Source organism: Erithacus rubecula (genome assembly GCF_903797595.1).
Source record: "Erithacus rubecula genome assembly, chromosome: 3".
Classification (NCBI taxonomy): Eukaryota; Metazoa; Chordata; class Aves; order Passeriformes; family Muscicapidae; genus Erithacus; species Erithacus rubecula.
Window position 1 is genome coordinate 2,534,975 of NC_136689.1, and position 144,179 is coordinate 2,679,153.

Consider the following 144,179-nt stretch of genomic DNA (forward strand, 5'->3'; position numbering starts at 1 on the left):
GCCAAGACTTGTCATTTCAAGTTGTAGGTTTGGCCTTTATCAGCAGTGTGGACACTGGGGGTAAATCAGTTTAAGAAGGGGGTGAGTGGCCAAACTGGCCCTATGGACATGGAAAAGCTCACTGACCTCTTGTTGAGATCTATTTTCATTTCCTGCATCAAATAATGTGTGTTTGAGATGAGCAATAGTTGTTCACTTGTGGTTGCCTGCCTGGCTTTTCTCCAGCACAGAGGAAAGCTTGTGCTTTGCTGTGAGCAATAAAGAAATTTTTTATAATGTCAGGAAGATATTTGTTGGATAATAAAGACATTTGTTGGAGGATATTACAGCAACAATCAACACATCTGCATTTGTGTGTCAGGTTGTACGTTCCTGAGAATGCAGGAGTCATTCCACCCTTCTGGATGGTGACAAAATGACAACAGCCTGTTTGTGATTTCATGGTTGTCACCTCCATTCATCAGTCCTGCCTCCAAAGTGCCATCCATGCACCCAGCTTGTGCATTAGTGGAGGTTTTGGGGTCATTTATGTTGGATTTGGTACTGGTTTTTCTGCTGGCACAGATGTTCTCCAAGAAGGTCTCCTCAGAGCTCCCACTGAAGATGTGCCTGCTCACTGCAAGGAATAAATGGCCTTGAAAGGTTGCCCTAGGTTACAGTGTAAAGATGTGCCCAAAAGTTTGTATTCTATCACCAGCTGCTGAAACCAGGTGGGGCAGTGATTCTTATCTCTGTGGGAGATATCCTCTGCTAATGGGCCAGCTGTTAAAAACCAGCTGGGCAATGTTCTTTATCTTTCCCATGACCCTTCCTCCCTCCAGGAGTTATCTCTTGTTAATGGGCCATGACTGATAAAATTCCATCATCCCATTGGGAGATGCTCCACCTAGGGGGAGGAGCCAAGCCTTTCCTACCCAGATAAAAACTGAGATTTTGGACACCAAAGCAGCCTTTACCCACTGATTTCTAGAAGACAAGAGCTACCAGACCTTTCTACAGGATCACTGCTTCAAGAAGATCACTTCATCTGGATTGCTACCACCACCCTAACTAGCGAGGTGTCAGGTTTTATTCTAACTCTGCCAGTACTATTGCATGTATTGTATTATTCTCTTTTTTCCTACTAAATTGTATTTCTGACTTGGAGTCTCTCACCGGTTTTGCTTTCAAAACCATTACAAAGGTCCCTTCCAACCCAAATCTTTCTATAATTCTCTGATTTTAAGAGTGATTTGGTCTATCTGATTAACCTTTAAAAGTATGAGGTCATTATACTTAACTCTAACCAAGAACCTCCCCAGATCACAACTTCCTTCTTATTTTTCCTTCTCTGTGTCTTCTCTAGGACTGTAAGGAATAAATTAAAATATCAGGTGCAACACCTCAGACACAATGTCTTCACAATGGTTTTATTGCTCATTTTCAGCAGTGTCAACCACAGAGAAGAACCCCCTCTGAAGCAAGGAGGTGAACCAATACAAAGGAAAAAAAAAATAGCCATTTCATCACATATGTACACAGTCAGACCAAAAATAAATAACATCAGGCAAAAGGCCATGAAACAAGGCAGAGATTTCACCTGTGCTGGACAAGCAGGCCTGTTCTTGCTGGCATGGAGGAGACATCACAAGCACCTGGTACAGAGAAGTGCACAGAGACAGAGATTCCCTGCTCACAGCCAGTCCCCATCACCCTCAGCCTATGTACAGGAGGGCAGAGCAGAGGTGCTTACAGCATCAGTGAGAAGGGTCAGTTGGCACCAGCTGCTGACCCACAGCTTGAGGTGTTTGAAACAGGCTCTGAAAAATGCACTTTCAAATTAAAAAATGCCTTTTCAAACTTGATTTGTCATCATTATCATCTGAGTATCAAAAATGTGGTTTTTGGGGTTTTTTTTGTTTTTGTTTAATGTGCTCTTCAGATTTTCTCTATGTACAATATCCACAAAACTTGGGTATAAAATATTGGTACTCTGCTGCTGCCAATGTGTGTGTGCTCAGGGTCTGGCCCCCTGAACACATGGGCATTATTTTCCTTAGAGACATGTAGCCTCCAGTCCCAATGTTTGTTTTCTCCCTTGTGATCTCACAGAATTCTAGAAATAACCAGAATTTCAAACCCAAGGTTCTTCAGGATATAGCACAATTTAATGTAAATCAGGACACTCAGGAAGAGATGGAAAAGATGGTTTGTGCTCCCATGAAACTCCTGATTGAAAGCCAGAGTTTACATCTGCACAGGTCTCCAGGAGAAATAACAAGGTCAGTCACTGTAATTATACCTCATCAGACTGATATTCAAATTTGAGAGGGTTGGAGAGGGGATGGAAAGCTGACTGGCTGAAAGGAAATGGATTGAAATCCACATTTTGGGACATCTGACTCTAGTGCCAGTCTGGGACTCCAATGTTTTGCTCATTACAGCAGTTTAGTGCAGGACTGATGCCAGCAGTCACTCAGGATGGATGTGGGTGTGAGGGACCCCCTGCTCTCCCAGGTTCATCTCCAGTGAAGCAGCTTTGTGCTGCTGGCCCCATCAGCATTGGGCTGGGAAAAGTGCAAATTCACATTGTGAGCCAGGGAATTCAGGACTGCAGTCCCTGTCCCCGGGAGATTGGCATGTTCAGGGATGCAGAGATGCCATGGGAGGGAGCCAGGTCTGTGCCAAACACCCAACCTGAATGCAGGAGGAATGTTTTATATTTACATGTTCCCTGTTACAGCTGGATTCACCTTCCAGAGAAGGGACATTGCTACTGACCCACCTGTGTTTCCACAGCTCATTTATCAAACCAAGATGTGCCTGTGTGGCCAGAACAAAATAAGCTTCATGAAGACACACACTGGCACTTCCCAGTTTGAGAGATTCCCTTTTAGTCTGAAATTATTTTGTATTTCCTTTCCCCTTGTTTAAACCCTGGGGTGAAGCTGGAAGGAAGGGACACTAAGGAATCCCACCAAACCCTTTAATCCCTGCCATGGAGCCAAGTGGTGCTCATTCACTCCTGAGCTTTCTTTGGAACTTCATTTTGCTTTGGAATAACTACCAGCAATCTTTCACTAGTCAGCAGGTGTGTTTTTCTCTGAAAGCATTTCCAGCAGATTGGAGCAGAGATTTGGGGTTAATCCCTCTGCCCACAGAGCCCTGTGGCACAGACATGACCCTCACTGCTTTTGAGATGAATGGGAACTCAGTGGGACACAGAAAAAGAAAGAAATCTGATGATCAGTTCATGTATAACATATCTTTTCTCCAGCAACACCTTCCTGGAGAAAAATATAACTTGTTTCCTAGCAAAAGCACCCCAAACAAACAAAAAATAAACCAAAATGCTCAGATCTTTCATCTTCTGGCCTTTCTCCTTTTTCATTCCACCACTGCAGCAATGCTGCTGCTGCATACATAACTCTGATTTTAAAAACCTGTTTGATTTTAATGCCCCTACAATTCTGCAACAGAATTTCTTTTCTAAACCCTAAACGTGGTCATATTCTTATTTCTTGCTGTTTGTGAGAAGGTCACAAAGCAACACAGTTCCCAGCTGAACAGAAATATCTACAGCCTCATGGTTGCATTGAACCTGGTATCCCTAGACCTTGAGACAATAATTTACTGTTTATTTTTTACTTGTTCTATACTTATTAATGATTTTTAGTATTTCAATCACTGAAGTATAGAACAGAAGGTGCTTAACAGGAGGGGCTCACTCTAACCCTGATGTAAAAATGGAATAAACAGCTCCAGAATGAAGTAAAAGGAATTATTTTGAAGGCAAATCCCAGTTCAATGCTGGTGTAATTCAGGACTCACTGCAATCAACTGACTGGTGCAAGCAGGAGCAGAATTTGGCTTTGTTTCTGTAAAGTTTTGGAGCCCAAATTAATGATCCTCAAACATATCTGTGCCTTTCAATAGAGGCAGAAGTGGTTTTAATGCCTTTTCAGAGTGACACTCTGATCTTATGCAGCAAATGGAGGCAGCTGCCCTGCTGGGGTCAGTTCTGTGCTCCCCTGGGGCTGGGGGTCAGTGCTGAGCTCTGCTGTGTGCTCTGTGTGGGGCCAGGACATGGGGCCAGGACAGCCTGCTCCACATTGTCATCTGCAGTGAAACCCTTGAATTCCATTTTATTGATGAGTTGGACCAAAAGCAGAGCAGACAAGGCCAAGTCCTGGAGCCAAATGCCTGCACTAAGCCAGTTAAACAGGGCCCAGTCCCAATGTCATCATTCACTTGATTGCTCACATCCCCAGGGTGGAAATTCAGCTCTGATTTCACCCCCAGCTCCTCTGCTCTCCTGGAACAGCAGGCAAGGCAGCTGGGCTGGCAGCCCTGCATGGCTGACATTGCCATGCCTGCCACAGCAGGTACATCCAGCACGTTCATTTAATCCCTCAAACACCCCTGGGAGAAGAAAAGCAACGTGCCTGGATGTTCAGTACTGAAATAATTGTGAATGGGGTGCCTGGGGCACAGTTCTGGCATGCTGATGTGCTCCACACTTTTTGAAGGGAACATCCCATCTTCAGGATGCAGAATAGCCTGGTGGGGAATCAGGCTGTGGTGAGGGTAAATAACCAGCTGGGGTATTTCCCTGACACATCTCCAAGAGAAAAACCTTTCCTGGCTTTGGCACATGGCTGGTGCTGGCACAGGGGCTGGAGAATCCAGCCAACACCCAGCAGAAATCTCTGCAAATGGAGAGGAGCAGGGAGCACAGGGAGAGCAGAGGGAAGGTGAGGAGCAGAGGGAAAATGCTCAGTGTGTCTCTGTGATGGCTCTTCCCCCAGCAAGGCTGCCTGGAACAGATGGGAAGGGATTCCCTCACATCCCAGAGAAGAGGCTGCTGGCAATGGTGCTGCACTGCTCCACAGCTCTGTGCTCCAGCTCCTCTGCTGCTTGTCTGGGACCTGAAATTCCAGTTCACACCTCAGGCACCTCAGTGGGTGCATTCCCAAGACTGGGCAGTGCTCCTCTGCAGCCCATCAGTTTTGTTGGGTGTAAATATTTACCATGACAGATAAAGAGGGGAAATGGCTTTGCAGCTTGATGAATCCAATCTTTCCCAGACTGGCATTGCTTCAAAACCCTGAACCAGTAAGACAAAGCATTTTGCACCAAGTGGAACAAGTTGGAAGCTGAGACAGAATTTTCCCTTGCTTCTTCTGGGCTTCCTTGAAGTTAATAATTCACCTGGAAAAATGCAGGTCAAATCCTTGCTTTGAACCAGACGCAGGAGAAGAATGTGTGGTACTGGTGGGATTTCTCCAGTATTTCCTGGGTGAGTCCTGATCAGGTCTGAAAATGCTCAGCAGAGCAACACAAGCACCAAACACAAAGAGAATCACAGAATATCCTGAGTTAGAAGGGACCCACAAGGATCATCGAGTCCAAATCCTGGTCCCGCACAGGACAACCCCAAAAATCACACCAAGTGCCTGAGAGCATTGTCCAAACTCTTCTTGAACTCTGACCATGACTTAAAAAGTTCTTGCCTCTGAGAACCTTGTGGATTTAAATGGGATATTGTTTGAGGATGTCAAGGCATAAGGGGTTCAATGCAAGAAAAGTGGGGAAATTTTGAGCATCCTCGTTTTCTCTGCATTTTGGGAATCAGGGAGCTGCACTTTGATGATCTTGCAGCACATCAGAGTTGGATCCTCACTGTTGATGTGGGCTCAGTGTAAAGGAGCCTTAACAAAGCTGGCTCACACCTGGCCTGGCTGTCACCAGCACTGTAATTCCAGGAATTTACACATCTTCCCATCTTCTACAGGCTGGGTCTACACTGACAGGATCTGAGCTGGCTCCCTGCAAGCTCAGGACTGCAAGTTTGCCCTTGGTGTATCCCAGTTTCTCAGCCCCTTTACTGATCCCAGCCCCCCACGCTGTTCTCAGTCCCACACCTGGAGAAATATTTTGGGAACATCCAGCCCAAGTGATAACAGCCTCTGGGAATGGTCCTGGCATGGAACACTGCCCTGTCAGGACTCAGAAAGGAGCTGGATCTGCAATTTTCCTCCTGGGCTCAGTGGGGTTTGCTGGCATCCTTTGCTTAAGGCAAACCACCCCCAACCCCAGCAGGCTGCAGTGAGCTGCATTTCCCTGTGCAGAAATCAAACTGAGATCTCTGAACTTTTTAAAAGAGGAATCCACCTCCCTCTCAGGTGCCTGTGCTGGTGACCCAGACACTCCTTCACAAGGACATGATTAAACAGGATGGCAGCAGCCCAATTACTGAGGGTACATGAGCTGGGCAGGGATTTCCCACCCTCAGCATGGAACTTTTTCAACCCCACTTGATGCACTTGAGTGGGACAAAAACATGAACATCTGTATCTGTGTATTTTCTGTCTTCTGACTGAGTTTGGGATTGGGCTTTAACATTTCTCCTTTGTCTCTCCACCATGAAAACAAGAATTAAAAAAAATCCTACTGCCTTGGTTTTCATGGTATTCATGTGCATCCTTCAAGTAGGAATTGCCCCTGTATGGAAGCTAACAAGGCCTTCAGAAAAGATGTAAAATGCACACACACATCTTAAATATCTAATAATGCCTTCATGTAGGGTGAAAACTCCTCACAAAAGCTGAAGAAATCCATTTAATAGCTCCTTCACTCCTTCCTCCCTCCTGGAGTGCCAGATGTATGCAGAGACAACCTTGTTCTGATGAAAGCAGTTTTACCTGCTGCTGTGACACTAATTTTTTTTCATCTGGAGAGTGGCTCCTTATGGTGGCTCTGATTCAATTAAGGATTACAGGGCCCTATATTTCCCTTTCCTGACAGTGTGTGCTAAGCAAGTGCAAATGAATTACAGCCGAATTATTTTCCCCTGATCCCTAATGATCCTGGGTGCATCCATGCACCAAGAGAATGAAAAAAACCAAAACACAGCCATGCTCTGCTTTTGGCACCTGGCCCTGGTTTTTATACATGCAAATCAAGTTTCCTGTTCATGGAACACAACCAAGCAAAACACCATGTCACCAACACAGTGCAGAGAAGGGTGTCCTGACCCTTCCCAGGGATCTGCTCTTCCAAGGGGGCCTGGAAAGCTTCTGCTCCCAAGGATGGTGGGGAATTAGCAGAACACACTGGGGCATCATCCAAGGGGCTTTCCTGGTGCTGCAGCTTCATCTCCACCTGTGTAAAACATGGGGGCCATATGCTGGCCTCTCCCTTCCTGCTCATGTTCCTCCTGTCCCTTCTCCTGGTGTCCCCAACACCATCTTTGGTGCTGTACCATCACCTCTTGTCCACAGGAATTTTGGCACATTCATATGTTTGGATTTTTTTTTCTGTTTCCTGCCTCTGTCCCTCCTTTACTGGCTCATTAAAAAAAAAAAAAAAAAAAAAAAAGTGCAATTTGCCTGTTTCAGAGATGCCAGTTCTGGTAAAGCCACTGAGGACTGAGGGTCTCCCTCCCTTACCCCCAGTTCTTCATCATTTATGACACATCAGCATCTCCCAGGCTGTCCTCAAGCAACTTGGACAATTCCTCAGAGTTATCAAACCCTGAGGGTTGAAACTGAAGAGTGAAAGGCCTGAAAAGAGGGAGAGCAAGAGTGCTCCTCATCCTCTTGGCTTGTCCCATCTCATCCTGGGAGCCAGCAGCTTTTCCAGTTGTGTGTCCTCTGTTGGCTCATGTGGAGCAGGTCATTTCACAGGGGTTTCTCATGGCACCACTGATTCCCAGGGCTCCTCGTGTCCCAGTTTTGGATGCTCAGTGCCTGGGGAGCCTCTCCCCATCACACCAGAGAGAACTCAGCCTGGAAGCTGGAGCAGCGGCGCGTCTTGGGCGAGCACTTGGTCAGCATGGAGATCTGGGTGCTGAAGTTGGTGCCATTGCTGCCCAGGGAAGGGTGGTGGTACTTCATGTCCGAGCCCAGGAACCTCTCCAGGTGCCACCTCCGCCACTTCCTCTTGAGCTCAGCTTGCACCTGGGCGTGGGGAGGACAGAAAAGGGATCAGGGAATCACTTGGTGTTGCTTGATCTGACTGTGTGAGCAGCTGTGGATAATTCACCCATCACTAAACTTGGCTTGGCCAGGACTTCTAACGACACAAAGGGGAAAACTACAGAGGTGTCTTGGGCTGCAATACAGGATGTGGCCAGAAATGTGGATTCTGTCCCCATCTGTTGAAACTGGGTGGGGCAGTGACCCTGATCTCCTGGCACATATTCTCTGCTAATGGCCCATCTTTAAACCAGCTGGGGCAATCATCTTTATCTTTCCACAGCCCATCCTCCCTCCAGGAGATATCTCCTGTTCATGGCCAGTGAGTCCCAGGGCATGACTGATAAAATTCCATCATCCCACTGGGAGATGCTCCAGCCAGGGCAGGAGCCAAGCCTTTCCTACCCAGATAAAAACTGAGATTTTGGACACCAAGGCACCTTCTTTCCACTGGATTCCAGAGGAAAGCCAGACCTTTCCACATCATCCCTGCACCTTCAGAGGAAACTGCACCTTCTCCAGAAGCACTGCTCCAGCTGAACCACATCTGCCACTGCAGGAGGATGCAGCACCATGGAATGGGACTGTGCCACCACCCTGACTGACTGACTGTGTCAGCTTGGATTCTGACTTTGGCAGGGTTGGGATTGTTCTTTGTAATACTGCATTTCTATTTTAATTTTCCTAGTAAAGAATTGTTATTCCTAATTCCCCTATCTTTTCTGAGAGCCCCTTAATTTCATAATTATAATAATTTAGAAGGAGGGGGTTTACATTCTCCATTTCAAAGAGAAGCTTCTGCTTTTACTGGAAGACACCTGTCCTTCAAACTAAGTCAAAAGGGTAAATTACTGGGGGCAGAAATCCCCAAGCTTCATCAGAAAGGAATTTCTTATTGGTACAGTCAAGGTGCCAGACTATTTAATGTCAATGACAATACTTTGTGAGTATATTTAAAATGGTTTCTTTTTCAGTGCCCTGATTTTGGTCCAAATAGAAATTATTTAACTACAGCTTGTTTGTAAAGCTGTCATTACAGCTCTGCTTTTTTTGACAGAAGCTGCTTGCTGCTGCTCAGAGAGTTTACAGAAATAACCTGGTTTACACTGTCCCAATTTAAATCCTGAACAAACCTGGCCACTGTCTTTGTCCTCTCCTGCAGCCCCCCAGAGCAAACTTTTAGGTAACAGCATGAATTAGATGAAACAGCTGTGTGTGAAGGGCTCTGGGATAAACAAACACAGGAACAGTACAATCCCAGGAGAATGCCAGGACTAAAATGTGGGAAAGTCAAGATTACTCTGCCAGGCAGAAACATGTTCACCTGCACTGCTCTGTGTTCAACAAGTCCCACCAATGCCTGTGCTGGTTTTGGCAGTGGGTTTGATCCTTGAGAGGATCCCTGGAGGCACCAAGCATGACCAGGGCTTAGATGGGATTTATCCTGCCCTACTGAAGGTAGCCCCTTGGGATCAGGGATTGTGCAAGTTCACACAGCAGCTCTGCTGCTGTTGCTGTTTAATGAGGAAAGGATGGGCTCAGCAGCAATGCTACACTGCACACACAAGTCCTGATGTATTTATTAACACACAAGTCCTGATGTGTTTATTAATTGTTTTTTTTAATTGTGCTGAAAAGTGTCAGGCAAATGGTTGAATTGTTTTCCTAGAGAGAGAGAGAGATGTGATTTGATGCTTCCCCCCAGTATTTTAACATCAGGATCAGGAATGGGACACTTCTCCACATGCATTCATTTTGTCCTAGCTGCAAACATTAACCAAAAACCACTGAGGGTCTGGTCTTACCTCTCCATTGAGAAAGCAGTACAGAACAGCCACCACAAATCCCTGGGAAAAGGATAAAACAGGATTTTAGCACTGCAGACAGGGAGAGAATGCAGATCCATTCAGCTCTCAAAGGAGAGATCACAAAGTCACAAACTGTTCAGGTTGGAAAAGACCTCTAAGGTCATGAATCCCAACCATTCCCCCACCAGAGCCAAATCCACCACTAACCCATGTCCCCAAGTGCCACATCTGCAGAGTTTTTGAACACTTCCAGGTGCCAGATGTGCAATGATGAAGATGTAGGGATGTTAATCATTCATCACCAAATAAATCTTGCTGCTCAAAGCCCCATCCACCCTGGCCTTGGCCACATCAGTAATACAAAAACTGAATTGTGGTGCTTAAAGTATGAAAAAAACACAGAAAGACCAATGTACTGAGGAACATTTTCTTTTCATTTCCTAAAATGAGAAAGAAAATCTCCTTCTGGAAGGCAAAATATAAATTTATCCTTCATCCTGGCCAGGATGGAGTGAGTAGATTTTCCACAAAGGTACAAGAGCAGGATGGGGCATGTCCAGAAAAAACCCATGTCCAGCTTATTGCATTTCTCACTGGTGACAGACCTGGTGACCCAAATTCTGGCTTACCTGGAATGACCCAACCACCAGCTCAAAGACCAGCTTCACTTCTGCTTTGAAATTGTCAGGGAAGAAAGCAAACATGATGTAGTGAATGCCAAAGAGAGGGATCAGCAGCAGGGTGGATTTGGCCAGCCTCCTGTTGGAAAGGCAAACATGAGCCATGAGGGGAGAGGGTGAGAGGCTGAGCAATCCTGCAGCTGAGCCCTGTGCAACCCAGAAAATTTATTATTTCTCCTTGTCCCACAGACTGCAGATGGCTGGTGATTTCAGACCTGGTGGCACCATAAAATGTGACATTTTTATTCCCTGTAGCTCCACTGGAGGTATTTCTTTCTCCCTCCTCTCTTCCTTCCCTCCCACCAGAGATCTTTTTTTTCATCTCCACAAGCTAAATCATCATCTAGCAATGTCTTTGTTTGCCTGGGATTTCTGAAAATTACAGCTTCTGGGAGAGAAATGGTATGTTTAGCTTGGAATAATGACAGGCTATTGCACAATGAATGTCTCCAAAGGAGGGGGATGAACAGTATTAGTGCTTAATGGCATCATGCTGGGTAATCAGGGGTCTAATTAGGAAGAGATGATAATGCATTAAATGTAATCATTATTAAAAAGTAGCTGGCAGAAAGAAAATGAAAGCAAGGGTCTAAGGATGCTTGTGGGGGTTTTGTCTCCCTTGGTCACTTGTAACCTGTGACATCTTCCCCTCTCTCAGAAGCTTCTGAGAGATAAGGCTGGGATGTTGGAAATATTCATTTTCCCACCTGGTACCCCTCCATGTGCAATCCTCATCAGGCTCAGACCTCTCAGACCACTCAGACCATCTTCATTTATTTGGCACCTGCACGAGCCCATTGGGGGCTGATGTGGCAGCTTTGTGCACAGGATGCTCATCCCTGTGTCTCCCTGGGCTTGGCCCAAAGACAGCTCAATTAAGGCTGTGATTAGAGGCTGTGGCTCATCCCAGGCAAAATGAGATCCCAATCATCCCAGGCAAAATGAGACCCAAATCATCCCAGGCAAAATGAGAGCCTGCAGGAAGCTGAGGAGCTTCACAGGAGTTTGCCTTTCCCACATCCCTCACTAGCAGGCACATCCCTGCTCACAGGGATCCAAAATCTGAGTTCTCTTGGGTGCCCTGCTCTCAGGACTGTTACTCTCACTGTCTCTGATCATCAATCAGTGCTCTCTGTTCCTCACTCCCAGAAGCAGCTCTGACCCCCAGCTCCTGGCAGGTGAGAAAGTCACTCATTTCCCCAGCAGTTCAGTGAATATCAACAGTGGCTTTGCAGAGATTTCTCCCCTCATTTTCTGGGGAACATCAGCCTAGAGGAGATGTGGTGCTACTTTTGTGTACCACACTGACAGGGATGCTGCTTGCAACCTCCAATGGGTTAGAAAATTTTATCTTATTACAGATAACACTGGGGCTTTAATTACAATATTTTCCCTCCTGGCTGGACTGTGGTAATGAAAAAGACATAAATGACAAAACTTGAGCCCCCTCCTCCAATTTGCACACCTCACATCAGTCTCTTGCTCCCAACACTGAGCTTCACCAGACACTGAGTTTTAGATTTTATGTTGGCATCAAGGCAAGGGCTCTGTGATTTTTAAAACACTCCACCACCTAAACACTGCACTCAGGAAAATCATCACCCAGTCACAGTGTAATTTGTCCCAGGAAGCTCAAGCCTGGCTGTGCAGGAGGCAGAACTGTTTGGGGATTGTCTAAAACTGGTTAAATCCTCTGGAAGCCATGGATTCCCAAAATCCTCCTTACTCTCATTCCCAGCACCCATCTTAGACCTCCCCTCTCTGACAGATACACGTGGTCACAGGTAATTGTGGGAAAACTTGTGTCCATTGACCATTGTCCATTGACCTGCATGGAACCTGCTCCTGCCCTTGGAGGTGGGCAGGAGTGAACCAACATTTCAGTCACACTCCTTGAAATCATAATGGGAAAGCTGCTCAGAGGACTTGGATGACAATATTGATCCACAGACATGGACAGAATTGGAGAGATGAATTATGCTCAAGTTTTCTGTTGCAGAAGACAAATTCCATTTGCCTGAAATATTGCTGTCCCATTCTTTCTTGCACATGTCCCTGTCATTTCCAGAAAACTGGTTTGGGAGACTCTTTAGAGCTCCCAGCACATGAAAGCCCAGCTCCCTGTGAGCAGCATTAATGAGGGAGTCAGCAGCACACCTGAACTTCCAGCCTGCAGCTAAACTCAGACCTTTTGGAGCTGAACAATGCTGTCAGCATGTCAGCAGGCTGTGTTTGTAGAAAATAAACAATGTAAAATACACATGAGAAGGAGGGGGAAATGCAAATGAGATATCCAGGATGCTGTTAGTTTAAAACAGATTTGTCTCAGATTGGCAGGAAGAACCCACACAGTCATTTGGTCAGGAAAACCCTCCAAGAGCACTGAGTCCAAGTTGTGACTGATCATCACCTTGTCACTAGCCCAGAGCACTGAGTGCCACCTCCAGCCTTTCATTGGACACCTCCAGGGATGGGGACTCCAAACCTCCCTGAGCAGCCCCTTACAATGCTTCACAACCCTTTAGGTGAAGAAATTCCTCCTGACGTCCAACCTGAACCTCTCCAGGCACAGCTTGAGGCCATTTCCTCTCATCCTGTGCCTTGCTGCCTGGGTCAGAGCCTCATCCCCACCTGGCTCCAGCCTCCTTTCAGGGAATTCTGGAGAGCAATAGGGTCACCCTGAGCTGACTCAAACTTTCAGCAGCAGTTTTTTGTTAAGAATTGTTGGGTCCTGCAGTCACACCCCAGCAGGCTCCACAGATTGCTGTCTAAAGCTAAAAATCTTAGGAGCACACAGAGAACTCGCCTTGGTGGGATCTAACCTTCAGTTTCAGACAATTAATATTTGTTTCCATAGTAAAGTGTGGATATCTACCTACTGCAGTGAACACAGTCAACAGAGATTTCCAGCTGCCCCAGCCAGCTGTGGCTGGTGACAGGGGGACAAGTGTCCCACAGATCTTGTGTGACAGGTCCATGCAAGAATTGGAAGTGTCCTGAAGAACCCCACGTGGCTTGGAAACCTCAAGCTTTAAGGTCAGCCTGGAAGAAGCTCTGAGCAACCTGGGATAGTGGAAGGTGACTCTGCCCATGGCAGGGGGTTGAAGCTGAATGAGCTTTAAGGTCACTTCAAACCCAAAACTTTGAAGGATTGATTCCCTAATGGAGCTGAGCTGTCTTTGCAGGTGGTGAAGGAGCATCTGGAGATGCCAGGATCAGTTTTCCTTCATCTGAACCCCCTGTTGGGAGGTCAGTGAGGGGAACTTTGTGTTTTACCAACATGCCTTATGTTTGTCTACAAGGCAAAAAAAAAAAAGACTTTCCTGGCAGCTCCCACCTCACTGGAAAATGTGTCCTGAACCCAAAGCCCAGCATGACCTCCAAGGTAATCTGGGCATAACTCTTCAGATGGCAGCACATTTGCTGAGGTGAACACAAGTCAGCAGTGCCAGAACTAGAACGTATTTAAATATTCTGATTTAATCTATGCACCTGCTGCAAACCTGGGGTAAAAAGATAAAATTCCCAGTCCAGAAGGGGAGGTGGTAGAAAGCACAGGGTCTGCTAATGTTGGTGTGTTGTGATGACAGAAAAATAGATAATTGGCTTTGGCTGCTGCCAGGAAAATTAAGGTCAAAAACTGGCATTTCCTTTCATAAATCTGAGAATCTCTCGAGGCAGATTAAATGAATAATTCAGCATCACCAGAGAGAAAGTCTCAGTGCTGTGGCTGGGCAGGATTTAAGGAACATATTGCTATTGTTTTCCATCCTGCAGGAAGATGAACTGAGAATTTTCAGGGTACCCAAAAGCACAGCTCCCTCCAAAGACAAAGATTTACAGGAAGTGACCGTGCAAACACTGGACTTAATTTTTTTCAGGAAATGTTTAATAAATATTCAGGATAGCTGAAAAGCGGAGCCAGAACAGTGGAAACAGTAAAAAATAATCTTTTATTTTATTTGCATTGAAGCCAGAATAAATCCATGGAGACAGACATTTCTTTCACTCTTAAAATCCTGCAGCTGAGACTTGCCTTGGCCACTGAGAGAGATGTTGATCTCTCCTGCATGTTGTTCATTATTTAAAACCCCATTAAGGTCAACTTCATATCCCCAGAATAAAACCATTAAGTCAAGTAAAACTTCTAAGACAGTGATCCTTCTCAACAGAGAAGAAAAATGTATTGAGTTAATCCAATCTTGTTTAGAGATCTCTTTTAGGATAAGGAAAATTTGTCATAGATCCTACTGAATGGTAATTTTCTAGATCTCTCTTTCTTTAAAACTGAGCGTGAGGGGAAAAGAAGCCTGTACACTGTGGTAAGCAACTTTTTTGTTTTTCATCAGGGTCCTTCTGCCTTCAGAATCCAATAAACATTAAATATTCAAAGAAAAACAATATTTGGCTTCATTATCATTATTATTACTCTCATTTCTTCATCATTAATCCCAGGAGAAATCCCTCTCACCTGCCACAACTGACATAAAACCTGCCCAGCTGTTTCAGCAAATGCTCCATTTCCTGATTCCTAATCTACTTTAAGCAATCAAAATTAATTGATTTTGATCAGCGCAGGCAGACACAATCACGAACCAAGACACCATCATGAACCATCAAGCAGCCAGGCAGGTTTCCCAAAAAACACAGGATAGGGTTGGAAAAGTCTGGGACTTACGAATATTGGCTGGTTTCGTTGTGCCCAACATCTGGGGAGTGCAGCTTCTGGACCAGGATACGGATGATGCAGATGAAGAGGATGAAGTTCACCTGTTGAGATGGGAAGGGAGGGGTAAAATATCAATGGTTTTCTCCAGGGAAAAGAGCCCATCACTAGAGGGGAATTCCCCTCCCTGGAATGTTTTTGCCATGTGTCCTAGGTTACAATGTAAAGATGTGCCCTAAAGTCTGGATTCTATCACCAGCTGCTGAAACTGGGTGGGGCAGTGATTCTTATCTCTGTGGGAGATATCCTCTGCTAATGGGCCAGCTGTTAAAACCAGATGGGACATTGTTCTTTATCTTTCCTATGACCCATCCTTCCTCCAGGAGATATCTCCTGTTAATGGCCCATGACTGATAAAATTACATCATCCCATTGGGAGATGATCCACCCAGGGGGAGGAGCCAAACATTTCCCACCTAGATAAAAACTGAGATTTTGAACACCAAGGCAGCCTTTACCCACTGGTTTCCAGAGAACAAGAGCTGCCAGATCTTCCTACAGGATCACTGCTTCAACAAGATCACTTCATCTGGACTGCTGCTACCACCCTAACCAGAGGGGTGTCAGGTTGTATTCTGACTCTGTCAGTTATTTTTCTTTTGTACTATTGCATGTATTTTATTTTTTTTTTTTAATATGAAATTGTACTTCTGACTTGGAGTCTCTCACTGGTTTTGATTCTAAAACCGTCACACCATAGAACGAGCTACCAGGGGAATTCCTCTCCCTGGAATGTTTTTGCCATGGAATGAGCTGCTGTTTAACAAGCTGTCTTGGGGTAACTTTATGATACTTGTATTCCCAATGTTCTGTTGGTGTTGAATATTGAACTCTGCAGCTTTAAGTCTGGTTCCAGGAGTGAAGGGGGAGAGAAGAGGTGCAGAGCTTGTTATCAGAGACTGCACTTGCTCCCTGCTTGAATGTTTCCTAAAAGAGGCTTTCTCCCAAATTTACCCTAAACCAGGACACAAGCCATGAGCAGAGAGTCCCCCTTGGGGGTGGGGAACACATAGAAAACCGACACAGGATGGCATCTTGGGCCTGACATCAGCCTGCTTGGGACTTTGTGTCATACATCCCAAGTATGATGATGTCAAACCCATCGAGCACAGCTCCGCACGACGTCCGGGAAGGAGCCCTGGGACACGGGCCTGGTGCTGAGTGTGGAGAGCCAGGGAAACCAAACCAGACCAAAACAAACCAAACCACACCATGAGGCAGGATCCACTCCAGCAGGCCTCTGCTCAGTCCTATTTGATGCCACAGGATTTAGCTTTTGTATTTTTCAGGTCCTGTGCTGCTTTAGTGTATAGATCTAAAACTCCATACCTGTCAGCTGCTGTTCTCCTATTTTATGTAGATAAAACAATTCCTCTCTAGGCCTGAAACTCAAGGATATCTTACTGTCTCAGGCCCCAAAAAATATAAACAAAACTGTGGGTATATGAAGCTGTAATTGGAGGATTAATCCAATATGTAAATGGACCAAACTTAGAACTGTATGAAAAACTTGTGACCATCATCCACCTTGGGTGTAGCCCCTCTCCAAGGATTTTGACTGCCCAAGGTGCACCTATAATAAATACCCACTTTTATTCTCTTCCTCTTGTCTAGCCTCTGTTTCAGGTAGCCACTCCAAGACATCATTTGCCATGTCCTGTCTGGAGACCTTGTGCAGCAAGGGACTGATCTCCCCCAGGCAGCAGAGAATGTTCCCTCCTGGCATGTTAGACCAGAGCAGTCTGGCTGATACCCAGATGCTTCTTTTCACCTCAAAATCTCACAGTGCTCTACCAATGTACTCCAGCAATGTGAACCTTGTTTCATAGCAAAGGTGTAGAGCTGAGAATGGGAATGTCCTGATGAATTGAATAAAAATCTGCTTCTTTCAAGGTCCTCTCCATTGAGTCATCCTGTTGCCCATGCAGCACAGACAACAGAGAAGCAAGGACAGATTTCTGGGGACTTAGTTCAGTTTTAGCTTGGCACACAACTCCTTTCTTTATCCTTACATGGTCAGTGAATGTGCAAATGATTCTGACTTTTAGAGGCTCAGCAGCTGGAAGGGATTGTGTTAAACCAGCCAGTCTGATTCCCTGAAAAAATAGATTATAAGATTTGTTCCAGCAATTCCTGCACTTATCACAACAATAGATGAATAAAACAGATTGAAGCCCATCTCTCAAACAGACACTTTTTCCAAAGCCTATGAGTGACTGAATATTAATTGCATTTCTTGGTTATGATGCATTGCTTAATCACTTCTTACCTATCCTGAGCCATTTATCATAGTTTCTGTTTGTATTTATTTCCTCAAGTGAACAGTTTGTGTGTCTGATTTGGTGGCAAGTGAAATTTATTAATCCAAACCAGTATTATCTAGATCAATTACACTAATGAGCATTGATAACACACAAGCTGCTGCAAGGAAGGCAAGGATGGAGCAATTTAATTCTGACTGTGTTGGCTTGGAGCAGTCAAGAGCAAACATGGAGTGGAATGTGATATATGGGCTTGGTATAACCTTGGGATTCCATGGCAGAAGATAGAGGAATCAGGATATTGGAGAATTTGTTTAGATTATTTTTTTTAGCCCTAGAGTATAATCAAAGGTAAACAAAAAAAAGGTGTTCCCAGTGCTTAACACCTTGCACACAAGATATAACTCATGTACCATAAAGGTCTTATAGATCTTGTATATTTTCTTGTAGATCTTGTATAATATATTTTCTTTATAGATCCTGTATCATTTCTTCCTTACACTGGGATATCAGCTGTATTCCCTTGGATTTGGGGAAAAAAATTGCACTACCCCCTGGAGAAACTGCTGTTCATCAACCAGTGGCTATCAGCCCCTTCCTTTAGGACAGATTTATAGGATATCTGCTGAAGGAAAATCAGGAACTGCTGGGTAAATTCTGTTTGGCAATGAGGAGAAGATTTATTGGCCAAAAGAAAATACAGACACATTGATCTGAGGAGAATAAAAAGGTGTGTTTTTTGACTGAAAGCTTATCCCAGGAAAGGGAGAATACTATCTATAGCTTTCCAGGATGATATAAATATTTGGAGATGTGTCATCTAACTACTGTGTTTCTTTCCACTGAGGTAAACAGAGCAAGATGTCATTATTGAAATCTTCAGTCTGGAATTCTTGCAAGATAAATGCCACAGAAAAAAAAAAAAAATCTTGTAAAGGTCATAATGTACATGGAATAAAAAGAATGTCTAAGGAAAGGTTTCTGTGATTTCTGTTTAGAAGAGATATATTTGATATCATTTGTGGGTTTTGTTTGTTTGTTTTCTTTTTTTTTTTTTTTTTCTTCCCTTCCCACATGCATTACTTCATGTAAGAAAACTCAAAACTAAGTTTGACTCCAGTTCATTTGATTTTAAGGTTTGGATCCATGCCTAACAAAGCAATGTTCAACAAGGATGGAAGGACCCAGAATTTCTCAGAAGTGTCCTGGTTTCTATGGTCAGGATTGATCATATCCAGAGAATAAAAATAAAACACTTCTGTTGATTTTTCTGGAAATTAGCCAAACTCCTTTAGAATTTACTCCAAAATTACTCAGCTGGAATGCAACTCTGTACTCTGTACTGGGTGCAAGAGTCAAATTCCTGAGGGAATTCATCTCCTCCCTTTTTATCTAAGTGGAGATTCATGGTAGAACTCATCTCATGTTAATTTGTTGACATCTACAACTGAACGAGTCATCCTGGTGAGCTTGGAGAAATAAAACCACTCCTAGCCCAGGTCATCTGATGGAATTCAGATGATCCTCAGGCAAAATGAGTCTTTCCTGGATATCCAAGCACATTCCTCAATCTCCTCTCCCATGGTCACTCCACCAAGGAGATGGAGATGGTCAGAGCTACACCAAGTGAGCTCCAGGTCACTCCACCTCCACCTCCTATGGTCAGTGCTGCAGCTCAGGGTGTTTACCCTGAATTAGAAATTAGAATTTCCTCACCTGAAGGCAAATGTTTGATGTACAGTGGGATTTTACCTGGCAGTGCATCTTCCATGGACATTTACAGGACCCTTCTCAACACCCCTTCACCCCTCCCCACTTAGGACCAAAGATGGCTTTGCAGCCAGCAGAATGTGCTGATACTTTACCAAAATAGACACCAAAATAGGAGTTTTAATGATCCACCAGAAAGGGGATTCCACTATTTCCTCCCAGCACCTAAGAAAAAAACAAAGCCAGACTTAAAACATCAAGAACAGCAAGCAAACAGGTCTGTAACCTTCTCAACTTTCCCTAAAAGCTGAGTTTTGCTAGGCTGGGTTGTGTGAAGAGGACTAATCCTCATGTGCATGGACTGATAATGGCCAAAACTTGCTTTGCAGTGGCTGTGAGCACTAGTAGGTACCAGATAACCCAGATGATGGGATATTGGTGATGCCAATTTTTTCCTCTTGGCCATGGAATGGGCTGGAGGATGTCAGGAGGATGTGGGGGAGGATGGTGATTTTCTTAATTTCTCCTACACTGAGCTCTGCTGCAAGGGAAATTCTATAGAAACCATGAAAATTGATCAAAATCTATGAAAAGATTCCTCAGGGTTCCAGTGCTCTGCACCATCCTGCATGGAGGAGTGTTGGATCCCAAAAACCTGGGTTTTTTTTGAGCTTTCTGGCCCCCTGCAGAACACTGTTTTGACCTGAGGCCTTGGAGAAGGTGCTCAAATTTGAATGATGGGTGTGTAGTTAAATAGAAGTGTGTGATTTCACATGGTGAAGGGTTTTTAATTTGGGGGGTTTGTAGTATAGTAATAGATATGGGACAAGATGGAGGATTTTGGGTGGTGTCTGTTTCTGTGCTCATCTTCCTTCTTCTCCATGGTTTCAGGCTGTAGTTTCTGTTTGGACAGTTAGTGCTGCACTGAGGGTCACAGGAGTTTGGTTATTGGGGCAAAAATATAAATAATATAGGTGTCAATTCTCCATTGGACTGTTTAGCTTTAAGAGCAGCAGCTGAATTCATCTCCATTTTGCTCACTTCTAGCTGGTAGTTAGGAGTGCTGCAAAACCCTCTGTACTTTAGGTAAGATTTAATGAACAACCAAGCCCAAACATGAGAAAATTCATCTCCTTCATGTGTTTTTTAATCCTGGCTCTGAGTGAAGACAGAAGAAACTCCAGACAAACCACTAATTAAGTGCAAAACACCTCCCTGTTACAGAGAGGGTTTGATAAGCACAGAGCAATTGGCACCAGCAGAAAAAAAAAAAAATCACATCCTTCTGAAAAAAAATAAAAATAAATAACAGCCAGTTTATTATAGTGGGGTTAGACCCACTAAATCCAGGAAAGGACTGATACTGCTTGGGACACATTTATCTGCACAGTCAGGTGATAGAAGGTGCATTTTTAGGAAAGCATTCATGGAAAATCATGTAAAAATAGATCAGTGGAGCCCACTGCAGACAAATTTCACCCAGATTCAGCTCCTCTGATTCCAGATGTTGGCAGGGAAGGCAGCAGGAGATGAAGAGAGGCATTTTCAGGGCACAGATCCTGAGAACTATTTTAAACACCAACTTTAGGAGGATAAAAATTTCACTTTGTGGACTACACTGACTAAATTTGCCCTACAGGGAGATGGAGCAAACTGCTCACATACAGATGTTTCCTGTAAGGTGTGTGCTGCCCTTTCATTTAGAATTCAAGTGGCCCTAATTATATCTAGTGCACTTCATTTTTGATATAAATTGAGGCAGTCTGAATGAAAGTCACTTTCATTTGAAGTTGGAATGTTTAAATAAAAGCTTAGTGTTTTTTAACCAACCTGGATTAATTTCCTGTAATTTTTCTCTGCAGGTAATGAAAAAAAAATCTGTATTAGGTATTAATATATTCTGTAAATTTTTGCTCTGTTTTACTCAGCACAAAAATGTAGGGCTTTAAAGTCCCCAGAAAATGCAAGAAATTCTGTATTTTTGTTAAGAATTTTTGAGGCTGAATGGGAATATATATTAAGGAAAACTGGTATCCAGAATGGTTAAATCCTCCTGTGTCTGTCTCATTTAGAGGCTATTTATTAACAGAGTAAATAAGGTCAGTTTTATGCAGATAGAGTGAAGCCATAAAGGAAGTAAGTAGCCCTCAGGAAATGTGCTGGCCTGACTATAAATCAAAAATGCAGTGAGAAATCTGAGCTGCTTCTGGTACTGAAAAAAAGGGCAAATCAGGACACATTTGGAGGGGGAGAATGCAGGGGAGAAAATGGACTTAAGTCCAGGATGCAAATACAAGAAGTGAGGGAATGCACACTGAGGATGGAATAAGCACTTGATTCTGCATCTCTCTGGGGTGTTTTCCTATAAAACCCTTTCCAATTACTGCAGTCTGACTGCTTGGATAAAGGCAAGAATGAGGATTTCAGGATCAAATCCTCTTTACTTGCACATATCCTTGGATAACTCTGCTATCTGCCTCATTTTCTTAGCTGCATTCTATCTGCTTCTCCTACAAAATATCAAAGGCTGCTGCTAGGTTAAAAAGGATGGAGAATAGATCCTAAAATCTGCTTGAGAAAAAAAAAAAATTAGCTTTTTTATGTGGGAGAGAATTTGGTTTATTAACCAATTTGGTTTATTATTATTATTGGTGTTTATTAATTTCCCTGCTGCATGTTTAGTGTCAATTCTGCAGAGTGCAAAGCTCTGCTCTGAGCATGGGGCCAAATGAAGCATCAACACATCAATAATACAAATTATAAAAATAATACAAATAATACACATACAAAAACACAAATGCCCACAGATTCCCTGCAAATATCCTGACCAAAGCACTGGGAAGCAAAGAGGGCAAGTGACTGCCCTAAAATGACATTTCAGGGAGCTCTTGGAGCATTTCCTGGTGGCAGGGGAGAGGAGGGAGCAGCCACTGCTGCTGGGTTTTGGGTTATTAAGGACTTTCCTTGGCCATAAAGGAAAACAGATCTATAAAGGAAAGATAATTGAGTGCACAGGCTTACCCAACATCAAAAAAGTAAATCCTGACAATAGTCCAGGCAGTGATGAACACAGAGGGGGCACCTGAGGAGAGAAGAGATGGTGCTGCTGTCAGAAATCATGACCCAATGGTTACCTGATTTCATTAGCAGATCATTTAAAATCTGCCTCCTTTCTCAGGGCTGTTCTCCCTTGCTCTGCATCTCTCCTGAGTGACTCAGGGGTAGGAAAATCCTGCACATTTTCCACCCTCACATGGTAAACAGGCAAGGTTGCCTTTCCTTCCCTGTGGCCATGCAGGATCAGCTCTCTGGAAGTGCCCCTGTTGATTTTCCTGCTGCAGTGCCTAGAAAAAGCTCCCAGGGGTGCAATGAAAGAATAAAGATCACTTGAGACACCTCCAGTGTGGACACAAGGAGATCAGCACAGGATCTCTTCAGCATCAAGGGGCAGAATTATGTGTTTCTCACACAAAGGTCATCCAGGTATGTTAAATGTTTGATTTAAAGCAATAAATATGAAATATTCCTGGGCTCCTTTGCCCTGTGAGGGAGCCTGGAGTGCCAGGTTCCCACCCAGCTTTCTGCAGCTGGCCAGGTGAAGCTGCCTCTGCTCCTCACTCCATGAACTTCCAGGGTGGCTCTTTTCTCCCTCTTGTCTTTGTGTGGATTTAGGTTGGAAATACTCCAGGAAGGACACATCTCTGCTCTGTGTTACTCACAGATTATGTACACTTTATAACCAGTGATTTCCACTACTAAAGTCAGTAAAAACTGTAATTAGAGCATCCAAATTATTAATTCATGCACAATCCATTCCAGATCCATCCCTGATGCTCTTGCAAATGATGGATGACTGAAAGGCCAAAAATTCCCTCAAGCTCTTGCCATGTTCTGGAATTGCTCTTCTGCACCCAAGCAACCTCAGGACACATTAGGAGTGCAAGAAATTTCCTTTGATTTAAATCATTCCCTTTGTGCATTTTTCTTTAAAACCTGCCAGCTCTCCAGTGGTGAAATAAAGAATATCTGGAGCACAAGGTGAGTTTGGAGAAGGTTTGACCTGAGTGACTGAACCAAGACCTGCTCACATCACCAGGGCACAGAGAATCATCTCTCCTCTGCAGATGGACCCCAGTGTAGCTCCTGTCACCTTCTGTGAGAATTCCTCCTTGGATAATTGATAAATCCTGAGCCCAGGCAAATCCCTGGACATGGCACAGTTTTATTTTCAAGATTCTTCCCCACTCTAATTATTTTTGTTTCAGCTATTGAGAGCAGGCAGTAGAAAGTTATTTGCTTACTTAAATATAAATCTTCAACTAAACAGCATGAAGGGGAAAAAAAAATCTCTGTTTCCTTTTTGCAGAAATAAAAGAAGTTGATCTGGTAGGAATAATTTGCATAAGTTAGCAATTCAATTGTGAGTTACTATGTGAAGAACTTGATTCTCCCTTACCATTTTTCTTATTTTACTTTTTTTGCTTTGCTCTATTTATTTTATTTTATTTTATTTTATTTTATTTTATTTTATTTTATTTTATTTTATTTTATTTTATTTTATTTTATTTTATATTTTATATTTAATTTTATTATTTTATTTTATTTTCATGATATGATTTTAATTTAATTTTTTATGTGTTTGAGACTGGATTTGCATTCAGGCTGGAGAAATCAGTAGTGCAGTGAGCAGGTTTCCACCATTAGCACACAGGTGATGGGATTCAGGCTGGTTCAGTCCAGGAGTTCTGCTTTGCTGGGGTCCATCTATTTCACGTCAATGCATGATTTCAGATTCAGGATCCCAGTCAGGATCAAAGAATTCCTTCCCAATATCCAACCTCAATCTAGTCTCTGTCAGCTCAAAGCCATTCCCTGTGTCCTGTCCCTCCACCCCTTGTCCCCATCCCTCTCCAGCTCTCCTGGAGCCCCTTTAGGGCTGGAAGGGTTCTGAGCTCTCCCTGGATCTTTGTCCTCTCCAGGGAACATTCCCAGCTCTCCCAGCCTAGCTCCAGCCCTGGAGCAGCTCTGGGGTCTCCCCTGGAGTTGCTCCAACCACTCCACATCCTTCTTATTTTGGGGAGGCCATGGCTGGATGCCTCTCTGCAGGTGGAGTCTCAGGTGAGCAGAGGGACAGAATCACCTCTCTTGATCTGCTGGTCACATTTTGATGGAGCCCAGGACACAAAACTCATGTCCAACCTCTCATCCACAACCACCCCAAATCCTCCTCAGGACTTAGGGGTGCTGCCTACAACACTCTGCCCCATTAGGTGCCCAGGTATCTGTGCTGAATTCCTGCCACAGTGCCAGTGAGGATCCCTCCTGGCATCCACCTACCCCAGCCGATCAGGATGTACCACCAGAAGTATTTCCTCTCTGAGAAGAAGGAGATGACCAGCAGGGTGTGAAGGTACAGCCCCTCCACCAGCAGCCAGAAGAAGTTGGCCATGACACAGTACTGGAAAAAAACCATCATGGCTTTACAGCCCACCTGGAAGAGAAGAAATGAACAGTGGTGAACTGCAGCACATTCCCACAGGAGAGAAATTTCCAGCAAATTACCAGCGACCCTTGCTCTGGGTGTATCTTTGGGATTGCTTTGTGCAGCACCTGAGCTCCTCATGGAAAGGATTCTATGCTGAAAAGAAAGTCTACAAAAAGTTGTTCCTCTTTAGGAAAAGAAGGACTGGGGTATGTATTTTTAAAATAAAGGATAGGTAGGAGAAGCAGGGTAAGCACACAGAAGCATGAACAGCTTTTATTGTTCTGGAAGGGGAGACATTTAAAAAGAGAAGGTGAATTGTTTACTTTCAGGAAATGAATAATTAAACACAGTAACTTGCTGTGTGGAGATTTCACTGCAGCACAGGTAATGGGAACAGTTCCTTTAGCAAAGAAATAGATATAAATGGAAATTTCTGACACTTAGGGGAAACTTTGCACCCACTGCATCATTACACATCCTCGAGATGTTGACTCAGCAACTGCCCTGCTGCTTTCAGGCTCTGCCTGGCTCTCCCTGCACTTTCTGGGACAAGTGTTTGCTCTCAATCCCTGCTTGGTGGCACTTTCCTAGTGTCCTGCATGTGTAGAATGTTTAATTTTAATTTTCACCAGTGACAAGACCCCATCTCCCCCTCTATTCCTCTCCTGCTGAAAGCAGCTGCTGTGAAACGCTGGTTAAAAGAAGAAGTGTGCAAAGAGTTTTTTTTAATGCCACACATTTTGGGAGGAACTGTTCCCACCCTCAGCCATCCCCTCAACTCATCAGGAGCAGATCAATTCTTTGCTGCTTGCTGAGGGGTATTTGCTTATTTGAGCAGTTCCTACCTTTCCTAGAATTTTTGGTTTTACCTGGAAAAAACACTTTCTGTGCATCATTTTGAGTGCATGGCAGTAATGTCTTGCAGCCACATGATGTGGGGATGTTCTGCACTGGGACAGAGTTGGATGCACTGTCCTGTCCTTAAAATTAAATGTCTTTTTCTCCACTGCCTGGGCTTGCTACTTTTGCCTAAAGTGAGTATGTTTAAAGCAGATATTTCTATGAGAGGGGCAGTTTGATTGTTGATGATTCCATTGATCCTCTTTGACAGTGGCACATTTGGAAAACAGACCTTCCTGGCTTTTGGGAGACTTTATTCCATGCAGCACCTGGTAATGGGTCTCCACCTTCCTGACTGATTAAATTCAGCGTCAGAGAAGCTGGTTTAATGCTGGGGAATAAAATCTCTTTTTATGTAAGATATCTTACCCTTTAGATGACAGACACAGGGCAGAGATGAGCCATTACAACTCTAGAATTTTTTTTTTCCATAAAGAGCACACCTCATGATGTGTCACTGTTGAAAGACTGTGGGCTATTTTTAGAACAGACATTTTCAAGAGGAAAAGCTGAATAACATCACTGATTTTTCTACTCTCTCTTCTTCCACAGGCTCATTTACAGATTATTTCCTTGTCTTTCCTCAGGGATCTTGCTCTGCTCATGTCCACAGGAGATGTGGCAGTGAGATGGCTTTTCCCCTGATTTTGTGGATGGCACACCTACTCTAGTGGCTCCTCTCTTCAGAGCTGCATCAGGCTTGTGCTATCTGCTTTTCCCATGAAAATCCCTCCCATTCCACATGGCTGAGCATGAAGGGACTCTGACTCCAGCCAAAGAGACTTTGGGCTCTTGACCCCTCCTGACAAACTCTTGGACTCCAACACATTTATGATTCTGCCAATTCCTTGTAGTCAAAACAAAATTTAATCTTGATTATTGTAAAAGTCTGCTAGAGGATGGGGCTTGTCTTGAACCTGCTTGAGGGATTTCAAGAGGAAGAGGCAAAAAGAAGAGACACAAGTGTGGGAACAAGACTGAGAAACAGCCCTGCCAGGCTTTTTCCTTGTGCCCAGCAGCACATTTTCCTTTTGAGTAATGTTAGCCCTGAGAAAAACAACTTTCTCTTCATTTTTTAGGTGAGTCAACTGATCACTACATCAGCTTTATGACCCACCTATAAAAATACAGTTCAAATGCTGGAGGCAGTAATTAGCTCAGAGCTGAATGTGCACTAAATAAACACATCTCATTCTCCTCAGTGGCAGCAACTCTGCTCATTCATAACTCCTGAAGGATGTCAGTCTGGACCAGCTGATGATTTTTTCAAGCTCAATATGAGCAGCTTAGTTGGACAGGAATTGGTCTGAATTTTTGAGGTGCACATACATTTCCTGGTTTGGAGGACAGGTGTCTGCCAGTAAAGGCAGAAGCTTCTCTTTGAAATGGAGAATGTAAACCTCCTTCTTCCAAATTACTGTAATTTTGAAATTAAGGGGCTCTCAGGCAAAGATATGGGAATTAGGAATAACAGTTCTTTACTAGGAAAATTAAAATAGAAATACAGTATTACAAAGAATAATCCCAAAACACTGCCAGAGTCAGAATACACCCAACACACATCCATGATCAGCCTCCTGTGAATGCAATAAAACTATAAAAAAAGGCAATCAACTCCACAGAAATGCCAACACAAGCCTCCCTTGCTTTCCTCAGTAGGAATATGGCATGTTACAAGATTAGGGTTTGGGTTCAGGAAGGATTTAGACCAAAGAAGCACAAAGGAGCACTTGATGGGAATACTGGGACCTTTTAGAGGTGCTACCCCTGTATGGCCTGTCCTGTGTATGGACACAACCCCTGTGCAGACCCCAGTTCCTCCCTCATACCCATAAACTATGCAGCTTTCTGTGGTGTGGAAGGTTTGGGGCAGGGCACCCAGGCATATTTAAGTCAGCTTAAATATCTATTGAAGACATCCCATGTAATCCTAGTCAGTGATGCAGCTCCTGCAATTATTTATGGAGTTGGGACAGTGCATGCAGCAAAAATGTGGGCTCAGATTTGCTTCAATCCATCAATCATGAAACCTTGAGACCTCAAAATCCACCTTGAAGATACTTTGGTAACAGCACTGCAGCAGGAAGAGATTTACACTGAGATTCCTGCAGGGCTCTTCCATAAAGGACTGATAAAAACTCATTTTCCCAGTGACAGATTTATCCAGCACTTTTGTTTGATGTTGCCCAGAAGACATGACCTGTGGGAAGGGCTGCTGAGTGACTTGTGCTGCATTTGCACTGATCTCCTCCCCAGCCTGGTCAGAGAGGCTTCCTGGACCTTTTTTAAAAGCTTTTCATAGATCCCACTCATGACCTGGAAGATGGGACAGCACTGGGCAGGTATCACCTCCTTTGGAGATGCTGAAATTAAGAATTTCCAGCACAGGGACTGGCTCAACTCTACATCTCCATAAAGTTCCACTTTAGAGATTCATAATTATAATTAAATTCACGACTGCATCGCTTTTGAGCTGTTCCCACCCCACCCCTTCTGATGAGACATCCACTTCAACCAAATCACAATGAAATCTGTAAAAATGATCCAATAACCAAACAATTGCTCTGCTTGGCAGGTTACACAATGTGTTCATTCCCCATCTCACCATGGTGGCACTGGAATTCATGTGTCAAATTCCCAGTAGTTTTATAATCTAACTGCTCTGTCCATGGCTAAACATGGCCCATTCATTTCTGTGTCTTTCATGGAGGTGTCAGCATGGACTTGGTTTCCAAACACTTGTTTTCAATTTTCACTGGGAATTTTGCTCTGCTTTTAACTTAACTTTTAGTTTACAGAATAAAGAATCATTTGGTTTGGAAAAGACTTTTATTATCATTGAGTCCTACTGTAAATCCAGCACTGTCAAGGCTACCACTAAATTGTGTCCCTGAGAGAGAAAGAGAAAGAGAAAGAGAAAGAGAAAGAGAAAGAGAAAGAGAAAGAGAAAGAGAGAAAGAGAGAAAGAGAAAAAGAGAAAGAAGAATAAAGAGTAAAAGAAAAGGAAAAAAAGAATAAGAAAAAGAAAAAGAAAAAGAAAAAGAAAAAGAAAAAGAAAAAGAAAAAGAAAAAGAAAAAGAAAAAGAAAAAAGAAAAAGAAAAAAAGAAAAAGAAAAAAAGAGAAAAAGAAACTAATTCATGTTAACTCAGGCTTAGCACACCCAACCTTTTGTGCAACAACAGAAAAAAGCAAATTATAAACAAAAGCCAGACTGTCTGGCCAAAAGCCATCAGTTTAATTTCTTCCCTCAGTTTAATTATAGTTGTAGACCAGATTCAAACAGGTGGGCAATAAAAAAGCCCCACAAAGTTTATGTTTGATAATGGACATGAATTGTCTTCAAATACTCAAATGAGAAAACTCCTGAATCACTTGGGTGCCTTTGACTCCTTCCCTGCCTCCCTACCACACGGTAAGCAGGGAATTTCAAACAATAAATTGCTGACTAGTGGGTGGCTCTTCCTGGAAGATGCACAGAAATGTAGGATGTTAAGAATAATATATATGAATAAAGAATGTGATTCAAGACATTCTTAAAAGGCCATCTTGACAGGAGCAAAGTGGCTCTCAATGGAAGCACATGGACTAGTTTGAAAGTCTGTGTTAAAGCAATTTATGAGCTATCAGGACTTATGAAAAATAAAAGACCTTCATGGGAATAGTAATCTTATGTCTTGATGATGAACATTTCATATATATTATAAAGAGTACAGACAGATCAATTTAAATGGATTCAGGCTCACTGTCAGTCTCAGGCACAGGGAGAAGAGTTCCCAAACCCACATTTTCCCTGTTAAATTCCTGCTCTGCACCCATGGTACCCCAGAAACATTATGCAAGTGCCCTCTAAAGCCTTGGCAGTGGCTAATTAATTCAATTTAATTTTAAGCTTTCCTTCAGCTCACAATCCATTGCATTTTCATGCACCCATTACTGCCCCAAGAGCATTCCCTGGAATGCTTGCCTCATGTCAGCTCTCATTGGGCAATTTATGGAGCATTTATAACCTGGAGTTGTGTCTGGGCTGGTGGATTTGTTTCATAAAGCAGAAGTGGATGAGCTGGGATGTACAGCCTGACCTCCCCTGCCTCAGTCAGGTAAGGCTTTCCTTCTCCCATCAACTGTGCAGTAATGGAGACATCAGGAAGAAGCTTTTTGGATCAATTTCTATTTCTTTCCTGTGCCTCTTGCACCCACAAAAAGGTTGAGCCACTAATGAACCTGGATGGAGCACTGTATCCCTTGTTAGAGAATTATTTCTGTAGAAAGAGCTCAATCCAAAGTCACATGAAATCCAAAGAGAAAAACTTGATTTTTCTCTGTGCTTTCACCTCCCCAGTGCCAGCTGAAAATGGCAAGGTTTTTATAAAACAGAAACCCTGAATGGTTTGGGTTGGAAGGGACCTTAAAGATCAACCAGTGCCACCCCTGCCATGGGCAGGGACACCTTCCACTGTCCCAGGGTGCTGCAAACCCCATCCAACCTGGCTTGGGCACTGCCAGGGATGAGGTGAGGATTCACAAAGAAGTTACATGAGACAGTTAATAGAGACTTTGCTCTATTTCATGTGCAAAGCATGGCAAGGGCTGATATGGCGCTGCCTAAAATAAATGGAGTTGCACCAGAGAATTTTGTATTAAACAAATGGAGTTGCACCAGAGAATTTTGTATTAAACAAATGGAGTTGCACCAGAGAATTTTGTATTAAAACAAATGGAATTGCACCAGTGAATTTTGTATTAAACAAATGGAGCTCCACCATGGATTTTTACATGGATTTACATGGATTAAAAATGTGGTGCACATGGCTGCACTTCATGCCTTGCCCACTTCCCATGCAGGCTTCTCCAATCCAGCACTGCCCTGTTGGATTCAGGCAGAAACTCTGGTATCTGCTTTCCTTCACATGAGAAGCACTTTAAGCCCCATGACTGTGATCCTCAAGGCTATTTAAGAATTTCTCTTTGCTGGTTTTAACAGGGGTTATGTAACTGCCAGCCTTGAAGGACTCAGCCTTTCTATTTTGTCCCTTAGGAATTCTTGTGTGATTTTTGGGAGCTGGCTTGTGAGTATTTCTGAGATGCTGATTAGCTCTGGCCGCTCTAACCTGGGTGTCAGTTGAGTTCAGATGTAAAAATAGAATTATCTTGGTAAAGTGGGTTAACTGTGCCTGCTTTGTGCTCATCAATCTCACCAGTGGCACTCATCAGCACATCTTCAGTGATAAGCCAAGGCAACCACAAGGCAGCAACTCAAAAGAAAAGGTGATGGGGGTTTTAATAAAGCCCTTCCTCACACTTTTCCCATTTTCCTCCTTTTTTGGTGACTGTGGTGTGTTAAGGTGCCAGCCCATGATAGTGGCACAAGATTATAGAGTCACTCAAGTAAAGAAAATTCTTCTCCAGAGCTCTGCCAGAGTCTGATGTTCTGCCTCCATTCCTGGTTATTTCCAGGGTCCCTCCATCCCTTCCCTTTGCTTTCTTTCTGTTCTTTTGCATGATTCACAGGACCTTTCTCTAGGGCTTGTTTGGGGTTTTTTGTTTTGCTTTATTCTTTTTTTTCCTTCCCTTCTGTTTTGCTGTAAACCTTAGGCTGTAGCAGTGATCATCAGATATCACCCAAGGAAACAACTGACTTCTTTTTTTATTTTTTTTTTTTTTTGCTTTTCTTTAACACAAGTGCATAAAAAACCATCCACTGTTGCATTTCTCCATCAGCCTGCAAATTGTGGTGCTCCCACACATCTGAGTAGCCTCACTGCTGGAAATGAAAATGTATCTGTCTTCAAATTCCATAAATAAAATTCATTTAGGGGCCTGTAGCTGTTATCAGTTTGTTCTGAGGGAATTAAAGTAAAAAAACCCACCAATTTTCCACTCTGAAAATATGAGACAAGCATGTAAATTCTCAACTTCTGAACTCCCACTCTGCTTTGCAAATTACAAATTTTGTGTTGGAATTTTTTTTTTGTTTTTCTGGAATAATACAAAAAGGAAAAGATAAATGATGTGATCTCCCTTGGCTGAATTTCCAGCAAGGGCAAATTTGCAGAGCTCAGAAAAAAAGTCAGGCAGAATTTAATCTGAAGAACCTGATCTTTGTTTACAGCAAACTGTTGGCTTTGTCTTCAGCAAGGCTGGAAATGTAAGTGGTTCATCATTATTGTACCATCCAGGTATGACAGTAATGAAACTATATCAAAACCTATCCCTAAACCCACAAAAAATTAAATAAAACAACAATTGAAGTGTTCAGCTCAATCTTTCTGCCACATTTGTTGTTTTGACTGTTGTTTTCTACAGGGTGTTCTCCAGGGAGAGAAGGAAAAGGGAAGATAAATTGTGGGAATGCCAAGAGGGAAGGGCATTAACCTAAGGAAATCAGTGTGAAAAACTAAAATTTCTAAGGAGGAAGGGAAAAAAAGAAAAATAAAAAAAACAACAGAAATACTGAAGACAAATCCAGACTGCAACCCAGTGCCATTTTTCACACACTGTGAACAATTTGCAGATCCAACAAAGCCACGAGTGGTGAGTTTTCTGAAAGAAATAACCAATCAGTGAGACAGAACATAACCTGCATGAGTCAAAACCAACTTATTGAAGAATTCTGAGTGGGTGGTTGCACAGAGATCTCTGAGCCTGATCATCTCCACATCCAAGTGCTCAAAGCCCCAAATGACAAACACACTCTGGTGAGCTGGTGCCTGGTTTTAATCCATTTAAGCCAATAGGATGATTCAGTTATGGATAATTACAATTCAAAAGCTACACAAATACTTTATGAGAGGGAGGGAGGGAGTGGGTTTGGTCTCCTTGAGCTAAACCTTGTGTCTGTATGTGGCCATCACACCCTTTGCTGTTTGCACCCCTCCAGAAAATTCAAGGCCCTTGAAGCATTTTTTTTTGTTTCTTACTGGAAATTCCCACAAAATCTACTTTTGGAAGAGGTCAGTCTAAGGATTCTCCATGAGCCAAGTGACCCACACTGAGCCTAGAAACAAACCTAACAGATTTGGATACTTGGGAAGAGGAGAAGGAGTGAGGGACATTTACATTTATGAGTTTACTTGGTGTGGGACCTTGTGCAGGTTCTGTGTTTAAAGATAATTTAACCCTGCTCTATTTAGTGATAAAAACAAGCCCTGATTGTCAACTCAGGGTTTCTGCCCAATGAAAACAGGTTGATTTTTTGACTCAAGCAGCAATATTTTCCTTGACCCAGGAATGAGTTTATGCATAAAGTAGGACCAAGGAACTCAAGGAGGCTACAGATGCCACAGATCACTGCAAACATCACCCAGTGCTGCCTCACCCCAAGGCTCAGTGATGCTCATCACAAATTCTGGCTGCACTGGCCCTGAAATGCTTACAGGCACATTCTCAGGCACTGTGGCCCGTAGAAATGCTCAATAAATTAATTTTTTAGGGTGTTTGTTCATGTTGAAATCAATGGCACTTTGAGTTTAAAATGGTGCAGAGTTAACACCATATCTGAAGTGTCCCAAACTAGGTAAAATGAAGTGAAAATGCAGTAAAGCCTATTAAAAAGAGGTTTTTATTACATATACATCCCCCTGTGTTGGAGTTCCTACTTGATTGAAGCATTGACACATTTGTTGGTGGAGAGCTTTATAAATTTTTGTGTGCCTGGAGCACAAAACATAATTTAAAGTCTTCTTATTGCAGCAGGTAATATCAAATTGAGGACTTTGGTTCCTTCATCAGAAGTGCTGGGAGAGGTTTCTATTTATTTGGATTTTATAGCCCTAAATCTGTTCTGGAAGGGGATATCTTTACCCTTTCATTCCCTAAAGGAACCAAGTGTGGTATTTTCTCCTTTAATGAAACACTTTTATTGCTCTGGGTTTGCCCTGCTCTAAACCAGAATAGCAGTGAGAGCATTCAGCAAATTGTTTGTTCAAATCTCTCCCCAGACTGAATGAGCTCAAGGCCACATGCAGCCAGTACTTACACAGCCTTCAGTGAATTGTGTGTGAAATCCTGAATATATCAATTAGCACCAGGGCTCCCAAGCTAAGCTTTATCCTGAAAGTTCAAAGCACAAACTTAACTAACATAATTCTATAACTGTAATGTATCATCCAACCATTCACCCTGAGCAGGCAATTAACTCAAAAATCTTCTGATGGGGAGAAACAAAAATGTTGTAGCCATGGGGCTACCTGAAAGTGCAGGTGTTCTGGATCCTGCAGGAAAACTCTGTATTTACACCCAGAAATGGTTTTGGATGGATGAGAAGCAAACACTTCTCACTCAGCTTTCTGCAACTGTGCTTTAGTTCCTGACCCAGCAAAATCCAGTGCAAACTCCCACAGGGATGAGAGGCTGGTTCACACTCCTGTCTTGGTTCCTCTGCCAATTTGCACTGACAATTAATCTGTGGCAATTTATCCCATGTCTTTCTACCCATTCATGCACCTTTACAAGAAAATCCCATTCCAAGAGGACAGATCCTGGTGAATCACAGGGAGGAAGAAGCACACAGGGACATTCCAAAGGGAACAAATCACACTGCACACAGCTCCTGGGAAAAGCTGAGAGGAGGCTGCTCTGGGTTTCAACTGAGAGATGCTCAAGCAGAAAGATCATTATAGCAGCAGGGACAGGACTCAGGGTAGGGATACAGGAAAGCCAGCTAGCAAGGAAGAAACTGGGTGGATGGAAAAGAGAATATTTTTTTTCTGGTGCTGTATGACATAAAAACAGGTCCAGAGGGATCTGCTGGAGTGCTGTGCCCAGCCCCTGTTATTATCATCAAGCAGCTCATCTAATGCTCTGAATTTACTATGGAGGGTTCCTGTTTTCCTTTTTCTTTTTTTTTTTTTTTTCCCCTGGATAACTTCTGATCACATCTCTTCATATTGGTGATTTCAATTTCCTGCCTAGATTTATTCATGACTGGTGTCCTCTGACGTCAGTGTGGCCCTTTGGATAAACATCCCTTCTCCCTCCTCAATGTTTGCTCCAGCTGATAACACTGAGTTGGAAAGGCAAAAAAATAACCCAGGCTCCTTTATTCCCCTTATTTATCACCCCAGGAGGGAAATCTCACAGTTGCAGACAGCGAGTGTGTGGGTTACTGATTCAGATAAAAAATGGATGATGATGTCTGCACATGGATTTCCTGCCTGAAGTCCTGCAGGGATCTGCTCACTGGAGCCCAGAGAATCACCCACATGCAGGTGTCTCCTCCCAAAGGATTGAAGAGCAATCCAGGCTCCAGGAACTCCAGACTCCAGATTAATTACAGCCCAATATCTGTGGATGCACTACACACACACCTAGGTCACGTGCAGGTACTTACTTCATAGAAAATAAAATTAGTTATGTGAATTTGGATCTGGCTCCTGCCCTCACTGAAGGAAAAGGTTTCATTGAATCCCTAAACACAAATTTCCTTTGACCTGGAAATCCAAGAAATCAGCATGTAGCTGGGAGATGGACACAGGACTGACAGGAGCCCCAAAATCTTGTACAACATCACTTGTGGGTTTGACCTGATAAAATCCTTAAGGTTCAAAAAGACCTCTAAAACCATCAAGTACAACTTCAGAAAGAATAATTTTTATATATAAATTATAAATACATACATATTGGACTGTGATAATCAATTTACCCCTTCTCCATAAACATCAAATGGCAACAATCAAAGGAAAAAAGGACCATTTTTACTTTTTAAATGAGGAAAGGATTTGAAATCTTCCCAAAGTAACACCTCCTATGCATCTGCAAGGTGATTTTTGGTGCATTGCTGAAGAGGGGCAACACAATGAGGTGGAAATTTCAAAGTGCAAGGCTACTTACTGAACTCACAAAGCAGTGCTCAGACTCCCCACTCTCAAACAGGATGACATCCTTTATGAAAACTGCAATGGCTCTCATGATGAAGGACATGAAGAGGTGCATGTGAATGTAATTTCGGGTACAGTGTAGTTTTCTGTTGGGAAGAAATGAAAGGTTTCTGAATAGCAAATCTTCTCCAAAGCATTATTTTTATATTTACATGTTTCTCCTACCGTGACACAGAGTCCCAATTAAACATTAGAAACCCTGAGACAGGCTCTGGTCTGATGAACATCACCACAAATCCACTTAAGCCTCTTCAATTCCACAGAATGTGGCAATCCACGTATCTGCAGCAGTACTGCTGCTTTTTCAATCCTCAGAAAAACAGGAAAAAACACAGGATGACAGAAAACAGGTCCACCCCACTGCTCTCCACTGGAAAAGAAATGTTTTTGACTGAGCAGACTGTGCTCATGATAAACTTTCTGTTTTCTACAGAACGTTTCTGCTACAATAATTATTTTCAAAGTAAAATGTGTCTTCAAGCAGGCAAATAAATTCTTAGCATCTGTTGTCAGAATTAACACATATTACAGGCTTTCTGGAGCAATATGAACTATATTTTCACTTAAAAATTACTGTTTGTTAATGATACTGAGAACTACACCAGAGTTTTTCTATCCCTTGCCTGCTAATATTTGGAAGATTAATTGGGATCAAGCAGGAGCTTTATTTCAAGAGAAACTTTATATCTGATAAAGTGAAAAGCCTAATAATCTGGAAAAGGGTGCTTTGTGCAGACACCAGAACCACACCAGACCTCACTCAGCAGCACAATCAAATTACCACCTCTTAATGAGCCACTGTGCACTGGCAGAGGTTGTGCTCCTAATCTCCCATGATGACAAAATAATGGGGCTGGGCTGAGTCCTCTGAGGCTGCAGGCAAAGGCAAGTCAAATCAAGCTGTTTCCCAGGAAGGAAAAACAAAATTCTCAAAGGTTTCACCAGCCTTGGTATCTTGCACCTTGTGGAGGTGATTTGCATGTGTCTGATTGATTCTTCCACTGTAAGAGGAGTGGGGAGAGCACATGGGAGGAGAAGTGCAAAGTTCCTGAAGGGTGAGGCCAGGCTTGGTGTGAGAGTTGCCCTAGAAAATGTGCTCTTACATGAGGAGGTAGAACCTCATCCAAAGGGCTCTTCCATCTCCCACAGGTCTGCTTCCTGCTGATGTCCCTTTACATAAATTAATTTATAATAGGAGATTACATATATGCAGACTTCTTCATTGGAGCCACTCAAATTTAGATGCCTGAATCTATTACAAACAACAGAGAGCAAGAATTAATGAATTTTCTGGGATTCTAATGCAGTTGGTGAACTGCAGACTGCCCATCCATGAGGCCCTGGGTGTCCTGAAGACCACACTTGTGCATATCCCAGGGACACCAGCAAGTCTAAATGGCCCTGGGTGTCTCTGTCTTGTCATAGAGTGGCAGCAGAAAGTGTTTTTGGAAAAACTTTGGTAGGAAACAGGGTGTCCAGAGAAACTGTGGATGTTCCATCTCTGGAAGTGCCCAAGGCCAGGCTGGATGGAGCTTGGAGCAACCTGGGATAGTGGAAGGTGTCCCTGCTGATGGCAGGGATTGGGATGAGATAATAATTGAAATAATTTCCAACCAAACCACTCTGGGATTCTGTGGTCCTGGATATTTTTGGATACTATTTTGAACACCTCCTTCAGGTAGAAATTCCATGGTATCCATGTCCAACATTCTGACTAGGACTCTGTGGACTGTAACTCTCTAACAGAGATCCATCACAGAATGATCTGCCTTTGGTGAGATGAATCCACCTAAATAATTGGATTTGGGTTACAACTGTCACACAAAGGTCACAAATCACACACCAAAACACATTGACACTGAAAGAAGAAGGAACCTTCCTCCCCAGTGTGGGAAATGGGTTTGTAGAGTTCTTAGAGCCTGACAGAAGGCTCACACTGTGTGCACCTGTGTGCAAACCTGGAGATAAGGAATGCTGACTTAGAAATACCATGGGATTAGACAAATATTGTTGAGAGAGAAATGGAGACAGAAAAAAAGTTTCAAAGGATGGCTTTGCAAATAAGACTACATACTTTGGAGAAATAGAACTATGAAAGATGCATTACAGTAGAACCCACAAGGGGTGATGTAAAATGATTGGCTTTAATGCATTTGACAGCAGGATGTGACAAAAGCAGATATAGGAAACACTTGTAATTAGGAAATAGTTGGCTTCTGATTGTGATGGCATGAATCATAACATCTGTATTGTCTCAACCTTCATATGAGACTGAAAATGGAATAAAAATGTTTTAAAACTCCTCTCAGTTGCCCCATCTCTGGTTCAGAGAAATTCAAAACCCGACGCCCTATTTCAGATTGACAGAAATCTCAGGCATCTTCCTGTAACACTCACAGCCTGTACAGCCTGGGAATGAGCAGCCCTTGAGTCATGCCCTTCCCTGTGCCTTTTTGTGCCAAAGCCTTACCTGAAGAGGCACAGAATGATCATGGCAGCCGTGAGGGCGATGAGGGACAAGGTGTGCCCAATGGTGTAGCCGGTCTTGACCGTCCCGTAGAATGCAGTTTGCTGGTGTGAAAGAAAGGAAACAGGGCTTTCAGAGAGCTCCAAAAGGCACTCCTAAAATCAGCATCACTGTCTGTGGGACAAGGAAATCATCCTCCATTCTCTTGAAACACCTCTGACTCGTTCAGGCTTTGAAATGCCATCCCGTGGCGCGGGCGGTGTTTGAGCGGCGCATTGAGAATCCATCTGGGTACAGCAGGGTTGGGCACTTCAGAGTCACTCTGAAGTTTCTCTGATCTGCCTCACGACCATCATCAGAGCCTGAGAGCCCAGCCCCACTGCCCACTCTGGACCTGAGTTCTGGCCTGGCTGAGGTGGATGCTGTTTGTAGTTGTGCCTGGTGCTGCCTTGGCATGCTGCTCTCAGCAGGGTGCTGCTAATAGCACCCTGTTCCTGCTCCTGTTTCTTGGGGCAATGATCTCCACATACAACAGTCCATAAATCTCCCCACCTTATGGCCAGAGGCCACTCACTTTGGAAAAGGACTATAAAAAGTGACTTTCCTAAAGACACTCTGAGATCTCTTTCTCCCCAACAGATTGAAGGCGCATTTCATCGGATGACCACGAGGATGCATCCATTCTGTTGGTAGCTACATCCCATCCTTTCTCTCTCGCCTTTTACTTTGTTTTCTTTACCTCTTTTTTTCTCTCTCTCTTCTATCACAAAACTGTATTGCTGCTTGCTGCTGAATAAAACCTGAGTGTCTGCTTTTTTTCTCTTGCACCCTGCGGTCGAACGAACCATCACGACTCCTGCTCGGGTTGAGTGGATCATGACAGACACTCCAAACCCGGGGTAAAGACACACAAGGAAAAGGTTCCTGCTGGAATGAGGCTGATTTGACACCTGCAGAGACAGCTACAGCCTAAAACCCCGTGGAACAGGAGTGACAAATGTTCAGCTAAAGAGCGCGCGGCGCTGGGTCTGACGTGGGGAGGGCGGTGAGACTGATTTTATTAAGGAGGTCTGAGGGCAGAACTGGGAAATTGGTTTGCTTTTGTGGAATTTACACTGTGCGCAGGCAAGTGAAAGATTAAAAGGTTCTCACTTTATGTGTGAAGTTGGAAATTGGTTGATGGTTTTTCTCTTTTGGCAGCACACAGAGGGAATCTCTGGGCACAGAGCACCGCAGGGCTCAGATGCAACAGGGGATCTCAGTCTAAATAAAATGGGCAAATAAGCTCTCCAAAGCTCTCTAGCAACACTCTAAATCAATAGATTTTGATTTTCAGCTTTAAAAAAAAAAAAAAAGAAAAAGAAGGATCCAGAGGTCAAATTATTTAGGCATTTAACTATAAAGAAAATAATCTATGTTTCTATGAGATTCTAACTCAGTTTATGGAAATTTTTTTTTTTTTCCAGCTCTTGATTGACCCTCCTCTGCCCTCCTTGACACCATTTTCTATAAACAACCCAAACAACCAAAACCACAAAGAGCAGGTTAGACAGAAAATCTAAACCCAACCTTGTTTGGAGAAATGCTCTTCTGTAACACTGAGAGTTGACATTTTTAGTGCTATTTTCACAGGCTTTGACAAGTATTTGGTACTTTACAGAACCAGTGAATCTGGGATGAGTTGCAATCCTTTAGCATTTACACAAGCCAGCTTGGAGGAGTGTTAAAATGAGAGTTTTCAGAGATAACACCAGTCATATCTTCAACCACAGATCCCACATGTGGTTAAAGCACCTTGTCCTCACAATCACAGCACTGAGAGCTTTGGGTCACTCTGAATAGATGACTCAAGGGTTTCAGGACAGTTTATCTGCCTGGTCTTGCCCAGATAAAGCTGTGCAGAATCCCTTCTTTCCCTGGGCTGTGGGATCAGCCCAGGATACAACTGGATTTCTGGTCAGCACATGTCCAGCCTCTCATTCACCAGCACCCCCAAGAAAAAATCTTCTTTCCAACCTTTCTGGAGTTTGGGATCCCAAAGGCAGCTCTGACTTTTCTAATTAAAGCAGTCAACACCTTCCTGTTGATTTAATCTTTGTTATCTCTATTTTTGATGGCACCAGAGCAGAAGTGTTTCACAAAAGATTTGGCCAGCACAAAGAAGGAGCTCATGGTAGGGGACTGTAAGAGGAAGAGGTCCCACACTTCATTTAGGAGAGCAGAAAAAAGTTATACACAGAAAGTTCCTAGTTTTATACAACAAGCAAATCCTTGCTTTCCCCCACCATATTTTATGGTGACTGATCCTTCTTGTGCAGGGAGAGATGGTTCTGCATTCAGCTTTAATGCAGGACATGGGGTCATCTCAGTTCTGGAAACAGCACATAATGATTTCTCACTCTCCACTGCACTTGTTAGTGACAACTGGTTCCTGTTTTAGAGATCTCAAAGCAGAGAATTTGACCCAAGATCACAAATGGAATTGAAATTTCACTCAGATTATAAAACATTCTTATTAGAAAAGGAAGGGCTGTAGATAAGTGAAGGCAATGCGTGCCAGGATGGCTCACTGATTTACAGGATGAAATCAGGCAACTTCATCATTGTCTCTTTGACTTCTAAAAGCTTCTGCTTAATTACACAGGAGTGTGATAATAACAATTATTTGAGGTAGGTGTTAAATTGACATTAACTAAGATTTATGTTCCTTGGTTTCTATTCAGCAACCTCAACATTTGTCCCTTGGTTGGCAATGGGAAAAACGTACAGTTTTGAGAGAAAAAAAGAGAAATACTGATATGTAGTCAGTCTTTCAGGAGACAAGTGTTTTTGGGTTCATGTCATCTAGCCCCAAATCATCATCTGATATTTTAGGGACTGCCAGAATTAACAGTTAAAACCTTACACACTGCCTTTATTTATTTTTCATATTTTTGCTTGCTGTTTCTGACCTGGGACCAAAAGTTCATGAAGTGCTTTACTCCTGGAAGCTTATCAGCCTTTCCTGAACCTCATGTCCTGTACAGCCTGCTGGATTTTTTCTAGATTTTTTCTATTCCCTTTACTTCTTGCTCCCCAAACTCACTGCCAATTCAACCACAACAACAAAACAAAAATCTATTCTTCTTCACAGGCTGCTGCTGCATGTTCACCCTCCTCAGCCAACTTTCACACAAACTGGACTTTAACAGCAGGAAAAAAAACTGTGGAAATCAAAGGAAAATAATTAAGAAAGAATTAAAAGCACACAATAGAGGTTCTCCTGGTAACGTGGCACTCCAGCAATGCTGCAACCCATTGGGTGGCCAGAGCATGTCCCAGGAATTCCCAAACATTCACTAACACTGAGGCATGTCTTAAACAACAACAAAAAAAACCATGGGCAGGGGTTTAATACAAACATATTAACCTATTAAATAAAAATATAAACACTGCAACATGTGATTCCAGTGAAATATCACTTTTCTTGCATAAGCTTTTTCTTGTTGACTGTGGGGCTGCCACAGGTGATTAGTGTAGATTACATGCTGAACTTTGAGTTAGGTGAGGTGAATCTTGCTTCTAACATTTGTCATCCTCTTTAGACTTTACCCTTCATGTCTCAGCATGGAGCAAACCAGTAACAAACTCCTTCTTGTGGAATGACTATACTCTGTAAAGCTAATTCTGCCTAGGCCAGTGATTGCTAATTAATACACAAACAAATCCCAGAGAACTTTTGGATTTTCCATCAAACTTTAGTAAAATTTCATGAGAATGTGTGTTCCTTACAATGTTCTAGATATTTAGCCAGCTGAGATCTGCAAAACATAATTTTTATTCCTTAAGAGCTTTTGATGCTAATGTTGCCATAAAAGACTGGAATCACCATATCTACTTAAGCATCAATATAAAAGTGAGGGCTTGTTTCAAAGTGTACTGTGGAAAATAAAACAACTGAAATTATGTGTGAGCATCACACAGACAATGGTCTGATCTTCTCAGATGCTGGAAATTTTGGATGTGCCATCCCTGGAAATGTTCAAGGCCAGGTTTGGAACAACCTGCTCTAGTGGAAGGTGATGAGATGGAATGAGATGATCCTGAAGCTCCCTTCCATCCCAAGCCATTCCATAATTCTATGAATCTGTGACATCAAAAGGAAGATCATTTCCTTGACCAAACCTTTGAACTCTGCTTCCAAGAGGATCTCTCCCTCTTGAGGAATCAGAGGGGGAATGGGAAAAATTTGGCATGGGAGGATGATAAAATTCTGATATTGATCTCTGTTAAATCTTGATTATTCAGGTTTACAAACCTCTTCTCCTGGAGTGCTGTTGGAGTCATATCCACAAGCCACAGCATAGGGTGCAGGGTACACCTCTGACCAGCCCTGGCTTGTACAATTCCTGGTCACATTCCCTGAAAAAAAAAGAAAAAAAACATGATTTAAAAGATCCCTTCAGCTCACTGTTAAAACAACTTCTGCCTTTAGTGGTATAAATGCCAAAGCATAATTCTTGTAACACTTAAAATTCTCATACTTTACCCCTGTTATTAATTTTTCATGTTACACAAAAGTCATCAAGGGGAGTCATCCATTTTGTTTTAAAGTCCAGACCTCAGTAAAAAAGTACATTTTAATACAGAGAAGCACACAAAACACTTCTAGTGCTACCACACTGCCAGTTGTACCCAGACCTTTGGTTGCTGGCATTGCACCAGTATTGTATGAATGTTTTATTGTCACATTGACTTTGTTCCTGGAAAATTGTTATCTAAACAGAGCAGTGAAGTATTTATGCCTTTCACTCTGGCTGTGAGAAACCAGGACAGGGATAGATAAAGTGCTTATTTCACACAATGGAAATAAGGCTGGGGGTCTGGGAACTATATCCAGTCCTCCACACCCAGACCTTGCCTACAACTGAGCCCTGATCAAATCTGATTCCTGGGAAGTGTACTGCACTCATGTTTGTGAACAAAACACTTCAAAATTTGTCTGTGAAGAGAGAAAATCCACACACTGACAACCTGTATTGCCTGTTTTAACTTGTGTACTCCAGGGCAGGAAGATTTCCTGCACTGTGAGTGCCTGGGGCCTCAGACCAGCTAAAGAGAGCTTTAATTAACACAAGATCATCTCACTCCTTCAGCCAAGCTGTCAAAACTGAGGTTCACGTGGCTCCTTGGCACTCAGAACTGCCTGATCCAGCCAGGACTGCAAGTGCAAAGCACTTCTCACTCTGTAAAACATCTCTGCTCCTTGTCCCAGCTGGACCTCAGACCCACATCAGCTTAATCTAGCAAAAGGAGGAGAGAGCAGCACTCAGGATAAACCTTACCCCAAGAGGTTGGTAGGTTAAAAGGAATGAGTTTGTCAAAAAAAAGCAGAGCAGGAATACACCCAAGAGCATCTTGTAAATTCCTCACCCTGCCCACCTCACACTGCCCCCATTACTGGGGCATTCGTGGTACCATTCACCAACAAAACTGAAAACTGGTCTATGCACCAGGATGAACAAGCAGAAGCCAAATTTGCTTCTTAAAGGTGAAAAATGACACCAGTGAAGCTCAAAGAGCTTTGCAAACATTTTCAACAACAGAGTTCTTTGCACACAAGAGTAAGAAAACTCCTGCAAACGGGAGCAAATCAGTTATGCAGCTGTGAGTCACAAAAATATTTGAGTATCACCTCCAGCAATTTCTGACTCTTGAGTCATCTTGAACATTTTCCCAGCCATGCTCTGCACTGCAATCAGCAGCAGGCAATCCCTGCCTGAAGCCACTCCTCAAATCCCTGTGACAGGTGGATTTTGACACTAAAACTTGCCCCTTTAATCTGTCCCTGAGTCTGGGAGGGCTCTGGAAGGTGCCTTGGCTCATTTTCACAGCTGCTCCAGGAGGAGCAAGTTCAGCACAGCCCAGGGATGCTGTTCCCAGGCTTTCCCTGCACCAGGCTCCACCTCAGCATCAGAAAGCATCTTGTGCCAACAAATCAAGGACATGACTGCTCAGTGCTTTCAGCTTTTCTTCAGGTGTTTTGCAATTTCTGTTATTTCTTCTTTGTGACAATGGATCCCATTATCTGAACTTCATTGCTTCCCATTTCCTGCCCCAAACTCCTCCTCTCTGTTTGGGGATGGATTAAGATTTCACAGTGGTTTTAAAATCTTTGTTTCTTATTCTCAGTGAGCTAAGGTGTGCTTCTTTCAGCTTAATTTTCTCCTATTTCTTCTTTTCAATTGCACTTCCTTGCAATGTTATGATTATTTAAAAATTCTCACCTCTCTCAATACTTTCAAAAAAGTATCAAAAAAGTGTCAATGCTTTAGATGAGGAAACTGAGGTAGAGGGAAGAACAATGACAAAGCATCAGTGGGATATGAAAAATAGTAATAAAAATTACTCTGATTTTAGGGAAAGTCTCTTGCCAGAAAAGTTTCTTTCTACAATCCTTTGCTGGTCATATCACTTTTAGATGTGGAAATTCCCACACATGGTGTGATACAAGACACATTCCTAAAATCTCTTGTGTTCACCTGATGTCTGAGAGGTACAAAAGGTACAAGGTTAGAAAACAAAGATTTTATCAGTCCACAATTTGGCTCAAGTAATGGATGATGTCTCTCCTCAGAATAATAATATTTCTAATTATACTATTTAAAATATCACTTTCTATACTGAAAACGAGCATAAAATTTGGGAGAGTGCCCCACAAATGTAGCTTTCCTCTGAGGTTTAGAGGCTCAGGTTAGACTGAAGCATTACACAGATTTTTATGTTCCAAATCCCATCTCTGCCACAGATCCCTGATGAAAATGAGTCAATTCTCATGGTCTCAGTTTTTCCAGACTTTTGTAATAAAACCTAATTATTTGTCAATAGAAAGGCAATTTTTTCAGAGCATCAGAAATTGTATTTGCCATTTCCCAGAACTGTTTCTCACTAATTTGTGCAACACAAATTCTCCATAAAATGAGCACCAATGGAAAATCTGCAGTACATTGAAATCTGAACACATTGAAAATGACAATATCTGAAAACACAAAGTTTCTTCATTTGGAATTCATCTCCAGCCTTTCAAAGTCCACTAGATTTCTCAGTTTTTCCCATTTCCTATCAGACTGGAGCTAAAATTTTCAAACTGTACTCTTAGAGATTTAAAGAGAAAGGAGAGCAGGGGTTTATAACCACATGTAATTAGCAATGCAGAGTGCAGGAGATTCACTGAGAGATGGGAACATCCCAGTGCCAGCAGGTTTGTGCTCCAGGCTCTCCTCTGCTGTGGAAAAAGAAGAGGCAAGTCCCTGCTGAGAACAGAGTCCCCTCATTCTCATGGTATTAGGCAGAACCATCAATTTTTTTTATTTTTTTTTTGTGGGGTTTGTATTTAATTTGATCAGTGTCAAGCTGTGTCTGTTCCTAAAAGCAATGAGGTGAGGTTTTCAATTAAAAAAAAAAATCAAAAAGCCACAACAAACTCTTATTTTAATAATTACTTCATCATGCCTTGCAAGAGCTCAGTGTCCTGTTTTCATGGCATCCCAGAATGGCACACAGATTTTACTGCTACATGTCCACTGCCCTGAAACTTCCTGCACCCACTTTTTGTGGCTAAACTCAATTTTCTCTTATTTTCCTTTCTCCTTCCTGCACATTTCACTTCTAAGAGTGAAGATCTTGATCCTAAATAAATACAGATAATTCCCCCTTTCTTAACAATGTCACCCTTGATTAGGCACCTCTTGTAAACCATTTGTTTTCTTCTTCTTATCTACTTCTCTCTGCTCATCCATATTCTCATTTTATTCAATTTTTGTCCCAGTTTTAGAAGCAATGCAGAATAAAATGTGTTCATGAAGAAGGGGAAAGGAGAGAGGAAATACATTTAGAGGAAAAAAGGAGTTTGGAAAGCCTGAAACTCAGATGGATCTCACCTCAGTGAGTGGGAATCCAGAGCTTGGCTGTGCCCATCCCCACCCCCTTAGGACAATTAATCCCAGAGCTGAAGCTTAAAAACTGTCAGTGCTAATTTAACTTGTGCATGGTGGGCAATTTGCTTTTGGAGAAACTGTGAGACATAAATCCCTATTCCAAATGTCATCTTCCACCTATCCAAAGAGAGCTGGAACACTCTGGTCAAGGGGTGGAAAGCAAGGCACTTTAATAATGAAAGGTGCCAAAAATATTTTCACTCATCTCCCTCACGTGGCACTGACAAACGTCATGAAATAATGAAAATTTTTCTGGATCTGTGAATGCCATAAAAAATTAATGTCAAATGACATCAGGACAGTTTATGGTTTTTAAATGCCACAAGATATTTTATCCTTTATTGACCATGAGATGGGATATTAGTCATTTGAAGAGCTTATTCTCCATGAGGCAGGAAAATCACATTAACTCTTTATTTCCTGATATTTTGCTCTTTTCCTTCTATAAATACATTAAAAAGACTTTCTCTGGCTCACAACTTGACAAAATCTTTCCTGTTCCTGCAAAGGGATCAAAGAGTAGGACACAAACATTATCCAGATGATTGAGTTCCTTGAAAGCTGCTCAGTGACACTCAGTGCTACAAAGGAAGAGCTGCTTCACAACCTTTAATGGCATTAATTTTGCAACAAATCCTATAAAACAGGAAGAAATCTTCCCCTCCCTTTATTTAAGACCATCACTGTTTGTTAATGGTTGTACAAAGTGTCTGACTCAGAATCAAAGCTGCTGCTCCTGCTTTGGGGATGGCATCAGTTGCTCTGTTGATGCTCTGCTCAGGAAAAATTAAATCCTGTTGGAATATTCCCATCTGCCAGAGCCACTCCACAATCTTTTGATTGCAAATGGAGAGAAATATGTGGTTTATGGGTGGTATTAAACCCATCCTGGAGTGGGAATCTAATCTGTACCTTTAAGGAGATGGGTTGACTTATGGAAAACTCTAAAATCAGTTGGTACAAATGTCATTTCAGGTTGGAAATGTGGCTTCCTGAATACAGGTGTCTTAAAACCTCGTGGATTTTAGATCTTCCAGCATTTATCCAATGGTGCCAGATGTCTGTAGGTAAAAGCCTGAATGGAGTCCTGTGTCTGTGCTGTGGGTGCCTGTCTGGGGGCTCAGAGCATCACTCCAGTCAATACAAAATTCATCTGTAGAGCCCATGGCACCTCCAGAGCTGTTCAGGTACCTGCCCAGTGTCTTTGGCCAGTGCTAACCAGATTTCTGTGGACATTAAAGGGACTCTGGACACCAGTCTTGTACAGAGACCTCTGCTTTACAAACAGCAGAAATTAAGAGTCCTGACTCTGCTTTCTCCAAAGAAACTCACCCTGTGTTTTATCAAACAGATATTTCCATGCTCTTGTTCATCTGGCCACTGTAAATGGCTAATTCAAATTCAGATGAATCACTGACCAAGCCATACAACCATAAAATCATGGAATGGATTGAGCTGGAAAGGAATTAAAGATCATTTTGTTCTAATCCCCTGCCATGGGCAGGGACACCTTCCACTGTCCCAGGCTGCTCCAATCCCCATCCAACCTGGCCTTGGACACTGCCAGGGATGGAGCATCCACCACTTCTCTGGGTAAGCTGTGCCAGGGCTTCCCCACCCACACAGGGAAGAATTTCTTCCTGAAATCTAATCCAACCAAGCCCTCTGTCTGTTTAAATCCATTCCCTCTTGTTCTATACAATCCAGGGAGCTTTCCAGTGACTGGAATCCTGGATGTCAGCTGCAGAGAACCACATGAAACCAGAGGAAACTCCTCCAGAACAATGTGAAATCACCCCAGAAGGCTGCTGACCTTGCCAGCTGCAAGGCTGGGTGACATTTGCTGAGCTCATGGTCCCCAGAAGAGCACACCTGGCATCAGGGGTGTGCAGGGAAGGGTCAGGTCTGAGGCTCTTTCTTGGCTGGGCACACTGAGATGAGGGCACAGAGAGCCCAAGGGATGCTCTGAGGGAAGTTTGGGCTTCTCCCAGGATAGGAATCATTCCCTAGACAGAATCACAAAGTCACTCATGTTGGAAATGACCTCCAAGGTCACTGTGCCTGATCTCCACCTTGTCCCCAGCCCAGAGCTCTGAGTGCCCTTCCTTGGGCACTCCAGACATCCCTGGACAGCTCCTTCTAACATCTGACCACCCTTCCCATGAAAAAAAAATTATCCTGATGTCCAACCCGAACCTCTCCAGGCACAGCTTGAGGCCATTTCCTCTCATCCTGCCCCTTGTTCTCTGGGAGCTGAGCCCAGCTCTCACCCAACCTAAGGTTTTTTGAGATACTCTGGAGTACCTGACAAATCCAATGATACAGAAACTCTGGGAGATCTGCACCTTTCTGCAGGGGAACTTGGAGATCAGGATGTCCTGGGACATCTCAGAGAACAGCAGTTGCACCTGAACAGGCAAATTTTTTAAGTCCCATGAGCCCATCCTGCCACAAAATTAAAGATATCCCACTGTCGTTAGCTTAAGTCCAACATACTCCCAGTGATTTAAAAGGGGAAAAATACATATATGTACACATATTCATAAAAAGGAATCTTAAGAGTCATTGAGGTTTAAAAATAACTCTAAGAACATCAAGTCCAACATAGTCAGGTCCACATTAAGCCATGTTCCTGAACACTTCCCTGGACAATGAATCCACCACTTCCCTGGGCAGCCTGTTCCAGTGCTTGACCTCTCTATATAATCAAATGTACACAAATACATACAAATATTTTCCTCATTTATCTGGTGGGATAATGTACTAGAAAGTGTTTTAAAGAAATTTTGCTTTGTGTTTTATTAACTCTGCTACTTTATAAAACCCAGTGAGTGAATGCTGAGCTCAGGGGAGGGCACAGAGCAGGAAATTATTCCAAATTCACAGGGGGTTTTGTCCTTAAAGATGTGATACCACAGCAGCTTCTGCCTCCTCTCCCTGGGTGTTGGCAGGGAATTTTGGAAATGAGGAAGTCAGCACTAGGATCAGGGATTTTGAATTTCCCTTCTGTGCCTGCAAAGAATTTTGGTGTGGCCTTGGGCAAGTGATGTAAAGAGCAAGTGCTGGTTAATGAGTGCAGTGCCCAGGGCTGTTGAACAGGGGTGATATTGTGTCCCAATCCTAATTCATCCTGTGTGTTTGCACTGCAAGGCCTTAAAAATGGAGCTCAATGCAGGATCCCCAGTGCAAAAGAACTTAATTCTCTGTTAAGGCCTGCAGGGTTTTGTAATAAAAAGAGTGAAAAATAACTATAAACTACCAAGAGACACAATCAGCCCTGCTGCTGTATGGCCCCTTGAGACCTGAGTTTTAAACTAAAGCTTCTCAGAACACCCTGAACAGTGAGTTAAGCTACCTCCTCCATTAATCTCCCTGCCCATTATTTGGCAGGTTAATTCCTTGGCCTGTGGCCACTTTTGTCATTCCAGCAGGAAAAAAACCCAAAAACTTTATTACGTACAGTTCCAGCTTGTTTATTTTCTGTCAGAGACTTAATTAATGATTGTGGTAAACTGCTCATTTTGCACAACAAACACAACACTTCTGTGGGTTGATTCAATTTTCACTGCACAACATCCATACTATTGAATTTCACCAGGAGCCATTTTTGCATCCCTGTGATCCTCAGTGGTGCTGCAAGTGCAGGGAGGATGTTCTGAGATGGCAAATTGAATGGAAACCTCCTTTACCTCAGGGCTAAGAGCTGGTTCCTCCCTCCTGCTCGAGATGTTCCCCCTGTGGGATGATGAGGAAGCCCACTGGGGTGAAGCTGAGGAGGATTTTGGGGTTTGCTTACCCAGGAAGGAGGTCAGGAACCTGAAGTACTTGGGGCACGGCCGCACCACGACTTCTCCCACCTCAGCTTCAGGCCAGCAGGTGATGTTGTCCCACTGCCTCCTGCAGCCTGGGGGAGAGAGAAAAGCAGGTGGAGGAGCACTCAGGGGTGCTGGATGCAGCACAGCTGTGGAGAGCCCCACACCCCAGCACAGGCACCTTTTGGAATGAAACCCCACGGAAATATTTCCTTTACACACACAGCTTTTAGCTCCCCCAGCCCCTAAAATCAGCACTGTAATTTTACAGAAATCAGTATGGAAAGAACAGCAGGTAAGGGGAAAAAAAGAGGCAAATCAGGTTTGACACAAGAGCAGTCTTCTCCTAGACTAAAAAGGAAGAAAATCCTAATTAAATATCTCTCTTCCTTATTCTTGTCACTCTTTGTTGCATTAAAACACCTGATCTGAACCTGTGAGATTCCTTCTCTGTTTCCCCCAAATGCCATCATCTTTTTTGTCCCATTGCAATATTTGTGCAGCTCCCACAGCAGGGAGGGGACACAGATGACAAACAAGGGATTGAGGACCAAAATCCCTTTACCAGGAGCAGCTTTCTTCTTAGAAAGGGAAAAGGCACAAAAATCTGCTGCAGGCTGAGCAGGGACAGTGCTGGGGTTGGAGATGATCCCTGTGGAAGAGTGAGGGAAGGTGGCACATCCAAGCTGGGAATGAAGGAATAACCAGCACAGGGTTTTGTCAAAATGAGGCATTGCTGAAGATTTTCTGGGTAGAATAAAAGCTTTCATGGAAAGAAAGAAAAAAAAAAAAAAAAAAGCCATGTCCTTTCCACAGATTTATAATGTTCTGATTTTGCCCTTTTATTTCTCATGAGACATTAATAATACCCCGTGCATGCTGCATTGTTGGATCATGTAACATTAACACTGAAGCCAAAAGGAGTTGGCAGATCTGAATTAAAAATAATAATCAAATAAAAAACAAAAAGGGCATCAAACACATTTTTACATCAGTATGTTACCATTTAACATTCTTAGCAGAATTTTGTTGTTTTCCCCCCTGCTTTATATTTCCAAGAACCAGGCACTTCAACTGCTGCCTGGGTGAGATGGATGGTGTAGTAGATTTGCTAATTTTAATATACGTATTTTCTGCTGTGAAATAGGAGCAAAAGCAAGGCAGGCTTAAAATTTTAAAGGGTGTAAAGAAAAACTTTATTAACAACATAAAGAATAAATTCAGAATAAAACCTTCAGAACAGCCCTAGTTCCCTCTCCCACACCTTTTTCTCTTTCTTAACAACAACACAGAGAAACACTTCAGTCAGTTACCAACTTAAATAATTTTTTTCAGCTCACTCTGGGGAGAGGAGTCTCCCCTTGTCAGTCCATGGGGACTTTTCCACAAGAAGGAAAAGCAGTTCTCTTGTGGCTTCACCTTCCCATCACAACCCTTGGCTGTCAGCAGAGCTCCCTTTTCCCAGCTCTCAGTTATTTGTCACACCCCATTAGATAGAAATGCTCTCCCAAAAGTGACTTACACACTGTTGAGCTCAACAGCCCGACACGAGAGAGAGAAACTGGGATGTGAAGAACAAAGTGGTGAGAAAATGTTGAGGAAATACTTCTCACGTGCCAGTGTCCTGGTGTGAAGGACAGGTGTCTGCCAATAAAGGCAGAAGCTTCTCTTTGAAATGGAGAATGTAAACAACCTTCCTCCAAATTATTATTATAATTTTGAAATTAAGGGGCTCTCAGGCAAAGATATGGGAATTAGGAATAACAGTTCTTTGCTAGGAAAATTAAAATAGAAATGCAGTATTACAAAGAACAATCCCAGCCCTGCCAGAGTCAGAATCCAAGCTGGCACCCTCAGTCAGTCAGGGTGGTGGCACAGTCCCATTCCATGGTGCTGCATCCTCCTGCAGGGGCAGATGTGGTTCAGCTGCAGCAGTGCTCCTGGAGAAGGTGAAGTTTCCTCTGAAGCTCCAGGGATGATGTGGAAAGGTCTGGCTTTCCTCTGGAATCCAGTGGAAAGAAGGTGCCTTGGTGTCCAAAATCTCAGTTTTTATCTGGGTAGGAAAGGCTTGGCTCCTGCCCTGGCTGGAGCATCTCCCAGTGGGATGATGGAATTTTATCAGTCATGCCCTGGGACTCACTGGCCATGAACAGGAGATATCTCCTGGAGGGAGGATGGGCTGTGGGAAGATAAAGATGATTGCCCAGCTGGTTTAAAGATGGCCCATTAGCAGAGAATGTGTGCCAGGAGATCAGGGGCACTGCCCCACCTGGTTTAACAGATGGGGACAGAATTCACATTTCTGGCCACATCAACCCAACACAGCCAGCAAAGGGAACTGTGAAAACCCCTGTCAGGCTGCACTTGTTGGTAACTACACCCTGCTCTGAAATTCCTCCTTTAAATCATCTTTTACTCCTTGAGCTGAAGAAAAGGCTGGGCTCATCAGCAGCCTGTGCAGAGCTGTCTCAGATCAATAGGGAGCTCACAGAAAGGCTTTGAAGCTAGAAAAGAGCCCTTAGCTCGCTTTCAAAGTGATTTTACAGGTTTTTTCTCCCCCTCTTCTTCCATGAACAAACTGAACTTTTCAAATGAAGTCCTGAGCTGAGTTTATCGGAGCCTGAAAAAGGGAATGACTGATGGATCTCCTCCACTCAGTCTCCTGAAGAGTTCATTAAAAGTCACCTTTCAGGTCCTTATACCAGGTGCCCAACTCAGCTCTCAGCCTCACACTTATCTCCCACCAAACAGCCAGCAGCTCCAAAAGTGTCAGGCTATTAAAGATTCCAAGGGAAATGATCCCATGATGGAATATTTCACATTCTACAATCTTTTCCTCCACCAGCTGCAATAAATTAGAGTGCAGCCATTACCTCATGATAGGTTATAATACAAAATAAAAGCTATCTGATAGCATCAGATGGCTTTTTAAATGCCCTGAATTATGCACTCTGAGAGTTTAGGTGATCTGTATCTTTTTCTCTGTTGACATTTTTCAGCACTACCTGTGATGTGTGAAGAAAGCTTTTAGGTGCTCATTTTTGTATCAAATGCTCTTATTTCTGATTAAAAGAAAGTGAAACTGGCCTTGCAAGACACATAAAGTGTGTTTTTACAAATCACTGCTTCTGTAAACACACTTTGTATCTGCCCATTTGCTTTTACATCACCAATCTTCCTCATTGCTGCCCCAAACACACTGAAAATATTTCTGCAATAAATAAAGAAGGCAATGTAAACCAGAACTCTGGCTGCCAGTGCCTGCCATCACAGGATCAGTGAATTTTGGAATGGTTTGGGTCAGAATGGACCCTAAGGAACATCTCATTCCAAATTCCTGCCACTACCCCAGGCTGCTCCAAGCCCTGTCCAACCTGGCCTTGGACATTTCCAGGGATCCAGGGGTAGCCACAGCTTCTCTGGCACTAACAGATCTGTGTGCTTATTGTGCTAATTATCTGCATTCAGGAAAATCAATAATTTTTAGTGAGTAGAAGAGAATAATTGGAGTTTAAAGAGTTGGAATAATTGGAGATTGTGCATTTTGCAAGTATCAATCTGATGCTGTAATCATCCCATCACAACCTCAGGTAAAACTTTGTGCCCTTTAATCTGACCCAGCACACAGCCAACCTTTATCAAGGGGCCTTCCAAAAACTGCTTTTCTTCCTCCAAAACTGATTGACTTTTTTCTGGAAAACTGCTGGGATTGGAAGTGGGCAGGCAAAAAACTATCTGGGATCAGAAGCAGCTGCATTGTGCCTTGAAAGAAAGAAATTCCTCTTCCCTCTGGCATCACTTGGATGTAGCAAAAATGACAAGTTTGGCCTCATCGCGTCATGCTTGGGGATTGATAAGTGCTTTCCCATCAATTAATTATAAATGTTGTGTTCTGCCTTGCACTCAGTGTTTGCAGGGAGGATGCAAAGGTATTTATCACTCCTCACCCAGTGCCAAGGAGTTAAAAACACACCTACACTCCATTTCCATCAAAAGAACTGCTCTATTCATGTTTCTGTCCCAAAAAATCCATGGGACACACACTGCCAAGGGCTGTGCTTGCCTTGAGAAGGATCCCAGGTGAATCTGGAGGAGCTGTATAAAAATAAGTGTGTGGCTTTTCCAAACCAGCAGCACTTAGCACCTCTCTGGGTGTCTCAGGTGCAATCTTTAACTCTTGTCATTATAAAAATAAATTTTAAAAAACTAAATAAATAATTTTAAAATGAAGAGTTTGGTTTTTTTTTTTTCCATTTTAATTATTTTAGCTGTGACTCCCACACCCTCAGCTTTGCCCTTCCTTGCCAGACCATGAAGTGCTCTCTGGAGCTGAATATCTTCTGCAGGGAGAAATCCTTCATGCCTTTACAGAAGCTGGAGCTCAGATCCCTCTCTCCAGCAGCTCAGCCTTCCTCTCTGCAAGCCAAATACCCCCCAAGCAAGCCAAGGGCTGCATCAGCCTCACTCAGAGCCCTCCTCTAAGAGGTTCTGGCTCAGGAGCAGCTGAGGACCAGTGACACCAGTGAGCTCCTAAATACCTGCTGGTGTTTTGGGGTAAATGGATGCCAGCTGCTTTCCACAAAGGAGGGGACCTTAACATAATCTCATTCCAATCCCCTGCCATGAGCAGGGACATCTCCCACTGTCCCAGGGTGATCCAAACCCCATCCAGCCTGGCCTTGGGCACTTCCAGGGATCCAGGGGCAGCCACAGCTGCTCTGGGGATCTGTGCCAGGGCTTCACCACCTTCATAGGGAACCATTTTTTTCATAATATCTCAACCTACCCTCTCTTAGTTTGAAACCATTCCCCCTTGTCCTCTCACTCCAGTTCCAGCACTCTCTCCATGGACAAAACCATTTCCCTATGCCCAAAACTGCAATTTCTGAATCAGCTGAATTCATCAGTAGTGACTGGTAGAAATGCAGATTTATCCCAGCCCAATATTTCAGCATTAGGAGATCATGAGGAGGCCCCAGGACACCTTTCCCACTGTCTCTGCTAGAAGTGGATCAGAGCTCTCATTTCCACTTCCTTTAAAAGGTTAATAAACAGAAAACAGGTCAATTCTCACGAGGCACAGTGGTTTGCAGAACTGGCAGGCTGGAGCATAAAAACCCATTTATTGGAGTCCTATCTACACTTACAGCAAATCATGGTCAAAGCTTATCTAGGAAGCAGCAGAGAAGAACTGTCCCTCATGAATAAAGATGAATTCCAGAGCTTTGGCACAGCCCTGAGATGGGGCTTGGCTTGGCTGAGGAAAGAGATGAACAGCAGCAGGCTGGTGCCAGGCACTCTCTGAAGCCAGGTGAACTCCCAGTTCAGGGAAAAACCCTTTCAGCACATCAGTCTTTCACTGAATCATGCAATCATTAAGTTTGGAAAAGACCTCCAAGAGCATCAAGTCCACCCTTTGTCCAAACATCACCCCCAAATCCTCACAGCAAATTCTCTCTGATGCATGGGGGCTCACTCCAGGTCTCTTGTGAAAGACACCCCCCCACTTTTTGCTCTTGGAATCCCTGTTCAGATGCAGAGATGCCTGTTTGACAGCTGGGCTATCTCAGGAATTCCCAGTGCCCACAGGGATAACAGCAAGGCAAAGGCACAGCTCAGTTAAGCCAGGCTGAGCTATCCCAGGGCACCATCACAGCCTTCTGTGCTGCAATAAAATCTCATTTTCACTCCAATTTCATACCAGCAGGCAGTTTCCAAGCTCTCAGGATTGTAAACAGCCATGGGGTGACATTTATTGTCCCCCTGACAAGCCAAGCCTTGCTGCTCACCCATGGCTTGCCTGCCACAAGCATCTCATTACAGCCAATTATCACTGCATCAATCTCCCTGTCCCAGCTGAGCTCTGAGCTTTTGCCTCATTGAGGGAAACAGACTCCAAAAGATGGTGCCTGCAAGAATCCCTAACTCAGCACCACCCAGAAAGTTTGAATTTAATCCCAGAGGAGGAAAACTCACCATCAGCCTTGGGTCACTACAGCCACACAGACTCCAGGCCCCCCAAATGAGGGATAATTTCCTATTTCAAAGATGTATGAAATAATAAAAAAATACCCTAAATAGATTCTTTCTCTCCCATAAATCTTGTAAATTAAGTGCAATTTGATTTGGATTCTGAACCCAGGATAATTTTTAGAATTCACAAACCTCTTGCACCCAGCCATTGCACAGTTTAAGTGTCCACTGACAGAAAAATTATATCCTTTTCTGAATTCCCTTTGAACCTGCTCATTGCTGGTTTCAGGAATTGCTCAGTTCTTTTACAAAGACAGAAATATTCACAGCCTAACCACGATATCCCTTTCCCTGAGGAGAAAAGCCATAAAATCCTCTTTAATATCCCTCCTCAGGCATCTTTTTTTCAAGCTGAAGTGGCCCAGCCTATTTAGTAGCTTCCAGCATGGAAACAGCTCCTATCATTTCTCCCTTGTATCTTTGCTGGGTTTAATTCCACCCCATCCTACCCTGGGCCTGCAGAGTAGGGTTTTACCCTGTTTTTTCTCTGACAGATTTGGTTTGACTGGGGTTGGTTTGGCTCTGATGTTTCACTAAATGCATCTCCCTTCTCTTCCCTGGAAAAGTCACTGCTGTGCCCTCCTGTCCCCACTCAAATTCCAGCATCCTTTGGGCATCTCTCCTTCCCCCAGCTCCACCTCATCACCTTTTTTCATTTGTATCACCACTGACAGTCTGCTCTGCAGCAACCCCATCCCCTCAAGAATTTTCCACAGCTTTGTGTTTAATTTGGACATTTTTTGCCTGCTGTGCTGCCTGCTCTCACTGCAGCACTGCAGGCAGGAGGTGACAGAGAAGCTGAAGGAAAGTACAATCCTGCCAGGACCTGTGGCCCCTGGCACAGTGGAATTTCCTTCCCACCCCTGATGAGCTCTGTGGGGCTCTGATGTTCCTTTGCTCATCACTCACTGAGGGATTTGCAGCTCCAATTCAGCAGAAAAGGGATTGGGCATTCACAGAAAGCAAAAAGGATCCCAAAATTCAGGATAAGTGAAAAGAGTTGGCTTTGGACTTTGCCTCAATATCTATGGCAAGCCTGTGATTTCATTTTCCCCACAAATTGGACTTGATAATCTTAAAGATCTTTTCTGGCCTTAACAACTCCATGATTCTATAACAGGAACACCATTAATTACTATAAAACCTGGTTTACACTTTTGCAAGTAGAAGTTGTCCAAGCACTCAACAGGAATATACTAAAAAAAACCTTTCTTCTGAAATATTTGTAGAAATTTGACTCAAAGACATATGAAGATAACTTCACTTTAAAGCCCCAGACTGAATCATTTTTATCAGAATGAAAGAAATCACCAGTGACTGTTACTGGAGAGTGATTTTTAAGCATGAAAATCCTATGAGATTTTGCATCAACAACATCTATTAGGAAACAATTTTGTTTAAAAAAAAGCTTGTAATCTTTTGTCCTTTTTTAACCAACAAACTAAATAAACACTTGACTTTTTTAATCTCTCCTTTTCATAAATCAAATTTGTGAGCTGAGCCCTTCTGCCTAACTCCAGAACATGTAAACTGAAAGAAAAGATCCAAGATTTAAGATGAAGGTTTGCACAGGGTGTTGCCAAAAACATGACTTATCTCCTCAGCAGCCTCTGAACAAGATCTCCAGTGCTCTGACACAGAGCATGATTAAAGGATTAATCCAGGGTTTCCTCACTCAAATCCCTCTGCTCTTCCAGGAGTTGTAGACAACTGGATTTATAGACAATCAGACTGTGAATTTAGGTTCCTTCCTAGATGGTTTTCCCCATATTGGCATCTCCAGAAGGAGATAAGGCTCAACCTCCAGGAATCCTTTTCCAACATATGTACAATATTCCCCAGTGTGCTTATGTCAGGTAAAAATGGCAGATACCATCAAGAAAGTGCTCTGACCCAGACAATATTAACAGAAAAATGAAAAGTAAAGATAAGCAAGGAGAGATTTTGAACCAGAAATCTCATGAGATTTGAGGGGGACAAACACAAGCTGCTGTCAGAAACAAAACCTCTGCATAGATGGATTAATCTGAGCCATTATCCAGAGCTTTGAAAACACTTGGATTTATTGGTCTGCAGCAATGGCACTTTCTCTTCATTTCTATAACCTTTGCACAGCTAAGGCTGTGTGCATTTATCTATTATCTCATTTTTTATTATCCCATCAAATTAAAAAAAAAAAAAAAAAAAAAAAGAACCAAAACCTCTGCTGGCATTTAAAAGTGTGACACATTCTCCAAACTATAATGCCTTCTCCAACACAAATTTATGTCTGCTAAGTGCCTGCTAATCCTGACAAACCCTGGGACAGCTGTTCCCAAGTCAAACAAACCCTGCTGCTTGCTAGAGAGATTCCAGCCTGTTGCTGGATTCTGCTAGAAACCAGGGAAAAAGCAGCTCTGAAGCCTTGGGTTTCTCAGGCTGCACAAGGATAAGAAATTATAACAATGATTAAACACCTGTGAGAGATGTGATGTTTTGCACAAAGCATGTTTTCAAAAAGGTGTTGCCTTCTTGGACCAATGAGTCTTTTCTATTCTGTTTTGCACAAACTACCCTATTTAAGTGTGGTGTTTCTTTCAATAAAACTCTGTTTCTTCTCCATTACACAAAGGAACTTTGTTGCATTATCATTTCCACCGCTTCTGTAGCCAAAAATGCACCAGCCAGGAGCCAGCAACAGGCAAAACCAAAGCAAAGCACTCTTGAAGTGTTTCAAGGCAGAAAACAGATGTTGAGATGTCTTAGTATCTGTGGAAAGGTGAGGCCAAGGCAAAAATCAGCTCTTAGCTCCACAGGGAGGAGTGATGAGGTGCTGTGGGTCTGTGCTGGAATTTCATCCTGGTTTTGGTGGGTGTTTGGCACTTAAGGTGGTTGGGTGGGCTCAGACAAGCAACTGTGGGACCACTGTTGGAAACGTGGAATTGTTGAGGTTGGAAAAATGTTTTAAAGCCACTGAGGCCAAGAGTTAACTCAGCACTACTGTGTTCATTATTAAATCATATCCCCAAAACTCAACTGGGAATTTGCAGTGCTCACTGGAGAGGTGGGTAGTGGGAGCAAGGATGGACAGAAAAAGAACCATTTTTAGGGAGAAAAAAGAAACTCCTGATCTGGAAGAACAGCAGTGGTTTCAGGCTGGATCAGAGCAGCCAACACCAAAGTTTGGTGTTTCAGGGGCCAGATTTCACAGCAGAGTCTGCAGAGGTTCTCCTCTGAAAAACCCATGGAAGATTTCTTTATTTTGAGTTTCCAGGCAGTGGTTTCACCTCTGTAAGAGCTGCTGTGTTTGGGAAGAGTCCCAGAGAGATGACAGAATGGTGAAAGAAGATCAATTGGAAGGACCTGTCCTATTGTGTATCATGACCATGACCAAAGAACTAAGAGAAAAATTTCTGCTAAATAATAGAGGGCTTGACTTTGCTACTGGTCCTACCTATGAGAGTCTGGGGTTTAAGGTCTTGATGTCCCATGGCTGAGTTTTCTACTGCTGTAGGAGAAGCCACCCTGTCAAGGAATGGAGGGGACTGATATGACATCTGAGAGTTGCCCAGTGCTGCTGGTCAGAGCAAGAATGAAACTAAGAAACCCTTTGTATCACCTAGGCTGGGATAAAAGGAAAAAAAAAAAATTAATAAAAGAGAACATGGTAAAAAGTCCAGCAGGTCCTTGTGCCTTTAGAGAGACCATCAAGATCAAACATATTTTAGACTGAGCTAAACTGGTGTTTTTTGGGTATGTTGATAGAGATTTATTTAGGGTTTGATTTAGCAGACCAACAGCTGTCATTTAATGCCATTCCTGTTATCCTAGGATTTTTTAAGAGGCTGATGAATATGGCACAAGACTTATGAGAGTTCTACACAACTCTGAAATGACAGAATCACAGAATCTTTGAGGTTGGGAAAGACCCATAAGGTCACTAAATCCAACCACCAACCCAACCCCACCACTGATACACAACTGATGAACCCATCAGTTCCCCACTGATGCACATCCTCAAGTGCATCCACAGTTTTTTCCCACTCTACTTTGGGCAGTTTTTGGAGTTTTTGAGCTGGATCAGCCACGTGGTGCCTGTTCCAGCACCTGCAGAGCTGCTGATAGCAGGATTGTCCCACAAATCCCACAGACACCTCATCTGCCCCTGGAGGGCTTATGCAACAGGGAGGTGAGAATTCACTTGAACTTTTCCAAGCAAGGAACTATTAATTATTTCTTATCTTGCTGCACTATAAACAGATGGTGATGAATAAACAGGCTCCTAATTTAAACTTCATCAATGTTTTTTTCCAGCTTGATTTTTAATTTCCATATGTTCACTGCTTCTCCTTCCATCAAACTTGCTTGGAATTCTTCAGGGGAAACTGGCAGAGACCCCCAGGGTCCAAATTTGCTTTTTTCAAGCTGGTCTCCACTGTGGAACAGCAAAAGCAATATTCAGAGTTTAAACAGCATGGGCCATTTCCCACCTGGATTTTTTTCATGTGACAATGGTGATGATGAGCTTGCAGGACTTATCTGTATCTCACAAGTGTGAGGCATGTGCAAGTTAAGCAGAAATGAACAGGCATTGGGAGGGGGAATGGCACTATCTTTTCTCAGTGTTTTCCATTTTTCAGGCTTTTTTATTTGGTTTATTCTAAGACAGACAGGGTTAGAGAACAAACAAAAAAAAATGCAGTGTTGAAGGACTAGGGGTATCAGGCCAGGCTGGACAGGGCTTGGAGCAGCCTGGGACAGTGGAAGGTGTCTCTGCATGGCAGGGGGTGACACTGGGTGGGTTTTGAAGTCCCTTCCAACCCAAACCAGTCCATGATTCTGCAATTCCACAAAGGCCATGCTTCCTGCACAGCTCTTGGTCTCCAGGGTTGCTCATCCCACCCATGGTTCCTTATTCAGCTGTTACCCCTAAATAACTCTCCTGGTTCTGAAAGAGTATCTGATTGCAGAGCAAATTAATTAGCAATAATGGGATAAACAGATAATGAGCTGAGCCAGCTGAGCTAGACCTGATTGATATTCCTGCCCTTTTAACAAAGAGAGGGCTACTTTTAAAAAATTATTTATCATCATTTCATTAGCATGCTCCACTTCAAGCTGAACAGTTTGTAAATCACAACCACGGAGAAGTGAAGCTTTCACAAAAACAAACCCAGAAATACTCCTCTGTGCCCTGACATAAAAGAGGCAAGTGAAAGTCAGCAGGAAGCAGTGCAGTGGTGATTCCTGCCTTGCAGCCTTCAGGAGCTCAGCCACAGCTCACAGGGAGGGATTTGCCTCTGTCTGTGAGCCTGGAAAGCAAAACCCTTCATCCCAACCCTTGGGAGAGCTTCCCACTGCTGCATTCCCAGCTGAGCAGCCACTCTGCTGCACTCATATGTCCAGGCTGGAGAAGCATCTGGAGCTAAATCCCAATTTTCACTGAGGCTGGGGTTGCATCCCTCACTTCTGGAATGCAGAATCATGGAATAGTTTGGGCTAAAAGGGACCTTTAAAGGTCATCTTGCCCAACCCCCCTGCCATGATTTCACATCATCTGGCCAAATCTCCTCCAAGCCAGTGAACACCAGAGATTATCTGTGAAATGTGTTATTTTTCCTACACACTTGAGCTGCTCACTAAGATTCCCCTCACTAAGTTTCCTCTCATTTTAAAGATTTTGAAAACAGGCAGGACAATCTGAACAGGATTTATCACATCCTGAAAGAGCTGCCTACACCTGGACACACCAGAGATACCAAAAGCAAGTGAAAATCCTTGCCAAAAGTCACTCCCATGCCATGGCTGCCCATGTAAATCTGATCTCTGTCTGCCTATTCCTGATTTTAATGGCAGACAATCCACTTCTGGGTTGAACCACGTTTGTAATTTGAAGTCTTCGCAATTTATTTCAGCATGGAGGTAAAAACCATCAGGTCAGAAGAGTGCAAGGCCAGCCCTGCTCACCAAATCCAGCCCTGCAACACAACTGCATCCCACACATCCTTCCAGAACCTGGGCAAGCTCTGCCACAAAGTCCATAAACCTCTCCCTCCTGCTGAGCTGCAGAGAGGCTGCTGGGTGTCCTCTGATGGTTAAAAACTTCCCTAAAAGCCCAGACTTTGATTTTGCTGCTGTTTGGTTCTCCTCTGTACACACTACCAGCTTTTCCCTGTAGATTTCCCCCTCACTGCATCCTCTGCAGCCTTTTTCCTGTGCTGGAAAACAAACTAAACAAACTTCTCCTCCTCAGAGCTGGGCAATATTTAGTGAGCCCTGGGCTGTAGAATCACAGAATTATCAGGAATAGACCTTTAAAGTTATCCAGTCCAGTGGTCAAATCTCCTCAAATATTGGGTAAATTCACAGATATTGAATCACACTCCCAGCAGGGAATAGAGGGATTCATATGGATCATCTCCCTCCATCCCATGCCATGAGCAGGGACACCTTCCTCTGTCCCAGGCTGCTCCAAGCCCTTGGACACTGCCAGGTATGGAAGAAGTTTAATCTGAAAAGAAATCATGCATGTTCTGCCCCTGTGAGGAAGGGGTGGGTGTTTGAAGACAGAAAAAAGAGGGTTAAGAAGGAAGTTGTTGTTTATCAGTGGAAATCTACCTGCTTAACCTGAGCCAGGATCAACCTCAGCACCACCATCAAGGGCTCTTAACAAGTGACTAATTGTCTGACACATCAAATTACAGCTGTGATTAAGCCCCTCTGATCAATACAATTGATAATGGCTCCCAAACAAAGCTTTCCTTCCAGAATGTACTGAGGCACTGTGCTTATTTCCACTCATTTGATTAGAAAGGATAACGAATTGCTCATTAAAGCTCGGGTGATTCTCCTCTTCCTGAAAAGGCAACACAACTACCTGGCCATAAATCAAAGTTTTACACTGTAGGTCACAGGGAGCCTCCACTGCTTTCCATCCTCCTGTTCTGGGGGATGGAAATGGGTTAAAATCATGTTTTTCCTCAGAGTTCTACTAGGATTTCTCTTTCCAGCAACACTCAGATCAAACAGTCATCCTCTTCACAAGTTCTAATATCATCACCTTAATGAGATTTCTCTCCAGCAAACTTGCCCCTCACCCCCAACTGTCAAAGTTCAAAGTTTGCTTTTACAGCACAGCCACATTTATTGAGTTATGGAGCCCCACTCCAGAAAAACATCTCTGACCTGGTTGTGCTCACATGCTGGGAAACACATCCTATGTCAGCACTTGCAAATTGTCTGTCCTCATAGCACATAACAGAATTTCTTCCTAATATCTCATCTCAACCTACCCTCTCTTTCAGCCTGAAGACATTCCCCCTTGTCCTCTCACTCCAGTTCCAGCATTCAATCCATGGACAAAACCATTTCCCTATGCCCAAAACAGCAATTTCTGAATCAGCTCAATTCATCAGTAGTGACTGGTGAAAATGCAGATTTATCCCAGCCCAATGTTTCAGCATTCTGTCAGGCAAAAAAACCCCTCCAAAGGATTTCTGTATATTTGCTATGGGTATCAATGACTTGCAGCATGGCTGTGTGTCTTTAATTCAGAATTGGGCAAAATGTTTGCATTATTTAGTTCTGTTGTTACAGAAAAAAAAAAAAAAAAAACCAACAAAAAAGCTGTTTTGGATTAAATTTTCCAATGAGAAAAATCATTTTGAGAAAGCAGAAAAAGATATTATCACTTCAACTATTTATTCTCCTTCTAATGTACTGTATTTAATTGAATTTCTTTAAATATCCATGAAAATGAAATGAAGCATTTAGCTGGCTTTTAGATGAAGGTTTTTATCCAATCTGAGTTCTCCCTTTACTGGACTCCAGAAGAACATTTTCTTCAAAAGGTTCCATTTAACTGTACAGGGATGCTTGAAACAGCTTACAAATCAAAGAAAATCATTCCTTAGTAGATAAAAGCAGGAGGCCAAAAGCCTTCCTGGCATCCAGTGAAGCTCCTGCTGGGACCAGCTTGTCCCAGGATTCTGTTCCATCAGAGCAGTCCTTCAGTCTGTGGCCTGGCTGCAAACACTGACAAGGGAGAGTTTCCACTTCCACTTTTCCCTGTTTCAGCAGGAGGGATGCAAATCTTAAGCAGGATTTGAGATTCATCTCCCAGCCCTTTTCCCTGCAAAATGATTTCTTCTTTTAGGATCCTGGGAGTCCAACATGGGTCCCTACACACTTTTTACTGACAGATACAGGACTGGTAACTCCAGAGAGGCATCTGGAGGGGGAGAGATGCCTTAACTTGGGATTCTGACAGCTCTGCTGCAGGACAGGTGTCCTAGGTTACAATGTAAAAATGTGCCCAAAAGTGTGTGTTCTGTCACCATCTGCTGAAACCAGGTGGGGCAGTGATTCTTATCTCTGTGGGAGATATCCTCTGCTAATGGGCCAGCTGTTAAAGCCAGATGGGACATTGTTCTTCATCTTTCCTATGACTCATCCTTCTTCCAGGAGATATCTCCTGTTAATGGGCCATGACTGATAAAATTCCATCATCCCACTGGGAGATGCTCTAGCCAGGGGAGGAGCCAAGCTTTTTCTACCCAGATAAAAACTGAGATTTGGAACACCAAAGCAGCTCTTTTCCACTGGATTCAGGAGGACAAGAGCTACCAGACCTTTTTACAGGATCACTGCTTCAACAAGACCCCTTCATCTGCACTGCTGCCACCACCATAACTAGTGGGAGGACAGGTTGTATTCTGACTCAGTGGTTTTCTTTGTACTATTGCATATATTTTATTTTTCCCTTTTTTCCTAACAAATTGTACTTCTGACTTGGAGTCCCTCACTGGTTTTGATTTCAAAACAGATGGGATGGGATGGGACAACACAAAAACCTTCTTCCTTTCCTGATCATCAGAGCAGGAAGAGGGTTAAGAAACAAGGAGAGGATCTCAGATGCCTGTCCCAACTCCAGAAATACTTCAAAACCTTGAAGCACCCTCTGCTTCACCATAAGGACAGAAGATTTTAGGGGATGGAGGGCAGTTCAACCAAAGGAGATGGTCACAATGACTTCTCTTGAAGTAATCCAAGGCCTGGAAGAACTTAAGGCATTCAGTTCCCAAAGAAAAACTGGTAAAATTGCAGTTCAGAGAGGTGGACAACTATGATTAAACCCACTGGAACACCTCAGTTAGGCTTTCCCAGCCAGGAGGCTGCAAGGGAACCTGCAGAGCTGCTGGAGCTCCTGGCTAACTGAGCTGTGCTTTGGAAGCACCCATTTCCCTCCCTCCCAAACAGCAGCTGGAGGAATCCTTGCCTCAGCAGCAAAAGGGCTGGGAAATAGCCTGGGGAAGGCACTGTGGGGCTGGGGGAGTGGTTTTGCTGGCCAGGGAGGGGTGGGAGCCTTGCCATACCTGAGGTCTGGTTGTCCCAGGTGAGCTCTGCCAGGCACTGGCTGCGCTCCTCCTCGATCTCCTGCATGATGCTGCACTCTGGCCGTGTGCTGGATGCCTGCAGGGAGGGAAAGAAGGACACTGTGAGCAAAACTCATCCTCAGGGAGGCTTTCCTGGGCATTCACAGCCTCCTGCAGCAGGCTGGAGCTCTCCAGGACCATTGCACAGACGTGCACCCAGCCTTATTTTATGATTGCTTTACAGCAACCCAGAGCCTGCTGAAAAATCAGAATTTCCTTCCATTTCCTTAGAAAACCCTCAACCTATTTTTTTTTTCTTGATGATCAAGAGCAATTCTGCTGCTTTATGCTGTGGAAACCCTGCCTGGTTAACCATCACCACCAGCTATGTAGGACAGGGACACAGCAGCTTTAATATTCATGCCAGCAGCAGTGGGATCTGTGCTTCATGGTTTATTCCCTGTCTCCTGACTCTCATGACAATTCAAAGCACAACAAACCCCAAATCAAATAAGGATGGAATCTCTGATGCAGATTAGAAGATCAAGGAGCTAAAAAGCAGGAAATTCCCAGTGACCAGACTTTTCCCCCTCAAGTGGTTTCTCCTCAGTCAGCCCTGATCAAGTTGTGTTTGCAATACAAGTGGCCATAAATTCAGGTAATTAATTGTGGACTCCTCATAATATGTAATTAATGAACTGTTTCAATCATAAAATGTGGATATGGTGATTTTTACTCCAAAAAAAGGAACTGGGTGCTCACACATATCTCAGTGTCCCCTGGTCACCACCACACTCTCAGCTTGGAGGGGACACCTTGACCATTGCTTTGGCCAGAAACTGGGGCTGCTAAATTCATTCCCAAAGATTGTTCCTTGGAAAGGGCATTCAACAGGCAGAAAACTTTTCAGAAACCCAGCTGCAAAGAGGTGGAGAGAATGGAAAGATGTCAAGAGAGCCAAACCTTGGCTTGAGTTTATCCTGTCACTGTTAAATGTAATGTGGGAAAAAACATCACTGGGGTGAACTTCAGGAACAGATCACGAGGACACAAGAGAAACCTCTGCCAGAAATAAAGTGATTGATTCAATGTCCTCTCTTGAGGGTTTTGGGATAATCATATATTTTCATCAGAAACAGGCAGAGAAAATAAATTTAAAATTAAAAAAAATCCTCTCTTGTTCCAAAATGCATGAGTTATTGCTCTGTTCATGTATTTGCCAGTCAAGGTTTTAAGACAAAAAATCCAGCAATCCTTTGAAGGAACATTTGTTTGATGTAAATTTGGGTTAAAATTATAATTTAACTCATTAAGTTAATCTCACAATTTCACATTAACCTGTCCTCTCTTCCTTATTTCAGGCCATGCCTGCTTCAAATTTTAATTTCCTTTACGTTAGGAATGGGCTTGATTAGCAGTGAATAAACAACTAATTACGTGGTTTTCTAGTCAAATTAGAAATAAATAAAAATACAAACACTAGAAGAAGAGGAATTATTTGGAGTTGTCTTCATGCTCAAATATTTCTTTTCCCCAAAGGGAAACAGATCTTTGGAAATTTCATCTTGGCTCATCTGCAATACCATAGATTTATTTTGTTTTGATTTACAGTGCTTCTTGCCATTTCATTTTAACCTAAAAAAGCACGAGGGGAAGCGTGAGAGATTTGCAGAACACTTGCTGGAAAAATAAAGATTGAAATGTTTTCAAAACATTCTGACTTTTTCAAAGGGAAGTTTTAACTCTCTGGACTTAAACATTTGCCAAATCCATCTCACATCTATAAATACTTCTGGTTTTTGCTTTATAAATTAATTCATACAACTCTTAACTTTGATCAGGCAGGGCTAGCAAAGCAGTCTGGAGTTCTAAAATATATTGGAATTTTTTTTTAGGCAGCAGATTTTACACCAAGCCCATTAGCAAGTACTTCACTGCCACTTCTTCCCCTTGCCTGAATTGGAAAATTGTATATTCGGCTCAATGGCCCAATATTTACTTTTGAGTAACTGGTTTTATCATATTTAAAAACCAAATCAGGCTCTGTTTTGAAAAGTGGGCTTGTGAAAGGCTCAGGTAAACTTGATTATACACAGAATCCTTAAAATATTATCTGGTTTTGGGCCATACAATCCTAAAGAAAGTGTATTTATTACAAAACTGAAGAAAGAGTGTCCAGCAGCTAAAATACCAAAATGCAGAATATCTTGGATTTTGCATTGCTGGTGCTGATTTCTTGTGAGCTTTTAGGGAAGGTGGGTGCTCACAACAACCCCCAGCAGAATTCCAGGCAGAGGGGCTGGAAAAGGTCCTGGGGGTGCTGGTGACAGCAGCTGAGCCCAGGTGTGCCCAGGTGGGCAGGAGGGGCAGTGGCACCTGGATGGGATCAGGAAAGGGTGTCCAGCAGGACCAGGGGGGGATTGCCACACCTCAAATCCTGGAGTCACTTTTGGGATCCTCATGACAAGAAGGACATTGAGGAGCAAGTCCAGGGCAGGGAACAGAGCTGGGGAAGGGTCTGGAGCCCCAGGAGAGGCTGATGGAGCTGAAAAAGGGGCTCAGCCTGGAGAAAAGGGGGATCAGGGGGATCCTGTGGCTCTGCACAGCTCCCTGACAGGAGGGGACATCCAGGTGTGGCTCTGCTCCAGGGAACAGGGACAGGACAAGAGGGAACAGGCTCAAGGTGCACCAGGGGATGTTTAGTTGGGATATTAGGGAAAATTTCTTCCCTGAAAGGTTTAACCCTGTCACAGGCTGCCCAGGACAGTGGCTGAGCCCTCTGGAGACACTTTGAAGCCATGTGGATGTGGCACCTGGGGACATGGGGCAGGGGTGGCCTTGCCCGTGCTGGGCTAATGACTCCTCTTGGTGATCTTGGAGATCTTTCCAAACCTTAATGATTTTATGATTCCATAAACAAAGAGTGGGATGCCTCTCAGTTCTCTGTCAGTGGGACACATCATCCTCAGTTTTAGCTGAGTCAGAGCTCTACGTTTAGTCTGACCTGGTTTTTTACCATTCCCCCAAGTCCACAGAGAAAAAGCAAACACCAGCTCTGAAGGCTTTCATCCCACTCCATTGCCTGTGCTTGGATGGCTTCAAACTGAAATACCCAGCACTTAGCTGGAAAAGATCAGTGATGTGTGAATTTAATGTCCACAGACCTGTAACTCAATCAAGGTCAACAAACAGATTCACAATGGAGGATTTCGAGTTTATGGCTCATTCTGCAGATTAACTAAAGAAGTAAATAAATAACTTTATCACAGCAACCCTCCTTCAAACTCCTCAGGGATAACAGCAATAACCCTCACATCACAGCTGTCACTGATACAGGCTGATAAAGAAAGATGGAATGAAAATAATCCAAAGATATCACAGTTTTGGGCATCATTAGGAAACAGAAAGTGTGGGGGGGTTTTTGTTGGTGGGTCATCAGGGTGAGCAAAGGAACAAGTTCAGCTGCCTTAATTCCCCCCCAGGTGACAAAATGATCATGTTTGGAAAGAGCCCTCAAGAGCCTGTCAAAGGGGATGTTCCCTGGAGGAGGAGCTAAATAATTATATTTCTTTGGTCTAATCCTCCTGGAAAAGATGAATTAGACTTTATAGACAGCTTTGTACAAACCTACTTACTAATTCTCCATTTCTAGGCTGTTTCTTACTATGTTGTGTTGTTTCCTATGGAAAAGGCAGAAATTTTGGGGTTTGGCCTCTCTCACTGCAGTGGGCAACTGGCCACACAGACAAAGGGTGGGGAGCACATGAATTCCTATTTCCCATCCAAAAAGTAAATGTCAAGCAAAGAGCATGACAAGCTCATGTTCACATCACAGGGTGAAGTGTAATCCAGTTTCTTGGGGATACCCATGATGGGTGAATTGAAATGTGGTAAGCACCCCTCACTAACCCAAACCACCCTGCAAAGGTGTGCTGGGTCTCTCAGGGGTTTCCCCACTCACACTCTGACCCCTGAGCAGAAAGATGAAGGGAATGTTTTTCTGGATGTGGTTTCTGAGCTCTGCAGCAACTCTCACATAACAAGGAGCTGTCACCCAAGTCTTTATTAATGAGAGTTTTCCTTCCCATGGATCCCAGGAATTGTTAGGGGATTACTGTGCAGTCTGCTGCTGCAAATAAAGCCTTTGTGTATACTCCTTAATTAAATACAATTCCAAGGGTTGCCACAGGCTGAAAGAGCTGCAGAAATGTTTAGTCTTGTCTGCAGGGCCAGAATATCCAGGGGACCCGTGGCAGCTCCTCAGACCAAGGTGGGATTCACAGAAAAAGGACTGTGAATCTCCATGTGCCCCTTTGTGCTGACCCCAGGCTGTTCCTGGGCTCACGGGGTGGTCACTCCAGAGATGAGAGCCAGGGTGACCAAAATGACAACAGGATTTGGAGGAGGAAAACTGGAAAGTGTTCAGAGGGTGACATCCCACCCCTCACCCTTCCTGTTCAGCTCAGTGGAAATGGACACAGGTTCACTCCTGGTTCTCTGAGTGACAATTTCTCACCATCCCCACCTTGCCAGAGCCTCTGGGGAAACAGGAATGCAATATGACATTGTTGTGCCTTCCTGCAGTTTCTGTAACTTCACTTCAGTCTCTGCTCGAGGTGGAGATGAAGTTCCTTTCTCATGTGAACCACAAAAGAAATGAAAGTTTTTAGCAGGCAGGTCTCATTTCAAGCATCAGAAATATAATCTCCCTCTGGCTTTCATCCATACTCATTATTTGCAGGAACACAGGACTGAAGGAACTTCTCTCAAAACAGTCCTGGCTTTGATTTCTTCTGTAACTTCATTCAGCTCTGTCTTAAAACTAGATTTTCAGATTCTTTTTTGTTTTTTTCCTTTTAAACATCCTCAAGAAAATACAGCTTTATTCCTAAAAATCCTCTGAGACAAAAAAATACAGTGTAGAAGTGCAAGAATGAGAAAAAGAAGACACCAAAGATTTTTTTTTCTATAGTGATGGGTGACAAAACTTCCAACAATAGGGCTGTCAAGAGCTGTAAAAGCTCTGGTGGTCTGGGGAAAGTAAAATTTTTTAAAAGGGAGTATTTGTGAAGATTTATTTGTGAAGATTTATTTGTGAAGATTGATTTGCTCTTCTGAAGGACCTTTGTGTAAGAATCCAAAACCACTGTTGTGACAATGTGAAGAAGTAAATTTTAAACACCAGCAATATAGACAGAATAGAAGATAAATTCAAGTTTAAAACACCTCAAACCTCCTGTGTGCCCTTTGTATAATCAGTCCAGGAGGATCTGCAAACTCAGTGATTTTCAAACAGAGAAAATTTATTTTCTCCCGTGACTTCTCTTGTGTTGTGAATAAATTTCTGTGACCAAGCACCAGTGAGGGGCTGTGGGTAGCAGCACATGTCCCTGGGAGACTTTTCCAAATAAAAGAGGTCCAGGCAAATGCCCAACTCTCCTGACTCCCACTCAGCTGCTCAAACCACTCCACTTTATCTTCCTGCCAAACCCAATCCTGCCAATGACAGATCCATCATCTGACAAGGAAAGCAGATGTCTTTCCCCAGCTCATCCAAGCAGTCCCTGTCAAACAAAGGCAACTTGGCCAAATCAACACAGCTTGGAGGCTCAGAGCCTCCTTTCAGTGTGATTGCCCCATTTTGGTGGGAGGGGTTGGAAAATCAAGGAAAAAAGGAGTTTTGCAAAGGGCTTGGAGAGCCAGAGGGAAAGGGAAGCTGTGCAGCTGTGTTCCTGAACTCCTTAGGGACAAGCTTGGAAATTACTCTGCTGGAAAGAAAAAAACCAACAAAACAAAGAGCTGGATTGGGGTTTTTAAGGAAGAAGTGACACCCTGGAATTTCAGTCATGGCACAACTAAAAGAGAGGCAGCACCTGAATTGAATTGAGCAGGAGACAGTTCTGCTGGTGGGAAAGCACCTTCTGCTCCTGCCTTGAATCTCCAGCTGGAAGCTCAGAGTGAGGATCTGAATCCAGGCTGCTGCAGGAACACTGAGATCAGCAGTGCTTAGATCTGCAATTACAGGGCTCAGAGCAAAGTGCTGCCACATCCCTCATATGGCTGAGGGAAAATAAGGGAGGAACAACAATAATTATCCCAAAATGGGGAGGGACAGGGACAGCAAGGAGGGAAAGAAGTGGACTCCACTACCTAGAGTGCAAATTATTTTGCAGTTTTCCCTGAACTACTGATCACTGACTACTTTTAATTTATTTTTCCCTTACAGTCTAAGAAACGTGGTTGAGGAAAGTCTATTCTTTTTAATAAAAATATTCCAAAATTTACTCATTAAACTATTTAAACCTTCTGAATGAAATTCAACTCCAAAGCATCTGCTCAGTCAATGTCAGGAACAGCAGGAATACAAAGGAATTGCAGATCCAGACCTGCCTGACCCCCAGGGCTCAGGAACAGGATTTGGGGGGTCTATGGGCAAAAATTTTGTGTGTGTAATGTAAACATCTATATCTATCTTCACACTGATTGTCCTTCCTCACCTGAAGAGAGAAGCAGAAACTTTCAGGGCATGAGTCACTGCAAACTGAAGGAAATGTCTAAAACAGGCAAAAGAAAACTTTTCCTGTACTGTCCCATCCAGGGAGCCTGGGGCAGCTGCCTGAGGGGTGGCTGCCTACTCTGCCAGTATCTAGAGTTAAATGAGCCAAACCCCAGAGATCTGGGCCCATCTAAATAGAATAATTCTACTCCAGACAGCCCCATCCTCCCCTGGCATTCTCCAAGGGCAGGTGGAGATGATACCTGCCAGGATCCCTATAAAGAAATTGAGGAAATTGAGTTAATGCTTATCAGCGCTTTAATTTCTTCACAGGCTGTTTTGACTTTTTTCCCCCCCAAGATATATCATCCTTGACATGCTGCTGTTCAGGAAAGGCCCTTTGCACCAGCAGCATGTGCAGGTAACCTGTCCTGAATTTCTGCTCAACCAGCCCTGAGTCATCTCCTGAGCAGCCACCTCTTCACTGCTGTGCACAGGAAAAATGTTTCCTAATTCAGATGCAAGCTCCAGAAGGACTGAAAAACCTCAGATCCCAATTCCTGACAGTCTCCATCCGTCCGTCCATCCATCCATCCATCCATCCATCCATCCATCCATCCATCCATCCATCCATCATCCATCATCCATCATCCATCCATCCATCCATCCATCCATCCATCCATCCATCCATCCATCCATCCATCCATCCATCCATCATCCATCCATCATCCATCCATCATCCATCCATCCACCCATCCATCCATCCATCCATCCATCCATCCATCCATCCATCCATCATCCATCCATCCATCATCCATGCATCCATCCATCCATCCATCCATCCATCATCCATCCATCCATCATCCATCATCCATCCATCATCCATCCATCCATCCATCCATCCATCCATCCATCCATCCATCCATCCATCCATCATCCATCCCTCCATCCATCCATCATCCATCCATCCATCCATCCATCCATCCATAATCCATCCATCCATCCATCCATCCATCCATCCATCCATCCATCCATCCATCATCCATCCATAATCCATCCATCCATCCATCCATCCATCCATCCATCCATCCATCCATCCATCCATAATCCATCCATCATCCATCCCTCCATCCATCCATAATCCATCCATCCATCCATCATCCATCCATAATCCATCCATCCATCCATCCATCCATCCATCCATCCATCCATCCATCCATCCATCATCCATCCATAATCCATCCATCCATCCATCCATCCATCCATCCATCCATCCATCCATCCATCCATCCATCATCCATCCCTCCATCCATCCATCCCTCCATCCATCCATCATCCATCCATCCATCTATCCATCATCCATCCATCCATCCATCATTCATCCATCCATCCATCCACCCATCCATCCATCCATCCATCCATCCATCCATCCATCCATCCATCCATCCATCCATCCATCCATCCATCATCCATCCATCCATCCATCCATCCATCCCTGATTCTTTCCCTGGACAAGCACAGAGTGCCCCCACCCATTCCTGCCTGCTCTCCAGCTCACTCCAGCTGTGCCACCTGAGTCTTATTTTCCCCCTGAATCCAACCCTGATTTCACCCCCCAGCAGGTCCACCTGCCACAACACTGAGTTCTGGAGTAAGCTCAGATCTGCTCAGCTTCCTCAGAGAGCTGGAAGGATTTTGGGGTGTGGGTATTGCATGGGGGATCCCAAATCCAGAGGAGGTGAGTGTGGCAGGTTGTCCAGAAAAATCCATAAACTGGGAGTTCAGTGCAGAACCTGACACAAAATTAGTGCTTGATCAAAACCACACTGAAATCCCTGAGGTTTCTCTTCACATCCAGCAACCTGGGACAGTGGAAGGTTTAGTGTCAGTATCACAACCAGGAGGAGACAGAAACAAGAAACAGAGAAAACAAGGAAAGGGGAATGCATAAAATAATCCTTGTTATGGGCTGTGTTATCCACAGTCACCACAGTGCAATTCTATAACACATTTTGGGACAATGTTTTAACCTTCTTGGCTATCAGTGCCTTCCACATCTTTTAACAAAGCAACCTAAGAGAAATTCCAGGATGATTTTGCTATTCATGCACCACTTCCATTCTAAGCAAGTGGCCCTAAAAAAGGCTCATTTGTGCCACTATTCAGAGATTTCTATGAAAATCCAGGTATGTTCCTGGAACAATCCATAATATGTCTCATTTCAAGGAATTCAGTCTCAAAGGACTGCTTCCTTACAAAGCAGAGCACAAAAAATAGAAAGGTGTTGGCACAAGATGAGTTTGGCTCATTCAGACACTGGGGGAAAAAAAGGAATGTTCCCTCTTTCAAATGGAGCAGAAGGGGTTCAGTCAGGGCTCTGGATGAGTACATTACTCATGGGTTTATAAAGCATTTTTATCAGAGCCCTCTAGTGAATGGTTCTTCACAGATGGCCTGAAGCATCCAGGTGTGTCTTCCAGGAAGAAGGACATGCTGGGATGAGCTCCTGGCCTCAGGACAAAAATAAAAGTCATTGTTCCTAAAAATGAGGGAGGTAAGAGTGGCCCAGTGGTTTGGAGCCACTCCAAGCTCAAGAGGTTCTCTGACAAAAGTCAGGGCAGGACCACCTCTCCTCCTTTGGCTGAGGGGGGAGGGAAACTAAACAAGTCATTTGTGAAATGAGTGAAGCAGAGCAAGGCTGGGACAACCACAGGGAGCAATGCTGGTGGAGAAAAAGGATTCACAGAAATGGGGAAAACCACACAGAGAGCAAGTGAAGAGATGCTGACCTAAGCCAGCACAGGATGGACACATGGACAGAAGTGATTCAGAGGAACAGAACATGCTGAAGAACACTGATTGTCCAGGGATCTCCTAGAGGAAAGCTTATAATTAAATTTAAGTTTGCCAGCTTTGAGTTATTTTTGATAACCCTCCTGTGCCACATGGCCAGGGCACTTAGAGGACATCATGTATCTGAGCAGCTGCTGAAGAGGGACATTCTCATCAGGACTCAGCAGCCTAATTACAAATTTTAGGAGGAATTTAACAGTCCTGGAGGAGTAAATTATTGAACTCAGTAAACAAAACTATCAGCACTCCCCTGCACAGTGCTGTGTGCAGGGTCACTATGAAGACACAGGAATAATTCAAAACATGATTCTACTCTTGGTGGCTGAAAAGGGAGTTAAAGCCACAGGCTGAGCAGGTTGCAATGTGAGCCTAATAGCCTGGAACACAGAGGAGAAGGTAACAAATGGGACATGACACACACTCACCCAGGCTGTCTAAAGCAGGCATGCAGGCAGCTCTTGCACCTGAGGAGAGCACTGATGTGTCCCCAGCACACTGAATTCTCCTGGCAGCTCCCACCACCTTCCTCACCACCTTCCTCATCACCTTCTTCATCACCTTCCTCATCACTTTCATCACCACCTTCCTCACCACCTTCCTCATCATCTTCCTCATCATCTTCCTCACCACCTTCCTCACCACCCTCCTCATGGAGGGATGCTGTGGCAGGGCTGCAGCCCCACCATGCACACAGCTGAGTGCCAGCTGGAACAGAAGGTCCAAGGGAAGAGCCAGGGGATGCAAAATCCACGTTCCAAACACAAACAACCTCCATGGTTTAAACACAGAATCATGGAATGGTTTGGGCTGCAAGGGACCTTGAAGATCATGGGCAGGACACCTTACACTATCCCAGATTGCTCCAAATCTCATCCAACCTGACCTTGGATGCTTCCAGAGATGGACCATGGTGAGGCTTGACCAGGATAGTCAAGGATCCAACCCTCTTGCTTCCTGCAGGGATTCACCACCTTGGCTCTTGGGTGAGAGTTTTTCCTCCCATCCATCCCCAAAGTCAGCTTCCAGCACCCTCAAACTCTGCACCAGCTTGATATTCAGGAAGATAATTAATTCTGCTTTATCCCCCCAGGCATTTCCTTTTGTCATCCCTTACCTGCAAACAGCAGAAATGGGGGAAAGAGATTAGAGGGAAGATATTTCTGCTTTGTCTGGTTAGAAGGCAAAATATAAAAGAGCACAAATGACACAGAAACTGAGTGCTTTGATGACAAAAAACAAATCTTAGTGGCACAGGATCACCAGACCTCTCTCAGGTGATGCCAATGGATGTAGATCTCAGAATGTTTCATGAAAGTATTTCTAATATCTTTTGACAGATGGAGAAACCAAAGCAGAAAACCCAAGATAAAAGCAAAACCAAACAAAAAACAAATAAAACCAACCAAAAAACCCTCCCAAACTCAAAAGAACCAAAGGAAACCCCAACCCATAAAAACCCCACCCAAAAAAACCACAATGAAACTGTCAGATTGGTCTCTCTGCCTCCAAAAACTCCTTCCTCATAGGAAAAAATAGACAAAACAGTAACAAACCCCCTAAATACTTCACACTCTGTGTTCCCAGCATTTGAGTGTCTCTAAAAATTTTTTCTATGTGCCAGTGGACATTGATGCCAATATCTATCAGAGATATGAAATATTGAAATGCTCTTCTCAAAATACCCTGATCTGCCAGCAAAGAGCCAGCAGAAAAGGGGAGAATTGGTGTGGAAAAAGGAGTGGGAAAGAAAAGAGTTGGACCCTTTCTCCATGGGAACAAGGGAAAGACTTCAAATCTCAATTTTTAGGAATATTGGATATGAGGAAAACAACAGATGAGGCAATCAGGAAGGTAAAACATGAGATGGGCATCAGTGATCAGGACACCTGGGAAGAGGAGCTTGAGAAGAAAACAATGTTTAGAGCAGCAGGAGGAGAAATCTCTCAGAAAACCTCAGAGCATTGCTAGAAGTCTCAGCCTGGCTGTCAGGATCAACTCAGCTGAGCAGAAAATGCCTTTGAGCAACAGGGCTAAAAAGAGAACAACAGGAAAAGAAACCAAGTGAGATTACTATGCAAAGAGCTGAAATTCAAGAGAAAGATAAATATAGCACCAAAAAAAGGAGAACTCACAGGGAGCCCCACCCCAGCTTCTGTTCACTGGCTTCTCCAAAGAACTGGAGGTGAAAATATAATTTTACTAATGCAAACTGGAGTAGTTACACATGAAAATGATTTAACTTGAATAACTGAGGACAACAGCAGGGCTGGGTGTGAAGGGCCATGGAAACTGATGTGAGGTGGAAGCCTCAGAGAGGAAAAACCTGCTCGGATGGGATGGTGGGAGTGGCACCACCTGGCTGAAAGTCAACAGAGAAAAGCTTTTACATTTGTAGGAAGGAGATGGGGAAAAAAGATCCAGGCAGCTCTCAGCAGGTTTATCTGAGCTGAACACACACAACTTTTGACTCAAAAGAAAGAGTGATGGGAAGTGGCAGCCAATGGAGATGGGGACAAAATAAAAAATGTGGTTTATTGAAAGTAAAACATGGCAATGTAACTTGTGGGATTGTTTTATATTGTATTATATTTATATTATGTTTATATTTTATTGGTTTGGTTGTTTGGGATTTTTTGGGGTTTTTTTTGGTGGGGGGAGATGAAATTCAGTTGATTTAAACTTTCCAGACCTTGATAAAAAGTCTGATTCTGTGCTAAAAGTAATAACTGCCATAAAAATGGAGACGAGGATTAATAAAACTGGAAGGAAAATAAGGGAGATGGCCCAGCAAAGCTGTGAATTACTCATCCCTGGAAGTGCCCAGTGCCAGGCTGGATGGGGTTTGGAGCAACCTGGGATGGAGGAAAATGTCCCTTCCCACCAGCAGCTGGATCTGTCCTGGCTCTACCCCAGCATCCCTTGGTCACATCAAATCAGGACAGCAATAACAGCTCCCCAGAAACTGCAGTCCTGCAGCATGGCTACAGTTTCCTGACTGGATAGAGAAGGGGGAAAAAAATAGAGAAAAAAAAAAAGATAGCAACTAAATGCAACTTTGGTTCTGAGGAAGAAAGCAGGAAATTATGGCAAAAACTTTACTGACTCTCCAAAACTCCCTCAAGTGTGTAAAATCAATTCATTGAGAGACAGGCAGCAGGAAGAATAGGGTGAGAGGAGTAAAGCAAAACTGCTGAGGAGAAATGAACCCAATCTATTTATGCTGCTTCTGATGTGCCTTTCAAACACTGATTCCAACAGGGGATGGCAGAGGAAGGGGCTCTCTGTGAGGTCACCAGGGTTTCAGCTCCCAAATCCCTTTCTGAGGTGGGCTGATTTCAGGCTGACACTCAGCCCCTCTGTGGATGCTTTAAAAAATCACAGCCCTGCACAGAGTGAGGAAGAAGAGTGGTCACTTTTGGTGCTACAGCCTGAGAAACTCCTGACACCCTCCCAGTGGCTCTGAGCAATGATCTGTGCCTCTGACAACACAATTCTGAGACAGCTCAATGCAAGAGGCAAATGTTCATTTACAGAGCCATGTGTCCCCCTTTTCACCTTCACCAGTAATAACCATGAGATTTGCATTGGCAGCTGCTTGCAGGGGAAATTGCAAGACAAAATGAAGTCAAAGAGATTTCCATTGACTTGGAATGGGCAGGCAGGATTGTTCCCAGGTGGTTGGCACAGTGCTCACCCTGCCTCAGCACTGAGAATGGTATTGTAATGATCAAAGCTCTGGAAAACCTGCTAGGATTAAAAAAAAAATAATAAAAAACCAAAATTTAAAAAAGCCCAGCTAAACTTAGGGAGAGAGAAAGCAAATGTATAATCAATCTCAGCCAGCAAGTGCCTAAACTATTAGGATTTTTCCCCAAGGATATCAATTTAATGTGAAAAAAAAAAAAAAGGCTTAAATCCAGGGACTGAACTCCCTAATGAGACAAATGAGGATCAGAAGCAAAGCATTGCTTGGGGATGGTTTAGCACTGCCTGGCAGGACTGGCCAGAAGAGCCTTTCAGGAGTCTCTTCCAAATTATTTGGGTTGTTTTTTACTGCAGGTCCAAGGAAAGACATGGTGGGTGAAGCCATGCAGGAGGTAAAACTAAATTTCACAGAGTCAGAGAGGTGAGCTCCAGAGGTCCCTGCCTAACTCAGCTGACCTGACTGTGAATGAAAATGATGTTGAGTTTGCCAAGAGTAAAGGGAGAAGGTGTAATTCTTGGGATTTTTCTTTTAACTATCAGAAAAAACCCAAAAAACAAAACAAAACAAAACAAAACCCAAAAAAACCCCGCCAAAAACAAAACAACCAAAGATTAAGATAGTCCATAAAGGCCTGACTATTTTATCCTTGTTTTAAAGTAAGAAATCCCATAAATGGTTTCCATAACCTTTTGTCCCATCCTTTACCAGTGTCCCACTGATGAGACTCCACAGTGTCCCCATAGATCCCAATCCATTCCTGGGCTTCTCTCTGCTGACCATAAAAGATTTGATCTATGTTTCAAAACTAAATTTCTGTGGCTGCAACTTAAGGCTTCAATTTGAAGTTCTACCCTACCAAATTTGTGGTTCTAACCCATCTGGTTATGGAGATTTTTTTTTCCTCCTGCTTTTATTTGCCAAAGTTTTATCAAACACTTAAAGGCAAGTTGTGAGTTGTCCCTCAGTGTCTCATTTTCTAGAATAAACAGCCCCAGTTCTTTAATTTTTTTTTCTTCTATGCATTTTTCAGACCTTTTATCATTTTTCTGGCCCTGCCTGGACTCCAGTTTCAAGTGTTTTTACCCCAGAACAGATACATGTGCTACAGTTAAAAGTCTGTCAGGGATTATTTGCTTCTTTTCCCTTGACCAAAACAAAAGTTTGGTTCCAGTTTATTGTTTATCTTACTTGCAGCCTAACACAGTCAGCAGCCAAAAGTAAGAAGGGTTGTCTATGAGCTCAGCCCAATCTCTGTGGAAAATGAACTAAAATAGGCAAAAAAAATCCTCTGAGAAATTCTGATTTTGTGGGTGGAAAAGTGCATAAAGCTGGGGAGAACAAAAAATTCTGTCAGGAACAGAAACCCAGGGTAGTTTTTCCAGGTCCTTTATCTAAGCCTTAGTGACATAATCACCTTCCAGCAAATTAAAATATCAGTGCACCAGATGAACTTTGTGTTGCAGAGTCACAGCTGAACAGGGAAGATGAACTGCAAGGAATAACATCAAAGAAAAGCAGGAAAACTCCCAGAAAAGCATCCCCTCCATCCCCTGCAGCTCCTGAAGTGACACCACATATTCCAATAGCTTTGGGGATGTATTCATGGTGAAACAGAAGGGTCAAAATACAGCCTTTGCCCTACAAAATCAACACCAAATGATAAAAAAAGAATTATTAAAAAAAAAAAAAACTCTTAGCATTTCCTCATTTTAGTTCCTCTCCATGCACAGAGCCCAGCAGCTCACACGCACATGGGTGAACCTCACTGAGGACTACCCAGTTCCACAAATCCCTGGAAATTCCCTTTTTAATAAAGACTGTATTGTCTTCCCACATCAGGAAGTTGGGACATTGAAGGAATGAAAGAAATCAGGGAAACACAGAATCAGTCTGCTGTTTGCACAGCTGACAGGACCAGTCAAACAACAGACCCCGACATCACAGAATAATTTAGGTTGGAAAAGACTTTTAAGACCATTGAGTCCAACCATTATTGAGTTTTCATTAGTAAATTTGTGGATGACATTAAGTCAAACCATTACTGAGTTTTCATTAGTAAATTGTGGATGACACTGAGCTGGGAGTGTGTGTTGATCTGCTGGAAGATAGGAGGGCTCTGCAGAGACCTGGAACAGTTGGATGGATGTGCAGAGTCCAATGGGATGAAGTTTAATAAATCCAAGTGCTAAATCCTGCATTTTGGCCATAATAATCCCTTGAACATTACAGGCTGGGGATGGAGCCATGGTTTAGTTGAGGTGTTGGGCTGGACTTGATGATCTTGGAGGTCTCTTCCAACCCAATGATTCTGTGTGATTAACCCAGCACTGTGAAATCCACCACCAAACCACCTTCCCATGGCACCTGCAGGGCACCCAGTGTAAGATCTTCACCTGTGATTCCCAGCCAGCAGCAATATCAGGATTTTAAATCAGGATGCAACTGGAAATAAGATGACACCTGCAAAGCCACATAATGGATGGCTCACAATTAATCCAGCCAAGTTTACCCAATCAAGAAGGATAAATTTTGTGGCTTCAAAATGCTCTTGACTGGATCATGGTTGAGGGGTGGAGTTGGCAGGATTAAGGGTTGGGCTCAATAATCTTGGAGGTTTTTTCCAATCTAAACATTTCTCTGATTCTGTAGATGCAGAGGTGAAATTGCACAAGCAGATTAAAAACTCCTTTAAAACTCCTTCTGCAATGGCTTCAGCTGCCATCAAAGTTTCTAATTACAAAATGCCTAAGAAGAAACAACCACAAAACCCATCCTAAAGGATTAAGGTGCTTCATTAAAGAATAAAAATAATAACAATTAAGAAATCCAGCCCCTCTTGCCTCCAGAGTTTGACCTTGAACAGAGTTTTCCTGGCCACATCACACGCCCCAGGAAATCCCAGATTTCCCACAGAACTCATCCACCACAAGAACATTTCAAGCATGGACATGTAACAAACACAGCCCAAGAATTTTCTAAAAACATTAACTGACAAAACACAGTCAACACAAGTTCTTAAGCTGCCACCCATGCCCCATGAATATGTTTTATAAAAACAGAGATATCTCCACAAACAGTGATACCCAACAGGAGATCCCCCTTTGCCTGTGTTCTACTGACTGAAAGCTGAGTTTAATACACAGCACATTCTGTTGTCTTTGGTTTTATTAATTGTACCAAGTGTAAATCTGTTAATGAAACAGCACTTAAATTGCTCATAGTAACATTAAAACCATCCCCCTGTGAAATGGATAAGTTTCCCCTCTCCAGTCCTCCCTGTGGACTGTGGGAAATTTCCCTGTGCTGATTAGAGTGTTTATTAAAGTTTAGTTCTGAGTAAACAGTTGTTGTAGGGAATTGATCCCTGCTCTGCTCTCTTGATCCTCTGCACCTTTCCAAGGAACACCTTCCCAAAAATACCATTAGGGTGATATTATCCTATTCCCACTGCCAAATTGCCACCCCTGTCTTCCAGACAGCAACACCAGAATGTTGTAGGAGCCTATTAAAATATCCCTGCTGTCCCCCAAATGATGCTTCTGTAATAAAACCCATCTTCCTCTCATTATCTCTGCATCCTGACAAAAACCCTCCTCCTCCTGATGATCAGCTTGAGGATCCTTCACCACCTCCTCTTGATTGTCCCATTTATGAAATCATGGAATGGTTTGGGTTGGAAGGGACCTTAAAACTCCTGTCATTCTCATCTTCCACCAGAGACCCAGGTTATTTTTGCACACAGGTCGTGGTTTTCCTTGGAAAGCCACCAAAGACACAATGGTGACCCAACCCTGGCACAGCTTCCCAATGGAAATTATTAACTTGGAGTAAAAATTTCATCCCAGCTCAACCATGAATTCAAAATGGGGGAATCGGAAGTGGAAATAAATAAGGGAACCAATAACTCAGTGTTTACTAAACTGAGGCAAATAGAGATGAGGAAATACAAACAAAACATCATGAAGTTTAGAAGCATTATATAAGAACCTGAAGACATCAGGAAAACTGTGCAGCTGCTAAAGATAAGGGATTAATGAGAAGTTAATATTTTTTAGTTGGTTTTGTGGTTTTTTTTTTTTTTTTAAATTTGATTTGTTTTGAGTTTGGTTTCCTTGGAGTTTTCTGGACTTGGAATAATTTTTTTAAAAAAACAAAAACATTACAACAAACAAAATTTTACACTCCAGTAGAGGAAAGTTCAACATGTAATAATTTTGATCTGTGTTTGGAAAGCAGCAGGGCAACATGCATGGCTCTGATGATGATGGAGAAGCTTTTTCCAGCTCATTAGTAACAAAGGCAGATGTTCAACAGCATCCATCAGAGATAAACATTTAAAATTAGCAGGCCTGGATAACTTGCACCTAAGAGCATTTGTAAAAGCTGGCTGAGAAGATCTGTTTGAACTCAGACAAATGCAAAACCTGGACTGGAGAAAAAACAGACTCAGCACAGACCTCCAGCACAGATTTTGGGAAAGAAGTGATGTGGCAGAGAATTTGGGGATTAAAAGAGGTAAATAATCCCACATGAACTCCTCGTGAGTGCTGCTGGGAAAAGGCAAACACCAGTGTTTGCTGGATAAACTGAGCAGAGAGGAAGGACAAGAAGAAAATTCTCTTTTTTTACACGCCACTGGAAAGAGCTGTCCCGTGACACCACGTCAAGAATTTTAAAAGGCCAATAAAAACCAGAGGAGGGTGTGGAAAGGAAGCACAAAAGGAAGTGGAGGAGCTCTGCATCCTTCTGGATGCCCTCAGGTTATCTCAGCAGCCACTGGGATCATGTTCAGGCCACTTAACCAGGTGCTGAATGTGCTCAGAGGCCCTTTGCTACCAGAAAATTCCACCTAGCAGAGTAAAGCCCAATGGGACATCAACTGAAAACCTCTGAAAATCCATAACCCTCTCCAGATAATCTCCAATAACACCCAGGGCCAGGGGAAATGTGTTGGGCTGCCCATCTCAGCCCCTTGAAAAGAAGATTCCAGCAGAGCAGGAGTTACATTTCATCAGAAACAGGTAGCTGGACTTGATTTACTGGAGGTAACTGGTGAAAATTATCTGCTTTGAATAACTTGCCAAATAAAATAATCTATCCTTCCCATCAGGGATTACTCTAATCTTAATATAGCTCCAACTGCACAGACTTCCTGGGTTTTGATGTCAGATTTTGGCCCAGGCACTGAGATGTTACATTTTCCTTGGACTTTCCCAAGTAGCTGCTGGATTCCACTCATGAAAGGCCACTTGGTCTTGCTTGGAAAAAAAAAAAAAGCATTTAAACAAGGAAGTTTCAATGATGTTCTCAACTGCAAGAGGAGGAAATGCTGCTCAGATGTCTTTGAAAACTCCACCTTAGGGGCATTTCTCTTTAATTAACACCTCTGGGTTGGAAAAAAAGCCAGGTCAAGGTCTAACTATCCATGTCATGGAGCAAGGAGAGGCAAAGAAAAATCATCTTGATCCTGCTGGAGCCACAGGTGCTGTGTCAGTTCCCAAAGTTTCATCACAAAACTTGCACTATTTTCTTTTTTTTTTTTCCATGGTCAATACATCCTGGTCTAGTGAAGGTGCCTCTGCTGAGAGCAGGAGCTTGGATTGAGATGAACATTAAGATCTCTTCCCACCAAAGTAATTCCATGATTCTGTGATCCCACCAACAGAGGGGCAGCCTTCAGGTCACCTTGGTGGCACAGAGAAGATGCCAAACCTCTGTAATCCAGCTGATGAATAAATGAGAAATTTAATTTCTTTTTTCTGGTTTTGCTGGTTTTTGGGGTTGCCAAAAGTGAGCAGGAGCTATTGGTATTTCACCAGTGCAGACCAGTGATGTCAAGCTGGTCCCTGGGCATGCAGGAACAGAGAAATTGCAGCTCAGGGCAGAATTCCTTTTCCTGAGGTTTGCTGCCCAAGTCCCAGGTGAAATTCCCAAGAAGTTGGGAGAGCCCATGGTCCAAGGAAAGGTGTCTGTGGGACCTGTCCCCTCTGCAGTCTTCCCCTTCCTGAGCTGGCACAAGGACCTGCCTGGAGGCACAAGAATCCAACCTCAAAGCTCCTGTGACCACAAAATCAGAGTTTGACATCTTAATCTGCAATCTAGTCCCACCTTGGGGATGTTTTAATAGGACAGAAGGAGGATCTCATCCTATTCTTACTAAAAATGAAGGATTCCTGGAGTCTCCCTGTCCTCTGCAAAACATCTCCCTCTGATACATGTGTGGGTGAAAGAAATCCACCTTGAATGAAGGAGATTCACCTTGAATCCACCTAGAATGAAACAATTCCAGGGAAAAGACATCATTCCTACTCTTTTTTTTTTTGGCAGTTTTCTGTTCTTCAAAGCAAGATCATCCAAGTTATCAGTTCTGGGCTTGCTGGACCCCACAAACCCAGCCTGGGGCTGGGGACACTGTGAGCTCAGGCTGCATCTGCTTCCCAGGAATTATTTGGATGTTACAAAAGAGAATGGATTGTGCAATCCTGTGCCTGCAGATGAGCTGTGGGATCCCACTTTACCCCTCTTGCTCTCTTGAAGTGCCCCAACACATAAAAAAAAATTGCACTGCTTGTGGTTGATCAGACTCATCTGGCTCTTAACCTGGGAGAAGGGACTTAAAAAACATCTTCAGGGCTGGGGTTTCACAACCCAATTGTTTTACTCTTCTGGAAGAGTTCAGCCTTTTCCCTGAGGATCCTCAGAGCTGAAAATACCTCTCACAAGCTCACACTGCCAAGGCAGAGGTTGGTCCAGCAAGGAAAGATCTTCCAGACAAGAAGTTCAGGCTATTGCCAAACCATGTTTAAGGCCAGGAGTCCTTCAGAAACTCTTCCCAGCTCCACAGCCCACCAGCCAGGCCAGTGAAAAATGAGGATTTTCTGTTCCACAGCCTGTGCTTTGCCCATTGCAGTTCACCATCATCTGGTTCCTACCATCAACCTCCCCTAACTGGGTTTCCTGCCCAGAACATCCCAGTCCCAGCCCTGCCCATGTTACTTTGGACCAGTTTTTGTAGAGGAGAATTTATGGCACATTTAAACCACAGCCAAAGCAGCACCAGGATCCAGCTGTGCCTCATGCATCCCTCACAGGTTGATCAGGCTGTGAGCATTTCTGGCAGAAAGTGGATTCTCCAAGTGTGGAAATGCAGCTTTGCCCCTTAATTTCACTCCTAAATTCCCAGGTTTGGGCTTCAGGGAGTCACACAACAGCAGCAGAACAGGGTGAGGATGGAGAAGAAGCAACAAAGCCTAAAATCACAAGCCTGGAATCATTATTACCTTTTTCCAAGGCGTGTGTGCTAATGCAAAGCCTGTTATTGCTGTAATTATAGCTGTGCTTACTGTCACTGCAATGGATGTGCCTGCCATGCTCACAGGGCTGCAGGCAGGGAAGAACATTCTCCTTCCACAGATTTCCCAAGCTGGGCATGGAGCCATCCACACACTGAGCCTTGCAAAGAGCTTGAGGAAAATCAAACTCAGCAACCCTGCCCCACTGATTTACAGTGACACTCCAGACCATAGCTGTGGTTATACAGCCTGGAAATATTCTTGTGGGTCAATAAACAAAATAAGTTAATATTTTTTAAATTTTTTTTTTTTAATCTGCAAGACCTTTCTGAGTTCTGGATTGAGTTTATAGCTATCACCTTGCTGCATTTCTGTTCTTTTCAGCCTTTGGGGGAGATTTGTGCCATTCATCTCCTCAGTGACACAAGCTGATATCAGACACTTGTTTCTGGAGGTTTTTGACAGCAGCATCTCATGCCACAGCTAAACCTTGATCAGGTAAGACTAAAGAACAAAATAACATCTTTATTTTCTCCTAGCTGAACACACATTTTCCACCAAGCATGGCCAGAAACCCCCAAGATTCCGTGGAGAACCAGCTCCAGGCTTTGCTCCACAAAATTAAACACAGAATAGGAAATAGAGGGAAGTGCTTTCCTCAGCATCAAAGTACAGCAAAATGTGCAGCTCTCCTCTGAAAAGCCTTCACTTAAAAGCAAAAAAAAAAAAAAAAAAAATCAAGGTTGGCTCCCCAGAGTGCAGCATCCCCCTGGGGTGGCACAATAAACTCCTTAACACGTGGAGTCAGAGCAGGGATGTCTTAAAGATGAGAAAAAAGAAATAAAAAATCACATTACTTCTGAGAAGCAGGGAAATTATCCCTGACCTGGGATCCAAGCCACTGTGGATTAAAACTCTTTGGAACAAGAAGACAATCACACTTTTTTTTTTTTCCCCTCCTTATACACAAAGCAATTTGCCTCTTCAATGGCATAAGAATTAAATCCAGCTGGAATGGCTTTTTAATTAAAATCACACTTTGCTTATCAGAGTGAGAGCACTTAACTGATTACAGAGGGAACGTGGCAAACTCTGGCATCCCATTCCCCATTCCCCAAGCCAGGCTGTGCCCAAACTCCCTGTGCTCAACCCTGAGTAACCCTTTGCAGACTGCCCCATCTGGCCTCTCCTCACCCCATTTATGGATCAGAAAATGCCATGTAGGACATGGAGTGTCTGTAAAAATTGAGACAAAAGCTTTTTCCCTGAATCTGCTGGAGTTCAGTTTGCTGAATACTGGAAATTTCCTAAGCTAAGGATCTCGATACATTGAATTTCATCTCTTTGGCTGTGGTTTTATATCATAGACAATTGAATTTCCTACAGTCCTGGCAGATTCCCCCCTCTGCTATGGTTAAGGAACCTTTTTTCCCCAAGCATCATCACCCACACTTGTTCTCAGAATCCTCTTGGCTTTGCCAGATGGGGACCACAAAATCCCCAGCTCAGGATAAAGATAAGGGTGGGTGACACCCCACATCCCTGAGAAACACCCCACATCCCTGGGCCCACTGGGATGTGCCTCATGTGGGTCTCAGCCTCCCTGGGCTGTTCCTGTCACAGCTCCCAGGAGCATTAATCCCCCAGAGGGTCAGAGCTAAGCTGATTTATCCTGGCCAGGGTGGTGGCTGCAGGGCAGGATTTTCCCAAGCACAGTCAGCAGTTAAATTCCAAGGCCTCAATGAATTTGTGGCTGAATTCCTGAGAGCTTTTATCTCCCTGTGTGCTTTGCCAGCTCCAGTGAGCTGGGGGAGATGCTGGAGCAGAGCTCTTGCACTTATGCTGTCCTCAGTGATCCTTTGGGAATTCCCTAGCACATAATGGGGAAAATGCAGCTTTTCCCTCCTGCCCTGTCCCTCCTGACACCCAGGAGTGCAGCTTTCCATCACTTAAATGCCACCATTCAGCAGGGAAACACTGATAAACCCTGCAGGAGACACCTGATCTCAGTGCCCACGATTTCTTAAATACCTTTAAACCCCAGACTTAGCCCAATATTACATTTCTAAGCCTGAAAAAGTTATTCCCCAGCTAAGCCTGCTGATGTTGAAGGGAGTTAAAGAGCCACAGACTTCAAGGGTCTGAAAACTGATAGTTGTGACAGAACTTTGAAAAGTGAAACTCTTCCATCTGTGGTGGTGATCCCTTCTCTGAGTGGGTCAGACTGACAGCCTGAGAATCAGGAAAGGGGCATTTCCCTCCTTCCCAGAAATGGCTCTGTTGTCAATTAAAGATGTGGCTCATCCTGACCATTTTCTGGCCTGAAGAGAAACTTTAAAAATAAGGCTTTTTTCTTTATTTATTCACCCTTCTGTTAAGAAAAATAACTTAGGACTTCTAAACATATACAGTTTCTTGATGGGAAGAAAAGGAGGAAAGACTATTCTGTTTTTTCTTCCTCATTGACTAAGAATTAAAATCCCCAAGGATAAATTCCTTCACCCCCTCTCAACTTTATAAAATAACCCACCTTGCTGAGATCAAGTGAAAGGGAAAATACCTTTGGAAGGCAAAGAGTCAGCAAGGTCTAATGTGAAGAGACCACTCACCAATCTTTACATTTTAATGCCTTAAGGTAAATTAAATCTCATTTCCCAGGACCCACATGCCCCATTCTCAGAGGGCAGCTCTGGTCACTCCCTGGTGAGCTCTGCAGAATTTCAATGGGCTCCCCACTGCAGACCTCACTGCTGGGGTACAAATTCAATTTTAGATGTCTCTCTGCATGTCACTGTGCATGTGGGGCTGGAGGTGGTCACTGCATCTTTTCTGATGTGAGGCACAAGTTTTAATTTTGCTCTAGTTGTTTCAGCACAGTGTGAAGAGCCTGGGTGAGGCTATTGCTCATACAAGGACAATCAGAAATATTAATCCTCTTCTCCATTCCAGTTTTTTTGAAGGAAGCAGACCACATCTGCTGGGTGAAACACCATGCTGGGACTGTCACCCAACTCTGTGTGACCACTGAGCACAATCCTGGTGGAAACCATTCCCTAGCTCTGCTCCCTGACAATCACTCCTTTCCCTCCATGGCCACAATCCCCAGGACATTTGGCTGGTTCAGGAAAGCCTGAGGCTGCTGTGGATGGGGGTGATTTTGGGAGAGGGCAGTGAGCCCTGTCACACCTAGAGCAAAGCTGTCCAGTTGACTTTGAGCTTCTGCCACACAGACATATATATCCCCAGTGTGTTCACACACACACGCAAATTCCAAAATCAAGAGCCTAGAGGAGGATTGTTGAAAGAGGAATCATCAGTGGGACATTTCCACCAGGGATCTGGCAAATCCACACCACTGGTGGGACTGGACTGTGAGGAGACACCATTGAAGTCTCCCAGTACTTAAAGGAGGGAGAGAAAAAGAGGGAGAACACTTTTTCACATGGCCAGATAGATAAAGGACAAGAGAATGGTTCTAGGCTAAGAGGAGAGATTTCTTAGATGCCAAGAAGAAATTCTCTACTGTGAGAATGGTGATGCCTGGCACAGGGCCCAGAGAAGGTGTGGATGCCCCTTACAGCTGGCAGTGTCCCAGGCCAGGCTGGACAGGGCTTGGGGCACCCTGGGACAGTGGAAGGTGTCCCTGCCATGGCAGGGGTGGGATGGGATGAGTTTAAGATCCTTTCCAAGCCAAACCATTCCATGACTCAGTGATGACTACACAAACTCCCTAAGTGATCCTGCCCACATCTCAACAAACCACACTGGATTTCTACATTGGATTTTAATTTCTAAACCAGAAGAAATGTTCCCCTTTCCAGGATGACCTGTTCCCATCTCCTACTCTCACCTGGCTGAAAGTCAAGCACAGATTCAGCTCCAAGCTTCACCAGGCTCCCATTCCTGCACTGCCAGGCAGATCCATAACTGCACCAGTGCTTTGCTCAGCTAAAGGTGGTTCTGCCTTGGTCAGATTTTCCTGACAGGAGAGCAGGAGGGTGAGCCCAGCATTGGGAACAGGATCACATCTCACTCCCTCCCTGCTGCAAACCTCCCCACACCCAGCTAAAAATCCAATCCCATTGAGTATACAACACTCCTGCACCAGAACTGCTCCTTCACTTTAGAATCATAAAATCCTTGAAGCTGGGAAAAGCCTCTGAGATCATTGAGTCAAGTCATAAAGCCAGCACTGCCATGTCCACCACTAAACCATGTCCCCAGGTATCACCTTTACTCATTTTTAAAATACATTCAGGAAGGGTGATTCCACCACCAACAGGAGCAGCCTGTTCCAAAGCTTAACAACACATTCAGAGAAGCAATTCTTCCTAACACTTCCATGGAGAGAAAAAAAAAAAAAGGTGCTTCCATTCCCTGATGTCATCACAAGTCCATGTGCATAGGGGGTAAGCACATCATTCCCATGACATCAATTAGCAATGCTAATCTAGCCAAACATTAATTACAATGCCTTTAGGATGTAGGCAGAAAAACCCAGAAAGAAACAAGGCAAAAATAAGTCTCATTTCCAGGTTGGGTTTTAGGCATTCAGCCACAAGACCACCCCCAGCAGAAAGTTCATTTTCAGAGTCTGGAACTGAGCTCAGCTTCCCAGCTTCATCCTGAACTCTCCATCTGTAGCTGAATTTACTGGTTCATCTCCTTCTCCTGCTGGTTGCCCCAGTGGATGCTGTTCCTTGCCTGTACTTTTCCCCAGGCTACTCTGCAAGGGAAATCAGCATTTATTTTTAGGTCCATTGCTCTCTGAGTGGTTGGGCTCTCCTCCCAGGGCTACAATATATATTTAATACTTGTTTTCAGAGCTGACAGCCCAGGAAGTTTGAGTGGTGAACTGGCACAGGCAAGAAATCATTATAAAGGAGAGGGGCAGCAACCTGCCAAGCATTTTATTTTAACTCCCCTTTTCTGCAGAGACTTGACTCCTCAGCAGTCCCATAGTGGGGAAGGGAGAAGGAATCATAGACACAGCTGCTGTTTGCTGAGGATGATGATGGTGATGATGAGAGTTTCACTGTGCAATAACAAATCCTGCCAGATCTGCTGCAGAGAGGGATGGGAGGGGGTGCACAATTAGAGAAATTTGCAGAGATAAAAAAAGTCCATGCTGGAAAAAGGCAGGGCAGGAGAGGGAAGTGCACTGGGCATTCCCAGCACAGGGATGTGCTGGAGCTCTGGGAGGGTTCTGGATAGCAGTGATCCAGCTGGGATCAGCAGAGCAGGGGGATTCAGCTCAGGTTTGTGATCATTCCACAGTGGATTCCCCCAAAAGCTTCCCAGCCCCTCTGCAGCTGGTTCAGGACTCCTGCAATTCCATGCTGGGATCCATCCTGAGCTCTCAGCACAGCCTGCTGCAGTCCCATGGATCCTTTTCCCATCTCTCTTCCCAAAGAGCAGGGACAGTGCTGTGGAGCTGCAGGAGGGGTTTTCCCTTCAGGACAACACAACCTTTCCTCAGCTTTGCTTTGCTCTTCTTCCACAGCTCAACTGAAGGTTTTTTGGAAGATGTCCCCTCAATAAATCCTGCCTTTGCTTCACCTCCCTGTAACAACACTCAGCAAACAAATTTGCACAGACAACCAAAGCTTCAGCTTTATAGCTGGATTAAAAAAAATATTTCCAGATATTTTCTTGGTCCCTTAAGGCATTTCTGAGGCTCAGGTCAAGCAGACCCAAGGCAGAGAGCTCCAGCTCTAATTTCCTTTTCTGTCTACAAAACCATCAGGGCTTGGCTAAGACAATTTAACCATCAGAGATGTCTGGCTCTGGGACAGCTTTCCAATGAAAGCTGCACAGCAAAAAGGTGGATTTTAAGAAAATGAAGGTAAATAACTCTATGGTTAGAATGGGAGCCCTGTGCTGGCAGACAATTTAAGGAGACAGAAAAGTTGTTCCTGCCTTATATCCCCAAAATTTGTGAGACCCAAAAGAAAACAACAGCTGAGGTGAAAGGCATAAATATACACACACCAACAACAGGAGTCCCTTCCTCATGGTGTTTAAATTTAATTATGGTGTAGAACACACACTTCCAGAGCAGCTTCAGCCTCTGGCAGGCATCAATGAACCATCTCCAGAAGAAGTAGGGACCAAGACAAATGGATCTCTAAGTGCAACATCTCAAACCAGAGTTTTATTAAGTGCTCTTATAGCCATGATTGGCTGCTGATATATGACATGTTGTTTTTTTTTCTTATTTGTATTTTTTTTTATTAGACTGACTAGCACAGCTAGATAAAGAAAAAAAGCTTTTAAGGCTCTTTACCCCTGGAACACAGTGAGGAAACTTCCAGCTATGAATTTCAGGTCTGAAAAAAACTGTTCTGAGTTCTGTCAAGTTTGTGTATTACAGAAATAAAAATGAGAAAAGAGCAATTGGCACCTGCAGAGAGAGGAAATCACCCAGGCAGGGAGAAGCTGGTGGGACCTCCAGCCCTTTGTGGGGATGTGAAGTTATCACCTGGAGCAGGTGGGAAGGAAACTGTGGCATGACACAAAACCCACAGAGTCTGAGGGGTTTAATGCCCAGAAGAACCATCAATGTTAATTTGGGAGCTGGGCTGGAGGTCTGTGCCATGAAGGATGGGAGAAATGGTTTTACCACAGGACACCTTCTACAACCAGCACTCTAATTTCATATTATCCCAAATATTTTCAGGCTAAATCCACAGCAGTGGCTACTAAGCTTTTCTTCCTCTTTTATCCCTCAGGAAGTATTGCTACACCTGAAAGCACACACTTTTATAAGCATAAATATATATTTGCATATATAAATATCTATTTCAGTTGTTCCAGTAGGAGCTGTTACTTCTCTTGATAAAACCTTTCCTTATCTGCATTGCACACAAACAGCCTAAAGAGAAGCCTTTGATACACCCTGTGCTGTGTGACTTCCCTGGAAAGGGAGGAAAGGGGCAAGGAGGAACAAAGTTTAATTTTGCTGGAGATGCTGCTGAAAACAAAACTGGTTGAACAATTTACAAAGCATCAAAGGTGAAGAAAAGCTTTGCACAGAGAAAATGAAAAAAACAAATTGTGTAAGGGCAGTCAGGGAGCAGAGAAGAGCAGAAAGGGTAAAAATTTCCTTGAGAGGGATCACTGGAATTAAGTGCATGGCTGAGACCCACTTGGCTCTGCAGATGTGTTTAATGTCATATCCCCCCCAAAAAATGCACTCAGCCTTGCAGTCAACACTTGAGCACATCAGAAATTCCTCCTGTAGTGCTTGGCCTCCCCTTGGTGCCCTGGAAAATTGGGAACTCTCTCAGCAGCATTTGTCTCTGCCTCTGAGGATGTCAAGCAAAAATACAGCCTGTTCCTATTGTGAAAACAGCTGGAAAAGTGTCATTATTCTTAAAAAGCAGGATTTGAAAATGGTGAAAAAACAAACAGATGGATGCAGATGTTAGAGGAAAGAAGTGAATTGGTTCAGTGTTGGCTCTTTTGCCATTTGCATTTTGGTTTTGGAATGACCCCAGGGCAACAGCAAAACCCCATAAACTCTCAGAGAGGGAATCCCAAAGCTCCACCACAGAACTCCCAGCACATGGCAAAGCTCAGCAAGGGGAGCAAATCAACCACATCATCCCTTGCTGAATTGTCCCAAAAAAACATCAGAAAAAAGCAGCCAAAAAATACCAGGCACAGCTCAGGACTGCGCCCAGCCACTGATGGTGAGGATGAAGTGGCTTTATTGACTTTAAACCAGGCACAGGTTTCATCTCTGCTCAGGAAACTCCTGAGGGAAGTGAAAGGTGACTTAAAAAAACAACCAAACAAAAACAAACAAATTAAAAAAACCAACAAAAAAAAACACAACCAAAAAAAACCAAAAACCAAAACGTGAACAAACAAACAAACAAAAAAACCTCAAAAAGAAAAAAAAAAAAAAAAAAGAAAAAAGGAGGGAAGCAAGTACATGTGTCCCACATAGCCAGGTGCAGGATCCCTTCCCCCCTGACAAATGGATGGGGTAGAAGTTCTAACAATAATCACCACATTCATTTAAAATGAGAGGTGGATGAGGCTAAAGGTGGCAGAGGTGTAATCCCCAGCAGGGTTTGGATCCTGGCCATTTCTAAGCTAAAATCTGCTGAGGGTCACCCTTGAGGCTGCTTTTCATTTTGGTGCAAAAGTGCAGAGCTGTTATGGATCCTTTTTTTGGGGGGTGGTGGTCATCACAACCAGTACATTTAATTTGATTTCATTTCCTTCCTGCCTGGCAAGGGGATGTGTTCCTCAAAGTCTGAGCTGCCACCTGGGAGAGATGAAATAAAACCTGTTCTTGGGTAAGGAACAAAGCAGGCTGCAGGGAAAAGCTCAGAATGGAGGAAATTTCCTTTTTTTCACTCTTATACAACACAAGAAACCAGTTTGAGGCTTAAGATCTCTAAAGAGAGGTGTCTGCCCAAGTGCCTCTGTGTCTGTGAGGGCTCAGCAAAGTGCAGAATGAGGGAACTTTAATTTTGGTGCTCACAGAGTCCCAGAATCCTGCAAAGGTTTGGGTTGAGAGGGACTAAAGGATCATCTCCTGCTGCTGGGGATTCACTCCCTGCACAGGGAGAGTTTTCTGTCCCTGCAGTGGCCTGAACGTGGCCAGCACTGACCCACAGGAGCTCAGACCATCCTGACCACTCAGAGAAATGCCAAAATCAGGTGCCTGTGACAGCCAGTGACATCTGTGAGAGCCCTGGGGACACTGCTCACTCCTTGCTTGGGATGCTCCAGATCACCAGGCATTAAGTGAAACATCTGTTAAACACAGAGCCCAGGCTGGAGCCTCAAAGACACCCAATAGATTTCAGATTTCAAAAGGAGACACCAAGTATTGATATTTTGCCCTCCAGACAAGAATTGTATTTAAATAGATTTTTTTTTTTCTCCCAATCCCTCTTGATAAGATGATGGGGATGAGGATGAAAAAAAAAAAACAACTGTGGAGCTCATACAGGAGGAGGAACATCCCTGCTGAAAAAAAGAACAGGATGGGGGCTGTGGCTCAGCAAACAGAGTTGGGATCTCTGTATTCAATTCCTTTGACCTCTTCTCCACTTTAAATCGATGCAAATCAGTGGAGCCAAGCCATGACAGCCAGCAGAGTTTATCAAAACATCATCCACACTGTTAGTGACACTCATTAGTATAAAAACATAATTCCAGTTTGGTTCTGAATTAGAAAATAATCACAACCCTGTGCCAATACTGGAATTTAAATGCCAAGCAGATTTACAGAAGTGTAAATCTCCAGCTCCCAGCAATGCAAACAGTGAAATGGAGAGTTGGGGACTGCCCTGGGGGGGAGAAATCCACCTAATGTGACTAATGAAGGAATTTAAAGCTGCTAATATCCACTGGTGCAGCTGACTGAAAAAGTGACTGTGTTGATTTAAAACAGATCAGGGTCTCTAATATTCCTGTACAAGAAGAGGCCTTTACACCCTGAAAATCATTTCTATATACAAAAAAAAATTATATATATTAAAGAGTCAGTGCTAAGATAAGATCTGCCCCAAAAAAGTGCCAGTAAAGCAGCACTAATGTGAGCCTGGAGCAACCCACAGCACACATCCCTGCTCACAAAAACATCCCTAAATTCACTTCTCAAGCCAGCCAGCTCCCAATGACCCAGCTGAGGGCTGATGTCACCAGAGCAGGGCTGCACTGCCCTGGGGCACCTCCTCTGCCTGGCACCCACAGCACTGGGGGCAAAAAATAGCAGAGGCAAGGAAATCTCCCATCTGCTTGCTCCTCTTCACCTCACCTGCTCGTTCTCAGGGACTGTTTATATTTGTGCAGATTGGCAATTATTAAACATAAGTGCTTTGCTATTGTAGCTCTTCCCTCGTTAGGGTTTATGCATGAGGGGTGAGCTGGTTCAAAGAGATTTGTGGCAAAGCTGCAACCAAGGGGATGCTCCTAATAAAGATGAAGTTTTGGGATGGAAAATATTTGTGCTGTATTAACATCCTCATCAGAAGTAAAGTTTACACCTTTTTTTTTTTTTAAAACATTTTCAGGAGCTTTTCTAGCAGTGATGATGCAGCCTGGTATTGCCCCATTTAACAAATAAATGGGTTTTATAACAGAGGAGCATCCAATGGCTCTAGGGAGCTCATCCTCTCCTCAAAAAATTCCAAACCTTCCCCAGGGCACTTCCTGAGTGCTGATGAATGAACTCTTCCTGCAGCCCAGGAAAGGTGAAGGCTGAGAAATCCCTGGGGCTCAGGCAGGGAGCTGTGGGTTCTGCAGAAGGGGATGGTGACAAAAAGGCTGCCCAGGTGGGGACCAGCCTCCTCCAGCCCTGCACAGCACCTGGGAGCCCTGTGTGGGTACCAGTCTGAGGGCTGGCATCTCATCTCTGCCCTCTCACACACCACAAGGTTTGGCTTTCCTTCCACTGCAGCCCTCTGGGATCTCATGGCCAGAGGCAAAAGCATCTCCCCTCTTGGCTGAGATCCCACCCAGCTGAAGCTGGGGGAGTTTGTGAGCTCAGGAAAACATCTGGGAGTGTGGAAGGGAGGGAGCAGAGGAGCAGCTGCACTCAGCATCCAGAGGGGAACAGGGCAGGAGGACAAACCTGTGCCAGCTGTCTGTCTGTCCATCTTGCTGGGCAGAACTCCTGCTCTGGGCTCTCCACTCACCTCCAGCTCATTCTGTCTGTGGTTTTGGCCCCTGACCTGGGATTTTTTCTAGGCTGCATTTGCTAGATTTTGATTCTCACAAGGGACTTTCCTCTTCTTTCCAACGCAGAAGAGAGAGAGTTGATGAGAGCAGGGAGTGGGGCTATATTTAATCTCACAGCCTTTCCCAGGCATTGGAAAACCACAGATCCATGTCCCCTGAGCCAGGGTGATGCAGCAGGGACCCCATTTGTGACAGAGAAATGACACTGCCACACTGGTGCTGACCTGGTCTGAGGGCAGGCTAAAACCCAGCTGAATCCTGCTCCCCACCAAAGCCTGGCTTAGAGTTTTCATCCTGCACAGATAAGATGAGCCCTTTCCTGAATTTCAGCCACTCAGAGTGTGACAAATCTCCTCCAAGTACACTCAAGTCTGATTTTAAAAAAGATCATGAAATCTCAGGTCTTGCTGATCTCACAGCATCTGGTGCCCTTGCCCAGGCTGGCAATACATGGGACACTTGATGCTGGACAGGGAGATCTCCCTCCTGGCCCTCTTCCCTCAGTTCCAAGAGATTTATGCTCACATTCTGGCCCAAACTCCAGAAAATTCCCAGTCCTCCCAGACTATCAGCATATCATGTGGAAGATTGATTCTGACAAGTCACCAGCCTCTCCAGTTGTTTCTGCTGGAGACCATCTGGTAAAGGCAAAAAGCTCTCTCTATTTTTTTTTCCTTTTTTCCCCCCTGAAAATGAATATCAACTCTGCAGGTTTGCCATTTCTCTCTCTCCTGACACTGTGCCACCACTCACTCACTCACTCTCCACTTGTCAAATAAGCAGAGCATCCCCCTGCTCTGCATCCCCTGATCCCTCCTTGGAAAGCCAAGTGCAAGGAGACAAAAACCCCACTCAACAGAGTCACTGTGAAACACTGAGAACGAGAACAAAATGTTTTGTCACCCTCAGGACAAAATGCAACCCACCTGAATTTGCATTTCTATCTGGAGCAGCCCTCTGGCTCTCACACCTCTTACTGCTGCAACAGTGAGGGGATGGAAAATGCAAAAATATTTAAAAAATATTTTTTAAAATATTTTTTAAGTGCTGTAAAAACTGGGGAAATGCACCTCCACACCCCAAATTCACAACCTAAGCAGCTTTCCCTGTCCATGGTCCCACCTGCCTGCTGAAGCTGTGTAAAAAATCCCTCTTTTTTAAATAACACCCTGCTGGACTCCTCTGCTTTTCCAGTCCATCCCAATTCCTGGCTGGCTGTCCCAGTTCCCTGCTGGAGACAGACCCCAGGGCTGCAGGGAGGATGTGATAATGATGGTGTCAATGCCCCTGCTGATTTGCTGGAGTCAAACACAGCTGGAAACAGCTTGAAATATTGTCACCAGCACGTTTTTCCCCCTCAGATACTGTTTCCTCCTCTATTTTACAATTTTGGCTTTCTATGTCCTAAATAAGAGCTCCCACAATATTATTCTTGCTGATCATGTGTCCTCTCTGAAAACTTTCAGCATTATAAAGAGGCAGAGAGGTTTTCAGTTTTCAGCTTTAAATATTTTCAGAATATTCAGAAACAGCTTTAAATATTTTCCCCAGGACGTTTTTTTCCCCTCAGATATTATTTCCCCCACCCCTATTTTACAATTTTGCCCTTTTAAGCCCTAAGTAAGAACTGTCACAATATTATTATTGCTGATTATGTGTCCTCTCTGAAAACTTTCAGCTTTATAGAGAGGCTTTCAGAGGCACCCAGAACACAGGGTTGGGCAACTGGTTCTCCTGAATAAAGTCAGTCATGCATTTATACAAGCATAAATGGAATAAATCATACACTCAGGATTTGTGGCAAGGCCTTTGTTAAACACATGTTATTGCTAAAGGGATTTTGTGCTGGATGCAGGAACTGGGCTGGAGGATTCCAGTGATCACCTTGTCCTTTGGCCAAAAGCAGTGGTTGTTTTGTTTAAACTATATTTATCTCCCTTCACAGATACTCAATCAATGACAGGAGGAAAGAGACACAGACACAGCTGAAGTGTTTGTCCCCTGAGCTCACATTTCACTGATTTTTTTTTTCCACACTGTTCACATTTCCAGCACTTGCAGTTGGACTGATGAAGAATCAGATCTGAGTTGCTTCATTCTTTTCCATCACAAACCTACTTCAAGGCTGGAACAGAGCAAAGCTCTGAAGAAAAGCACAAATTGCACCAGCTGGGCAGATTTGGCTAATTCAAGGAGTTTGAAATCTGAAGGCACGTGGAATCCACCAACTGCTTCAAATTATCCACATCTCATGTTCTAGACACACACTGGAGAAAAAAGAAAGTGTCTAATTTGTAGCTCTTCAGGCCAAATTATCTTAATTACACCCCTAAAACCAACACAGGAGAACCTAAAAGGGAATGTGCATTTACAGCATGTCCACACCAGCACTGTTAACACTTTTATTCCAACTTTTCAAAGCTGCCCCTGGCAGGAGGGAGGACTTTGGTGAGCGTGGCCTGATGAACTGCAGCAAATGAGATCTGCCCAATTCCCTCCTCTGCACAGTGTGCATGATGAGAGGTGAAAGTTTATAACAGCAATTAGAAACCACATGGCTGCAACAGTTTTATGGTGCTGAACTTGTTGATCAGCCACTTGTTCAGATTTTTTTTTTCCCCCAAGGATGTACCAATAAAAATTATCATAATAAATTATACAAAAAAACCCAAACCAATCAAGCTCTTCTGAGTCACCACAGGTCCCAAAGCCAGGTTATGCCTGCAGAGCTACTTTTGCTTTCAAAATCAGCAGCAAATCCCAGGTTTGTGCTGAGAAACAAACCAGAGATTTTCTCCAGCGCTGAGGCAGCTCAGCATTAGTCACCTTGCAGATCAGTGCTGATAAGGATCATGTGAATCTTTTTAACCCACCAGCGTGAACCAGATCCCAGGAACATTAACAACAACAATAATAAAAGGTTTGGAAAGGAAGCAGGTACAGGATTGCACCCAACCTGTGCCTTGTGCTGCCTCACAGCTTTAGGGGTTTGTGATCATTGATGGCAACCCCTGGCAGGGTGAACTTCAGCAGCTGCATGACCCCACCCTCTGCAGGATCCAGCCCCAGAGGAGCTCCTCATGCCAACAATCTTTAAAGAAACGGGAATTTTGCCAAGGGCTTCAGTGGAAGCGAGAGTTGGAGCAGCTCCAGCAGCTGCTGAGAACGCTGCCCCCTTCTCCTTTCCCCAGCACCAGCCTGGACACGAGGGCTATTTTGGATCTTCCCTAAAGCAAACTGTAGAATTCCAAGAACTGATTGCCTGGTCATTTTTTAAAGTAATTTAATCCTTTTTCCCAACCTGTTCATCCTCTAAGAAAGTCCTTGGTAATGTAGATGGGTGGGTGGCTCATGGTGACAGCCAAAAAAAAAATTGCAATTAAACCCATTTGTTTCATTTCTTGTGGGACAAGGGGAGAAGAAAGGCGAGAAGAAAAGGGAGACAAGTGATGCACTGACACATCTGGGTTAACTTCCACTCCCTGAGACTCAGCTTGGTTGTTCTGTCTCTGCTTTAAGACCAGGCTGAATGATGCTCCGAGCATCATCTGAAAGCTGTCCTGTCCACAGAGCTTTGGAATCAGACGATATTTATTTCCAACCATTCTACAGTTCTATGATGGTTCTGTGACCACAGCCACTCTCACCAGCCCAGCAGAGCAAATACAGGTGGCCTGTAACCAAGAACTGATGGTACAGCTCAGTTCTGGTAGGCAACTTCACCCAGCTCTACAGGATGCTGGGCAGGCAGCCTCACCTTCCAGAGAGAAAACAGCTCTGGGAGAATGATTGTTATAAGTGAAACTCAGCCACAGCCAGCACCAAATGTCCCCTCAAGTCCAGCCTGCTAAACTAAAACCAGTCTCGTTATAAATCAAACACTGCGAGGAAAGAGCTGCGAGAACAAAAATCTGAGAAATGCAGATTCCCTGAACGGTCTGGGCTGGAAGGGACCCTAAACATCCTCCAGGGACAGGGACACCTTTCTGGGAGCCCTGTGCTGCTGGCAGGGAGGATCAGCTCTGCTCGCACGTGTGATCCTGAGTTTGTGTGTGTGTGTACAGGCAGACACAGCTCCAGGAGGAATAAACCCCAGGAGAGGCACGGGAACTCGGGCACATCCCCTGCTCAGGGTAAATCACACCAAAAAGGGGCACGGGAACTCGGATACATCCCCTGCTCCCGGTAATTCATACCCAGGAGGGCTCGGCAGCCCGGACACATCCCCTGCTCCAGGTAAATCACACAGGAGGGACACGGGAACTCGGATACATCCCCTGCTCCTGTAAATCACACCACATCCCCGGACACATCCCCTGCTCCCGGTAAATCACACCAAAAGGGGCAGAGCAGCTCGGACACATCCCCTGCTCCCGGTAAATCACACCAAAAGGGGCAGAGCAGCCCGGACACATCCCCTGCTCCTGTAAATCACACCAAAAGGGGCACAGCAGCCCGGACACATCCCCTGCTCCTGTAAATTACACCAAAAGGGGCAGAGCAGCCCGGACACATCCCCTGCTCCCGTTAAATCACACCAGGAGGGCTCGGCAGCCCGGACACATCCCCTGCTGCCGGCTGCGGTTCTGGAATTTTGGAGAGCAGCGCTTTGCCCAACTCGTGGTGGGCACTGCAGGGGATGGATCCCTGCCCAGAGCCCCCTGCCAGCCGCTGAGTCCCCTCGGGGACATCTCAGCCCCTTATTCCCAGCTTTGGGGCGAGCCTTGCAAGAGCTCCCGAACAGAAACCAAAGCAAACCGAAAGCCAGCGAACCTGAATGACAGCGAGCCGGCTGTGAAATAAAACGCTGAAATCCCGAAAGGGAACTCCTGCAGCTCAAAGGGATCCTCTCACTCCCCAAGGGGACGCACACGCGAACCAAGCGATCGCTGTTTCCCAGGTTAACCGGGGGACAGCGAAAGGAGCAGATCCACCTGCCCTCGCCCGCCAGCGCTCCCAAAGTTGTCCGAAGTTTTCCCGAGGCGTCGGTCACTCACTCGATCCTCATTCGGTCACTCACTCACTCTGACACTCATTCGGTCCCTTGGTCCCGCACTCGGTCACTCGGTCCCCACTCGGTCACACACTCACTCGGTCACTCACTCACTCGGTCCCGCAGTCGGTCCCCACTCGGTCCCCGCTCGGTGCCCGGTCCCCACTCGGTCCCCGCTCGGTGCCCGGTCCCCGCTCGGTCCCCGCTCGGTGCCCGCTCGGTGCCCGGTCCCCGCTCGGTGCCCGGTCCCCGCTCGGTCCCCGCTCGGTCCCCGCTCGGTCCCCGCTCTCGCTCGCTCACTCACCGCGGCCAGCAGGCAGCCCAGCAGCGGCACCGCCAGCCGCAGCGCCGCGCCGCGCCGCGCCGAGCCCCGCATGCTGCCGCTCCGCCCGCATCCAGCGGCTCGCAGCCGGCGCGGCAGGAGCGGCGCGGAGCAACGGGAGCTGGAGAGCAGGAGGAGGAGGAAGAGGAGGAGGAGGAGGCAGCGGCTCCAGCCCCAGCCCGCTCCCCGAGCGCCCGCACCGCCCCCGGCACCGCCCCCGCCCGGCCCAGGTACGGCCGGACCAGCTGCCCCGGCTCCTTCCCCTTCCTCCTCCTTCCTTTTCACACGGCTTTTTTTGACCTTTATTCATTTTCTCTTCCTCCTTTTATTTTCTTTTTTTCCCCCTCTTCTTTCTCCTGTTTTTCCTTTCTACCCTTCCTTTCTCCTTCCTTTCTTATTTCCCTTCTCGTTCCCCTCCTCTCTTCTTTCCATTTTTCCCTTTATCTTTTTCCATTTTCTCCTATCTTTTTATTTCCTATTTCTTCTTTTCCCTTCTTCCTCCTCTTTTCCCCCCTTCTCTCCCGTTTCCCACATTTCCTTTTCAGTATTTTCCCCTTTCCTCTCTCTTCTCTTTTTACTTTGTTTCCCTTTTCATCTTTCTTTTTCTTCCCTCCCTTCTATCCCCTTTCTTCTTTTTCTTTCTTCCTTTCCTTTCCTTTCCTTTCCTTTCCTTTCCTTTCCTTTCCTTTCCTTTCCTTTCCTTTCCTTTCCTTTCCTTTCCTTTCCTTTCCTTTCCTTTCCTTTCCCATTTTCCTTTCCCATTTTCCTTTCCCATTTTCCTTTCCCATTTTCCTTTCCCATTTTCCTTTCCCATTTCTCTTTCCCATTTTCCTTTCCCATTTTCCTTTCCCATTTTCCTTTCCCATTTTCCTTTCCCATTTTCCTTTCCCATTTTCCTTTCCCATTTTCCTTTCCCATTTTCCTTTCCCATTTTCCTTTCCCATTTTCCTTTCCCATTTCCCTTCCCTTCCCATTTCCCTTCCCTTCCCTGAAATAACTGCTTGGTAAGCAGTGGTTAAATGGGCCAAAAATCCCAACCCAGTTCAATGATCTGTATATTTTTCCCCAAAAAAAGCAGAACAATTCCATGTTGTTGGTCACTGACATGGAATTTCTGGATTTCCCAGTTTGCAAGAACAGCTCAAGACCAGGCTGAATTATTTTTTTAATAAAAATGTGGAAATCCTTCCCCTTTCCAGCACACTGGGCAGCATTTAATTTAATATTAAGGGCAATGCTCCTTTCAACTCAAGACAAGTCTCAGATCTAAGTTTGCTTATGTGTAGAAAGCCAAATAAGCCCTATAAATAAAGGTAAAAATAAGAAAAATTATACCCTCCTCACTGTTCCTTTCTCCCCAGCCCCACTAGATTTTCAAGCTCAAACATATGGGCAGATTTGTTGTCTTGCAAACCACTTGCCAAAGGAAGAAAACAAAATCCTGGAGGAAAAAACCCCAAAATCCTCATACTTGGGAGACCCTGGAGACAGCTCCCTAATGCCAGGCCCCTCAATTTATTGACACAACCAAGAAAAATGCCATTTTTAATGGCTAAAAATCTAAAGTTATATCCAGTTTTTAGTTCTTGTTAGCAAATCACTAAGCCATCCACTTTTTCAAGATAACCTTCAAAGGATGAGAAAAAAAAAAACAGTTTACCATCTTTTTTCCCCAGTTTTATGGAAAGAGAGGTGGCATTGAAAATATTTTTCCCTCTTTTTTTTTTGCATTTGTTATGAAAAAATCCCATCCTCCCCCTTGTTTCTCATCATAAGCCTCATGGTGGCCTATAATTGCCAGTGTAAAAAGAGGGACAAGATGTTAATTGCCTCAATTAGTTGTTCAGAGGTTTGAACACCCAGCAAAGCTATATAAAGCTCAGTTTGGATCCTAAAATGACAGGGGCAGAGCTGATTAGCTGGGCACTGCATCCCCCCACTAATTACAGCCACTCTGAGCATCCTTATTTAATTTATTAATGCAGCCTGAATGATTTCAAGTAGCCTGTTAAGGAAAAATTTGGGAGGGAAGGAGGAGGGGAGCAAGGTAGTGGCAGGTGCTGCTTTTTTTTGGTTTTTAGCAGAGAGTAAATCTGAAGGATTTGTGATTTTACAGGAAAAGTCTGAAGCACATTTTGCCCTGTGAACTGTGCTGGGTCGAGGTCCAGCTCACTGAGTGGATTTTTTGGATTTGCTGTGTTGAGGGCATGGAAATTTGGCAGAAAAGAACCTTCCTGTGATCCTGCTGGTCTTCAGGGATCAGAAGGGCTGGGTGCAACTAGGTTTAATTCAATATTAAAACCAATTCAGCTCTCAAATCTGGTCCTGCTCAAGAAGAACTTCCACAGATTCACAAATAGTTTGTTTTCAACACCATAAATCTGGTTGCATTCAGTGAAGGAAGAGAGACATAGTCCATTGACTGATCCTGAACAAACAGAGCTGTTTTTCTTTCTCTTTTTTCATTCTTCTTCATATTTAATTTTATGCAGACTCCTTCTATCCTATAAGTTTTGGCTTTGCCAAAGGGGTGGAACAATCACGTTTTACAGATGGGGTTTTGTTGTCTGCAGTCTGCACATTGTGTCATCATTTGCACCCTTAGGGGTGTGTATTAATATGCAAATGAATATTAATGAGGGGCGTGGCTACTTTCAGTTAGAATTTACAGTGAATACAACAGGTAAAATTAACCCTTTGGTCCTCCTCCACCATTCTGTGCCTCACTGAAACAACACCAGGCTGTGGCACATCTGCCTCCCCCCAGACATCATCCTGCTGTTACTCCTTGCTCAGGCCAGGTGCAAGATAAAAGAGGGGCAAGATCAGGTTTTTCTCATCAATTCTTCACCAGATTCAGATAACTCTCTAAAAAATCTGCTCATTTCTTACAAGGTAGCCAGTGAATTCCACAACTTTGGGAGAATACTTGTTTGGTGTGAACTCACCTCCTGCTCCTTTCATCCCATCCTCCCAAATTTTGCACTGTAGCAGTGAAATCACATTCCCTTCTCCAAGTGGTTAAAGGCTTTGTGTCAGTGCAGACTGAAAAGCCCCAAACTCTTTGGAGCTCCATGCTTGGAGCCTCTGCCATGTCTTTGGCATTTTTTGCCCTCTTCTTATCCTTCTGTATCATCTTTAAAACAACAGTGGGAGCCTGAAGAATCCAAAATGTTGATGCTCTGTGTTCTTTTTTTTTTTTTTTTTTGAGTGGTCTAGAGCTGGTTTAAACACTTGTTTTTGCCCTAGGTGGGTGGGAACAGGAGAATTCCCAGGTATTCAGCTGAATTACTCAGGTGTTACCATTCCAAGATGTATTTCCCCTAAATCATGGCTCTGTTTTGAGCTGCTGCAGTTCAGCTTCCCTTTCTCCCTGCTGGTGGGAGTTTGGTGCTTGTCTCACTGTGATTCCATCCAACACCACCCTGCAAAAGTCTTTCCTAAGCTTTGGGGCTGTGAGGGGAGGCTGAAAGGTGGCAGCTGCTTGGTGTTGAGCAGGCTCTCAGCTAACAAATTGATATTGCAGCCTAGAAGGTGATTTTTCCCCCTAATCTTAGTCATGAGCAAATTGAGAAAGCCTTGATCTAATTCCTCTTCACATCAGTAGCAGCACAGTTACCTCAGTGATCCCTGTCTTGGGCTGGTGCATCTTCTCTGTGCCTGCCTTTCTTCAATACCATTATTTAACCCTCTTCTTCAAAGGTAATTAACATTTTGTGCTGTGGCATCCTTCACAAAATGCCTTATCTCCCTGAGAACTGCTTGGGGAAATGTCATACAAATGTAAGAAATTTTGGTGGACACTAATGGTAAATAAGAGGTAAATAAAAGCAGCCACATTGTTTGCTGGCTGTGTTTTTTTCCCTCTGTGCCTCTGGCAATCAGAAATACAAAGACTAGCAGCAGTGGTGGCTAGAAGGACAATATTTGAGGGCTGATTCATGCAGCAGTTTGCTGAAGGCTGGATTTGCTGTTCTGTGCCCTTGGGGTTATGTTCCCCATTTAGCTTCCTCTCCAAAGCCAACACAATGCATCTGTTCTGCTTTCCACTGTGACTTTTCTTGAATACAACAACAGCATCACATCCCATAAACAAGCTGCAAAATAAATTCCTGTGCATTATTTGCATTGGGGATTAGAGGCAGGCAAACACTGGCTGGGGTGTTTTGCAAACAGGACCATTCCATCCACCTACAGGACTTCATTATTTGCAAAATGAAGCACAAACAATTGGTGCTTTCCTGTGGTTTAAGTGCCCTTATTTTGCATGGGGTGGAAACACCAGAGTGGCCCCAGGGAAAATCTGAAGTGAGCTGACCACAAAAGCTCAGATTTTCTTCTCTTTCTGTCCTCAGCTGTCCCCAAAAGTTTTCCAGTGAAGTTCTCCTGGAATCTCCACCTGCTTAATGACTAAAAGCTGTGAGGGCAGCAGAGGTGGAAATGTCAGTGCAGAATGTGAAATATCAGAAGAGCAGGAGTGGGATATTTCAATTAAAGGGACCTACCTGATACAAGCAGGCTAAAATCTTGTCCTTGATCTCTGGGGCAAGGGCAAATTATCCAGTTCCTGATGCTCACCTCACTCTGTAAGCTAAAGATAGTAATAATTACCTACCCAACTCCCAGGAGAGCTGAGGATTAATTGCTTCATAGTACTCAACGTTTATTTTCACACAATCAAAGCCACTGGGATCAGAAAAAAATAAGCTTTGCAATTACTATTACATATCCACAGGGGATTAGCCACTCACAAAATGCTTGCATAAAACAGTTTTCTAAAAAAAAAAAAAAAATTAAAAAATAATAATAATATTGCTTGCCAGGAAAAAAAAAAGAGAAAATATTTGGAAGAACAAGCCAAATTAAAAAAAAAAAAAAAAAAAAAAAAAAAAAAAAAAAAAAAGTGTGGCAATAAACTCACAAGCAAGGACGTTCTCCAAACTTGGGATGGCAGGGATGGAATGAATTCAGGTGAGTAGAAAGCCATGCATTATTAAAGCAGAGCTGTTTACACTGAGGACACTGTAAAACTGCTCCAGGCACAGCACGTGCCAAAGGCACAGGGGACCAGGGCACCTGTCCCTCCTTTCTCCTTGGGGCTCTGCAGAGCCAAGGAGGGCACAGAAAGCAGAAAGATCACAGCTCTCAGCATGCCTACAACCACAGTTCTTAAAATAAAACTGCCCAGCAGAGGCAGGTTCTGTCCCAGGTCGTGGACACCACAAAGAAACATTCTACCCTCATTACTGAGAGATTTTGATCTCCTCTAACACTCCCTGTGAGTCCTTTGGCAGCAGCAGGCACATGAGGCAGGGAAACCAACGTGGTGATTGACACCAGAGATTGCACAAGCTAAATAAAAGCTTGGGCTAAAACATGCTCTGGAGAGGGAGATAAAGCCTCCACCTTATCATTAGAGGATGTGGCACAGCTGATGCTGTTGTGGAGGAGGCAGGAAACAGAACATTTTACACAGCCTGGCCAAATGCATCAGGGAAATGCTGTGCACAGAGAGGAGTGGCTGCTGGTGTCCACAGAACAAGCCCCAGTTTCTTCTGGCTGGGTGATGAGAATCCCTGTTGTTAAAATAATGAACTGGTTTTAAGGTCTCAGCAGAAGGAAAGAGGAGTTTTTAGAATCTCGCTAATTTTTGTGATAGATGTTGTGAGGCTTGGTATAAATTGACAAGTGCAATAAAAAGTGAATAAAAAAATCAGGGCTCTTCCCAAGGTGACTGCTGGTGGCACTCAGGGACATGGCTTGGTACTGCTGGGTTAATGGTTGGATTGTTCTTTGCCAAGCTAAAAATTCCAAGATTCTGTAAATCCATTATTCTCCAAGATGCTATATTTTATCTTTGGCTTCACCATGGACAAAAACCTCCAGAACCTCTGAGACTGGACGTGGCTGAGTTTACTGAGAGCAGTTTAGAGAAGGCTGAGCTGCCACATTCATGTCAGGAAGGATTGAAAGGAAAGCCCACGTTTCAGAAGTCAGCCTGCTCACTGAATTCATGCTGTTAACGAGGATCTGCTTGATCCATCCTGCTGGTTTGTGCTCTGTGCCTGCTGGAGTCCTGAGGGATGCAAGGAGCCCTGGGGACAGGGGCTCTGATCTCTGGACAGCCAGACACTGGGAAGAAGTGGAATAATGGAGAAAATGCCCAGCAAAGCATTTTTGGCCACACTGTGGAGCATGATCCCATTTTTCACACCTGCTGGGCTGGGTTGCTACTTTCTCTTTTCTAAGCCAAATGAAAGCTGCAGCTGAGATCCAAAGCCCTGGACATACACCAGGACACTCTCTGGGATTTCTCAGTCACAAGAGCTCCTGTGAGTTTTTCTTTTTTTATTTTCCACTCCTCTTCTGAAATGAGCAGCAAGCTCAGGCTGCTCCTTTCCTCTCCTGCCTGCAGAAAAGTTCTTTATCTCAGCAGACAGCAGCCTGTGCTCTGCTCAGCTCTGCCCAAGCCAGCTGCTCTCACACAGGGCTGGGCAGCCCTGCCCCATGCCTGGACCATGCCAGATTATCCCAGCAGTGCTGGGCTTCCTGCAGGGACCACTCAGGAAAACAACACCAAAATCACAAAGCCAGGGCTCAGACATGGTGATGGAGAAGAGGGAGAAGGGAATAAAAGCCCCTCTTGCCTTCAAACTGAGCGATTTTTTTTTTTTTTTTTTTTCCAGCTTGGTAGGAAAACACCTGAGCCTGAAACTTGCTGATTGTATATCATACATCTCTGAAATCTGGTTGTTTCCACAGGCAAAAGATTCAGTCAGAGGCTCTGTGTGTGGTTAGTGGGAAGGTGTCTGCCTGTTTGAGGGCTCCCCTGTGAGCTCACTCCCTCACACCCCAAACAAACCAAAGTCACTGCAAAGAATTCATTTCTGGCAGTCAGTGAGCACTCCTTGTAAGATTATTGATTTCCCTCCTGTTTGTTTAGCTGGGATATCCCTTGTTTCCAACTCAAACCTGCTCTTCAAAATCTTCCCTGCACAAAGAAATGAGAGCAGCCCTGCTTTTCCCTTTTCACTCAGCTATAATCTCCCAGAGAAAAAGAACCCAATGAGGTATTAGGGTTGGGAATTCTTCCTCCAGCCCTCCTTATTATGAATCAGATTTAAAGCAAGCCTTTCTGGCTGCTGCAGCTCATTTCTCTTGGTTGAGCTGATGAATATCCCAGGGTTTGTGCTGCTCATTTGATTCCCTTGCCTGATGCATTCCTTACATATCTGCTGCCTCCAGGATAGATTTGTGCAAGCAAATTAAGCATCCTCACTGTATGTCAGCAAAACATTACATCCACTAATGGAGGGAAGTGTTATGTTCCAAGTCCTTTCAACACACATGAAAAATAAAACTGTTTCTTGGGGGGAATAAGAAATGACAGCACATTCTCCTGAATTAATGCTGTCTGGGAAGAATTTGTCTCACATAAATGTAATTTTCCAGATAATTTTGATGAGTGGTTTGTTTTTTTTTTTCTTTTTCAGACAACTCTTCTCCCTTTGTAAGCAAAAGATAGTTTCATGCTCACAATCTGCCAGACTGTACAAAACAGGGAAACCCTCTCCTAATCCAGACTAAATAATGTGAGATTTGACCAGATTGTCAAAGACTGATTTTCCATGCTTCCCATCAATTTCTGACAGTGCAAATGGCCATGACAGAATGATGTCCCAAAAAGCCCCATTCTCTTTTTCTGTACCAAGAGGTGGATGAGTGGAGGAGCTGAAGTTTGTGGCATTACTCTGATACCTGTGAATTGTGAGCACATCCAGGAAGTTTGAAGTGGATTTTTCAAGGAAAAAAGAGATTTTTCAATTCTGGGTGCTGCTGTAGTCATCTAGAAAAAATCAGGCATATAAAGACACTCTTCCCATGGAGCTCCACACATTATCCAAGGGGATGACACAACATATGGAATAACTGAGGGAAGTGAAGCATCACTGCTTTTGAATGAAGATAATTGAATTTATTGAGCTTTCCTGACGTGCAGGCTCTGTGCTCCTGCTTCCTGTGCTACCTGTTGCCTGTGAAAGGGATTTCACAGAGAGGTGAGTGACCTTTCTGAAGGGCACAAGAGCCTGGGACTGGATTTTGCCTCCAAGGTGCTGCCTTGAACTCGCTGCTCACGTATCAAAGGCTTGGCACAGCCCCAGCCAAGTTCACCGGGGCTCAGCCAAGCTTTACTTGTTTTAACAGAAAATATGACCCTTGGCATTTGTAACATGAATCTTCTCCCTGAATGCTACCTTATCTCTCTGTTTACACTCAGCCTTCTGTGTTTTTACAGCATTTTCTCCCCTGTGCTCAGCCCTTGGCTGGCAGCCCCCTGGCTCAGGGCAGGTTTTGGCATTGGTGTTGCTGCCCTCCTGCACTTTTTGGGTCAGCAAACAAGAACTTTGGCTGGGGATGGCAAAGAGCAGCCACTCCTGCTGCACAGCTCCACGCAGGGTGGGAGTGGCACCTGTGCTCTGGGTTATCTGCAAGTGGAGATAGCCTGGGAACTGGGCTGTGTGCAGCTGGCAAAGGGGAAAATATTCCACTCTGGGCAGCACCAGGCATTCGTGGATGTGGGGATTTTTTGGAGGCTTGTGGGATATTTTTAAATATGGCCCAGCTAAGATCCTGTCACCTTCAGGCATTCACAGCAGGATTCCCAGGAGAAACTGGGGTGATGGAGGTGTTTTCACTGTGAAACTTTGCTAAGAGCACCTGGGCTGGAAAACTTATAGTGCCTGTCCCTTCTTTAATGGGAATAGTTCTCTGAGGGTGAATTTAGGCAGCTGTGCCACATCTCCCTCTGTCTGGGGAGGTGAGTGGGTTGGACTGTGCAGTGACTCATCCCCATCTTGTTTAACTGCAGCTTCACCAATTTTCATTTGTTTATTCGTGTGTTCCAGGCATATCTGATCGATGAGCAGCCCTGGAGTCTCACTGCACCAAGACTTCACTTCCCATCCAAGTTTTCCAGCAGAAAGGGTGGAGACCACAGGACAAAGCATCAGACAAGCAGATGCAATTTGCAAAACTAGAGATGTTCTGCTTTTATCATTTATCCATGCTCAGGTTGAACCAATGCTTTCTGCTTTTGTAAATATCAAGGTTGACTACCAAATAAAAGCCTGTAATAAAGTCCAAGATGAAATTCAGTCTTGCAGTCTATTTTCAAGTGAGAAAATAACAATAATAATAATTTTAAACAATGCCAAGATAACAAGGAAGATCTGAATTGGGAGTTATAATCAGCTAAGGCTTCACTTCAAGAAATTATCCACAATCAAGGGAAAAGTCACTACAGACATGGTCTAGAATTCAGTTTGCTCAAATCCTGTTGAAGTTGGGGAGGTTAGAGTGTCTAAATTTCAGTTTACTCAAATCCATTGAAGTTGGGGAGGTTAGAGTGTCTAAATTTCAGTTTACTCAAATCCATTGAAGTTGAGGAAGTTATAGTTAGTGATGAAAGTTAAATGTCTTCTGAAACTATTTCCTCTTTGGGAGCTGGGTCAAAAGTATTCCAGAGCACATAATTAGGATTATGTGTTAGAGCAGCCACTTGGACCCAGAGCCAAACATGACATTAAGAATAAGCAAAACGAGTTTCACTGCAAGACAGTCTCAGTGCCACCCACCACATTTGATTTCCAGGGAAATTAATCTCAGTAAAGATCTTTTAGGGTGATCAAGATAACAAAACTCAGCACCTCTGCCTTTCATGCTGTTCAAAGCTTGCTCCATTCCTGGACAGCAAAAGGGCCTTGCAATAAAACCCAGTATTTACATGTGTTTCTTCAGCTGTGGCCTCAAAAGCAAACACACTCCCTGTCGAGAGCCAGCCTGTAAATAGTGCAGTGTTATCACATTGTGCCCCAGTTTGCATCTTCAGATAATCTGACTTTACTGGAGCCTTCAAGCTTTCTGCACATAAAACTAGAGCAATTGCTCCCTTATACAACCTCCTTGTTGGGCTTTCTGGGTGGGATTTATTTGCTCAAACACAGGCAAAAGACAATGTTATTTGAGATTCTCCCTGGCAGCCCTGTGAGTGTGGCAAACACGGGGCAGGATCTGCCAGATCTGCAGCACATCTGTGCTGTACAGGGGGGGAGATGAGATTGGGCAAGATGTGGGTGCAGTGTCAAAAGTGTCCTTTCAAATTGTGCTTGTGGTTTTTGAGCTGTGCAGCACCATGTTACAGGTGTTAATTTGTCTCCTTTTTTATCAATCATTGGGAGTTTAATCACATGGAAAGATGGAGATAATCCTGATGAAAAGATCTGAAAGAAGTCAGACAAACCCCTTTCAAAAGTATCTTATTTGTGTCCTTCAGCAGCAGCAGAGCTCAGGGCTGACAAGCTCAGGTGTGGAAACCCAGACTATAAATATCTGAGTGGCAGATTTCCCTGGGACTCAGGGTTTTGCTGTATCCAGCTGTGATTAGGTCAGCAGAAAGCACAAGTGGCACCCACTTGTCCTGGCCCCTTTCCCCTGGCAGCTCCTTCCCCTGGGAGCTCACTCAGGGCTGGTGCTGTCTCCCCAGATGTGCCCAGAGCTCTGGGTTTGGTCAGGTACCAGGTCACCCCAGGCATTAAAATCATGGAATGAGCAGAAATCTGGATGCTGGAATGCTCCCAGACATTTGAGAATTTCAGAGACAACCTGAGAACCAGGGCTCTGAATTCAAAGCTGGTGCAGTTCTTCAGCTCTTTTAGAGGTTGACACTTGGGTTTTCCCTTCATTTGGCTGGATTTTGGGTTATTTGTTCAAGCTGTAAAACCTTTAAAGTGCAGTGGTTGTACAAACAATAACAACCTGAGCTGAAATTATTTGCTTGGACTGAGTTCTGTTTTGAGTTGGGAAGGGGAGCAGTGACCTGTCTGCTCCTGCAATGAATGGTTATCAGGGTAAGATCCAATGCTGCTTTGATTTTGGTACATAATTAAAAATTATAAACTATCCTAATGTTTAACCCTTTATATTCCACTCGTCTCCAAAACTTATCAAGGCTTCTCTGTTCATCTACTGTTTAAAAAGTGGGGGAAATAAAGCCAGATCACTTAAAAAATCCATATTTTTCATTAGAAGGATTTTAAAAATTCCTTTTTTTTCCCTAGTCAGGGTTCTATTAACAAGCACATTATGAAGGTAACCTGATGAATATTTACAGAGGCTAAGCCATAAAACTTCTACATGTTCTGTACCCGTGATCCCACTGCACATATATCTCATATCAGTGATAACATTTGCATAGATATGCTATGGGGAACCTGAGGCAGCTTTTCAGGCACGTCCTCTGCGTGTGTTCTAATGAGTTCTATGTGGCAAAACATTTTTAATATCACTGAGTGACTTCCAGATCTGTTGTTCAACATGGTCACAATGCTCAGGGTTTGATTTCTGGCTAAAAAAAATTATTCATGTGGCACATCTGGGAGCATCAGGAGGGTGCTGGCTAGGGAATCCTGCCAGGCTGGGCAGAATAACTTCAAATCCTTTGGCTTTGCACAGGAGGTGGTGTGAGGAAGGCTCTGTGTGGAGGGGAAGGGGAGCTAAGCCATGGTGAGGGCACTGCCAGCATTCCAGTCTGGCTCTAATCAGCTCAGTGTTCATATCCCCAGGCAATTATTCACGGGGTGTCACATCAGGAGCTGCTTCAGCAGACAAAAAAGATTGATTGCAGTAGAGGTACCAGGGAAAGCTCTCACCAGCAGCATGAGAAAGGAATCCAAACAGGGCCCAGCTCAGATGAGGATGTATTTCACACACTGAGCTGAATCAGCCTGTTTGGATCTGAGCAAGAGAGGCTGTGATCCTCCTCAGCTGCCAAACACCTCCAAGTTCTGTCTGTGCCCAGGAGTGCAGTGTTGTGTAGTGTGTCCAGAGATAATTTGGGAGGTCAGCCTCTAGAATGGCATGAGGACATGAGGGAAGCATGCAATTAACTAATTAATAAACTTTTAACTTGGGCACATCACCACAATGATGTGATCAGTGTTCTTCTTGTGCCATATCTTGTCTGCCAATGTTTTAGATATCTCTGATTGGGTTTGAGGTGTATTTTTTTTGCCATTTCAAACCAGCTGTGATCACAGAATTCTGGAATGGTTTGGGATGGAGGAGACCTTAAAGATCATATCATTCCAACCTTCCATGGGCAGGGACACCTTCCACTGTCCCAGGTTGCTCCAAACCCCATCCAACCTGGCCTTGGACATTTCCAGGGATTCAGGGGCAGCCACAGCTTCTCTGGGCACCATGTGCCAGGGCATCTTCATCCCCACAGGGAAAATTTTCCTCCTAATACCCAGTGCTGGATGCAGTAGAGAAGAGGGGAGAATCTCCTCCATCAACCTGCTGGTCTCTCTTTTTTTACTGCAGCCCAGAATTCAGTTTGTGAATGCACATTTCTGAGCCACTGACACTCACAATTTGTTTTCTTCAAGGCTGCTGTCAAAACACTTTGATAAATGCCTTGTTTTGTGGGGTCAACTTGAGATCCCCACTGCCCTGGTGTGTTCTCTACCAGTGAACTCTCAGCCTGCATCATCTCTGGATGTTGATCAATCCAAAGCCACGTGTCCTGTAACTGTGTGGAACCTCTTACTACACGGGTAACTGGAAATTTATGAGGCACCACTGATCATATTTAATCCACATCAATCCCCAGAGAAGCCACTGGAATCATAAGGGAGATGAATCTCACTCAGATGTAGTCCAGAAATTGAATGAATTTTAAAAATATAGCCACTTTTTCATCAAAACCCCTATAAAATCAATCTTCCACTTCAGAATATAGCCCCAAGGCTTGAAGCTGAATGAAATTACTAAAATGCAAAAAGAATCTTTAATTACATGCTCATTTGAGAGGAGGAATATAAGACTGTGTCACTGGATTCATTTTTCAGACTAATTTAGTAGTCTTTGTGTTGAACATTCTCTTCTGATGGTGGACTTGAAAAATACATCCAGCATGGAAATTTGCCTTGTGAAGAGACTCCATTTCAATTACAGCTGCCTGAGTAAAATTGAAATAATATGGTTCTGTAGTGGATGAAATCATGATTTATCTGGCCCTTTGAGCTGCCAGTGGCAGTGACAAGCCTGTGACAGAGTTTCCAGTCAGGAAGGACTGATGGAAGATGCACTGGGCTGTTCCATGGAGAGGGACAGCTCCTCATGTCATGGACATGGTCTCAGGTCAGATTTTCAATGCCACAGGAAATTTTAGAACCATGTGTTATGATTCCAGCATAAAATGGGACAGGTCTGGGTTGGTTGTCAGCAAAAGGACTTCTGAAGCTGTCAGCTCTGGGATAATTTAATCACATGGGTGCTTTCTTCCTAATCCATATTTTTTGGTTGTTTTATCTCTGGAGCAGAGAATGTAAATCCTTCCTTTCCCCCTCCAAACCTTTCAGTATTTCAGTGATTTTCACAGGTTTAAGGGCCAGATGGGATCATTAACTCACTCACCTTGATCTTTTACACAGCATGTGGGATGGGATTCACCTCACAGTTATTTAAGGAATGAAGATAGAGACAGAATACCTGTGCCAAAATGAGCTGTCTTTCCTCTGCTCCTTTTGCAGTCAGTGGAGAAGAATCATTTCTTTCACAGGGTGATTCATTGCTCCCTGTGATAGATTTGGGTATAGGATGTATAAATTACTGGGGCTGTGGCTTTCTCACAGTGAGCTCAGCATCCAGTCTTTGGCAGAGGAATGTCAGCAGTTTGTGCCTGAAAGTGGCAAGAAATGGAGAATCCACTTATTTTTCTTTCTTGTGCTACTGATTTATGACCCTTGGTATCAGAAACCAAACTCCAAAGGTGTGACTGATATTGGTTATAGGGGAATCTTGTGTAAGGAGCTCAGGGGAAGATGCACAGCTTGCACTGTGATGAATCCATCAACATTCCCTGTCTCTGGCTGCCTCATATCCCAAAAGTCTGAGCAGAGAGCAAAATCTCCAGAATTAGGTGATAGCAATGACTGCTGACAGGGAAGGGTTTCTGCAAGGGCCAGAGGGAGGGAGGGGATGGATGTGGAGGGATGTGACAGATGAGGAGAAAATGAGTGTGGAGAAAAGGTTTGTGCACAGAAATCAGGCTGTGGTGAGCTGACCTCAGCTAGACACCAGGTTCCCACCAAAGCCCCTCCATCATTCCCCTCCTCAGCTGAGGAGAGAGGAAAAATGAAGGAAATGGTTTTGGGTGGATGTAAGGACAGGGAGAGATCTCTCAGCAGCTGCTTCATGGGCAAAGCAGGCTTGACTTAGGAAAAAAGAATAATTGAATGTATTACTAATAAAATCAGAGCAGGATAATGAGAAATGAAAACCAAATCATAAAACACCTTCCTCCTACCCCTCCCTTCTTCCCAGGCTCAACCTCACTCCTGAATTCTCTGCAGCTGGCTGGAATTGCCTCTCTTGGACATGGGGAAGCTTCTCAGAGAAGCCACCCCTGTCACCAAAACCTCCCAAACCCAAAATACAGAAACACTCTGGTACTAAAGCAAGAAGCCTGATAAAAGTGAATGATGGATAATTTCAAACCAGTAAAATCAAGCTTGTTTAATTACAGACCCAATAAATAACCTGAATAATTAATTCTGACAAAATAAAGCCAAATGCATGTTTTATCTGAGGTCCCATTTGGTGATGGCCATGTTCCACTGAAAATCAGTGGATAATTGTTGGACCCCAGAAACCTGGGATTTTTGAGAATAGGAAACACCTGCAAAAGTGTGAAACAGAACAAACAACTCCTGCTTCAAAGTAAAACTGATGACAATGACAGGGCACAGACCAACCAAAGCTGGAAGGGTCTGTACTTTCTCTGGCAGCTTCTTCTGAAAAATGCAGAATTGGTCAGTGCTTGAGCCAGGCTTGCTGTGAAACTGATACTCTGCCACATTACAGTGCCAGTGAAGATATTTTATGACACTTTTTTGGACTAGAAAATAATTACATGAAGAGGGAATAGCCAGGGAAAAGGTAAAAATTATACTTTCATGTCCTGATGTACATTAATTCAGACACCATGTCTAAACCTCTTCGTTGACTTCACTGTTAAATGGAAATAGAAACCCTAAATTCTGAGTCATGGGCTTTTCTCTCTTGATCAAAAAATCTGTGGGATTTGTAACTCAGATGTTGAGTACCTACAAGAGATGGTCTAGTTAGATCCTTTAAGGATTTGTCTGAAATGATCCAAGAAGTTTGTAAAGGATCTTGTAGTTAAATCCTGGTCCCTTACCTTAATCACTGGTCCAAGCTGATTTTTTGGACATGGAATGAGATGTAATCAACATTCATGAGGGTCAGGGTGGTTTGCAGATAAGTCAGGCTGGTATAATTCCCCTGTCCAGCACTGCTGGGGTCACTCCTGACACCCTGAAGACATTCCTGCTCTCCCCACCCCTTTAGCTCAAGAGAGGTGTGAAGAAAATGAAAGTGATTGGGAAAAGGGCTACCAAAATTATCAGGAGCACAGCACAGCACCCTGTCCCTGCTCAGCAGGGCAGCTGGAGACAGGAAATCCCCAGTTTGTACTGATCCGTGGGATTTTCCCACATCCACCTGCATGGCTCTGTACTTTGTCATAGGGACACACCCTCAGGGAATATAAAAAAAAAAAAAAAAAAGCAAGAGGCTGGGGTTATATTCCAAATCATCTCGTGGTGGTTGTGTGGTTGTGCTGAGTGGAATGAGTCATCTCCAGCACCCTGGGAGTGTGGAATGATGAGCTGAGCTCTGCCCAGCTTGAAGGAATGTTTCTCAGGCCTGGGCTTGGCTGGCATGGAGAAGGAATAGATCAAATAATATTTTTTCTTTTTTGAGGTTCCTTCCAGGCTTGTCTGTGTGCTGCTGCATCCTGAGCACTTGCCTTGGCACTTTTGATTCAGCCTGGGTGAGAGCAGCGGCGCTCCCGCTGTCACAGCATGCACTATTGATTCATCACGCTGAAGTGAGTACAACTGAAACATGGAGATTCATTAAGAGACACCATTTATGCCTCTGGACTCGATGTGTTTTCCAAACGATGCTCTACAACCTCATTAGTGTCTTGTTCTCATTCATGGATTCACCTGTCGAGCGACAAGAAAAGAAACAAGAGCAGAAAATTGATCCTGGGCGCTGATGCCTGATTCCTTGGGAATTCAGCATTTGCCTCATCATTCTGGGATGCCAGGTCGATTCAATAAATGTAGTGAAGCTCTAAAGTAGAAGTATTGATGGCTCAAACACTGAGGATAGAGGTTAAAAGTACAGGATTGCTTCAGTCCCTTCCTTAAAAGTACAGCAGCAGTCTCTGTATCATTCCTCATATGCTCTGACTCAGATAAAAAAGAAAATATTCTGATTATTTGTAACAGTGTTTTGGTCTCTTATGATCCCTTGAATAACTTCCCATGAATTTTCCAAAAGGTAGTCACAAAGCCATTTTTTATTCTTTTTTCTTTGGGACACATGAGTAATCCTCTCTGATGTTGTCTGCCTTAGATCTCTTTTAACACTGAAAACTACAAAAAGGTAAATTAAATGTATCCATTTAGATGCTTTTAATTGGCAGCCAACGTCAATGAGAAACTTTGGAATGGATTTACCCAAAGGGAATTGCTAAAAGATTTATGGAGAGAAGTGAGATTTTTATTGAAATGTCTCTTTTTACTATTTTTCCTGGACAGTTTTTGCAAGAAGTTGCTAATTCCCATGTCCACAGCTGAATCTCTCTCTTCCCTGCTTCATGATCTCCCTGGAATGTGCTCCAGGCACACTCTCCCCAAGACTCAGCTTTTGGAAAAATGTTCAGATAGGATTAAAGGTGTTGGGAGCACAAAGGCTGTGGGGGTTTTGCTCCCAAACCGTCAGGAGCTGACTCCCCTGCAGAGTTGGGATGCACAAACTCCCTGGATGTGAGCAGGGATTCTCATGGGAGGGTTGGTGCAGAATAGTGACAGTGGTGAAGATAAATTTGGAGCATGAGGATGAGATTTATCCATAGCTCCAGACACCAATGTCTGACTTGGCCTCCCCTGGGACATGTTAGGCTGTGGCTGGATTAATCCTGAAATATTCTAGCTGAGTCACACTTGGGTAATGTCACCTCTCATCCTGCAAGAGGGATTTATCCCTGTGCTGTTTTTGGGGAAGCATTCTGGTTTGAAGTACAGGTGCTGCCAATAAAGGTAGAAGCTTCACTTTAAAATAGAGAATGTAAACACCCTCCCTGAAAATTATTATTATAATTTTGAAATTAAGGGGCTCTCAGGCAAAGATAGGGGAATTAGCAATAACGGTTCCTTACTAGGAAAATTAGAATAGAAATACAGTATTACAAAGAACAATCCCAAAACCCTGCCAGAGTCAGAATCCAAGCTGGCACAGTCAGTCAGTCAGGGTGGTGGCACAGTCCCATTCCATGGTGGCTGCATCCTCCTGCAGTGGCAGATGTGGTTCAGCTGGAGCAGTGCTCCTGGAGAAGGTGCAGTTTCCTCTGAAGCTCCAGGGATGATGTGGAAAGGTCTGGTTTTCCTCTGGAATCCAGTGGAAAGAAGGTGCCTTGGTGTCCAAAATCTCAGTTTTTCTCTGGGTAGGAAAGGCTTGGCTCCTGCCCTGGCTGGAGCATCTCCCAGTGGGATGATGGAATTTTATCAGTCATGCACTGGGACTCACTGGCCATGAACAGGAGATATCTCCTGGAGGGAGGATGGGCTGTGGAAAGATAAAGATGATTGCCCAGCTGGTTTAAAGATGGCCCATTAGCAGAGAATATGTGCCAGGAGATCAGGGGCACTGCCCCACCTGGCTGCAACAGATGAAGACAGAATTCACATTTCTGACCACATCAGCCCAACACAGGAAGGAATGATTGGGAGATGCAGTTAAACTATTTAGGAGTGAGAGGTTTCCCTTGGAAGGAGCCTGGGGCTTTCAGCAGTGCTTTGGAGGGTGGGCAGTGCAGGGCTGTGTCTGCAGGGAGGTCCTGGGGTAGAGAACTGAGAGCTGCAGGACAGATCCAGGATGAGATCGATGCAATAATTGCAGGATGTTGCCTTGTAGGGTCCCTGTGGTTTCCCAGGAGTGAAAGGAGCCAGCAGCAGCCCTTCCATCTGTGCTGTCCCTGCAGATCCAGGGCCAGCTCTGTCCCTGGTGCCCTGGTGGCACCTATGGGCTGCACAGAAGGCTCTGTGTGCTCATGCCCAAGGTTTTCAGGAGAAAGCTGGAGATCAGCTCCTGACCTTCACCCTCAAGTGATTTACAAGGGCTCAACTCCTGAACTTCACCCTGCAGTGATTTGTGAGAGATCAGCTCCTGAACTTCACCCTGGGGTGATTCATGAGAGCACTCACACTCATTCCCCCACTCTACAGGAGGATAATCCCAGAGGAGTGACAGAGCTGGGACTCAGGCTGGCAGCTCCCTGAGCCCCAGGGCAGAGTTTGGCTGAACTCAGCTTTTCCCATTTGCAGGATGATGCTGGCAATCCTCTCACCTCCAGAGAATTTTGTGCTCTCCTCCAGAGGAAAGCACAAAGTGGGAGTTTTGGTGCTGATGACCCAGTGAGTGTTTTGCAGACATGTTTTTATCAGTCAGAGATGCTTGGTTTGAAACCAAACTGCCCTCTTGGGAAGAAGGAGGACAAAGCACATCAGTGTCATCTTTAGAGAGAAAGGACTCCAAAAAAGGTGGAAGGTGGCCCTACCAGAAGAAGAAATTCACATTCCTAATTAGTTGAAAGAGAAAACAAGTTCTCTCCTTTGTAAGTTGTGTACTTAACAACTACTTGAAGAAATATAAATAATACAGCAACAAGCAGAACCAGGACACCCAGCAGGGAGTCACTTGTTTTTTATTAGCTCCAGGGTGTTCTCATCTGGAATGGGAATTGAACCACCTCCAAAAAACCCCAGGCAATGTAATTGCAGGGACACAATATCACTGGGCTTTAAAAAGTGAGCTGGTCATGGAAAGGGCTGCCCTGAAGGAGGAAGCTCAGGGCTGAGCTGAAGATATTTAGCAGATGGGCAGAGTTATTCTAATCCTTATCCCAAACAGGAAATATTTCATTGTGCTCTAACCAAACCAGAGGCCCAGGTGGAGTGGCCAGCCTGGAGGTGTAAATAGAAGCAATATTTTGTTTATGGAAGAGAGAAGAGGTGAGAAAAGCTTGGAAACTGCTGGGTTAGAGGTTCTGCATGGCAAGAGAGAAATATTTTTTTATTTGCTGAGAAACCTAAACCCCCTGAGATTCACCCTGGTAGATCATTCATCCAGAGACCAAACCACAGGGTAGAGTCCTACAATGGTTTGGGTTGGGAGGGGTCTGTTTCCATCCCTGCCATGGCAGGGACACCTTCCACTGTCCCAGATTGTTCCAAACCCTGAACAACCTGGCCTTGGACACTTCCAGGGATCCAGGAGCAGCCACAGCTTCTCTGGGCACCCTGTGCCAGGGCATCACCACTCTCCCAGGGAACAATTTCTTCTCAATATCCCACCTAACTCTGCATCTTTCTTGGGATTATTATGGGATCCTGTGAGAAGTCAACTGGCTTGACTCATAAAATGTAAAGATGACGTGTAGGCTGGTCCTAAAGGACTATAAGGAACATAATTACCTTCAAAATTAATCACTTAATAATGAAAACATTAATATTTAACTTCTGGGATGAGATCCTTGGTGTTTGGGAAGCCAGAGAATCCCCACTTAAAGTCAGTGGAACTCATAGAGGATGTTGAGTACATAGAGCAAGAAACTTCATGTTTGTACTCAGTCCTCTCCTTTTAGAGCTGAAGCTTTTTGGCTGGGATGGTGCTTCAAGCTGGACATTTCATTAATCACTTTAGCTTTAATATTTTGAAATATAGTGATGCTGGACATGAGCCAATTACATTTTTATTTTTTTATTTTTACCTAACAGTGGGCATAACCCACAGCAGACATTCTTGCCAGTCAGTAGAAGGCTGGAACCAAATTTAGAGGCAGAGGGAATTTCTGAATTACCTCCTGAAACCACTTGGGTGAAAGAAATCATCTGCTGAAAAGCCATGAAAGCTCAGAGGGCATTTGGACACTGTGGGTGAAGATTTGTCATCTCTCTCCAGCTCACTCTGGAGTTCTCAGTCCAGCAAGCTCAGCCATGGTCATTAACATGCAAACCACATGTGCTCCTTCATTATGAAGTGGTATTTTTGGATTATCATGCCCAGCTAGGAAAAAATCTGCATTTGCTGCAAAGAAATTTGTGGAGGGCATCAGCCCCACGAGGGGAGAAAATGGAACATTGTGAGAGCTTTGCTGCAGCACAGCTGCTTTTCCCACCTCATTTTACTTGTTTGAGAAAGTTTGCCATCCTAAAATACACAGGGCAGGGAGAAATCATGTAAACACAAATCTGGGCTAGCAGGAAAAGCATGGCTTAGTGCTCTGAGGGCAGAACCCCTGGGAAATGGAACACTGGTTAATGGTTATCTCCTGTGAGGGGATCACTGGGGAAGGTTAAAAGGCTGAGGTTTTATCGTGTTTTTAGTGTGAGACCCACGGTTTTGGATTGCTCTCAAGTCTGATATAAATAAATGAGTTTGGAAAGTGAGCTGTGAAATCTCAGCTTATTCACAAACTGGCTTCTCTCAGCTGCAAAACTCTTAACCTGTGTCAGCATCCAGTCCATGGAGGAGTTCAAAATACTCTGCTGTGTTTAGTCCACCCCATCTTTATTTTTCACATTTTCTGGTTTTTTTTGATTCTGGCACCAGCTGTTGGGACAAGCAGACAAGATGGGCAGGTTTGAGTTATTTTTATCCCCACAGCTGTTCAATCAGACTCTCATTTAGCAGCTCAGTTCTGTGGATAATCTCAATGTAATTAGAAGGTTTAGGTAAAATTCAGAAATGCACTTAAAATTTTGGTAATTGTTATTCTGGAATCAATGCTGGTTACAAGCACAAAATTATGCTTGGTGTAATACAAACTCATTATGGGATATAATTCCGACCTATGCAATTTGCAATAGAGCTAAAAATTTTCTTTTTGCACAAATCCTGTTTCACAAAGAATATTCTTTTTTAAATCTGTCAGTTAAAGGATTGAGGATGCTCCTGTACAGTTCACAATTTAAAAGAATAAGAAGCTGGTACCTTTGAATAGCTTTATAATGTTGCATTGTTGATTATGAACAGGATGTTGTTAAAAAATTATTCTCCATAAAAGAGAATAATCAAGATGAGGGTTAATTAGGATGAATGAATTGGTTGTCACAAAATCATTGTTTCTATTTTTAGCTCATAAAGAAATTAAAATTTTGGAGGCTGACCCAAATAATTTATTTTCCATATTCTGGTGGGAAATTTTTGGCACTGCCAGGAAAACAAGATTTAGTTATTAAGTTGTGGAAAGCAGAGATTGAACAAACAAGAAACCTGACAGGAAAACTCCCAGTAGCTTGAGGGAGAAGACAAAATTCCACTGGTTTCCTCCATGTGTTCCACCACTGGCTCATCCCCCCCTCCTTAAGACCTCTTGCACTCTCTAGGAATTAAAACTATGACTTCAAAATCAGATATCTTTCAATTAATAGAATTAATTTTGTATTAATCCCCCCTATATAATTTATTTAGAATGATACAGTTCTTAGGTACTTCTCTCACAACTTATTTATGATCTGCCAACACATTCTCATCCAAGGAATATTGATAAGTTGTTTTCCTCACACTTCATCTTATTTATTTCACCTACCAGACATGTTCGTGTACTCACTTCCTACTCTTGTGCTGCTCTGTGCAGAAAAACCTCAAATAAATTAAAAATATATTCAGTGAGGGGGTAAAACCTATGAAAACATCATTATGGATCAGTGCCCAGATGGGTATCCTGTCCTCAGCATGTCTAAAGAACCTCCCAGGGACAGATATTGGAATATGAGAGGTTTCCTTCATAAAATGTCTTAAATTCCCCCAGGATGAGGCTTGGCGATCATACTGAGATGTGTTTGTCTGGTTTATGGATTTTCTTCTCCTGAGTATCTCCAATTGTTTTTTGAACTTGTCTGACCTTTTGCTCCAAGCTGCTTCAGAGCAGTTCCACAGATCCACATCCCTTTTTTTGGCTCCTCCTTTGTTTGTTTGGAGCTGGGCACTGACTAATTTGATTTGTTGTGGAGTAATTACTGCACCAGAACAGAGCTGGCTGCCTTTTCATCTTCTCACATCACTCTGGATTCTACAGGTGTCCATCATCCCTTCCTCAGTCATCCCACTGCCAGGCTGGATTCCAACCTGTCCATTTGCTCCTTATTCCAATGCTGGATCATCCCTTCAGTGATGGATTTCCCATGAAATTTTTACAGAATTATTATAACACAACCAGAACCACACACAGTTTTCGAGATGTGAGGACATTACCCTTAGAGACAGAAAAATGCCTGCCATTTTCTTCTTTATTTCCCTAGAATATCTCAAATTTCATTTGCTTTTTTGACTGATGCTTCTGCTGAATTGACATTTCCATATGAGAATTGCTAGCCCAAGATCTCATTTTTCAGTGCTAGCAGCTGTGACAGAGACAGTCCCTCTCCAGCTCTCCTGAACCCCCTTTAGGCACTGCAAAGTCTCCTTGGAGCTTTCTATTCTCCAGGATGAATAAACCCTTATATCCACAGGAGAGCTGGATGCTGTGCATGGATTTGTTTGAATGCAGGTCCCAGGAGCCCCCAGATTTACATCAGGACCCGTTTTCTTATGACTTTTCTAAACATTTATCACACCACTGGGTAAGGCGAGGGTGGAAAAAGGCTGCCATGGGTTTTAAAAGGAAAAAAAAAAATCATCATTTAAATTAACAGTGAAATACATAAACCTTCAGCATAAAAAAATTATGCATCTCACCCACTCACCTTAAAAAATACAAAACTAGTATTCAGTAGAGTCAATAAAAGTTAAATTTTCTTATGTGTAATCCACTGTTGGCTGAAGAACATTAGCAATTCAAATAGAATTGCTCATTAAAATGAAGATATATTTTGATAAAATAACCTGATTTCCTGAGATTTCAATTCTTAAACTGAGAAATGAAAAGAAATAAAGGCAGAATTCCATGGAAATGCAGTTCCCTTTCCCTTTCCCTTTCCCTTTCTTCTCTCAGATTTGTTTTTTTTTTTCAGCAGAGCTGTGCAGATATTGAAGGTGGTGGCCAAGGACTGATGGTCCTTGGTGCCAGAGTTTTTACCAAATTCCTGGGATAGGTGAGGACTCAGAAATGTCCCAATTTCTGGGACATTTGCAAAACCAGCTGTGGAGCACCAGCACAGAATGAAGAGTAGAAACTGTGAAACCCCATCAGTAAAAAAACCTCAGATTTTGAATCCAAGAGTCGCGTGTTTAATCCCCAATTCTGGAAAGTCGGTGCTTTTAATTCCATAAACTAAACACATATCCTAATTGAAAGACCAAACTAAACCCAAAAAATCCTGGCCAATGCTAAAAATACAACCCCAAGCCTCATGCAGTGCAGTTGTTCCATTTCTATCAGTGCAATCAGTGTTGTTTATATCCCTAAATCCCATAAACAGCTACCCAAAGACCAGGCCAAACCCAAATCATGAGTTTGAGGCTGGAATGTTGGACTTTTCCTTCCAGATCCATTTGTTTTTGTTTAACAGATGGATGATCCAATGGTCTGTGGTTTTAGAGGTTTGTCCTCATGGAGAGGCTTCAAAGCCTCAGTAGATCCTGGGGAATGTGACCTGCAGCCCAGCCCATGGTGATGGAGACTCTCACTGTGGTGCTGCACAGAAATGGTAATTTCAGATCCATTATTCATTAATCTGATCAAAGGGAAAGGGTGCTAAAGACTTCAGCTCACACACAGGAGAGGAAAGAAATCAGCTGAGGGTGGCTGAGCATTGACAGAGCTGCTGGGCAGCTGGTGATGGAGCAAAAGAGGGACTCAAGTGCATCATTCCAGGGAATTCACTGTCTGGTTCAAGAACTCATTCCTCATTCTGTTCAGGGCAGAAGAGATTTCAGGACTAAGATTTCAATGGCTCAGCCAGTAGGGCAGGAGAAGAAAAGGTAAAATATTGATTTTAATGATGCCAGGATCAATTTCATCCAATATCAACAATGCTAGCATCAATCTGTCTTTATCCCAGCAAAGCCACCAAATCTGAGATTACACTGCAGTTATTAAATCCATCCTTTAATCTGATGCATTTAGTGTGAGGACATTACCAATGCACTCATAACCCCTCTTTATCTCTCCACTATTGGTGGCTGCAGTGTTGAGTCTGAGACAGAATAAATGAGATTGGAGAAGCAAGATCAATAGTTTTGAGAAGCAATACCTGTCTGCCAGCTTCAGAGATGAGAGAAGGAAGAAGAATGGGTTGATGTTTCAAGAAAGTCAGAAACATTACCCAGTGTAGTTTAAATCAGGTGGATTAGCTGAACTAAGATAATTTAATAATTGGGTTTTTGTTGAGGTAGTTAATTGTGCCTCACTGATAATATCCACCAAGTTTGTAATTTCTGTCCCTTCATGACTCTCAATGAATGGAAAATGGGTGTAGGGGATTATTAGTGGGATTTAATATGCACAAATACACCCCAAAGTGTTGTTATCCCTCTGTGAGCTGAGTCCCACCCAAATATGTTCTTTGAAGAGGCATCAGCCTGACTGGGAGAAAAACAACATTTTAGGTACTTTGGAGAAAACCAATGGAACAAACAAGTGGGAATTCTTGGTTTCTCAAGTCTGGGGTTGCAAAGAGGGGAACTTGCCTCCTGCTCCTCATTTCACAACAAATTTCCTGTTTTGGGGAATCTGTAACAGAGCACAGCACTGGAAGTGTTTAGATTTTTGTGACATCCTCAGAACCTCCACTCAGACACTCTCTATTCCTCCCAAAGTCCAGCTCTGTCAGGAAATCTTTAATTTACCTGAAAATGTATTCACAGAATAGGTGAACATAGAAAATCCTGGGGGAAAAATATAGTGGTGAAGCCCAGATAATTTATCTTAGACTGTTTCCTGATTAATCAGTGTCTCTTACAGGTACAAAATAAAAATAAAAAATCTACCACTGGACAGATGTAGACCCCTGGTCATTTCATGGTTGAGACAGTGACTGGAATGAGGTGGCACCAACCTTCAGCTTCATCAAAATCTTCTGCCATGACAGAGAATACTGATAAGGAGGGGAAAAATGGTAAAAAAAAAAAAAAATCAGCATTATCAATTTGGTGTATTAAGCTGGAAATGACTTTAAGAGGGGTTATCCAGACCTTATATTCACAGGACTCTTATGCTCTGTCAAGCCAAGATTAAAGTGTCAGCCCCGTTTTGAGAGCTGCTGAATATCCACAGTGCCCCAGCTACATTATTCTGAAACTCATAAATCTTTCTAAAGAGTATATTAAGGAAAAAAAAAAAAAAAAAAAAAAAAGGATTTTCAAGGTTTTCATTGCTGTGAATGTAAATTTGGCGAATTTTTTTCTTAGCACAGCAGAAAGAAGAGACTTAAAACAACCATTGTTCTATTTTTTTTTTGTTTGTTTTAAATTAATTCTATCATTTATTTTTTTCATATGATAAGATAATGAGAGTTTGCAACAGATAGATATACAACGTTTGAGTGTAAATCAACTGGAAAAAATTAAATAACTTGTATTATTGACATTAAACTCAAGGATAAAAAAAATAATAAAAAATTGAAAGGATTGAGATCAAATCTAATGCACTTCCTTGGGATTTTTTACAAAAAAAAAGGGAGCCAGTGCTGTCACCACTGACAGAAGATATGAGATGTCTGAGCAGAATCCATCAGCTGCCAAGGTGGAGCAGAACAGTGAAGAATTTGTGACATCCAAAAGCTGCAAGGTTTTCTCTCACAAAGATGATACATTCAGGAAATTAGAATAATTCCTGAAATTCTGAATGAGCATTCATGTTGATTACTGATTCTAAAGTCTGAATATAAAAATCTACAAGGAAATCAAGCCATGAGTATGAGCCTGTGCTCAACTAAAGCTGGGAAACCTACAAATAATGTGGAATAAATTTCAGGGATTATGGCAGATCTATAGCCTGGAGAATGCAATTAACTGAACCCCAAAAGATAGAAACCAGAACATTCCCACTCTAAAACTGTCAGAGTAATTTTTAGAGTGAAGGCTCAAATGATTAATGAGAAATGGACAGAAACTTAGCAAGGAAAAGAAATGAATTTTAATCACCAAGTTTAGGGTAAAATCAGGATTGATGAGGTTTGAAAGACCATTTTGAGATACAGAATAATTTTTGGGATACAGTTTCAACTTCTAGTCCAATAAATAAACACAGTGCATAAATAGTTGCATAAAAATAGTTTGGAGAAAAAGAAAGTATAATTCCAGCCAAAGCTGGGTTCATTAGGGGTGAAATGTGAGACATCACAGAAGATCATGGGACAAATGTTTGCAAATCTCCAAAGAACAAACCCAAATGTCTTTATCAAAACACCTCTCAAAAATATCATCCCTCCATAGCCAGCTGAATCCATTTTACTAATGGAGTTTCATTTGTGCCCTCAAAGTTAATGGGATGTCCTAAAATAACCCCAAAATTGGGGCTATTTCCTCAAGGGTTGAGCAGTAATGTGCTGTAACACAAGCCTTGTAAATTTGTTACAAAGGAGCCTTCAATTATTTTGACATGAAAATATGTTCCTTTTTGAAAGAGATTAAATCAAAAGGGGAAAAAATATTCAGAATCCTGCTTCTTTTAACAAATCCACATGTATCCCATAACCAGAGGCAACTCCTTGTCACTCTCAGGCAATGTTCCAGTTTGAACTTTTTGACCATGTTAAATCCTAGTGCTTGAAACAGCAGGAAAAATCAGGAAGTTAAATTGAGAGAATTGTCTGAAAATGGTTAGGTTTATTTGGCTGATAGTGAAGTAGTAGCTGATTTATAGCTGCAGTTTTTAATTAAAAAGATAAATTTAAATTGCACCCAAAAGTAGATAAATGAGAAACAGAATGATTTCCTATGGTTTGTTCAAAATAAATTTGGGTGACCAAGAACCATGTGGAAGGAAGAGATTTTCTCCCCTCCCTATAGTTTTTATTTAAATAATCCATAATTTTATTTTCTCATTCTTTTCCTTTTGTGTGTGAGGAGAGGGGTTGCTTAATAAACAAAATTTTAAAAAACTGTGTCCATCTTGAATTGCAGTAACTTCATTCCTAACTAGCACAGCACTTCTTAGGTACAAATCAAAATATCAAACAAAAAGTAAGCAAGTAAACAGATTCTCCCAAAATATCATTATGCTGTAATGAGGGAATTTTTGATTTGTGTTTTACCCTTCAATCTTTACCAGGTCTGTCATGAACCCACCTCACCCTTTATGCACTTGGTTATTTTGGAGCTGACTCCCACCTGCCAGACTCACCAGGATAAATGTAACATAAGAAGTAATTATTTTGGACTAAAACATCACCACCAGGGCTAAGATGACCACATGAGCTCTCCCACCAAGAACTGAGATGGAGCTTTTCCCAGAACTGCTGTTTGGTGCTTTTAGAGAGGCATGAGCTAAAATAACCACACAAATTTATTTACTACTGTAGTTTCAGAAACCTGGCACTGCTTTCTTTCATCATAATTCTGTGAAATAAATGGAATTTCATCATTACAGCCTGTGAGATCTGTGAAACATGTGCCATTTGAACACAGACCTCTTTGAGTTTTGTTTAATACTGGTTTGGAATAAGCTCAGCATTGCATTTATTAAATAGCAGGGGAAATTATTAGGCTATTTTACCTTATTTTGGTACATTTGGTCCTAATGATTTGCTCTGGTACAACCTAAACTGAGGCACCTAAATAATCAGATCAAACAACTGGACCATAAATACAACCAGAATCAAAAGGAAAGGAAAGTAAGATTTTTTGACATCAGCTTTCCATGTTAATTTTTAACATAAATTGAACATTACTATTTAACCAACTTTTAATATAATTGTGGAGGAAGATTCAGCTGAGTCCCAATGTGGCACTACTTGTTTAAGATGTCCAGGGAAAAGCAGAGAAAAATGTTAATTAGAGGAGAGCTTATTGAAATAAGATTTTCCTCTGTTTATTCACAGCCTAGAGGCTTAGAGGGTGGATATGCAGCAGACTTTTAATTAAACTGTTTACTTTTAAAGGGAATTTGCTAGAATTCATCCCAGTCAGGAATGTGTTAGTAGGACAATAAAGTGGTAAGAGTTGAAAATGTCCATTTTGGCAAGAGGCAGAGGAAGAAAACAACAAAATAAAAATTAATCCTGGTTTCAATATGGTTTTGGGCTTTGCATCTGACCACATAATATGGGAAATTTCTTCAAGGTTATTAGAAAGGAACATTGCTCAGCTGATCCAGCTCACCCTTGGTGTAAGGGCAGGGTCTTTCAGGCAGCTCTTTTAGGGTCACCCTCTGGATGCTCATCTCTGCCTTGAGTTCAGAAGGAGCTGGAACAATTCTGCTCTCAACAGGTATTTGCTGTCAGTATTGGGGAAGATGAATCTCATTCTGATGCACAGACATTATTGTAATTGGGATAGTTTCAGTGTGGAATGATTTTGAGTGGAGTGCAATTACTTCCATATCACTGTATTAAAACACCTGCACCACTGCGAGTCAGCTTGTTCTATAAGTAAAATAAATATTGATGTTCGAGGTAATATTGTCTGACCTATTCAGATACCCAGTTTAGCAAAAAATTAATTCTGTTCTGTACTCTACCGACTGAAATTCTACTGGCTGCAAAGCCATCACTCAGAAAAAATTTCTTCCTGGGGTGGTTCCAGTGATACTGAGACACCTGGGATGGACAGGATAATGATGATGATGGTGATGATAATGATTATGATGATGTGTGGAAACTCTTTACAGCCAAGTGGTTGCCAAAGAAAATGAAACTGAGAATCAATGTTGGACTTCAAAATGTAAGGAATTCTCAGAACATTGGGCCTGTAAGCCAAAGTTTAAAATTAAACACAGATAAGTAGAGATAGGTTTAGGTTTAGAGTTTAAGATAGTGGAAAAAATAAAGGGAACAAGAAGTTTTAGAGCAGCAATGTAAGTTTGTGTGTCAGAACAGGACTGGCTAAGGAAGATTACACAAATTAGATGAAATTTCTTAGGATTGGTTTACTAACGTAAATATCTTTGTTGGCAGCATATTATTGGTTAATAAATCCTTAAAAGACGTTGTAACCATAAATCTTATGACTTCTGAGCCGTGCTATGAATATATGTAAGACGAAAAGACAGACTTATCCTTTCTGCCTGTGTAGAAGATAAAAAAAATAAACCTCACTTTCTAAAGCAACTCCGAAGTCCTGTCTTTCTGTTTCATTCAGGAAAAGGAAAAGAATCCCTCCAAGAAGATGTGACGTGAGAGCAATAAACTCACAAATCACTTCTTTGGGCACTGAGGTTCATCAGAACCATCAGAAATCTGCTGAAGTCTTTTTTTTTTTTTTTTTTTTTTTTTTTTTTTTTTCTTTGTCAGAGAGGTCCCGAGTGGAGCCGGGCGGGTCTCGGGCAAGAAGCAGCACCATGGACAGGGGCAGCCGCTTCACTCCCCAAATCCGGGCTCCAGCTCACAAACAAACACTCCTGACTGCAGGGATCTGAGAATTATGGAATAGCAGAATGGTTTCATCACCCCGTCATAGCCAATAATTCCTTTCCAATATCCCATCTAACCCAGCTCTCTGTCATTTTATAACTATCCACATCCAAAGTTTCGTTAGCCCCTTTAGACACTACAAGAATCTATTTCATTTATTCTACTTTTTTTTTTTTTTTTTTTTTTTTTTTTTTTTTTTTTTTTTTTTTTTTTGGTAGAGCTGAGTGGCACTCGGAAGTCTTGGCTGTGACATCTGCATTTTCTTAGCAGGAAATACAATAAAATCCCTGTTGTGCAAAAGACAAATAAAATAGGCATACAAAACCTGCCTGTCTCAAAAACCAAATAATAATAGGGCATAATTACTCAGTATCACACAGGAAAATTAGAAAAGTTTTCTTTTGTTCTTTTATCCTCTAAGCTGAACCTTTTTTGCCTTATCTTGTTGCTCTTCTGTTAAGAGCAATGTCAGGAAAGAGAATTTTGATGCAATTCTTGGACTGCTGATCACATCATCACTTCATTAAGTTACAAGGTCAAAACAGGAGACCAAAGCTAATCAGATGAGCAAACTCAGGTGACTTGACAAGTGTCAGCTGAACTGTTTCATTATTTTGATTAGCAAATGCCTCAGGAGTCATCTTGTATTTACCAAGAAAATGAGAAAATGCCATTGTCACCTGCTTATTTTCTGAACTGCCTGTTCCCATCTTGACTATGAGATTTTTATGAGGATTTTTCCCTCTCCATGCTGTTAATCATCAATTTGCTCAACTTTAATTTCTCCAGGAGAGAAAATGCATTCTGCTAAGAAACAGTGACAAGAAAATGGAGGTGCCTGCCCACTTCTGTTTTGTGAATAGATGAAATCCTGGCTGTGCCTCTGAGCATTACCAGGACAAGTCCCCTGCCTCCAGTTCTCCACTGGGGTTTGGGGTTTTATTATGTAATAATGCACCCAAAATCTTTACAGCCATTTTCATGCTCAAATTCACTCCTCTCAATGCTAATGACCTTCATTAAGTGGTGACTGGTGTAAATAAGCTGAGGCTATTTAAGATAATGTGTGTTTCATAGGCCTGCCAGATGATAAAATTTCCTTATTATTGCAAAGTTTATTGCCTTTGCATTTTCTCCTGACATTTTAAGTAAAAAGGGGTGAATTTTAGACATTGCTCTGACTGCTTTCACAGGTGATTACATTCCCAAGTCTTCATGAGTCACCAGAGATTACCTTTTAGTCCTCTGGCAAGTAGAAAATAAAATATTGTGCCTGCAAATTGCCACGACCCCTGCAAGTGAATCACTTTATCTCCACTGATATAAATGTACAGATTTTTTACAGAGAATGGAAAAGATGTGCCAGATAAGAAGTTCCAGGGGGGTGCAGGTTTGTGCCTTCATATTTAGATCCTGGGTGCAAATCCATGTTTAGATTTTGTGGTGCAGCTCTGTGGGCTGCTGGATGCTGTTGACCTGTTGGTGTTGCATCCTCTAACCCCATAAAAATGGGATCAATGCCATGGAAAAACAGCATCTTCAGCCACAAATTTTCTTCATCTTCTTCCTCACCTGTGCTTTGATTGTTAGAGTCTCTTTTTAGGTGGGAGTTATGGGCTCCCAGACTCAGAGTGTGCTCTGAGCAGCAGAGTTTTACATCAGATATCTGATGTAAGCATTTACATCTGAATAATCAGATCAAACAACTGGACCATAAATACAATCAGAGAGGAAAGGAAAGGAAAGGAAAGGAAAGGAAAGGAAAGGAAAGGAAAGGAAAGGAAAGGAAAGGAAAGGAAAGGAAAGGAAAGGAAGGAAAGGAAAGGAAAAGGAAAGGAAAGGAAAGGAAAGGAAAGGAAAGGAAAGGAAAGGAAAGGAAAGGAAAGGAAAGGAAAGGAAAGGAAAGGAAAGGAAAGGAAAGGAAAGGAAAGGAAAGGAAAGGAAAGGAAAGGAAAGGAAAGGAAAGGAAGGAGGAAGAATTTTTGACATCAGCTTTTCTTGGAAATTTTTAACATAAATTTAACATTACTATTTATCCTTTATATAACTTTTAATATCAGAGCCAGCTCTGGCAGCCCTGCTGAGGTCATCAGGAAGGGAATTCTCTGTGCTTGTTACAAGTCCCAGCCAGGGGCCTACACAGGGTAATTTGGCTCTGAACAACTCCATCAGATTGGGCTCAATCTGCTGTTCCAGAACTTCAGTGGGGTGTGATTACCCCTTTCCTTTCTTAATTAATCAAACCAGTCCAGCTGAAGGAATGAGAGGCTCTGCAGGTGTCTAGAAATCTTTCAGGAGGAAAAGAGATGGTGCTGAGGGAATTTAAGTGTCTCTGGGTTTTGATGACTGAGTTATTTTGGATATTGGCATTGTCTGAATTCCCGTTTTAAGTTCAATTTGGATCGTGTAGAGAGCTCAGTATCTTGATGCCAACAGCAATTATGAGAGAAAGGAGACCAGGAGGGAAATCAGAGAGTCCCAGAATGGTTTGGGTTGAAAGATCCCCTAATTCCAACTCCCTGCTGTGAGCAGGGACGCCTTCCACTGGATTTTCTTAGAACTTGGTACCATTTTACTCCTTTTCCCTGTTTTGTTTTGGGGTTTATTTTACACAACAATGAGCAGATTGTCACTACATTGCCAATTACCTTCCTTCCAAAACGTGGAGACTTTACTTCATATTTTTATGAGAAGCTGAGGCACAGATTCAAATATTATTGTGCTTTTCCTGAGTGCCTTCAGGGTCTTCCCAAGACTGGAACTCCACACAGTGACATATATAAAACTTCCAGCTGCCAACACAAAGCTCTGAAATGTCCCTTCAGGCCACATGTGAACCCCTGAGCTCAGGTCAGCTGTGATATTAATTGCTAATAACAGCACATTTATCTCCTTGAATAATGCAGCTGTGGCATTAATTACCACTGGGGTTATGGGGCAGGCTTAGAACCCAGCTGTAAACTTAAATACTTGACCCCTTTTTTCCATAAATCTCAAAGTCTTCTCCTTATTGACACAGTTAACATTAAATTCAGCTGTTCACCTTTTTTAGCTGGAATCTTCTTCCTCTGCATAATAAAGGGCAGCAAAACATAGCCTGGTGTTATGGGAAAAGAACACAACACACTTTACATTAGGAGTTTGCAGGTGGGAAAACAAATAAACAGAAGGATTAAAAAAGAAAACAAAAAATCCCCACCAAACCCAAACTATTGCAACCAAAAAATTTTCAGACAGAGCAAAAACACCCCAAACATTTACCTAAGAGTCAGGAACTCCTAGTCCTGTGCACAGTGTCATTTTTCACTGTGGGTGTGCTCAAAATGTGTAAGGATGGCTGTTCCTCAGTAAGTGTGTGAGAAAAGCAGCTTGTTGGCTGCAATATATTCCCCAAATCATCACACTTTCAAAAACCTCTGGCAATAAAATGGCCTTTCACCTCTCCAGGTGCAAACACACAGAGCTGCCTGCTGATCTCACTGCAGCTTTCATCCCAATTTGTCTGGGAGTGTCTGGGAGGAGGTCTCTAAAAACCCTCTGGTTCTACAAAGATCTTGCCTACTTCAATCACTGCCTCTAAAAGCCAGTCCCAAATTTGATGCTAAAGAATTGAAGAGCAGAGCAAAGGATCCATGGCTTGGCCCACACTCTTTAAAAAGGGTGGAAGGAATCAATTGGGCTTTGACTTGAACCTCAGACCAAAGTTTATTTTTTGTGCTACAGGGTGGGCCAGGACATGGCTTCTTTTTGAGTGCACCAGCAAACTTGTTACAGGCACAACCTGTATTTTTTTTTTACCAATTTGTACAGGTTTTTACATAAACAAATCGATGCAGCAGCCACTAAAACAGCAGCATTCATAACGAACCATTCAGGACAAAGGTTCACTGTCTTATTCAATACTAACTCCTTTTAAGCTGCTGAAAGACCAATTAAATGTTGCTGGTATGAGTTTTCATTTCCTAGCAGGGTCATTTTCTGCTACACAACTTGAACAGGACCAGTTTATCTCTGCTGTTGATCCAGGATTTCATTTTCCCTTCCCTTCCTGCCTCCCAAGCACATCTCCAGCTGGCTGCTGGCTGCTGAGGAGTGCCCTTATTGCTGTTCCATGGCTCCTTTCATAGCAGGAATGTTTTCTTTGACATCTCCTGGTGCCTTGTGGCTTTTTAAAAACCTCCTTGCCTCCCCAGCAGATGCTCCTGATGCATCAGCACCACGCTTGGCAAACAGCTGGAGCCACGTGAGGATGGGAGCTTTGAGTGCCACAACATTTCCAGAAAGAGAAATCTCCTTTTCTTTCAGGCACAAACTGAAGGAATAGTGTTGGAGGAGCTCTTGGATCTGGAATGCAGACAGTACTCAGGAGGAAGAACACAGAGATGTTTTTAGAAAAAACTCCCATTGTAGAAAATTATAAGAGCTGGAAAAATAAATACTTATAAAGACACAGGTTGCTTTTTTTTTCCCTTTTCTTTCCATAGCAGGAAGCAAACATTTATTCTGAGCTCAATCCCTGCTCTTAATACATAATCCCCAAACAGCTCTAGCGTCATTGAGAGTTCCAATAAAATGATGTTCCTTCTTCAACAGCCTGGCGTGGAATTTCAGGCTGAGCAGGAATAAAAGAGACAACTGGAAAAACAAACAGAAATTCAGGTACAAAACATTGCTAAGACAACAGACAGTTGTATTACGTGACTAAACTCCCACATATGGAAGGAGCTACAGCATTAGGTGATTCACTGTTTAATGCTGCATATTGATATATCTTTGTGACCAAGGGATTGTTCTGCAGGCTTCTCTATAAGGAAATCCAGGAAAATTTACATGCTGATCCTTAAAAAAACACCAATCCAACATTCTTACATGTTCAGCAGTGCTGATTGCTTTGCTTCTCTCATGTTTCTTCTCTTTATCAGGAGCTCCCCACTGTAAGTGGAGGAAGAAGAGGTAGGGGCAATGACCAGTCTGTTTTTTTCTCACTGCAGGATACATTTCATATCAACTCCCATTATCCCCATCCTGTCACATGAGGCTCATTCTGCTTTTATTTCCTAGTGCTGTGCAGCCCAGCTGTTGTAGAGCTTGTTTTCCCTGTAAAACCTGTCAGCAAGGCTGGTACCTTCACAAAAATGTCTGAACTCCATTTTAAAATGGAATTATAGAATCCTAGGATGGGATTTTGTTGCCTAACCCATCATCTAACGCCATGTTCAGGTTCCATCAGAGCACTGATCTTCTGTGGGTTCCACTTCATATTTGGGAGCCTGGTTCAGGAGTCTCAGGTATCTCCTGACAGCTGAATCCTGTCCTTCTGGGACATGGATTTGACCTTACCAGTTAAAAAATTTAGGTTTCTAAACTGGCAGGATGATAAGGAAAAACAGAAGGTGAGCAAAATTATGGGTCAAGATAATGATCATTGATTAGGGAAAGCAAAAGCTGTACACGCAGGTAGTGCAGAAAGAGGAATTTTTTTAATTAATTCCCATCTCTGGGGAAATTCCAGCCTCTTCCTGAAGAGAAGGGCATCTGCAGGAGTCACTGGAGACACTGAGTGCCATAATCACCAGCAAGCTTTTATTGCTGAGCACATCATTATAAAAACTGCCTGTGACAGAAAACGCAGGGGGAAATGAAGTGCAGTGGGAAATGTAGAAATTGGGGAAAAAAGGAAAACACCCAGATGCAAATATCCTGTGGAGATAGAGCCTTCTGGGTTCTGAGGCATTGACCTAAGCTGGATTTAATTAGACTGACAACTGTGGATGTAAGTTGAGTGAGAGCAATCATTTCATAAAAGCAGGACAAGCTCAGGGAACTGGGAGGTCAGAGCTGCCACTCTTCCTCTCACAAAACACTTGACCCATTCAGCTCAGGGGGGTTGCACCAAATTATGTCCACAGGTGCCTTTCAGCCCAAATTATTCTCTGATTCCAATTTCCCTCCCAGGCAAGCCAGTTTGCATTTCAAACAGAGATTCACCCTCGACAGGAGATGGTTTCCAGGCAGGATTTTTTATATCTGACACTGGTGAAGAGGATTCCTGGAAATCAGGAAATGGAGCTGGATTTTCTACCCAATGCTCCCATTGTGTTGATCTTCACCTGGATAATGAAGTTCTGCAAAGGGATCTGCATCAGTGACAACAATTTAAGTAATTTTAAAAGAGAAGCTCATTAATTTCTTTGGGAAATGCATTCTTTTCATCATTGCTTCCCTAAATGCCTTACAAAATATGATCTGCAAAAAAACTCCATATATCTTTCTGATATATGGTTGAGATTCAATGAATTACAATAACTTCAAATGAAAATCTTGCAAACATAAGACCCAGCTTGTTAACATTCAACACAAATCTCTTTTTCCAGTAAAAACCTGCCTTCCCATTTAGTTACAATTCTGTTTCTGTGTTTAATGGGTTGAAGGGTAATTAATATGGGGTGGGAGGAGCTGCATACAGCCACAGCATTCTGAACCATCTCCCACTATCATGCAGGTGCCAGTTTCCTGCCATTTCATTACTTACTGAAAACCTTGTAAATTCATCAGGGTAAGCAGCACCCTGAAATATCTGTTCTGATTAGCTTTTACAATTAATAAAGATATTTCCACACTCTAAACTCATCTATTCCAAACTCAGCCATGGGTCAGATTCAGAAAGATACTTATTTTTCATTTAATAACCACAAATATCCTAAGTTTAAAATTAATTATGAACTTATGCAAAAATAAAACAAAAATATTTTATTTCATCTTTCAGAAGCAAGTTAAGGGTTGAAGAGGTTTAGACAATACCGTTTTTAGAATGGTTTAACTTTTGGTCAGGTTTGGATTGAGCAGGGAGTTGGAGTAGATAATCATTGTAGGTAAATTCAAAGTCAAATGTTTCTATTCTCTCCTATTTTTGTATCTCATTCCTACCTGGTTAACACTGACCTCTGGCAATTTAGCCTATAAAATAAAGGCAGGTACTTACTGACCTGAGATGTGTTTGTGTGTGTGTGTGTAGAATGTGCTGGGTATGGGGTAAAAATTCAATTCTCCAGGAAATTCTGGCATAAAGGCAAGTCTTGGTCATTAATGTGATGTCATGAAATGTTTTTTCTATCTTAAAAATAGAAAGTGACAGCCACTGTTTATCATTTCAGCCAGTCCATTGCTTTCCAGAAAATGCTACTTTAGTCCCAGTATCAATCAATTTTTATAAAATGTAGAACAACATTTACATAATTCCCTGTGAAGTCTGCACTTATGGTTAAAAGGACAATAGCCAATAAAAACAAATTTAATAAGTTGATTAAATAATTAAAAATTCTGCTTAGATAAACACATTTGCCACATGTCATTCATGACATTTTCCCCCCACTTTGCATCCTGCTCTGAGCAATTAGATGTGCTCAAATAGATATTTATTTGTGATTTCTTTATCACATCTCAATATAAGGTGTGAGATCATTGTGACAGCACAAAACTCTCATGGGAATTTCACTGATGGAGAACAAAAAGAGAAATAGGAAGACCCTTTTATGATAGGCTCAGACTTCCTTACTCTCTGCAATAAAGGGATATTCAAACTTTCAGAGAACAAAACATGACAGCAAAGGTGCAGTGTCTCCAGGTGTGCTGCAGGAGAGAAATGGAAATGTAAAAGGAACTGATCAAGGCTGGTGGTGCTCTGGGCTTGACTGAGGGACTCCAGCACTGTGCACTCCCCACTCTTTCTGCAGGAAAAAGAAATGTTTCTCTGTGTAGACAGAATATAGAGAAGGAAATGGCTGAGACCTGTTCAGAGGATGATTCAGTCTCCTGTCTCAGCACAAGCACAGCCCTCTCCTGAGTTCTCCAAACTCCATTCTGAAAGGAGTTAACACTTTTACTGTAACCTGGGTAATTTATTCAATGTGCTGTCCCTGAACTTCATCACTTCCTGATGCCTAAATTACTGACTGAATGGCAGACAAATGTGGAAAACCAGTAAAGTTCTCTCTGATTGGAAGGATGTAAATGTTTTGCAGTGGTTACTCACAGATGGGGCAGTCCTTGACCACGAGAGATGGAGAGAACTGCACTGAAATCCATTTTATATCCTCAGCATTTAAATGCATGGGAGTTGTTTCTCTCCTTTTGTAAGGAGCACTGCCCCTGTGTCACAGCTTTCTTTCAGCTGGGTTCATTCTCCTAATAAAGAGGAAGATGACAGACCAAATAACAAATTGCAATTTGAAACTTTCCATGCAGAGTCCATTATTCAGGTGTGCTAGAACATAAAACCCCACTCACGTCACTCCCTCCTTTTAACTTGCTGATACATCCTGTGGGTCATCGTGCTGAATTTTATTTCTTAGGATTTTGAACTTTTGAAGTAAATGTTTCACAGCAGCACCTCAGCACTTGCTGGTATGAACATTGTGAGCACATTGCAATGTGAATCATGTTCCTTCCTTTCACACTGCCTTGCATGTGTCACAGCAAAAGTGAAGGTTAAAGTTATCTTTCCTAAGCTCTAAGCACACTCAGACAATGAGCAGAAAAAGGAATCTAACAACCTTCACTCACTTTCAGTATAAACCATCCAGCTAAAACTCTGAGGATGCAAAGGAACTAAGTTCAATGGGTTACAGCTCAGACTTAATGAAAGTATTATTTTTAAAGCAAAGAAAGGGAGATTTTCAGACTTCTCATGTGTGGAACACATCCTGGCACCAGAAAATGCAGATCCTACAAGGGGGAGACACAGCACCAGGTCAAGGAGTAGTGCTGGAGCTAATCCCTGACCCAAAGGATGCATCCTCCAGATCCAGCAATCAGTGTCCTGCAGAACCTGTCCCTTAAGTCTCAGCCTCTTTTCTATGTGATTAAAAAAAAATCTCAAGTTTCCACCTAGCAATTTTGAGGGATTTAATGCTCACAGGGCTCTGCCAGTCTGAATGTGACCTGATTTTTTAGTTGAATACATGTGGATGTACAGAAAACATTTTCAATTTTCAGTTGCCCCTCAGTATAGTTTTGCTTTGTTTTCCACTTTCTAAGCACTATCGATTGTGTTGCCTTTTCAGAATTTCCTTTTCTCTTTCTCTGACTAAAATCTAGTGAGTAAAAAATGAAGTTATAGAAGGCTGCTTGGAGTCTTCTCCAAGCATTTGTGAAGAGTTTGCTTCCTGCTGGTTCTCATTTATGGCTGAGACTACAGCTGAAGTTATCTAGCAAAGCTGGGCTTTGCCATTCACATGTATCTCACTGGTGGTTTTGGTCAGGATGAAAGGGGTTGGAATTATAGAATGGTTTGGGTTGAATAGGATCTTAAAAATCATACTATATATATATCCCATTCTACCCCCTGCCATGGGCAGGGACATCTTACACTATCCCAGATTGCTCCAAGCTCTGTCCAGCCTGGACTTGGATATTTCCAGGGATCCAGGGGCAGCACAGCTTCACTGGGCACCCTATGCAGGGCCTCACCACCCTCCCAGGGAAGGATTTCTTCCCAATATCCCAATTAAACATTCCCTCTGCCATTTTATAACCATTCCCCTTGTCCTACCCACACGGTAACACTTTCCACCAGAGCTCCCTCTGCCTACATATGTTATCCTGAATGTCAGGATAAAAACCAGCTTGAAGGGCTTTTCAGTCCAGCTCCATTCCTCTGCATTGCTGCTGAGCAGTTGGACCCAGGTAAGCTCAGAAAATATTGGGATGTGGGCAAACACAGCCAGGGGAGGAGTGTGTTGCCTTATTGCCTTTCTGTGGCATTTAGAGCAAAATTGATCCCAGCCCAGGTAGAAACTGCCTGTCAGGCTCAGCAGCAGTGCTGTGTGTGTACCTGGATGTCCCTTGAAAACAACTGAACCAACTTAGAGACCTGAATTTGGGAAGCCTGAGGGATGTGTGGTAATATTTCTATGAGTCCTGCTCTAAGGGCAGGATGATCTCCTTGCACTGGTGATCTCTTCCCACAACACCAGAAGTCCCAGGGGCCACACCAATCACTTCCAACCAAAAAAAAAAGAGTTCTGTTGAGTGGAGATACACAAACCTCCTGATACAGCACCCTGAAGGAGGGCTGGAGAAAAGCTGAGTTCAAAATAACCCAGTCTGTAAAGGAAGAGTGGTCTCCTTTCATGATGTGTCCTTTTGTGAACACTGTGACTTTATTCTTTCCTCTGTGCAGGAGACACAGCTTCAAGTACAGATTGGTCCCTTCTGGATGCATTTGACTGTTTTGGTCACTCAGTCCTGAAAAGGATTTGCATCACATGAATGAACTGGAGACACAAGTAACACTCAGTTTCTCACAGGGTCTCACATTATTTGGTGTCTGAGAGAATCCAGTGTGACACATGGGTGGTTCTGCAGCAGCTGGACTCAGAACCTTGGAATGTTCTTGAGGCTGTTCAACATCCTCATAGAAATGTAGTTATGGTGACAGAGAATTTTCAAGATCAGGTATAAAAAAAGCATGAATGACAAGTATGAGAGAAAAATTACATTAATGTCAGAAATTTCCTGCTTTAGGCTTTGCTATTGATCACAGGGATCAGATATGAGAATGAAATCTCACTCTGGAATAAATTGCAGCCACAGAGTGGCATTTCTTAAAATCTAAGGTTGATTTCTCAGTGAGGTAAGTACTTGGTATTGCCTGCAAAGTGGTTTGACCTTGTTCTCCTCTATGAAGAATTAAAAAGCTAAGATGAGAAAGAAGAATAGGGTTAAGAATGAATAAATAATAGAATAATAGAAGATAAAAATATAGAATATTTAGAAGAAGATAAAGAAGATAAATATATAGAATAATATAAAAATATAGAATAATAGAAGATAAAAAATTCTTTTAGCCCAGCTGATTTGATTTGCCTTTAAATTGGCATGGGTTTTCCTTGAAAAAGGATGAGGTGGGACCATTCACTGTGGTACATCTCTCTGGAAGAGCCATCCCTTACACTCTGAATGAAAATCTGCTTAATGCTAACAAGATTTGAGTCCCTTATTTATTCCCAGCACACAGAGGCAGGGATCAGATTTGCAGGTCTGTGATGGTTTTATTTGTAGATGATTTTGCCTGATGCTGGTTTTCTGTGACAGCATTTGCTTGGATTGGGCTCATTCCTCTTTTTGTGATTACACATGTGACATGTGTGGAGTGACACCACTAATGCCACTGCCCTTAAATCTTCTTGTCCTGCTGTGATGCAGAATCCCTGTCCCAGCTGTATAAATCTGCAGGGTTCAATCAATCAGAAGCACATTTGATGCAGTCACTAATTCACAGGATTCACAAAGCAGTCACAGGGTTGCAGTCAGTGACAAATGAAGCAAACACACTCACCAAGCACCACTGAGGCAGCCCTGCACCTTTTGGTGTGCAATGAGCTTTTCTCTGCAATTTTCCTTTCTGTTACACTCCAAAACCTGCAACAGCTCTCTTGGCCTCCATCCTTTCATTCCAGGTCAGCACCTGTGCATGGAGACATTGGATCCATGCAGGGATGTTGCCTCACTTGAAGGAGCAGATTGGAAAGCACTTCTTGCTTTTCTATTCTGTTTTTACTGCATAAACTTCTTTCTAAAACAATATCACCAAATTTGGGTTAACACAGATCTGATTTTTAAGGGGTGAAGCCATCTGTGAATGAAGGTCCATATAGATTCCAGGAGGTGGTGAGCACTTAAAAGCATAGAATCATAGAAAAATTAAGGTTGGAAAGACCTCCAAGTATCACCCACTAAACCAATCACTAAACTTTGCCATTCTCACCCATCCCCACTGGGACTCACAACCCTGAGGACAGAGTTGGGCTCCAGGTCTCCAAGCTGAGCCTGTTGAATTTTTCTCTAAGATGTTTATTGGTGTCTTTATCAAGAGGAAGACTCAGAATTTGTGTCTTACACTGGGGCTGAGCTCCTGCCTGTGTCAGATTTTGAGCTCAGCAAGATAAATATAATTTTTTCTCTCTGAGAATTCTCTCAGGTCTGGGTTGACTGATGTGTTTCATTTAATTGCCACTTGGAGGACTTTGGATTGTGTAATTTATTTCTTCTAAAAGTGGAGAGAGGTTCCTTGCACTCTTTTTTTCCTATGAACTAAATGTTTGCTTGCAGGGACTGCTCCAAAATAACTCCAGGGTGCAGGAGTTTTCTTTACTACACACCAGATGTCTAATGGGAAAAGCTGTTAGAAACTCAGAAATGTTTTCTCAGGTTCCAAACTCCCTCTTCAGGAATTATTGACATTCCTGACACTTGTGCTGAGCTGCCATCCCAGTGCTGAACATCCAGAAATATTTCCTTTTGAGGCTCAATTTGAGGTGTGCTACCACTGGAACATCCTGATTCAGGCAGTTTCCCTTGTCAGCTGGGCAATGGTGAAATGAAAGGCAAAATTTGAAGACACAGAGGTATTTTTGCCTTTTTTGTTCCCTGACCTTCTCTCTTCCATAGCTCTTAACTTAACATGTTGAGTTAAAGACTTTTAATTATAAAGCTCTATTCAGTTTCCACGTGAAATATGACAAAAATAGAATATTTATGAAAGAAAGCTCTAACAGTTCAGTTCTTCCCATCTCCCATCAGCTTGGATTCACCTCCCAAGGAGCACAGAGGAGCAAATAAGGCAGCAGTTTTTGGTGGAAAAGAGCCCTGGTTCTCAACACACAGGGGCACCTCCAGTCCTCAGCACTCCTCCCTGAGTTGCTGCCTGTTTTTATTGAGCTCAGATATAAATGGCTTTTTTTCCTCTTCTGAATTAAAAGGAATTTCACACCAGTCAGGTTTCATTACTTTGTTTATCCTCCCAAAACACTTGTGTATCTCAAACTCACAAAACATGTCTGATTTTGTTTGCAGATGGTTTTTACCTCCAATGAAATAACCAAGAGAACATTCAGTTTGATTGCACTCATTTATTTCCCTATTAGTCTGTTTGTAGCTGTAATAAGAAAGCAAATTATTTCCACTGTATATTTTATTTATGGGATTTGTCTGAAGATTAAACTGCAGAGCCTGATTCAAATGCTAGAAATTATGGAGTTGTGGCATCCAAGGACCTAATTGGAAGCATTGTGGAGAGGATTTGGGAGCTGCAGAATTT

At 43.3% G+C, this 144,179-nt stretch overlaps 1 protein-coding gene across 1 annotated transcript; it reads right to left on the reverse strand.

Moving 5' to 3' along the window:
• Positions 1-6,373: 6,373 nt before the first annotated feature.
• On the reverse strand, positions 6,374-101,631 carry VIPR1 (vasoactive intestinal peptide receptor 1). The gene is made up of 13 exons (XM_079300511.1): positions 101,394-101,631; positions 65,046-65,142; positions 49,644-49,751; positions 42,169-42,272; positions 37,875-37,975; positions 35,358-35,490; positions 24,481-24,634; positions 22,165-22,225; positions 19,299-19,368; positions 15,125-15,216; positions 10,396-10,525; positions 9,764-9,805; positions 6,374-7,940 (listed from the first exon to the last, which is right to left on the reverse strand). Exons 1-13 carry the CDS (start codon positions 101,463-101,465, stop codon positions 7,749-7,751), a joined length of 1,356 nt encoding a protein of 451 aa, XP_079156637.1. The 5' UTR covers positions 101,466-101,631; the 3' UTR covers positions 6,374-7,748.
• Between the last annotated feature and the right edge of the window lie 42,548 nt (positions 101,632-144,179).

What these genes read in the sequence shown, in the direction of transcription:
- VIPR1 (XM_079300511.1), bottom strand. Translation starts at nt 101,465, where the DNA reads ATGCGGGGCTCGGCGCGGCGCGGCGCGGCGCTGCGGCTGGCGGTGCCG. An exon ending in GTACATCCTGATCGGCTGGG is followed by an intron (nt 22,226 to 24,480) that starts GTAGGTGGATGC and finishes TTCTCTCCTCAG; the next exon opens with GTGCCCCCTCTGTGTTCATC. An exon ending in ATTTACTTTTTTGATGTTGG is followed by an intron (nt 19,369 to 22,164) that starts GTAAGCCTGTGC and finishes TTTTTTTCTTAG; the next exon opens with GTGCTGGGAGGAAATAGTGG.